This window comes from Misgurnus anguillicaudatus, chromosome 8 (genome assembly GCF_027580225.2).
Source record: "Misgurnus anguillicaudatus chromosome 8, ASM2758022v2, whole genome shotgun sequence".
NCBI lineage: Eukaryota > Metazoa > Chordata > Actinopteri > Cypriniformes > Cobitidae > Misgurnus > Misgurnus anguillicaudatus.
The window spans coordinates 22,731,470-22,837,617 of record NC_073344.2 but is presented as its reverse complement, the minus strand read 5'-3'; the positions used below and the strand labels follow the sequence as shown (position 1 = coordinate 22,837,617).

The following is a 106,148-nucleotide window of genomic DNA, read 5'->3' as shown; positions in this document are numbered from 1 at the left end:
TGTATATTGAGTACAAAATTAATGCATGAAAATAGTACATTTACTAAGCGTACTTAAAATATATTTTAGTGCATTTTTTCACCTGCTGGGTGTTTGCAGCAAAGCTTGTTGGCCGTCTATTGAGTATCAAAAGAGAGATCGTAAATATTTCTGATCCTAAATGAATGTTTTTGTAATGCCAAGTGTTGATGTGCAATGTAGTTTGAGGTGAACTCATTTGGTTTTCATTCCTGGCAATTCGCACCCGTTTGAAATTTATTAAAACTTCCTTAATCATTATTTTAACCATTATAACTATAGTATGTGGTTTGGAGAACTGGACAACAATGAAGCGACATCAGACATGACATTTTCTCATAATTGGTCTTTACTGATGCTGTAACAATGATATGAGATTTAAACAGATAAAATCCTCGACTAACAATTGTGCACAGAATTGAACAGAAAGAATGTGAATATAATGTAATGTGATTAGGTGTGACACTCAAAGGTGTCCTGGTGATTCAATGAATCAAGATAAGATCAAACTGAACCCAACTGAGCTGTTTCTAGCTCTGTCTTTCATTGATTTCATACATGATAATAGTTTGGTGAGGAGTGGGGGCTATGGGTGCATAACAAAGTGATGGGGGCAGGAACAACAAAATCAAAGGGGTAACGTTGCAGAAAATACAAATGTGTTTTAAAATAATTCACCAAAGAACAAAACTTGCATGCTGTCTATAGAATAACAAAATACATCGTAGTGAAGTTTAGGTTAAACAGTGTTCCTGCAAAACAGCATATTAATCTTGTTTTCAAATAAAATTGTCCAAATGTTCTTAAAAGTGGGCACATAATCCATCTTTTGATCCAATAAGACTCAACCTCAATACATTTATTATTTTAATCCCTGTTTTATAACAACATTTGCATTCACATTTGTATATAATTATTAAATATCATTATAAAATAAACATTAGTCACAGATAACAGACAGACATTTATTGGTCATTTGGTGACGTTCCCTAATGTAGGATTGACATCATCTGATGAGGTACCTGATGGGCGGGACATCAACACAGTCCTCATCTTCAGCAAATGACGGAACAATCTCCAACATTTCCTGATGATCCGGAATCTCCTTGGTTACGGACCGTACCAATTCAGATATGCTGCAAAAAAAGAAAAAAGAAATAAAATATTGTTTGTTATGTGTGTGCCTGTACCTCATGGTACAGGAAAAAATCATTGAGCAATTTCATTGGAGCTACTTCTTTATGCAACAGTCCTGTGGCTGACTCCCAGTTTGCATACTTGCACTAAGTGCAAAACTATGCACATAATTACTTTGCAAGTAACAATTTTTGGGAACTCAATGATTTTATACTAACAATCCAAAAGGTGCTAGATATTAGTTGTTTTACTATAAAAATAGAGGAACTATATAAATGATGACAAATGAGCTAATTCAGGCTTTAGTAAAGTAGAAAAAGCAACACTTGTCACTATAGGTACTTGAATTTTATTTTACTACTTTTCTTCGAGGGCAAGATTTTAAAATTGTAAATATGATGCCGGCAAAACTTTTACCCCAATTTTTACATTTTACTTATTTAAAGAGTTGGTTCCAAAATGAGATAACTCAATTTCAAAAGTCTTGTTTTTTTATATTGCATTCCAATTATTATCAATTAGCGGTGTCACGATTCTCCAAATCCTCGATTCAGTCACATTTTCAATTCTAGGGTCACGATTCGATTATCAATTCACTTTTATTTGTAAGCCATATTTTTTATAAGCAGCTGCGCTTTCTCTGTCTCACATGCACGCACTTTCGCATTTGTCCAAAGTCTAAACATAAACTAAAGTAGTAATCCTTACGTATTTGTTCGGTTTTATGCGTTTCATGCAAGCTGATGCAAACTATCCCATTTGTTTATGCTGGACCAATGTTTTTAAAGGCACCTCTGAGAGGGTTTTACCCCCGCTGGCAAGCCGACCAGACGTGACATGGGGGCGTGGCAGCATCGTCGAGCCCATTTATTATTCGAAGTTCGAGGTTGTGACTTAATTTCGGTCGAAATCGTGACACCCTTATTATCAATCAAACTGCAGTTGGTTTGTTTTGATTTTTAGCCTCCATAACTTAAAAAAGCACAATAAAGTGGCACAATAAAACATGATAACATAAAAATAAACATGTTTTGATACAAATTTACAAGTGGACATATTATGAAAATCTGACTTTTTTCATGTTTAAGTGCTATAATTGGGTCCCCAGTGCTTCTATCAACCTAGAACATGTAAAAAAGATCAACCCAGTAACTAAGTTTTGGTAAACCATTCATTGCAAGCATGTGAAAAAATTGGTGATTGAAATGTGTCTCCCCTTGTGATGTCAGAAGGGGATAATACCGCCCCTTAATCTGCACTTTCGAATCACGGCACTGCCATTTAGTGCAGACATCAGCTCATTTGCATTTAAAAGGACACAACCAGAAACAGCATATTTTTGCTCACATCAAACCTACAAAGTGGGAATTTGAACATGTTATAATAAATTAACTACAGTATATGATATTTTGAACTAAAATTTCACATATTTACTTTGGAGAAACCAATTTATTTGACACCTAAATGTCTCATTTAAAAACGTAGTTATCGTGTTTTGGAACCAGACTCTTCATGCATTTTTATTATTAAACATGTTATAACTTATGTTTTTTTCTTTTTGTTTATAAATTAAAAAACATGCATTTTCAAATAAGATGCACAACTCTTGTATCCAGTATTTTGCCTTTTAATATCTAAAAACTCACTTTCTTTTTTAATATTTTAAAATTGCAAGAGCCAAATGTTAATAGTTCAACTATGAAAAAGTCAACAATTTCTGGTTTACCGGCCGTCATTTGTCATGTATAGTGGAAAGGTAAAAATAACCATGTTGATTTTAAATCCTACAAAGATGATTGGAGGGCCACATTTGGCCCGTGGACCCCCAGTTGGCTAGCTCTGCCTTAAATTGTCCACTGAGACAAATTTTGATCCAAAATGAAGATCTCACGAATCGTTTGAGATCTCTCAACAACAGAATGTTGATGGTGTGTTAGGTGCACAGATGCACAGAAGGAGGTGAGGGGGTTAATGATGTTGGGTGTCCATTTCTAAGGAAACCCCTCATTATCCCATTATCCTAAACATAAACACATGAAAGAACTATACTGTGTACATGCAGTGATCCCAAAACTATCTAAGCTTGAATTTTTTTAACTGACTTGACTCGATGTGACATTTAGGGGAAGTACTGTACTGTATGAACGACAGGTGTGAACATTATCACAGGTCCACTAACATTTAGAAATGCTCAGAATACATTGATTTAAAGTATACACTGCAAAAAATGATTTTCAAGAAAAAAATTCTTAGTATTTAAGTGATTTTATGCATTAAACAAGCAAAACAATCTGCCAATGCAATTTTTTCTAGAATTTTTCTTGAATTTAGTGTTTAAGAAAAATGTTCAAGATTTTTTTGCTTACCCCATTGGCAGATTTTTTTGCTTGTTTTATGCACAAAATCGCTTAAATTTGAGATTTTTGGTCTAAAAACTAGACTTATTTTCTTGGGTCGTTTTGCTCATCAAGAAAAAGCATCTTTATTTAAGAATTTTTAGATATTTTTACTGAAAACAAGACAAAAATAATAAGATTTTTTTTTCTTGAAAATCATTTTTTGCAATGTAGCATTTAAAGTTCATGATATGAATGATGCTTTGGAATATTACTTTTAAAATGAGAAAGTGAAAAGATTTGCACCTTAGTTTAAGGCGATCCTTGTGATTCGATAGGTCACTGTACAACACAGCAGGACCATAGTATAAACCAGTGACCGTCAAGTTATGCTTTTCCTGAAAGTAGAAAAACATTTACATTGTCATTTAGCAGTCGCCTTTATCCGAAGCAACTTTCAACTGCGAGAAAAACAGTAAAAGGACCATAAAACCAGTCATAATGGTCAATCTATGTATCTAAAAACTGAATAAATCCTTCCATTGATGTATGGTTAAATAGGATAGGACAATTTTGGCTGAGATACAATTATTTAAAAATCTGAAGAAAAAAAATCTAAATATTGAAAAAAAGTTGTCCAGATAAAGTCCTTAGCAATGCATGGAACATGATCTTTACCTGATATCATAATGATTTTTGGCATTAAAAAATCTATAATTTTGACCCATACAATGTATTTTTGGCTTTTGCTACCAATACACCCATGCAATGAATGGTTTTGTGGTCCAGGGTTACAAAATAAATATTTAAACACTTGTAGACATGAGAATTAACAATAGAGCAACTGAGTGTTAATGTGTATGTGTTTAAACCTTAATGTGTTTCAACAGTTCCTCCAAGGTCATTTCCTCCGGACCCCCGAGTCGACCCCGCAGCAGGAAGTCGTCCCAGATCGAGTAGCGTTTCCCTGCGACCTGCCGACAGACACGACACACCAGCTTTAAAACATCCCACTAACACACTTCTCTCATTAGGTTTATTAACTTCATTGATTATGCGTAATTCACACACAAACAGAGGGTCAACGACAGCTGATATAAATCTTGTTTATCCTTTTCACACATTCACAGCTCATAAACTTGAATGAAAATGAAACTTGAATTGAATTGAAACTCCAGGACAGAGACAATGGACATGAGAAAATCACAAAGCTTAACATGATTAAATGCCAGCAGGTTATAAACAACCAAATGCCTTTTGGGGGAAAGCACCGCTTATTCAAAACTATTTCTGGAAAAGCTGATGTTCAGTTTTTCCTGTAGCTCAATGGGTAGAGCATTGCATTAGCAGCACAAAGGTCACGGGTTTGATTTATAGGGAAATACACATAGCACACAAATATATAACTTGATGTACACTGAAAAAAAAATTCATTTATTTACTCCTTTTTATTAAGGTAAGTGGTTGCAATCAGTTTATTTAAGCTACATTTAAACAAAAGTTTTTTATTTTATTTTTCTAATTTTTTGTTTAAATGCAACTTAAATAAATTCATTGCAACCACTTACCTTCAAAAAATGAGTAAATTGAATTAATATTTTTTTTCAGTGTACACTGATATATATGCTGGGTTATTTATTCAAAAAGAGACAAACTCAACCGGTTGGGTTGTAATAAATGTATGCTTGGTTGTCTTAATACATTGTTTGGTCAAATGTAAACGTTTTCGGAGTTAATTCAACCCAACTGCTGGGTTTGTCCCATTTTACCCCAGACGCTTTTATAACCCAGCATTTCTTATAGTGCAACTTACTTTGGATAAAATTGTCTGTCAAAGGCCGAAATGTAAATGTACACTGAAAAAAATGATTCATGGAATTTAATAAATTTTTTTAAGGTAAGTGGTTGCAATCAATTTATTTAAGCTACATTTAAACAAAAAAGTTTAGTAAAGTAAAATAAAATATAAAACTTTTGTTTAAATGTAGCTTAAATAAATTGATTGCAACCACCTACCTTAAATTTTTTTTATTAAATTCAATGAATCGTTTTTTTCAGTGTAATTCATTCAAATAAACAACATATTAGCACACAAGAAAGAAGCAAAATCTTTGATGTGGTTTGGTCAGATTAATAGCGTTTTGATTTATGCTGATAGCTGCTTGACTACAAAGTATCTGTAGTTTGCATGAACTAACTTGCTTTAGATGGCTGATGGTTATCATGAGGCAGCGTTTATAAATTACAGCACACTTGGTCATTATCACGGGTCTGAATTACTTTGTGCAGTCCATTACAAGCTAAATTTTGAAAGATTAATTAAAAAAAATCTTTTTAATCAGTACAAAACATTTAGCCTAAGGTGAAGTGCATTAATAAAGAGATAAGTGCCAAAGCGATGAGTACAGTTAATGCTCCATAAAACCGACTCATGTCTTGACTTGATTTTGCTGAAGGAACTGCGTGTTCGTAAACTTTCCAAATCAGCATTTACTAAAAATACACTGCTTACTGCATTTAAAAACAAAAGCATTTAAACACAAAAGGCCAATAAAGGCTTTTAGGAGAGCAACTAGAAAACTTAAAAAATCTTTTCTTTAAAGGCAATAAGATAAGACCCATTTAGATAAAGACCCCAATAATCTCACATGTGCCTCTTTGAAGTTTTACAGAAGATCCTAATGATGAACTCAGAGATTTCAATACAAACTAATCATACATTTCTCATCAAGCACATGTGTAGATCCATAATGAATGAAATTAATATACCCAAATGGTACAATTGATCTCTTGAGCAAAAGAGCCATAAAATGACCCTTCATGGTTAGATTTACCAGGGTGATTTACCACATGACACCTGTTTACTCTACACATGATAAACTGTTACCTCACTTCTGTCTGACATCATACCTGCATTTTATTTGTTTTATTTGTAGACCTAGCAAGCATCTACTAATAAATATTAACTAACATAAAATATACCACTGCCACATTAAGGGAAAATACTATGTAAATGGATCATAAATGTGACCCTGGACCACAAAATCAGTCATAAGGGTCAATTTATTTTTTTAAATTGAGATTTATACATCATCGGAAAGTTGAATAAATAAGTTTGTTTGGATAGAACAATATTTGGCCGAGATACAACATTTGAAAACCTGGAATCTGAGTGTGCCAAAAATCTAAATATTTAGAAAATCTTTACTTAAAGGTGCAATTTGTAAGATATTTGCAGTAAAATGTCCAAAAACCACTAGGCCAGTGTTATATATTTTGTCCAGCTGATCACTATCAATATCTGTAATGTTTTCTACTACTTGTAAATCGTGAGAAAATTTCCATTCAAAACATTGACACGGGGCAGTGCAGTCTCCTGTCAATGACGTTAATATCCATGTGACCCGTTGTCACCGCCTTTACTGCCGTAAAAACCACATGACAACAGTGGTCGAGTTCGAAAAAATAAAATAGTGTAAATAAACGTATATTTTCACTTTTTACACATTTTAATTGCATTTCTAGCGAGAAATTAGTATTGTAGTTTTCAAATATGGGATTAGTTATCACAAAGGCGCTCTCTGTTTATATTTCAAACACGCTGCCTTTGAAGTGTGTCAGAAAGCCTTTCTCTGAGCTGCCTTCATGCCTCCGAAGTAATTTCCTTATGAGGCAGCGAGGCAATAAGCCTTGAGTTTTCGGACACAGCCAGTGTCGTGGACAAATGCGGAACTATGCGATAGCGCCTGTCGGGCTACGCGGCGCCCTTGCTTATGAACTTATGGATAACTCTTTACCGTCTGCCGCTTGTTGTGTCAGCTCCTGTTCGCGTACGGGCCAACCAAACGACCCAAGAAGAGTTTGGAACAAAACGAGAGAGGATCAATTTGTTGTTGCATTATCTGGATGGAGAAGAGCTTCACGACAACATTTAACTAGACTGAGATTCTGATCCTGCTTGTGTTTTACGCGATGGGTGAGTTGTTTTGATTCGTAACCTTTCAAAAAACGTATGCTATTATATTGATCACAACATTAGTGTGTAGACTGTAATCAGCGCGTCTTCCCGCGGACGATATGCACATCAAAAGGTATTGTACAGCAATATAAATGGTCATTTTAAGACACTTCAAAATAAGATTTGTACTGTCAATACATTATGTGAAAAATCATTGTAGATTGTTAGTTGAAAACTTAATTCTGTGCTGTGTTTACCATCGAATTTGGACTAATACTGTAATATATATGACTAACAATTTCATTTGAACATCACATATAAACTTACATAATGAAATAAACGATGTCATCAAACGCAAAATTTATAAGACTTGATTACCTTATCCATCAACGTCATTTCTCGTTCTCGTCTGATTGATGGCCATCAGCGGTTGAGTTAAAGACTACAAATCCCATAATTCCACGCTGCTTCAGAGCGTCATTAAACAACATCATTGTTATTGTTTGATCTGGCGCCATCTAGCGGCCAGATAAATACAAATTGTATCTTTAATATCCAAATTTTTAGCATAAAAAATCGCTGTCGAAAAAGTTCAGCGACGATGTCCCAAGGAAGACAGCAGCAATGATATTGTTGTTAATATGATAAGTGTTTTGATTAATGCCATTAATGATTATTTTTTTTATCTGTGTATACCACTAATCAACTAAATGAATATAACATGACAAAGATGAATGCACATTTATATATTGATTCAATAGATTTATAGCATTTTGAAAATGGATTTATTGCGTTTTGGAACCAAACTCTTCAAATATACCCCTGTGACTTATAACTGGTTTTGTTGTCCAGGGTCTCAAATGATCTATACCAGCATTGTCAAAACTTCAGAAGTACATAAGCTATATCTAGAAGTAAATGATCAGTTTAGTTTTGTTAGGTACATGCAAACGGTTCACATATACAGTATTAATGCTGTTGAGGTCATACTGCTCAAAAGTGTCTGGAGTTGAATTCCACACAGTCCTGTAAATAGTAATGCTAACATGTGTTTATAAGCACTGTATTTCTGAAACCAATCCCTCTGTCATGCTGTGGTTGGAGAGACCACACTGTAAATATCTACTCCACCCGGCCTGTGGCTAGAACTTCACATTTAGAAGATGAACTTCCTTCAAACTGTTTGTATGCTGATGACTGTGAAATCATGCATGAATGCCGTCAACACAGATTACATGCATATATATGGTCTTAAAGTCTTAAATCATTGATACCGTATACACTACATACCTAAGAAAAGTGAAATGGTAATCGCAAAGCATTCAGACCTTCTCATTCTTCTCATTGCATGTTAAGGAGTCATAAGTTGCACCTGGTATATAGCCAACAATACATTGTATAGGTTCAAAATGACAAAAAATGTATTTATCTTTAGTAATATGTGTTGCTAAAGACTTCATTTGTCTCTTGGCCAAATACTGTCATACCCTAACAAACCATACACTGTACATCAATGGGAAGCGTATTTATAACCACTTAATCACTCCATTAGAAGGAGAAACTAAGCCAGTACTGGGGAAGACTGAAGACCACAAATACACCAGAAAGCCTCCTCAGATCCAGCTCTTCTCTGCTGTGGACCTTCATAATCTCATTACTTGTTTGCAACTGTATTGTGTTTTATCTGTGTGATCTAAACAGGTATAGATGATGCTTTAACTCTAACGTCTGAGTCTGGTTTAGGGGTGTAGCAGATTATCGTCAGGCAGACGCTTTAGTATGTGGACCTTACTTGAGGTTTATGTTCCTCGTTTTGGGGTATAATCTTTAAGGGCTTGAACCAGCAATTCAATGACCAACCCTAAAACCTCTACCACCCCAGCTGACTAATGTTTCTTCTCTTTTACTCCCAGTAATGTTGATGATATGTGGAGAGAATGGACATATTTTTGTTCTTTTATCATCGTAAGATGACTTCTCCTATTGTAAACAATGGCTTATTCAACTGGGATTTAAACTTAAGATGATATTGGCAATAACCATAAACCAAATATAGATTTAGACAATTTACGACTTACAACAGGACATTATTTTAGTTCTGTTAACTAAACCTAACCCATATTAAAGGGACCCATTTTTAGCATAGCTTAGCACAATCCATTGAATCTGATTAGATTTTAGAATTAGACCAAAGAGTTTGGATATTTTTCCTATTTAAAACTTGACTCTTCTGTAGTTACATCGTGTACTAAGCCGACAGAAAATTAAAAGTTGCGATTTTCTAGGCTGATATGGCTAGGGACTATACTCTCATTCGTAATAATCAAGGACTATGCTGCTGTAACAGGGCTGCAGGAGGCACATTGATATTATGCAGTGCCCGAAAAAAGTCCCCTTAGTAACTTTCAATGGCAGAGGACTATTTTCGAGCAGTGCGTAATATTACTACGCATGTTGCAGCCATGTTACGGCAGCAAAGTTCTTGATTATTACGCCAGAATGAGAGTATAGTCAGGGTTTCCCGCTGAAAATTTGTTAGGTTAAGATGGTAGGGTTGGGTGGGGCAGGGGGCGTAGCAAACAAAGGGGTGGGGCGTACACGCCATGATGAAAATTAAAATATTTTTATTTAAAACACTCAAATAAAACTTAGTTTTGAAGAAACTATGACAGAAAATAAACACATACTAGATAATTAATTAATTAAATGTTTTACGTCTAACGGGAATAGCTGTGTGATGAAGTGAAACTAAAGGGTTAATAAACAAACTGAAGCAGATGTTGTAGAATGTCTGGCGAATGATGAAAGATAGCGCAAAAATGGTTATTTTTGATTATTTCCCACTATTAATTACATTATCTTAAAGAAGTGTAGTGTAGCATGTGAATAATGCACATAAATAACGTGAGCAAGAGCGCCCAACAATTATATCTAATCAACAGGCACGTGAAACCTAGCTAGCAGGTTACTCAAACAACAAAATCACCAGCTAACTTACTTTAAAATTAAAAAGAACTATAGACTAATACAATAACAAGCTTAAATAAACCCAAAACATAAGTCCACTTACAGTTCTCACGGACACACGGACACGCCGTGTGGCGCGTGTGCACGCTTGTGGTGTGAAGCGCGTCTGCGCTATTCTCCGAGATGTTTTATCAACTGGCTAATTATCCTCCAGAGAGTGACGGTCCGGACCACCTCTTTCTCATTTCGGCCGTGTGGCGCACGTGCCCACTCACGGTGTAAAGCGCTATTCTCCAGGATGCACTTGGCGTCCTTTTGTGCAGCGAATTTTTTTTATTATTTTTTTGGACAACCTAGTCAAGGCGGTAGGGTTTCCCAGCTTAGGCGGGCCGCCTGAACTGAAAAGTGCTGCGGGAAACTTTGATAGTTCCTAGCCATATCTGCATAGAAAATCGCAACTTTTAATTTTCCGTTGGTCTTAGTACATAATGTAATTACAGAAGAGTCAAGTTTTAAATAGGAAAAATATCCAAATTCTTTGGTTATTTTTGGGGCGATGCTAGTGGTCTAATCAGATTCAATGGATTATGCTAAGCAATGCTAAAAGTGGTACCACCAGACCCAGAGATCAGCTGAATGGATTCCAAAACAGTAAAAATCAAATGTTTAATTCTAGTGGAGCTGGAAAATGAGCATATTTACAAAAAAAGTGGAGTGTCCCTTTAAGTTCATGTAGTCACACTATTTATTTAGTATTTTGTTGGGTACGTACACTGTAAATGCATGCATTGTCAAAAAACGGTACCCTAATACAGTATGTATAATATATATGCATCTATGAGGTACTAATATGAACTATTAAAGTAAAAAGGCATACTCTTTGAAAGCGCACTGCCCCAGTGACAGCATTTACCTTTTTCTGCGAGTGGCACAAACTTTAAAATAAAATGCAAACTTACAATCAGGTCTGGATTTTCACGATCCAAAACATTGACCGTTTCAATGGGAAATGCTTTACACAAGGTTTGCAAAAAATTTAAGGTTAAGAATGCCAATTTACATCGACTTTAAGGCTCTCAATTTTATAAAGCTGATCTGAGCTCTTCACAAATTGTGGACTGCAAACAGAGCAACAAGTTCACAATAAAACACGACCCTCACTTTTAAAATGAACCGCATCTTTCACAGAGCACTTGGACTGTCACAGTTGTTACAGATCCCGCAGGACGAGAAAACTATGAAGACCATGGGCCAAACACGTGAGCTCATTGCTCTCAAAATGGAGAACTGCCAAAATTCTCATCTGTTATACATAAACTGGATCACAGGCTACATTGTAACCTGGGCTTTCCCACCCCTCGACATGTGTCTCCACATAAGATATGATCAGATGAAGAATCTGCTGGGTCACAACTGGTTAATCAGGGGATTATACAGAAGAAGAAAAAAACATTGTATGCATGTACTATTTAACATTTTAATTCATGGTTCATGCATGTGCTCACAGGGGGTCCTCAGCAGATTTTCAAGGGGGGCTCAAAATGACTTAAAATGATCCAAAATAAGACAAAACAAGCATAAAAAGAATATATATACAATATATATCTGTAAAGTCATTCCAAGCTGTAGTTCATTTTATTTGGAAAAATTGAGTGAGTTGGGGGCCTTCAAATATTAATTTGGGCAACAAGGGGGCCGTGAAGTGAAACAGGTTGAGAACCACTGGTTTATGGTATCCTAAAACAGGACATTATCATAAAATGAGTAGAATTCATGTTGCAATGTTCCCCAAACATTCCTAAACTCGGTAAAACAGACTACACCCTCTTTGCTCCGAACTGTCAAAAGTTTATATATCACTGAGGTCAATGGAGGAAACCAGGGCAGCCATTCATTTGCTTATCAGAATCAAAACCTTTTAAAGGGTGCAAACACAGCAGATTACATTACACACACACACACACACGCGCACACACACACACACAAACACACACCTTCCACGCTCGATTTAGTGCAGGAAATACAAAAGAAAACAACATGGAAAACAACACTAGAGAAGAAAATGAGTCGTCTGATACGTTTTCTTATAAATTATTATTTTTTATCAGACTCTTAAACTGAAAATTTAAGTGCAACAAGGACTTTTTTAAAGTTTAAACAAATTGAATTAACAAGTCATTTCAACTTTCTAAACTGGTGAGGAGTTGGAATAAAAGTTGAATGGACTTTATTACAACTCTATTTTTATAACCAATTCTAACTAGTTTAAAAAAGTAAAAAATTACCGATACATGTTTTTATTAAAAAGTAAACTTAATAATTTAAGTGCAATGTATGCAGCATTTTAAAAAATCTGGTTGTGCACGTACAGTATGCGCTCACTCTTCTGATGATGAAAATTGCATTTTGCGCACTGCATGCAGACCCTCGCGTACGCATAAACAATTGACTATACTTTGGCCTTTAGAGGACTTTGCTGAAAGATTGGCGCATTGTATCTGCCAACAAACCAGTATGTCTGAATAGCCTGAGGACGGGATTAAAGAGCAACTATCGTCCGATTTACGATTTTACATTTCCTTTGGTGTGTAAGTGTGTATTAGTACATGCTAACAATATGCAAAAGGTACAAATCCCAAAGTAAACAATGACGCGAGTTATCATTTCCAACGTAAATCTCTTTTCTTGGACTACAACAAACACACAGATTGTAGTCAACAGATTACTTCCTGAGATTGGTGATGTAGACAAGACAACATTATCATAATTCCTCCCACTTCAGACTCACAGCCTGTAAGTTAACTCCTGTTAGCATTGCATTGTGTGCAAATCTTTCAAACATGGTAAGGAGCGTCATATTTCCGGATGACGTCAGAGGAATTCAGGCCAATTACAAAGTACAGATTAGCTGGCCAATCAGAGACACAGAGCTTTTCAGATCGATGAGTTTTGTACAAAATCAATGCGTTTAAGGCAAGCAGGATATCTGGAGCTACAAAAATGTATGGAAAATGATGTGTTTTTTAACTATAAACCACGCAAACACAAAATAACGTTATGTTTTAGCAATAAAATAGGTGCACTTTAAGCGAATTTCAGGTGAAAGTATTTGACGAACATATAATGTGTGCCGAGAGCATTCGGTTAATATCATCTCATTTTAGACATAGGTGGCATTTAGCGGGTTTTGCATCTGAGCTCAAATATAAACTATGAATGTACTTTAGTTTATGTTTATGACTTCGGACAGACGCGAGAGCGCGTGCGCGTGAGACAGAGAGAAGCGCAGCTGCTCATGACGTGGTGTGCTGGATTTAGTGCTAGAAGGAGTCCAAGACGCGCGCATTACTGTAAGTGCAGGTACGTGCAAGAAGGAATTCTCTCTGTACAAGCTCTCCGCGTAAAGTGAAGCCCCCAAAAAAGCATGCATTGTGGATGTTAATGTAAAACTATGATGATAATAATAATAATAATAACCATTCGGCAACTATCGTCATGACTATCGCCATGAAAGCCTGCCATTGGCGATATGTCTGAAGATCGTCGATACACAATACTATCGTCTATCGGCACAACCCTAAGTGGTATAATATTTTTTTTAGTAGTAGAAGTCTACAGTAGTTTATACTATTATTATTATGTCTAATAATAATAATAAGAGTAGTATATAAATAATAACATAGCATAAATATAGTAATGGTTAAGCCACTGGGGTCTGAGTAGAGATTGACAGCATTGTTTTTGCCTGCTCGATGGGGTCTACAACACAATAGTTGATTCTCAGAGACAGGAAACCTTACACAAAGGGGGCAGCACGATAAGTCGCACGTCCTGTGGAAGAAAATTGATATTTAACAGCTGACCTCTGCTAAGATCAGGGGTAAAACCAATGTCTGCCAAAACTCTAACAATGGGTTGCTTTTTATAACCTGTAAAGCTGAAACTGTGTTTTGATTGCAGAGTTGACACCTACTGTAAGCCTTAATGAAAGTGAAGCATGCCGATAAGATGGTAAACAGTATTAATGGGTTGTAAAACACTTCAAAGTTTAGCAACACAAGACTAGTGAATAGAAAGTCGTGCTTCGCTCAATAAAAACGTCTACACTGGAAACGTCCGATGCGTCTGGTGTACACAGCATGTAACAACAAGATTTTTTTTAAATCATCTATAATCATCTTGTTATTGGCAGAATATGGATGTTTTGGAATCTGTTTTATGATTAATGTCTTTAATGACATTTCGCGGGAAGTTTTGGAATTTGCAATGTGTCTTAGGAAACTCCTTGAAATTTCCAAACCTTTGGTGAATCACCCACAAAGGTGCAGTATATATCAGCTCATTGCTGAGGCTCAGGAAACACATGGCTCCTGTTCAACAAAAAGAAAATAAACCATTTCCATATGTGCAGTTAACTTTGTTGCAACAGCACAAACTAGATCAGCTGATGCTTCTGTAACATCATGTAAGAAAGGATTTTCGAGATAATATTGCTCCTCTGACACAACTGGCAACTCACACAGCCGAAATATAGCCCAAGGGGCAGAATATGGGTGTCATCCGATCCACAAATCTCTGCCAAAAACATAATCTCAATATTAACACACATACAGGATAAAGGTGGCAGGAGGTAGCTGATGGTATAAACACATTAAGGGGTAAAGTGGATATTAGAATTTGGCTAGGAACTGATTTTAAGAAATGATCTGGAAAATATATTATGCATGTTGCTTCTGTCTGCAAAGCACTAATTGGATGCAAAATGCACGCATGTCAAATTTCAAGTCTTTTAACAATAAACAATATGTTACATTTGGATATTTATCAATATAAAGAGTCCTCTACTATTTCTGGTTAGTTCAATTCACCTTCAACAAAAACCTGACTTATTGCTTGACCGGGCTACAAGAGAGAAAGAGACTGGACTCGTGCCTGTTGTTAGGAAATAATTATTGATCTGTGTTACAGAAGCCCCCAGGAGGGAGCAGATGGTGTAACCCAAACTCCTCTAAAGGACATTTCATGATGTTTGTCCAAAGGAAGACAGAAGATGTCAATCAAGACCTCAGCAGGGTCAAGAACTGACTTGTGTAGCGCTTTTTTTTACAAAGCCAGTGTGTCACAGTCCACCAGGAAACCAAACCAAACCGTGATTGGTTGCTTTACATGTTAGTCAAATGCACTTATGGGCAGGACTTAACCAATGTAAGCTGTCAGTCGGATATTCCGGGTTGAAGAGGAATTCGTAGGTATTTAACGAGGAGGCAAATTCGTATGAATTTGTACAAAATTGGAACAAATGTTTTTTTTATATAAAAGAATTAATGAAGCCCCACCCCTAAACTCAGCATCACTCACAGATTGCACAAAAAAAAACGTTTTTGACTTTTTGAATTTGGCACTCCGTAACATTGTTATAATGAAATGAAATTGACATGATGGTCTAATACATTTTATAAAAAACACAGCAAACACAAATGTGAAGTTAATTTTTAATTTGAGTAAATATTTCATAGATATTTCTCAGTATTTAATATACTATTAAATATTAAACATACTAGTAAATAAATTAGCTGATCTCTTGATAAAATAAACTTTTTTTATTTTTTGTTTTGGTGGTTTAACACCAGAAATTAAAGAAACTTTAAAGATTTACTTTTTGAGACTGTTTTTAATGACATAATAGTTAGTTTGTGCAAACACACAATTTTACAACGCCAATACGTATAATGGGGCGTACAGACCAAACGCAAATTCATTGAAGAATTGTGAAACTATTGCATACGCATGCGAAAGTTTCACGTGCGCACGCGATAGTTTCACGTGTGCATGCGATAGTTTCACGAGCGCACGCGATAGTTTCACGTGCGCACGCGAAACTAAACGCGATAGTTTCACGTGTGCACGCGATAGTTTCACAATTCTTCAATGAATTCGCGTTTGGTCTGTACGCCCCATTACACATATTGACGTTGTAAAATTGACGTTGTAAAATTAAAACTTTATTAAATTTTTGATCCATGTCCCCTTAGGGGCTCCATAGAATTAAGCATTGCTGCGTGATCTAAAAAAAGTGGAATTTTGGTGGATTTTCGCACCGCATTAACTAATCACGAGCTTGCTAGCAGTGACGTGCAGGGGTGCAAACTCATCAGGGGTGAAAAAGGTGACAAAGACAGAAGTGTTCATATATATGTATTATGAATTAATATGGCAGTTTAAATTGAAAATCATATCCCAATCCATTTCATCATAGCAAAATTATACCCCAAAATATAATTTCATACTCTAACATATTAAGTTTCACTTACTGGTAGAGGCGCTAATCTGTTGGTCGTATTTGGGGGAATTGACAGGCAACCAAATCAATCACATAGGTTGTCATTTATTAAACCATACACAATTCTTATCACCTTTAATTTCTCATCAATTGGCTTTGTGAGATGTGAATACCTACTTTAACCAGAGTGCCAAAGCTCCAATAACCGATCTATAATACTATGTTTCGATTAGGTCACAAAATACTTGGGTCTCTTTGATTTGAGAGTTTCAACATCATGAGGGTTAATTTTGGACAAACATAAACCGAAATCGCCTTCCAGCTCGAATACACTTCTGCCATTTCTCTCTTTAATCCCCTTAAACTCATGCATATCTCCCGATTGAACAGAACGGGGTAACAAAAGATGGAGAGGGGTGACAGCATGGCAGGCAGTCTCCAGAGGATTTGACACTTACACTCCAACTATAGTCCCGCTTTGAATAGACCTATTGACGTGTTAAAGAGCAAACAGAAGTCTGTCTGATTGTATGGCCGATGAGGGACAAGCACCTGACTGACGGCTCGTGCCAGAAGGAATCAGTCAATAGTTTGTTTCTTACAAATGGTGCATTTGGTTGGAGCGGCCCTTCACCCACATATAAACCAAAACACCCTATATATCCCTCTCTTGTACCTTTGCTGACAGGGTTTAATTCTCCTCGGGGCCCCATAAATTCAAAGGCCTAATACGAGTATGCGACAATATGTTGTTTTTACAAGTTTGTCTTGTTTAACTGACCAGTTTTAGTTTCACACTGAATGCATTTGCATAGTCAGCTGATTGTGATCAATAATTATTGCTATGTACATCAATATCATTGATCACTTACAATTATCCAGACCAGGGGTCATGGGTCCCATCCTATAGTGTTGTATAACGTAACAATGAAGCATATCACAAAAGTGATGATGGCATCCAAATAATAAAATATACATACTGGTATCACTTCACAATGCTTCTTTTGAATTAACTTTGTATTTTATAACGTAGCTTACTTATATCTAACTGCCTCGAATGCTAAAACAAGTCTTAAACCATGGCACCATGCCACGAACAAAGCTCATGGCATCATGGGAACAGCAGTGCTAGCATGATGCATACCTGCGTAATTGCTTTAAATGGCACAGAGGCCATAATGACACAAAATTGTGCTAATGTTTGTGTTCAGCTGATATGCCAACATGAAAGCTGAGGATGGTGCAAGAACGTAGACAAACAGACAGGAGATGAAGTATGCCATTTATGAGGCTTTTTCTTTTCTGAATGCTGCTATTTCTGAGACTAGCATGACGTTAGATCGGTTTGTGTATCAAGATTAAAATGAAACCCAGCTGCTATGCTTTCTTGTTTTGGAAGCCAAGTTATTTTTGCAGAGCAGAGGTCAAACGTTAATAAAAAGCACCATAGTATTACCCACCTCTGGTATTAACGTGTTATTTTGGACATCCTACCATCATAACACCACTTTTGGGATATATGGGTTAGCATGTAAAAATTTGTAGCTTAGCTACATAAATATAATCATAATTCGGTACTATGCAAATCAAAGGACTATGGTATTACCACCTGACACCTTGGAAAAAGTGTTTGCCAAATGCAATGGAAAACCCAGTGAGATGTTGACGTGAATTCATGACCCATAAATGTACCTGCACAGATATTTAGTAATGCATTGAAACTGGGAACAGAAAGTAAACACATTCTTTACAAAGGTTTAATTCTGTTCCTCTTTGATAACTTTAGTTCTTCTATATTTAATGTTGACGTTTGTTTGCATGAGACTGAACTTAAACACACTGACGGCACCGAATTACACTTCCCATGTTCTGAAATTAAAATAACCTTTTCACAGATACAGTAAACAGGATCCCATCCATGTGTGGTGAAAACAGTAAAGGGGTTGTTGAATAAGCAACACATGGCCGATTCCATTTGTGCGACAACAGCTGCCATGAATACATACATACAGTATCTATGCAAAAGGCATAAGTGCTATTAAACACATTTAGCTTTCAATATGTGAAACATGCACACAATCTGGCTTGGTGTTAAAGCTGAAAACATATTGTGAAAGCGTTTGGAGGAATACAGAAATACATTCCAAAGCTTTCTGCTTTTCTGGATGAACTACACTGAATTTACAGCCTGATCTCAAAAGGATTCATACATATTTTACGAGTTGGTTAATTCATATAAAGCGAACCATTCAAAAACATACAATTATCATAAAAAACAATAACGAAACCCCATTAACCACAACATCACGGGGCAAAAGCGAATCATACAAAAACTTACAAATGTGGTCGAACGAAATAATATGAATAATCACACCTGAGGGCGACACTTAAAGGAATAGTCTACTCATTTTCAATATTAAAATATGTTATTACCTTAACTAAGAATTGTTGATACATCCCTCTATCATCTGTGTGCGTGCACGTAAGCGCTGGAGCGCGCTGCGACACTTCGATAGCATTTAGCTTAGCCCCATTCATTCAATGGTACCATGTAGAGATAAAGTTAGAAGTGACCAAACACATCAACGTTTTTCCTATTTAAGACGAGTAGTTATACGAGCAAGTTTGGTGGTACAAAATAAAACGTAGCGCTTTTCTAAGCGGATTTGAAAGAGGAACTCTATTTTATGGCGTAATAGCACTTATGGGAGTACTTCGACTCGGCGCAGTAACACCCTACCTCTCCCATTATGAGAGTGAGAAGGGGAGCGGACTTTTCAGGCGAGTCGAAGTACTTCCAAAAGTGCTATTATGCCATAAAATATACTTACTCTTTTAAATCCCCATTTTAACATGGGGGCCTATGGGAATTGACTCCCTTTTGGAGCCACCCTCTAGTGGCCAGTTGATGAATTGCAGTTTAAGTCACTTCCGTATAAGAGAGATCAAAAGGTTGCCCCTCGGTGTAAACAACAACAACCCTACAATGAAAAAAATCCACCCTCTCTTTCTTTTTTAATCCCAAATAAAGCAATCTCATTCGACATGTCGCTTTGATTCTCTTGTTAATGGGATGTCACACATAAAGCCCCGCCCACTGACTATATCAAACTAACATATGTGATTTACAATAGCATGCAAACGTTTTGTACATTACAGTTTGCTGTGTTTCAAGGGCCATATCATTGCTTTAAGGTTAAAGGGACACTCCACTTTTTTAAATTGCACATTTTCCAGCTCCCCTAGAGTTAAACATTTGATTTTTACCGTTTTGGAATATATTCAGCCGATCTCTGGGTCTGGTGATACCACTTTTAGCATAGTTTAGGATAATCCATTAAATCTGATTTGACCATTAGCATAGCGCTAAAATTTAACAAAAGAGTTTTGATATTTTTTTCCTATTTAAAACTTGACTCTTGCCAAAAGTCTAGGCAGATATGGCTATGAACTATACTCTCAAACTGGCGTTATAATCAAGGACTTTGCTGCCGTAACATGGCTGCAGGAGACGCAGTGATATTACGCAGCAGCCGAAAATAGTCCCCTAGGTAACTTTTAATAGCAGGGGACTATTTTTGGGCACTGTGTAATATCATTGCGCCTCCTGGGAAATAGGAAAAATATCCAAACTCTTTGGTTATTTTTAACGCGATGCTAATGTTCTAATCAGATTCAATGGATTATGCTAAGCTAAAAAGCTATGCTAAAAGTGGTAGCGCCAGACGCGGAGATCAGCCGAATGGATTCCAAAATGGCAAAAATCAAATGTTTAAGTCTAGGGAGCTGGAAAATGAGCATATGTACAAAAAAAGTGGAGTGTCCCTTTAAAGAAAAAAATTGTCTCATTGAGCAGCACAATCAGTGTAAAACTACATTCTGGTGTTTTAAATATTTGCCCTGTGGGAACAACTGTAAAAGACGTTTTATTACAGAATCTGGTTGCAATTTGCAAAAAACTACTGACAGAATCCAGCACAAACAACTAAATAACTAAAAGTTCACTAATACTTTAATGTACATTAGTAAGATACATCAGATCAAAACTTTAAACTGTGGAGGGGTACATAACACTTAAGAACTACAATGGTAGATAATTTCATTTTGGATACTGGTTCCCCTTAAACATCATGTGTCGCTATTCACAACATCTGCAGCACTTCTGAAATAACGATTACATTTTGGCAGATATGAAAAAAACATCTGAAATCTATTCTTCTATTCCTTTCTATTATTTTCTCTTCGCTGTACTCAACAGAGCAGTCTGAAGCACGCTGTGGGTTTTATGGTCTAAGCTTAGATTCCTGGGGGATGTTTGCATGGAAACCATCGTAATAGAATAAATGTTTTCATCTGCCCTCTTGTTTCGAGGCCATGTTTCTTTATATTTATCAACAACTAGCGTTTCGCTCATCATACACACAAACAAACAAACAAACACACACACACACAGCCAAACAAATTCTCATTAACATCATTATGGAAAGCTATAGACTAAACAAGCCATGTTTACTTTCCCCTTAAAAGGCATTATCATCAAATTCCACAGATAGCACAAGGGTCATATCTCTCTATAGCAAACCAATATGAACTTTAAAACAAATTAAATTAATTGCTTAAACAGACACAAACCACATCTAAATGAGAGAGCACAGTGGCTTATAGGAACTTTTTAACCAAAAATTACAATTATTCAACAAAATCATATAAAAAACTATTTCAAAATCATATAAGATTGACTGTGGAACACAAAAGGAGATGTTCGACTAAACAGTCTCCACGAACAAACAAAAATGTCATAATAGGTAGAGTTATGCTGCGTTCACACCAGCCGCAGTAGAGGCGTCAAGCACGAGTGATTTCAATGTTAAGTCAATGTACAGACACGTTGACGCGCGTATGGATGTCTCACAGCGCGAATGAGGTGTTAAGCGTGGTAGACGCGATTCATTTGCGCGTCTAGTTTACGCGAATGGCGCCAATTGAGCGTTGCCGCGGGATACGCCCGAGTTGAAAAATCTGAACTTTGCCAGAAAAACGTGCCACGTTAACCAATCAGGAGCTTGCTCTAGTAGTGACGTGATTACAGGAAGCGAGCGGAGTCGCAGAAGCCCCTCCCATGATGGTAATTTCCGTGTGAATGCCCCGATGACTAGAATTTCACGCGCAGCAGTCACACGCGAATGAAGCAAGTACACTCAAAATGTTCAAGGGTCCAATTACGTGCGTTAGACGCGAATTTGACACCTCAAACGCGTCTGGTGTGAAACCACAGGAAGTGGCCCGTCAAGGATCAAGTCATGATCTATCACTATTGTCACCTAAAACTAATTGCTAATTTTTACTTCTGCGTTGGACCTAAAGCCTGGTGCACACTGTGAGATTTCAGCCACGATTTAGCTGTCTGGGACAAATTTTGAAATCCTAAAAGATTTCTAGAATCCCAGGCTAAAATCTGCCGTCTTTGATCGCTAGTTTGACATGTTCACAGACAGCAGATTAATGACCGTTGCGATCAAAATTATCCTCCGACAAAAATCTGACAGTGTCAGAAATTTTGAGACACAATCCTGCTGTGTGACATCTTCCTACGACAACCGGCAGATCAAGAACCAATAGAAGCACAGAACCCGATGATACAATTAGTACAGCGACAACAACAAATCAACGCAGACAAATGTCAAAAAGAGCCAGGTGGACTATACAGCAGGAGGAGAAACTTGAGGAGTTATTGAAAGATAAAGAGTGTTTGTACAACGTGTCATCGCCACTGTACCATGATAGTATATAAATGAAGCAGCCTGGAGAGAAACCGCGCTGGAAATTAAAATGCCAGGTACTCGTCTCCTTCTTCTTTTTATGCTTATTATTAAAATGAACGGTAAATGTTGTTTCGGTTTGCTAGCCTCCGCTTCAGCATGTATTTGCACAGCCGTCGTCGATCGATGACGTAAAACTGCGGACACATTTGTTTGCGTGCGTCCGATTTTAAAAGTCTTTTAACTCGTACAGTCTGACATTGATGGAAACTGAGATCATACAGTGTGACATGGACTTAACTACAATATTGATCGCACAGTGTGGCAAGCAACAATCCAAAAGGACTATTTAAAATCGCACAGTGTATACCGGGCTTAAGACATAGCCTGTAAGTTGTAGGCTATGAGTCAGTTTTCACTTATACTTCTGCGACGTTGTTTGCGTCAATGTACTTGCATAACCTACAGCATCAAGGCAAAAGCCGAAGAAAAAGCTAATTGTTGTCTTCATGGTTGGAAAAACATCAGCAGTGATGGTGGTAAATACAGATGGGACTTTTGTTGCTTAACTTTGTTCATTTCTATTTTTAGAGTCACAAGCTAAAATGCATAAAACGCTGATTTTTTGACCCGTGGGAGGGGTTCTAGCAGACCAATCACAGCCCTTGCGATCCGCGTAGAACTGACAAGTTTTTACATTTTTGGAGAGGTGCGCATCAGGCTAAGAAGAGATATGTATAGGCTATGGCATAGCGATCGTCTAGATCCGACACAGATGTATAAATCAGCCATAAGATGCTACAGAGCGATTACCCATAATGCCCTGCAATCTTATTAAGCAAAAGGCCTTTGCTAAATAACTTTGCAAACCAAAAATTTCAACACCCTCTCCAGAACTGTCGCTGCCCATGAAGAGCTCCTCTTTCCTGCACTCAGCACTGTGTGCGGATGATGAAAATAAGTTGCCCTGTGGTGTGTTTGATCTCAAATACCAACTGAAAGTCACTGGTGGGAGAAGTTCATAGCTGAGACCCTCCAATCTTAGTGGGATCACTGTGTGTAATATAAGTTCGCTGCAATAACTCACAATGTGCTCGACACGAGTCTACTGGGTGTGTTACGTCTGTGTGGAAAGAGAGAGACGAAAAAAAGCAGAGCTAAACTTTTGACATTCAACATAATGTCCGGTCCACTTGGTTTCTAATTCTGTCCTGTTTAGACACGAACACAATACGTGAAAGAAATATGAGTGTCAGATGTCGTTTGGTTCTTGTGTTGTTAGAGGCATTTCTATACCACCAGGAACAGTTTTTATGATTTAACCCTTTGGTGTGTCTGTGTAAGAGCTGGCCAGGACACGTCACATCAAGACACTATGGCTATGTCTGAAAGCTGAAAAATGATGCCTTGAAGGGAAAGAAAGCATCAAGGCATGTCTAAATCCAATGTTTGCTTTTCTTTCTGTTTTCTGAGATACCTTCATCTACAGTAATAATTTTAAGAAGACATCATAGATGCATTGAGCTCAAAAAATGAAAACAGCTCGAAGGACGAAGTTATTTTCTCTTTCAACTTTTGAGTGCATTCTGAGATATCTTAATGCAAAATTTGTATTATAGTTTTAAAATATCCGGTTAAGTGCATTATATACTTATATTTGTCCAAAACTGTTTTCCCTTGTGCATCTGTGTGCAAACGATGCCTGCAGTCAATTCCTAATAGGGCAGCAAGGCAAAAGTTTTCAGACACAGCCTATACATGCCATATGGAATATGCATTGAAGACTTTATCATACAGACATATAAAAAGAATGTTATTACTTCAAAATCTATTATATTAAATGGGCCACACACATTTGTGTATTAAAGGGCAAAATGGTTAAATATGGTTGCCAGAACTTTTGAAGAACTTATCTATGCACAAGAAGTGTGATTAAAGAATTCCTCAACAGAAAAACATGGAAAATATGTCAAAACATGAATTTAAACATCCATTATCAAAGTACATCTTTCTTACTATAACTTAAAACTATTGTTATTTTACTTGCATTTTTCTAGCTAAATAGTGTTTACCATGTATAAGTGTTTATGCTACAGGAAGTATGCATTTAATCTTCAAACCCATATCAACAAATTTTATAATACATTTACAGATTTAATCAAGACCAAATGTGACCCTGGATCTCAAAACTAGTTATAAGGTTAATTGTTTGGAAATTGAGATTTATACATCACCTGAAAGCTGAAAAATTACGTTTCCATTGATATGGATATTGATATGTTAGGATAGGACAATATTTGGCCGAGATATATTATTTGAAAATCTGAAATCTGAGGGTGTAAAAAAAATCTAAATATTGAGAAAATCGCCTTGAAAGTTGTCCAAATGAAGTGCTTATCGACCCATATTACTAATGAGAAATACATTTAATATATTTATGAATATTTTTATGAAACATGATCTTTACTTAATATCCTAATAATTTTTTTTGCATAAAAAAATCAACAATTTTGACCCATACAATGTATTGTTGGCTATTGTTACAAATATACTTAATTACTTTTTTTATTTGGGGTCAGGTTCCAAACCTGAGGTCCCACAGGCGGGGCGTGTGATCTGATGCTTTGAGGTCCAATAAAAATACATGTTTTTTTTTAAATCATATTCTTACAATGCCAAGATAAGGTAGTTAAAAATCGAATGATCTAATAGTACGTAAAATGCTTAATTTCAATATGTGTATATTTATTAACTGTATAGCATATATATTGGAGTTAGGGGACTAACATTGGGGGCCCCAAATAGAAAAGGTTGGGTACCACTGGTCTATAAAATGTGTCGATTAAGCAAGTGAGTACACACTACAGAAAACACAGAAGGAACATATGAACAAGTGAAGACTTGATGTTTTGAAACTCCACCATAAAGAGAACAAAGGAATTAGGAAAAGCTCTGGGAATGAGCAGATGGGCTTTGAGACCTCGCCATTTCTCCTCAACCCCCTCGTTCTCCTGGTGTCTCTCGAGGAAGAAGCTGTGAATGATTAAAGGAATAAAGAGGCAGTCGCATTGGAGCACTGCGCTCAAGAAAATCTGTTTCTAATAGAAGAGTTTCCTGCGATGGCAGGAAATAGCTGTCATTTCTGTAGGGGTCCCTTTCGGACTTCTCTCCTTTCCTTGTTCTCTCTCTCTCTCTCTTTCTTAAATTGCAGCCATAATTCCTTAATAAGGCAGGACACATGGCATTTCCAAAATAAAGGGTCTTACTGTACTTCATACTGGAGTAGCCCCACTGCAGACACGATGACTCATGAGTTCATGTTTGAGACAGACATTTTTTTAAAGTGAACAAGAAATGAAAAATGACAAATGAGTAAAGAGTTAATAAAAAAGCACTAAGGGAAACTATTGCACACATGTACAGTAGCTTGACCCTTAGGGGACACATGGGCAGAAAAACATTCACCTACACTTAATATCAGACTGCATACTTTGGCTATTCTTTCTTACATATGCATGCTGGAGAACAGATAATGCAACATGATCTCATGGAAATTTGTGTTATAGTCACGGAATATATCCGTGACCATGTTACGGAATTCCGCTTTTATTCGTGACGGGACCACGGATGTCTTTTCCGTGTCACTCTCACGGATTTCTCGTGTCATTTTATGTATTGTTTTCTCATTGTTTTTTTTCTTATTATTTTCAAATCATTGTCGCTTGGGGTTAGGGCAGTGCTTCTCAATTATTTTCTGTCACGCCCCCCCTAGGAAGAAGTAAACATTTCAGGCCCCCCCAACTCTCCGCCGCGACTGTAAATAGAATAATTTGTCTATAAAATTACACATCTGCAAAACATTGTATCCTTATTAACATTAAAGAAAACACACAAAAAAGAAATATAGATCAACTTACAACAAAGAATAACTTTATTAACATTGTTTTTTAGTCTGTAACAGAAAAGACTTAAAATGCATCAATTTGCCGGAAATAAAAAAATCAATCCTTATTTAAAGTATAATATTTTTTGACCATTTGATACTGAAAAATTAAATATAATCAATAAATAATAATAAAAAACAAGCAGCTTATCAGCGTGATTGGGGTGTAATGTCTTTAAGTGACGGTGCAAAAAAAATCACTTTCTGAAAAAGTATTTTCTCTGGGTCTTGCGCGCCCCCCATGGTGTCGCTTCGAGCCCCCCCCTGGGGGTCCTGCCCCACTATTTGAGAAGCACTGGGTTAGGGTTAGATTTGGGGTTTGAGTTAGGATGTACTTTTATGTTAGGATGTATTTTATGTATTGGTTTCTACTAGGGCCATGACTTTAACGCGTTAATTAAGATTAATTAATTACACAAAAAATTATACATTTTTTAACGCATTTTAATCACACTTATTTTTGCACGGAACATTTCTTATTGGATGAGTTTCGGCGGACCGAATATATTGGAGCAACAACTAGCGTTCATTCTGACTTCAGACAACAACAAACCACAGTGAACATGAACGAAGAAGCTGATGAGATCGCTTTAGTTGGCCCCGTGGATGGGAATTTTTTTTATAAAAAACGAATGGATAGAAGCGTCGATAAGAGAATGGTTGTATGTAAGCTATGCAACAAGGAATTTCGCATATCACCGCAGCACATCGAGCCTCAAGTATCATCTCAATGCAAAACATATAGCAGCTAGCGTGGACGTTAGCCCGACTCCGAGTACAACGACTTGGTTGAACAAAAATAAACAAAAATAAACAATATAGTATTCAGTCATTATTCATTGTATACTAAAAATCCATGTGAAAAAATAACTTCTCAATGTTCTCAGGTCAAATATTTATATGTGATTAAAATGTGATTAATTTCGATTAATTAATGGGGTTTGGGTTAGGACGTCTAAAAATGTAACAGAAAGTGATTCTAACCCCAACCCCAAGCAACAATGGTAAGAAAACAGGAAAAAACAATGAGAAAACAATACACAAAACGACACAAGAAAACCGTGGGAGCGACACGGAAAAAATCTGAATTAAAAGTGATCAAATTTCCATGATTTTAACACGGATTTTTCTGAGATCAGGTTGAATAATAAGTAGAAATGGATAACAGGTAGGCTACATAATACCAGACCAGTACTATGATTTTTTTGGACTACAATCAGATGAAAAAAATTACTTCATTACCAAATCTAAATCCTCACCATTCGGGATCAACAAAATGTCATCTTATCTAGAATACATTCGCTGCGGCTATAAAAATAGAAAAGACGCTAAAATATAATTATCAAATGTGTTATAAGCTCTGCCAGATGTTCACATCAAAACTAAAACTCACACCTTAATGCCTACAGGTGAAAAGTATTGCTGACACTATTTGAATTTATTCACAGAAGCAAGATTAAACTTGTCAGTCACGGCAAGTCATGAAATTTTTAATAAAGGATGTAAAGTTTAACCTCGCAGAACTTGGCAAATGTGCAACAGAAATCAAGACACCTGGTTTTGACATCTACTGTAGGCTATCCTATTAAAATGCATACGGTAGCATGGGGTACAAGTATAAACAGAGTCCAAGATTTATTATAGCTACTCTTTATGGGTGGTGAGGGATGTTTAATGCCATTTCACTCGAATGCACCCCCCCCAAAAAAAAAACCCGCTGATGACCTGCTGTGCAACAAGGTTCCTCTCATAAGGTTGTCTCATAAATGCCTTCAGAAGAAATAAAGGCTGCTAGTAAGGACATGAAGCATAAAACATTAACCCCAAATACACTATGCAGGGTTTTGTCACTATATTTGCAATGTCTGATTTTGGATGGATGCATATTTGGCCTAGATAATACTGCAAATAGGGAAATTCAGTATGCAATGCCATAAACAGTAATGCAATGGTAAAGAACTAAGTGCATCCGTCTAATACACATAGGCAGTGTTTTCAGTGTAAATTAGTATTGCAATACTTTGCTCATTGGTAAATAGACTCTGAATTGTTATCTTGTGTGAAGTAAAAATAGAGTAGGGGATTTTATTTTTTCTATTGAGGATGTCCTTGATAAAAGCAGGAAGCTAAGTGCATATCCGTCCCGTCATTTCACTTCTTCAGAAAACATCTTTGACTTACAGTATCTTGACAGTATCACAGCTATCTCTTACTTTGTAGACTGTAAACACAACCATGTGACTCATATCCAAACTCTCTCTTTTGCTCTCTCTCACTTTTCCTTAAAATTCATAATGCATTCATACTGGAGGCCAATTGGCTGAAAAAGAGGCTGATAGATTTTCCACAGCTCAGCTAAACACACTGACAGCTGTCAAAGATCCTGAGGTTTCCAAACATTGGAAAAGTGAACTAATCAGTTCTGTTTTCCAGCCTGTGACTACATTCAGACTGGATTGGTAACACAAACCCTAGTGTGTCCTAGCTTAATCTTTACTAGACCCAAGTGTGGAAACTGCACACATCCTGGACCTGGAAGAAAGTAAAGAGCTTTTCACACAGAGATTACGGAAAATGCACGGAAAAAGCATCCGGGATTTGTCCGGGATCGTTTGATTTTTGATTCCTGCACGTGGTAGTTTTTTTTCCACAGCATGATGTGCTGTTCTGTTATGCTGGTGGATGATCTCAGCTTCACCGCGGATAGTGATGATCTCCCTGATCTTTCTGATATCTCTGTGTGTGTCAAAGAGCTGAACCATAACTTTTTGTTGTGATGACGCGCGTCCTCACAATGGCACACCCCTTACAGCATTTACACAAAATGCTTTCCGTAAATGTTACGTCAATGCTACTAGAAACTCTTTACGTTAGCGGGACGTGTTTGTGTTAGCCTCTCTGCCAATTTTACGGAAATTTTCCAGAGATCTGGAAAAATGAAGTGCCTGCCAGTTTGTAATGAAAAAGGTATTGAAGATGAACCAAAAGCAATTCTGACAACCTTTAATGCTTATAGTAGATAATAGGCAGTTAAGTACCTTACTTTGACACATGATAACCTTAAAGGGATAGTTCACCCAAAAATTAAAATTTTGTCATAATTTCTCATCCTCATGTTGTAACAAACCTGTTTATATTTCTTTGTTCTGCTGAACACAGAAAAAGATATTCGTAATTAAGCAGTAAAACAGAAGCACCACTGACTTCCATAATAGGAACAAATAATACTAGGGAAGTCAATGATGCCCCAATATGTTTTAGTTACAAACTTGCTCAAAATATTTTCCTTTATGTTCAACAGAACAAAGAAATCAATACACACTGCAAAAAAATGACTTTCTTACTTAGTATTTTTTTTCTTGTTTTCAGTAAAAATATCTAAGAATTCTTAAATTAAGATGTATTTTCTAGATGAGCAAAATTACCTAATAAAATAAGTCTAGTTTTTAGAAAAAAAGAATATAAAATTTAAGTGAATTTAAAACAAGCAAAAAAAAAACCCCTGGAATTTGGAGAGTTTATGAAAAAAGTAAACTTATTTCAAGAAATCTTTTCTTATTCCATTGGCAGATTTTTTTGCTTGTTTTAAGCACTAATTTACTTAAATTTTATATTCTTTTTTTCTAAAAACTAGACTTATTTTCCTAGGCCATTTAGTTCATCAAGAAAATACATCTTAATTTAAGAATTTTAGAATTTTTAAGATATTTTTACTGAAAACAAGATAAAAATACTAAGTAAGAAAGTAATTTTTTGCAAGTGCACACTATAAAAAATTATTTTCAAGAAAAAAATGTTTTTTTTCTTAATGAGCAAAACGACCCAAGAAAATAAGTCTAGCTTTTAGACCAACAATATCAAATTTAAGTGACTTTGTGCATAAAACAAGCAAAAAATCTGCCAATGGAGTAAGCAAAAATCTTGAACATTTTTCTGAAACACTAAATTTAAGAAAAATTAAAGAAAAATTTGCTTACCCCATTGGCAGATTGTTTGCTTGTTTTATGATATTTTTGGTCAAAAAAACGAGACATATTTTCTTGGGTCGCTTTGCTAATCAAGAAAAAGCATCTTAATTTAAGAATTAGACAAAAAAACAAGACAAAAATACTAAGAATTTTTTTTTCTTGAAAATCATTTTTTTCAGTGTAACAACATGAGGGGAATTAACCATGAACGAATTTTTATTTCTGAGTGAACTATCCCTTGAAAATGCTTTTTGATTCTTAAGCCAGACTTAAAAAATAAAAGTGCATATAACAAAAACCAAATAAAAAAAGGATTGCACAATCAAACTTTTAGAGCAAACACTTTCCCAAAAGTTTGAATTTATAAAAGATGCCCTACTCAAAATGAAGACTCTGTATTGTAATGAAACACAACCGTGGTAATTCTGCTAGCACACCTGTGTGAACTTAAGGGAAACTTCATACTTTCACTAAAATACTTTCACTTGACACCAGTGATAAATCTGTTGAATGTCTAGCATCATCTGTTTGCAGACCCCACATGGTTTGGTATTTGTGACCTTGTCTGTGAAATGTAAAGAACATTTAGTGAAATATAACCTTGATATCTTTAATATTGACTGAGTGAGGTCATGCCAAAGATTGAAATCAATGTGAAACCAAACATTGACAGTCATTTTTGGTAATCGAATGAAATGCATCCACTGCATTTGTGGTTTAAGAGACTAAATTCTTTCTGGGGCGATCATATGTTCTTGCACTACGTCTACAATGTTTTACTGAGTGTCATAAGAAGGAACCAAGCTGGACACTTCAGAAAATAGCCAAATCCCATCAGTAACCTGAGCTTTCGTGTTTCAAAGCCCAGTTCACCGCCTGTCCCCTTGGGTGAAAATTACCCTCAACTTTGACCCTGCCCATGTGGGTAGAAACAACACCCCCCACCTCTGCGTCGACGACCGCGTCTGGTCTCGCATTACCTCATTTATGAAGTCCAGCGGCAGAAATATTTGACTCGGTTCAATTGTGTTTCTCTTTGCCTGTAAGGCTCTGGACCACAGTTATTACACATAAGCCCCAAGCATAAACTCCAGACTTTGTCTACAGCTCTTTTGAGGGTTTACTGATGTAATGCGTGCACGTGTCTGCCTGAATTCTCAGCCGTCAAAATCTGGACGCGCTCCCTTTTTGAGTGGAAGTCCCCTAAACTGTGCAAACACACCAGGTTTTCAGGTGAGGGGTTTGTGGGGGTGAGGGTACAGTTACTAAGTGGTTTGAACCCCTAAGGATGAAACTAAGTTAACTAAAGCCAGCCGTAATCTCGACCCAGACACAAGACTGATGCTGCAGTCACAGGTCAAACTCAGTAGTCACCCTTTGTTCACTACACCAGAAATAACTACACATATTAGTCATCCCTAAGCATTGTTATAGTCATAGACTTTAAAGTCTGGAGCATCTTTTATTTTTTTACAAAAATGTTTTGCATTGCATGATTTTCAAAGGTAGACAAATGTTTTTTCTGCATCTATTTAAAGGTACTAGAATTATGATTATAAATAAAGCTGCAAGCAGTGATGACCGCCATCCAACATGGCCGACTTCCTGTTGGGAGGAGCTAATGGATGCCAATTCAAAAGTTGTTTGGGTTGAGTACAATATATGTACCAACTTTAATGCCAGTTCATAAGTTGTTTGGGTTGAGTACAATATATGTACCAACTTTAATGCCAGTTCAAAGGTTGTTTGGGTTGAGTACAATATATGTACCAACTTTAATGCCAGTTCAAAAGTTGTTTGGGTTGAGTACAATATATGTACCAACTTTAATGCCAGTTCAAAGGTTGTTTGGGTTGAGTACAATATATGTACCAACTTTAATGCCAGTTCAAAGGTTGTTTGGGTTGAGTACAATATATGTACCAACTTTAATGCCAGTTCAAAGGTTGTTTGGGTTGAGTACAATATATGTACCAACTTTAATGCCAGTTCAAAAGTTGTTTGGGTTGAGTACAATATATGTACCAACTTTAATGCCAGTTCAAAGGTTGTTTGGGTTGAGTACAATATATGTACCAACTTTAATGCCAGTTCAAAGGTTGTTTGGGTTGAGTACAATATATGTACCAACTTTAATGCCAGTTCAAAGGTTGTTTGGGTTGAGTACAATATATGTACCAACTTTCAGACATGTGCATACATGTATGTATAAAAGTTTTTTAATCATTACATGTGTCACTACAGAGCCCTACTGCCATGGCCAGGTACCAGCCTGGGTCTAATATTTGATGACTCTGTTAGTGTATGCCCATTTTCAAGAGTTTTTAAGTATGTTAAGGTCCCCAAGAGTCCCCGAAACCTTGAAAAATAATAAAAATCATCATCATAAATCCCAAAAAAAAACACCTAAGGGCCTTACATTTGTCTTTCTGATTATACGGTATATAGCCGTATTTATACTGCACAGTTACCTTATGTTGAATATACACTACCGGTCAAAAGTTTTGAAACATTTGACTGAATTGAACAGATTAATTTCTGTTATAAAAAAACAAAAACTAAAATTTGTATAAATATTTTTTAAATAAATGACTTAAATAAATGATTATGTTGGTGACTTAAAGCATCCAAAATAAATCAAAACTCTGTTATATTTTATTAACTGAAGTGCAGTCACCCTTTGCCTAGAAATTGCAGAACTGTACTCGTGTAATTTTATCAAGAAGCTTCTTGATAAAGTTTCATCTTATGATACATTTTAAATTATATTGAACAAGTTCATATTTAATCTGCACTCTTATTGGCTGCGTTATCATCCGTATTCAGTCTTAGTCATTTATTTAAAAAATATTTTTTTTAATATAATTTTAGTTTTTTAATAACGGCACCAATATTTTTTGTCTTCGAAAGTAATTTCAACCATTTAACCATACACCTTTAGATTAAATGATTTTTAAGATCAATGTTAACATTTCAGTAGTGTCCATAACACTTTTCACCTATTTGTGTTTGTTATTGCTTAGTGACTTAAGCTAGTATAGTTCAGTTTTAACGCATACGCAAGGATCTATGCGCATACTGCCAGATATTTGTACTTGGTACGCATAGATCGCACACGAGCATGTAGTATGTAGCCTAGGAGATGCATTGCATTTTGTCGCAATGTGCATGTGTCAAACATTTGTGTACACATATGAGACATATAAACTACGCTTTGCAAAACTATGCGTACGAGCGTGTGCGTACGTTTGCGTACACGTAAAAAATATGACGTTATTCTGGGCTTTAATCTCAAATGTTAGCACTGATTCGAAGCCAGACAACAGTTATATGGTTATTGTTTTGTCACTTACTGTAAATTTTGGAGATTGACAAGGTTGTGAGAGGACAAAATATTGAGTGGCCAGGTTGACATATGCATTGCGGTAAAATCTGATTTCCCGGTGACCCTGGACAAGCTTATACAGCTCCAAACACATCAGTCCGGCGATAACAGCTGTTGTTGTGGCGATGGCTGGAATGATACGGCCAGCAATTAACTTGCTCTGTGGATGAGATATAAGTTATGATGTCATTTCAGTATGTGTTTGTATGCATCTTTTTTTTTCAAAAAATAAATTATGCAATTGTTTGCTATTTAATGGTTGCTTTAGTGTTTTAAGAGCTGTTATTTAACATTATTTAACCCCTACAGACCTGATTTTTCAGGTTTTTAATCAGTGTTCCTTATTTCGATTGGTTGATCTGCTTTTTTATTGGTTTGAACCACAAAACATGTGATGTCCAATCCAGTGGACACAGGGTCCGAAGGGGTTAAGGAGACAGAATTGTAGGGGTGTTATTCACTTCTAAACTGATATACCAAACAAAGGGACACTTACTTTGTGGCGGTCAGCTGTTGGTATATCATAATTTTCTGCTCTCAGGTTGGATGCAGCAACTATATAGTCCATGTGGAAATTGTTGTCATCATCCTACACAAATGAAATTTTTTTACATACAATAAAGTACGTATTGACAGATCTTTTGCATCTTAAGATACAGTGAAATGCTCATCAAGCTCATTTCGAACTTTCTTTTAATTATAGAAACACTGATTTATTCTAAATGAGCATTTATGAATTACATCGGGTTAAAATAAGTATTTGACACATTCAACATTTGTATGAATTCATACAAAGAAATCAGAACATTTAAGTATACAAGTTGAGTCATAATAAATAAAGTAAAATGACATAGGGAATAAGTACTGAACACATGAAGAGAACAAAGTGCAAAATGGCATAGAAATCTGAAATCTGTCAGTATTGAGGGAGAAACCCTGCCCCCTATCAGTACTGGAAATTTTGTGTTAATAGCCCACTTAATAATCCCCTTACTGATAAAAATGCTGGTGTGTCAAATATTTATTTTCCCCACTATATAAAAGTGTTTAAAATAGGCAGTTAATTTACTGCTGTCCCTTATGTCCTGTCAACTGTGGAAAACAACCCAAACTATCATTTTGTCTATCACTAGATCAGCACCCACAAACCATCTGCTCATTCGTCACTGTAGGGCACAAACAGTGGAACAGACCTGTTGTGTTCCAGTGACGTTGATCTTTATCATTTGACCTTACACAAAAAACAGGAACGAAATCAGAAAGTGCCACAGCTTTGTTTGCTTTTGGTACAACAGGTACTAGACTGACTGACACATAAAGCATTTTGACATGTCATGTCTCATCATATTCAAACTAATCATCTAATGTAGTCACGTGTAATTTCCCCAGTTCTGGTTTCACTTCATATGATGTCATATGTAATGCTCTTTGAAGCCCGCTATGACTGGGGGGCATATGGGGGTGCATTGTGACAACTGGTCAACACTGAAGTCACACATAAAGCCTGAAGGACGGTGCAATTATTTAAAAATGTTTATAGCACATTGCATTCCTATTTATTAATACACTGATGAAAAATCAATAAATAAGCATGTGAAGAAGTACAAAGAAAAATTGTCATCTAGTGCTGCTAGATATATCTCATTTATCGAAAAAGCAAATGTGCATGACCCAATATACATATTGCAATGATAAGAAAATACCGATACACATGCATATCAGGATATTTTGTTCCCCAATACTGTTTTAATTAAAAGGCACCGCAATATAGTTTTTTATTCATACAAGATTCATGGCAGTTGTTTTTCACTTTGAATTTGCATCCCGACCGCTAGATAGCAATTATTTTAGCTCTAAACTTCAAGAGTGACAAGAAGTACATGCTAAGGTTTACATATGGGGGTGTGTTCTTGTATCGTATCGCACCCCAACCCGGCGCATTGTGATATGTATCGTATCGCCAGATTCTTGCTGATACACGGCTCTAATGGTTAGCAATAACTGAATAATTTTAATACTTCAAAAAGTTATGAATAGTCAAAGTTTTAGATCGATGCAAATAGTGGAGACTGCTGAGACAGAGATTGTAAAACGCATGTTGGTTGTATCATTTTCAAAGTTCGTTTTTTATCATTTAAATTAATATTACAAACTTTAAGTTAATAAACAATTTAAAAATTATTTTGCAAGTTATCAAATTTTTCTTCAACATCGTGCAGCTTTACTGACAACACAAACAGAAGCTCTTCGCATCCACAATATCCAAATAGGCTATGCAAGCCATGCCCCGATAAAGATCGTAACGGTAAGTGTGTTGTAAGTTAAAACCATCAGGCATTACTTAAATATCCCAAGCAATGAGCCACCGCTCAAGAATTAATGTGTGATACTAGATATTTTAGCAGAAGCACTCGAGACACCCAAGGTTCGAAGGTTTTGGCACCCTGCTTGTGCCCCAGGCCCTGCATTACTACAAAGGCTGTCGACTCCTGGGTGTGTTGGGGTGTTAAAGTAACATATAATCTAGCAACCTGATGCCACCAAAATCCCCCCAAATACACATTCCAGTGGAAAAACATAATATATGATCCCCCAAAGAATAGATCATTGGTGAAAGCATGCACACGCACACACTTAAAGCTTGCATACAGCCATACAATACACAAACAATATGGTCCATGTCTGAGGTCATTAGTAAATGGTTATATTTGTATTATGGCAAATTGAAAAAAGTTTCATTTACATAATTAATAATTACATAATAAATAACATTCATTTAGAATTTGTCATGTCCCATTTTACTTACATGACAGCATAAACTTAAGATTGTATAGATATTACACTGCAAAAAATGATTTTCAAAAAACATTTTCTTAGTATTTTTGCCTTGTTTTCAGTAAAAACATCTAAAATTCTTAATTTAAGATGCTTTTTTTGATAAGCAAAATGACCCAAGAAAATAAGTCTAGTTTTTAGACCAAAAATATCAAATTTAAGTGATTTTGTGCATAAAACAAGCAAAAAATCTGCCAATGGAGTAAGCAAAAAAATCGTGAACATTTTTCTTAAACACTAAATTCAAGAAAAATTTGCTTATTTTATGCACAAAATCGCTTAAATTTGATATTTTTGGTCTAAAAACTAGACTAATTTTCTTGGGTCGTTTTGCTCATCAAGAAAAAGCATCTTAATTTAATTTTTTTTAGATATTTTTAGTAATAAAGTCATTTTTGCAGTGTACCGGTTTGTGTAAAAACTTCACGGCCCATTTTTTTAAACATGATACTTCAAATATTGTCAATGAGAGGCAAGAAAATCAGAAGTTTTGTACAAGTTTCATAGATTCAAACATTTAACGTACGATTCAGCTGTACCAAATCTTTCTGAAAAGGCCTAAGCTCCTGGAGGCGTGCCGCGGGTGGAGCGAGTCACGAGCAAGCAACACACACAAAAATTATACAACTATATCAGGATAACTTACGTTTTACTACACGTTTGTGTCGTTTACATTATATGCACTTACGTGCCGACTGCCAACCGAACAGACATTTGATGCATCTTTACTTGAAGCTTTGTGACTCACGACTGCCCCATTTTAACGAAATCCAGTGTTAAACAAACAAACACTTGCACAACTCGACCCCTACCTCAGATAAACAAACTATATCCATAGTGCTGGGTTTTTTAGGAAGCTTAAATTTCCTTCACAAATAATAAACACACTTCTTTGGTGACGTTGATTTCATGTCAGCTCTTGTTTAGTATATGCATGCGCTAAAGTGCCCATATAAGGACTTCCATCTGTACTTCCTGCATTGAAATTGCCCATTAATTAAATTAATTTAAATAAAGAAATATTGTAATATATGAATATTTCAAGTTCACAAAAAACTTTCCGAAACTTGTACAAACCCTGCCGAAATGCATTCGGCCCAAAACTACTTCCAACAGTTTTTTTTGACATTTTGCCCATGTTTAGCATGAGGAATCAAACTTTTAATCAGTGTTATTAAGTCAGAATACATGAAATAGCTTTAAAGGGTTTAAATGAAAACAAAAATGGCTTTGGATTTTTGGCTGTATGTACAAAATCATTTGCCTAACTGTTGCCATATGAACATCCTCAAAACAGATACCAGGACCTTTCATCTTCAGAGAAAAGGTGACCAAGATAAATATATCACAGAAACAAGCAAAGACAGAAAAATAGAGAGACAAAGATGCCTGAGGTGATTTAAAAGAGACTAAAGATTGTGAAAATAAAAGACAGATACATGCAGAGAGACAGAAAGACTGAGACTAATCCCTTCCCTAACAAAAAACACTCGGATGTTGCTCAAAAAAGTGCTCCATTCAGTCTCCATATATATTAAGAGACCCAAAAATGACAATTCTGTCATCATTAACTCACACCTGTATAAATATTTCTGTTCTGATAAACACATTAAACCGATCAGAGGCCCCATTGACTTTCATAGTATTCTTTTTTCCTACTATGGAAGTCGATGGGGTCTCTCATCTGTGTTGCTCCATACAAAGAGAAGAAGCAGCAGCAGGAATTCAGAGGTTTACACAAGACCCATCTGTGTATGAACGCTCTCTTTCGGACCACAGCAGTGGATGGATGGACCTGGTTAAGGGTCGATGAAATCATCAGTGGGGGTTTTTGACAGTTTAGGGGCAGTTTTGTGGTTCAACGGGACCTCCTATCTGAGACCGGACGCCAAGATGTCTGACATGCCCAGTGCACATACCAAAAACGGTGTCTGCCAAAGTTAACTTACTATTCAGATTTAAATATACACATTAAACAAATAATCCGTTCCTGACAAGAACACAGTACCTTCTCGAACTCCTGCGGATGCATCCGGACGTTCCGGACGCTCAGCCGGAGTTTTGACAGTTTCTCCTGTAACATCTTTAGCTTGACCATGTCTAAGAGACGAAACAAGTGAGAGATGGCACAGAAAAAATATTAAGTAAGCTTCTTTCTACACAGACAATAAACATCATTATGTTTTATTGTACAATGTCAAATATCAGACTGACCCTCATCTTTTTTCTCTTCGTAACTCTCTTTAAGCTCCTCATCGGTCACGGCGATCTTCAGGCTGGATTTAGGAACGAATTCAGGCACTTTTACTCCATGCAAAATGCTCTGAATTTCCGCACGATTTCTTGAGCCTTTAATCCCGTAGATATTCCCATATAAATTGGCCCCTGCCACAATAAAGTCCATATGGGTGACCTGTGAGACGAGATAAATGGCAACTTGTAATCAAAACTTTTATTGCTTTTATTAAAGGTGCAGTGTGTAAATTTTAGCGGCATCTAGTGGTGAAGTTGCGAATTGCAACCAACGGCTCAGCCCACTGCTCACCCTTCACTTTTGAAACGCATAGAGAAGCTACAGTAGCCGCCACCGTAAAACAAGTAATCGTCGGAGACAAAAAAGTTTGTCCGTTCAGTTCTTCCGTAGAAACATGGTGTCACAAAATGGCGACTTCAACGTATGGGGACCTTCATGCATGTAGATAAAAACATCTCATTCTAATGTAATAAAAACATAACTATTCATTATAAAAAGGTCTTTATACACCCATGATAATGTAGTTTTGTATATTATATTGCATTTCTGTCAAGAGATCCTTCTAAAAATAACACACTGCACCTTTAAAGTATTTTTTGTAGCTGGCAAAGCAACTGTGTTTGTGTTTGATTTGAGCTGGAAAACATTGACATGATCACACATGCAAAGACACGTGGAAACCCAGGAAATGTGTCACGTAAGAGGAAATGACGAAGAGGAATATGTGTAACATAAAAAAAAAAAAAACACAAGACTCCCAACTTTGGTTAGTCATAGAATTCAAATCGACCGTGATGAATCAAAAAGCAATGCCTTTAGGGTAAAACCAACCTTAATGAACACTGATAACATTCATGGAGAATTAAAGACACCGGGAACAATGGGCCATTAAAGTAGTAAATAAAGGTTGAGGAATGACAACAACTGAATCATTTGCATATCTACAGAAACATGATTTAAATCTTTAAAGGATTCTAATATCTTTTAAAATGGTCTTGCATGATAAGCCCAACTTGTTTGCAAATGTAGCACTGTGTGTTTACGTGTGTAAGCGTGAGGGGGTGCAGTTTAACACAATGTCATCTCGGTTGTTAATCTCAGGTGATCAGTAACACCAAGACGGTCTCCAAATCACAGAGGGGAAAAGTTAAACGTCAGACGATTCTGTCTGATGGGGATGATGGGATATCCCAAGGGCTGTTTGCAGGGATTTACTGGTTAAAACTTACATTGTTGGTGTCAAAGGTCAAAGGATGTGGACATCTTTTTGCGCCCATCCAGAATGGGAGTCCAGAGGTGGTTACCTAGAGAACAACATCCAAAGATAGACGGAAGAAACAATATGGATATTAATGAAAGTAAACGTAACACTTTACAAGTACAAAAAATGCCATGATATAAAATCATTTTTGGTGATCTCGATCTTGGTCTGGACATGAAAATATTTAATAAAAAAATGTAATAGCAGTTTACATTTACTTTAATAAATAAAAATAATGCAATTAAGTATATATTGTATACATAAAATTATAAAAATGTTTCACGCCAGAATATAAATGTTTTGCAGCACACTCTTTGCGTAAAAATGTATTCTAAATTCTTACTGTGGGTTCACCCCAGCGTTCAACGATTTGCGCGAGTAGATTACATACAAAGTCAATGCAAAGACACGATCAGACGCGTCCTCACGTGGGGCGATGCAAATGACGCGATATGGGCGGCACGTTGGCAACGAAAACACGCGCTTTTCCCCTCAAATGCGTCTTCGGCCAAGTTGAAAATATTCAACTCGAGCGAAAAATTTGCACGACACGAAGTTAAATCCCGCGAGTAATCTAGAGTGGGTAACGCGAAGCCCCATGTTTGGTGTGTACGTAGCATTAAGCTGCGTTCACAAACGGCACGGTAGAGGCATCAAGTGCGAGTGATTTCAATGTTAAGTCAATGTGAAGATGCATTGACGTGTGTCTGGAGGTCTTGCAGTGCGCATGAGGCGTTTAGTGTGGCGCGGTAGATGCGATTCTGCCCGATTTGTGCGTCTAGTACACGCAAACGGCAGAAATTGAGTGTTGAAAAATTTGAACTTACATTAACCAATCAGGAGCTTGCTCTAATAGTGACGTGATTACAGGAAGCGAGCAGAGTCGCAGAAGCCCCTCCCATGACGTGCATTTCTGTGTGAATGTATCGATGACTAGAATTTCACGCGCGGCTTTCTTTTTTTGCCTGAATTTGACGCCTCAAACGCGGCTGGTGTGAACCCACAGTAATGTTATGTACACACCAAACGCGGGGCATCGAGTTACTCACTCAAGATTACTTGCGGTATTTAAAGCAACACTAAAGACTTATTGCTCTTTGCTCCCCCTACAGGTTAGAAGCGTAATTGTTCATTACCACTGTCGTAAATACTGCAGCATAGCTGGCTCTGATTGGATTGTAGGTCTGCTGTAAAGCAAGTTTTTGTAGTTTTCCCTCGAACTACAGGACCACTACCCGACGGTTGAAAACTTCTTTAGTGTGGTTTTGGCCGATAGAGGGCTGCAAAGCGAATGTGAAAGTGCCGTTCACCCTGTTTGGAGTGGATGAACCACTGAAACTTTTTTGGAAACGTTATTTTAAGGTAAAAAAACTCTTTGGTGTTGCTTTAACTTCATGTCATGCGAATTTTGCGCTTGAGTTAAATATTTTTAACTTGGGCAAAGACGCGTTTGAGTCGAATAGTGCATGTTTTTGCGGCAAACGCGCCGCCCATATAGCGCCATTCACATCACCTCACGACGTGTCTGATCGCATCTTTGCATTGCTTTTGTATGTGATTTACTCACACAAATCGTTGAACTCGCATCTGGTGTGGACCCACAGTTAGACCTTTCCAATGATATATAGTTATGATTAGATAAACATTTACATGATAAATATTGAAGTAAACTCATGTGTCTCACTCACGGGACGGCACCAGGTTATGGGTTAAAATAATAAGTGTACAAAATGATCTCTTTATCTTACCACCATTCACAGCGCTAAGCTTATAATAATAATAATTTATGATTTCAGCTGTCGTAAAACGTGCGAGAAATTAATTGACTTAAACCCACGTATAGATAAGTATATAAAGTAACTTAAAGTTTTGTGCTTCTAACAGAGATTGTGATTTGTGTAGAGGCAAAAGTTACGGATTGTTGCTTTAAGTAAATCCAATAATGTAATGAATTATATTGAGGAGAAACATTCCCCAACGTTTCAAATGAATGACAAAAACGAAGCCATTTACATGTGTTGTGGGACAAATGGTGCCATTGCAGTTACTGGTCACATGCTGTTGCGAACTGGACGTGAATGGTGACCATAAAGGCTCTGTCTCCATCCCCGTCTCCCTGCCTTTTGCTCAGACACACAGAATAATGACTTTATCATGTGGGTTCAATACAGTTTGTCTGCTAACAACATCAGAAGTGCTGTTGAAGTGAGCACAGACAGACCAAAAAAAAAAAAACTGCAACAAAATGCTTATTCTACTAGTCGAGTAAAAAGACTCTTTATAAGCATCATCTCTCGGCACTGCAGGAGAAACGTCTGGCTGACAATGCTGTTAAACCAAGCTCATCCAAACCACAGAGACTGATGTGTAACATACTGAGACATACTCAACATACTCACTAATGCATAGTTTACAGTAATCCTAGTATTAAAATGGTATTAAAGAAAAAACTATTAAATTTAAGTCCTAATATCCCTTAAAGGAAATGAAAATCTATTGACACACCTTTAGGGTTTGTTTCTTGAGTACTAGGCAAGTTTCTTCTTACTCAATCTAAGCAGCATAAATGCAGAAAAGTGATGTATTGTTGCGTCATATACAATATCTATGAGTTCAGGTGGTGCAACAGAAATATCTGGGTTGGGAGATAGTGGACGTTTTCAAGTTTCAACACTGTTACTTGCTCATGTCTCCCTTCCTCCGATTGGATGTTTATCTTTGTATGCAGACACTGATGCTCCATATGATGCAACCATAGACAGACAGCAGAAGATTGACGGGATGCATTTTTGATTCAACATGAATCACACATTTAAAAAAACAAATGCCGAAATTACTTAAGAGTTTCAGCAACTTCAAAGTGGGTGACCATATTTATAAGAACCTTATAATAAAAAAAAAAATTTTTGAAATTGGGATTAACGGGATAGTTTGCCGAAATATTTTACTTTCAAGTTGTTTCAAACCTGTATACATTTATTTGCTCTGCTGAACACAAATGTTCGAAACCAAGAAAATTTGGGGCACCATTGACTTCCATTGTAAGAAAAAAACAATACAATGGTAGTCAATGGTGCCCCAGACCTTTTTCGGTGAACTATCCCTTTAAATACAAGTTTTGAATAACATCTTTGATCCAAATATATTTATGGATATTTATATATTTTCTTTGAATTAGGCAAATCTGATAAAATGTTGGTTTACAAAACCTATCGTGAAGGTCTGACTCTGTTTCTATTGTTAATTCATCAAAACTTGCACCATTACTGATCTCTCTCACTGCCTCAAGAAGTAGAAGCTCAGTTAAACAATAGATTATTCATGGACAACAGTGCCATCTGCTGGTCCAAATAACTCTTGCAGGATATATTTTTCATAAGAATCACACTTTACAGGTCAAATACACTGAGGTTTGAACATGTTACAAACTAGCAACTTTTTATTTACAATCCCAAAGTATTAGCTACTATGTAACACTGTATTTATAAATTCTCTATTGAGTTTGTCTCTCAGTATTACCTGATCAGGGGGAAAGCAGTGCAGCAGCTGTCTAATATCATTGTTGTAAAGTGTTTCCCACTGTCTGCGAGCCCAGCCGACACAGTCAGTCCAATTTTGTGGCTGTTCCTGGGTCAGACTCCTATAGACTCCTTCCAACACTTCTACAGCCTCTACATCTCCACGTGCGACAGTGCGATCCACAAATGCTGGGTCACTGCAATGAAAAACAGACCACATAAAAAATTTAATGAAGTGATAACCAAAATTACAATCTGAATGTCATTGATTCAGATGACACAATATCTCACCAAACGTCATGCTTATGTTATGCAAATGTTATCTAATGCAAAGACAGTTTAATTGTGGTCTAGGAGCCAAAAAACTTTTTGGAGACACTTGTGGGGAAATGGGCTGCTATGCATTAAGTGATAACTACAACGCAGGAAAATGCATTTATCTCAACAGACCAACAGCTAATAAATCAATCGTTAAAATTCTTCAAAAAGGAAATGTGCGTTTTTAAGTCAGTGTTTTTGAATGGTTCTGGGTTGATGTGTAATTTAGTTGGTTGGGGTGGGGACCAACAGGCTACGGTTTGCCGACATCTAACAGGAAGTAGTTGAGAAGCCGTTATGTGGCGGCCTTCCCTTTGCGGTATCTGCTTCCTGTACATGCCACCTAAACTTCCTGCACACTCGTCTCTTCATAAACATCCTTCACTGTAGTTCAACTGAAAAAACATCTGACCGTTGACACTGGCAGGAAGTCAGGGGGTTGAGCTAATAACAGATGGCTTAGCTTGGGCATGAGACCCCCCCCCAAAAAAAAAACTATTACGCCAGCTAAATTGCATTTCTATACCTGAGAAACTGGTTTACATTCTCTGCTGTGTGCTTAAAGAGGCCTTCAAACTGATCTCTGCCCCACTGAAAGAAAAGAATAAAGAAATTAGACATTAACAACTAAATACAGTAGCTCTTACATCTTACAAATAGTTTTATAAAGTCTAAAGCTTCACTATAGCTCTTACATCTCACCTATAGCTTTGATACTCTCCTATATATGGCTCTGCTATATAGCTCTTACATATCACCTATAGCTTATATACTCTTCTATATATGGCACTGCTATGTAGCCTTTACATCTCATCTATAGCTTATATATTCTGCTATATATGGCTCTGCTATTTAGCCTTTACATTAGGGCTGCAACTAACGACTATTTTAATAGTCGACTAGTCACCGACTATTGAAACGATTAGTCGACTAATCGAATAATTATTATTTTTTTCTAAAATTTAGCATGAGATTGCTTTAATTCTGTGGAAAATGATATTAAACAAGAAAGAAGGGGGTAGTTCAATGAAAATTTTTTACATTCAATGAAAACAAGTTTTACATTTTTAATAATTGCAGCTACTATGATTTTACCAAAACGAAGTTATGTATTTCAGCTATTTTAATATATATATATATAAATATATATATGCTGCATTTTTTAAGTTTTGAAGGTTTAAATCAAAACAAACCAACTTGAGTTGAATTGATATTAATTTGAATGCACAACCAAAAAACGAGATTTCTGAAAAATTACAAAAACAGAGTTTTATATATACTCAGTGAGGGCATTTGCCTGTTGTGGGGTGCACGTCTGCTTCTTTTGCAGAAAGGGGTCCATGGTGGATCTCTTCTTCAGACTGCATGCATTTAATTTAAAATTTTGTCAGGCACAGTCGGGCATAACGTTAAATCCTTTATTTATTTTAAAGCGAAAATACGCTTATAAAATGTACAATGTACATCCAAAACAAAACGTATTGGCTTCCATGTTATTTACATCTTACCGAGGCGAGTCAAACTCCGTTTCATTTAACTGTCCGACGTGCTTTCTCTTTAAATGTTCGTGCATGACCGAGGTGCTGCCGTGAAACGCAAAGACTGCTCTTCAAACCATGCAGGTAATCTTTTTATTCGCCGTATCCAGGCTTAAATGCTCCCAAACTTCGGATGTTTTGGTACGCGCAGCTGCTGCGATGGACGCTGCCATTTCTGTATGTTATCACTGAGCAGAGAAGCTAATGCGCATGTGCGACTCTCGCCAGAGATTGTAATGAAGAGAGACGCCTCACTCGGTCGGAAAAAAAAAACATGTCTGGCGACTATTTCTATTATCGATTTTTGTCGACAACGCCGAAGAATCGTTGCAGCCCTACTTTACATCTCACCTATAGCTTATATACTCTCCTATATATGGCTCTGCTATATAGCCTGTACATCTCATCTATAGCTTATATATTCTGCTATATATGGCTCTGCTATGTAGCCTTTACATCTCACCTATACCTTATATCCTCCTATATATGGCTCTGCTATATAGCCTTTACATCTCATCTATAGCTTATATACTTTCCTATATTTGGCTCTGCTATATAGCCTTTACATCTCACCTATAGCTTATATACTCTCCTATATATGGCTCTGCTATATAGCTCTTACATCTCACCTATAGCTTATATACTCTTCTATTTATGGCTCTGCTATATAGCTCTTACATCTCACCTATAGCTTATATACTCTCCCATATATGGCTCTGCTATATAGCTCTTACATCTCACCCATAGCTTATATACTCTCCTATATATGGCTCTGCTATATAGCCTTTACATCTCATCTATAGTTTATAACTCTGCTATATATGGCTCTGCTATATAGCCTTTACATCTCACCTATACCTTATATACTCTCCTATATATGGCTCTGCTATATAGCCTTTACATCTCACCTATAGCTTATATACTTTCCTATATATGGCTCTGCTATATAGCTTTTACATCTCACCTATAGTTTATATACTCTTCTATATATGGCTCTGCTATATAGCCTACCTCTTACATCTCACCTGTAGTACATATGCTATTCTATACTAGTCAACATTTGAAGTGGATCAAAACCTTTCATAAAAGTTGTCGTAGCCTCTTATGGAATGGCTGAAATTCCACAAGGGGGCGTATTTGTTCATCAGACGTTGCACAATAAACGTGACATCCGAATATATTCACTATAAATCGTGAATGAAAAGTGAGATTCGAACGAATGTCCATTAGTGAACTAATTGTATACACTATTTATAACGTAATTTGGTCAGAAATGTCAAGATTGTGAGATGAACAAATCGTTTTGGATTAAAAGGCTTGGATATTCCATTTCCTTTTGGGAATTTATGAACAATTTGTTTTTGGACAATTTCACTGAAGTGGATAAAGGGAAGATTTTGAAGGTAAGAAAATATCCTAAATCGGCGCCGCCCGGTTCAGGTAACAAACAACTAGATTACAGTTTTATGACTGCTAAAAATCATATTATGCTTCGTGTGTGCGCTTAATGGAATCCCGAAAGTCTAAGCTTTCCAACGATGTGCCGCATGACCGTATATTTTGAAGATTTAATGCTTCAAAGTTACAATGACGTTTATGCAGCCTCACGTGCAAGGGAGGGGGTGTACCGTGTACGGCACAGTGTTCCTTATCAGGTTAATACCAATACCCAATATTCGTTCTTGTCTTAGGACAACTTTGATTAACTTTTTTGATCCACTTCAGATATAATTTACATGTAGTGTAAAAACTATCCATTGCTTCACTGCGCTCCCCCCTCACCTGTAAGGTGTGCTCTATACGGTGTGGGAAGTTTTTGAGAGTGCACAGTGGAATGGCTTTCTGTCCTCCAGATGAGGGTCCATATGACTCGGTCAGATGTGGTACTACTACCAGCGTGTGGCCTTTACTACCCAGAGTTCCTCCCTCCAGCATGGGCTTTTTACTCCTCACACAACATTTGTCAAGATAGACTCCTAAAACAAACAAAAAAAAGTTAGAAACAAAGCTACAAGGCAAACAAGACTCAGTATAATCATGTCAACACTCACTGGCATCCACATTGTCCAGCGCGGCTGCCACTCCGTCGAGCTGACCATAAAATGAATATGTGTACACCTGCTCTGTTTCTGGAGCCACACGGTTTTGATGGGCAATGATATTCATGTAGGGATTCATACTTCTAACTGATTCAGCTGCTGCCTCGGACTTCAGCCTCTGAACAATGAAACACAAAACAATGCTCTATAATTGGGTCCCCAGTGCTTCTATCAACCTAGAAAATGGGATAAATAACAACCCAGTAACTTGGTTGTGTTAAACCATTCTCTGCAAGCAGGTCATTGAAATTTGTCACCCCTTGTGATGTCAGAAGGGGATATTACCGCCCCTTAATCATTGAACATATTTAAAAATGTTTTCTGAAGATTAATAAAATATTTTGTGTACTTGGTAGGTAGTGGACCACTAAATCATCTCACCCCAATGTCCTGAGAGCGAAACAAAAATTGTCGATTCAGATTTGATCGCTCAATGGAGTCCATGTCTGTAACCGTGATGTTCCCGCCCTCTCCTGCACCCAGACCAATCAGAGCGAAGTTTTTCAGCAGCTCACAGCCAATCGCTCCAGCTCCAACCTAATCAAAAAGACATTTCAGTAATATGCTAATAACACTATAAGGATTGAAAAGCTCAGGAATTTTGGAAATATTCCAAGTTGGAAACTTAAGGAATTAAAGGAAATTATTTGTAAAGTTTGGGTAATTTATACCAACTGTATCACATACAAACATCAACTTCCTTAAGATTTTACTGAACCATCTGTGTGCCACAAATCCCCTATATTCCAGTGTAATTTCCATGGAAAGTTTCCAAATATTCCCAGATATTTGCAACTCTAAACACTATACAAGACTTATAATCTCTATGATTGAGAGAAAGTACAGTATTGAGGTGATCTAAGGCTGGATTTACACTGCAAATGTTGATGCCCAATTTTTGACGACCCGCTTACATCATCTTTTAAAAGTGACTCGTATCCGATATCAGCATATACACTTAACTCTTGGCAAAACAATTCTAGGTAGACATACTGACCCGGAACAGCTTAAACCACTAAGGAAGTAAAACGTTGCAATATGCAATGGACACAGACAAAAAGATTACAGAAGATTATAGAGCTTTTTTTTTCTTTATTTCTGTAACAAGATGTAAAACTTCAACATTACTACACTAAGGAGGCCGTCGTCCTCCATTGCGCTGTTAAGAAGAATCATTTGTTCGCAGGTGATGTCCACCTGGATGAAGTCATTTGCACACGTCTTGACATGGGAATATCCGATCTGTCCGCTTACATTGCAGATGCGAATGCATGTATCCGATTCATATATGATTTATTTTTCACACTGAATGAGTTCTGAAACCGATCAAAGAATATCGGAATACAGTATATGCGATTTTTTTCCTGCTTACACGTTCGTGGGTCATATCCGATCTGTGCCAGATGAGGGAAAAAATCTGAATTGAGACACTTCAAAGATGCAATGTAAATGCGGCGGTCCCAAAACACTATTGGTACTTATATATTTGGGAAATTTACAATAAAATTCACATTTTGACAACAGTGCCCCAAAGCTTATTATGCTATATATTTATATATATATTTTTTAAACATTATTACATGCAATATTTATTAGCTCGCATTAATTATAACTGGTATTGTCAAATAAAAGTTTTTTTATAGAAAGCAGAGCCACTCATTAAGTAAAATAAAACGCACAATGGTGATGACTCGTTTCCTGAAAATCTGAAATACTAATTTGACTCACAGAGGAAACTTGATTTACACAATCTTACTACTCAACAGGAAATGTTACCTGATTTACAAACTACTTTCTGTAAATTCTAAATCACTGAGCCACTGATCTACACTTGGCTTTTAATAACAAATCTTTCATAAACAGCTCACAAAGCTTTATTAAGAATAATCTGACTCAGTAAACCAAGCAGCAGCTTTACCATAATGTGAAATGTCTCCCTCTGCTGGTGAAAATGCTCAATTAAACTCACCAAAAAATACTTCTGTCTCTTTAGTTTGTCTTGAAAAGCAGATCCGAACACAGCGATCTGTCCATCGTATCTACAGTCTCTCTGCATGATAGAGGACAAAAGTTGAAATTACAGGAATAAAAGATAAATATGTAAAGACAAAACACAACATAACTTACAGGAGCACAGGCTTCTTCAGTCAGAACTTCCTCATCTTCAGGCAAACATTCAAGGGCATCGAAGTATAGCCACTGTCTAAGAGGAGTGAATTTACCACTGCAAGCCTGAATGATTTAATAAACATTAAAGCTATAAACAAACTCTACTTCAAAATGTATTTAACACACAATCATTAGCACAATTAGCAGATACACCATTAGACAAATCATTAGGGTGGGACCCCAATATACACAGAAGTAAAATGTTTAAATTTCACTCTATTACAGCTCTCCCCCAAAACAACATTATTGTGCACTGATAACACCTCCAATGATCATTGATACGGTATGGCACTGTATGACTCCCATAATGATCCCATAGCCATTACATTGGCTTCTGTGGTGTTCCATTCTGTGCCTGATCACAAATACTGAATGTATGAAGTATTTTTAATTATATATAATTTTATGTAACCAAAATCACCTTCTCTGTATGTCTTAGTGCTCTATATTTTTCATCTGTTCTTTATAACTAAACATTTTTACCTTACCTTTACCACCTCTTGAGCTGCCAGACCCCCAATGAAGGCATTGAGAGGCGCCAGGTCACCGCTGGCACTCAGAGATAATTTACGCACAACATCTTCATCAAGTTCGTTGAACCCTGTGGTCACGCAGAGCTCTTTTGTTATTTTGACCACCTGTTCGGCGTCGGCCTGAGAGGGCAGCAAAAACACAAGTTTTGTCTAAATTAACAATTAAATTAAAGGTGCAGTGTGTAAATTTTAGAAGGAACTCTTGACAGAAATGCAAAATAATATACATAACTATATTATCAGTGGTGTACAAAAACCTTACATAATGAACTGTATTGTTTTTATTACTTTATAGTGAGACTATTTTATCTACATACACCACGGGTCTCCTTACCCGGAAGTCGCTGTCATGTTTCTACAGTAGCCCTAAATGGACAAACTGTTCTACAGAGCGTGTTTCATCCCTACGTTGACTTAGATGATGACATGTTTGTCCTGTGGCAGCTAACGTAGCTTCTCATTGCGTTCATGAGGCTTCGAAACATTTACGAATCTTTTGTTTCGAATCATTGGTTCGGAGCTTGTTTCAAACTGGCCAAAGTCACGTGAATTTAGCAAACGAGGCTTCATTTCATTACAACGTTTCGAAAATCCGACGATTCACCACTAGGGGGAGTTGATCACAAATGACCAGTGTAGGTGAACTCGGGTCAGTTTTATTACAAAAGTTCATAAAACATTCATCCTTCTGACCTTGTTTATAGACAGATTTAATGACAAAAATGTGCATAATTAAAAAGGGAGTTTGTTTTAATGATTTGTTTGCCATAAATAAAACTAAAAACTCAGAATACACTTTTTATTATGTTTTAATTAAATTATATTAAATAATTAATTTTTCTTAAAAACATATTTTTAGAACGATCTTGCTATTATTTAGTAAAAAGTGTAAAATGTTTGGACAGATCTTGCTGCTTTTACACTTTTTTGACCAGCAGGTGTCACCAGCGTGTATGGTGTTTCGAACGCTTCGAAAAGCTGAATCAATTTGTAAAGCAATTGGTTCAATTGATTCAAAGCTTCGAAAAACTGAAACTGCGTCCTAAACCGCCTACTTCCATACGATATAGTAGGCGAAGTAGTGCTTTTTAAATACTATATAGTATGGAAGTAGGCGGTTTGGGACCCAGCTTGAATCAATTTGCGAATCAATTGGTTCAGATGTTTCGAAGATTCGAAAAGATTCGTTTCTCCCATCACTAGTTGCAATACACAATCTCACCACTAGATGCCGCTAAAAACCCCATACTGTACCTTTAAGTTAAAGGTGACATAGAATGATTGAACGGGGTATTTATCCTTGTTCTGTGATGTGACATGTAGACTATTTTTTTTGTTTGGGTTTGTAATGCCTTAGAAGCTTCCTAAAAACCTCTCTCAGATAGCTCTATTAGGGTGGGGGATTTTAAACAAGTGGTTTTGCACCTATTTGGCTCCCCCTACTGGCTTAACTTGTAATCTCATTACTGATTGGCTGACTTTGCTGCCACTCAAAAAATGAAGCCAATTATTTTAAAGTGGAGGGGCAGTGAGATGCCTGTGATGTCATAAGCATCAGTTTTTCAGATTGGGCCGTTTTCTGGCTGACATTTCTAAAAGAGGAATTTCTATGAGACTGAGATGTTTAGCATGTTTAGCACTTTTTGTATGTTCGTGAATGCGGGTAGACTACCATTATTCAGCAAAGACAAGGTAAAAATGATTTTTCATTCTCTGTCCCCTTTAACTTTTTACATTTTCACATTTACGCATTTGCCAGACGCTTCTTAATTAAACAAACTAATTTAAGGGTAAATGATTTTAATACGACTGCTAAATACAGCCTGCTCTTTTACTCACTAACCTGAGATCTAGGACTCGGTATTCGGCTGTTATTCTTAAAGAAAATATGCAGGGCTTGAAAAGCCAGGTGGAGAGATAAATGTCTTTCTCTTTTGCCATGGTCTGTCATCTCCAGGACCTCAGGATCTCTAAGAACTTCTTTCAAAGCCACGTCCAAAGGTTTCTGTAGGCATTAAAATATCAACATCATTTTATGTTTTATTAGTGCTAATAAACAACAAGCCCATGACAAAGCAAACCCAGGAGAGCTTTGGCTTGTCATAACGCGACACAAACGTGTAAATGATTGTCTTGAGAGTGATATTAAAACTATAAATCCCAAAATTTACAGATTCTTTAATATTGTATTATTACTGTAACAGCTATATAACCCCAGCTATTAAAATACGTTAACTCTAATACTTACAAAGTTGAAGATCTTTGGCTGTTTGACCTCAGTCGCCACTCCGCTCTTCTCATAGTCAGAAAAGCCTGAAGTGTCACAGATAGTGACGGAGTACTTGTCTAAAAAATCAGATGGGATGTTATTGGCTTAATGTGTGCTACTGCGATCTACCTGCTTTTTCAAACAAGCATGTTGATATCAAGCGTACCTCTCACTTTGATCTCAATAGGGGCACAGCCGTTAAGTTCTGTCATCCCTTGGATCCCGGAAAAAGTCACAAACATGCCATCAGTAAACTCGTGACTTTCCTCGTCTGTAAAGCTCACAATGCCCGGATTTCCCTAAAATGACAATTTTAATAAATAACATGCTGCACCTTTAAAGCCATAGTTCACCAAAATCTAAATAAATCCCATATTTATTTGTGAGACATAAATGACTCAATTTTATCAAGTAATCAATAAAAAAAAACATAAGATTACTTGATTACAAAATAATTAATAATGACAGCCCTAATAGTGTCACATACCCATAAAAAATATACAAATCACTATGGTTAATTCAAATACTGCATGGCACATCATATACACCTGGGATAGCATATAAAGTAAATTATGACAGAATTTTCCTGTTCATTTATGGAGGACAGAACTGAAATTGAAAATGTGTGTATTTTTGTCACCTTGCTAATATGTGAAATCATAGCCGAGACTGGAGCGTCTCCATCTGTATCTCTAACCTCGAAAGAATCTCCAAAATCACAGAATAACTGCCTGTAAACAGAAACTGGTTTAACACCATGTCAGCCATTTCTGTGAATACATAGTTTATTTCCTGAATAACAAGGTTAGATACCAAAATAAGCAACTTTTCTAGCAAAGTAAATCCTTTTTGTTCATTCATTGCATGCAAACTGGTTTTGGGTAGTCTACATACTTGGCAACGATTCTTACCCACAAAGACCTCTGGTGTCAGCCACAATAAACTTTATTTTGTTCAAGTTGCAAAACTTTCCCAAGCGTAACTGCTCGTCCATGGAGGAATTTGTGAGCACAACCACCTATTGCACAAAAAATAAAGCATAACATTTAAGACAAAACCAGAAAATTGTTATTGGCTATGTTTAACGGTTCTGTCATCTTGCTTTTATTAGGAGTATGGATGACTGCTTTCTTGAAATCAAGACAGTTCTAGAAAATCATTATACCGAACCACATTAATGAAAGACCTTTCTTAAAACTTTTCAGAATGACCAAAACAACATTCAGATGCTTCGGGGGATTTGTCCAGGAATGCCATCTCATCACCCACTTTCAATAGCGAAGGCAAAGTCACATGACATTTTTGATGTGCATAGAGGAGTTCATTCTGTGAATGTGTTTCCATCGTACCTTGTATGCATATCTTCTTATGGAATACGACATTTTATTTATGCTTATTTATTAGATTTTTTTTGTAATTGATGCACATCTTGGTATTTCCATCTGGCGTTTTTATGCAATATCCCAAAATTAAAAATGTGGATGGAAACATTGCTATTGAGCAAGCATCTATAACAGGAATTTAAACTTACTTGAAACTGTTTGAGAAAGTCCTCAGTGAGTTTGTCAGTGTAAGCAGACACTCGGACGTAGACATTCAGACTGGACAGCTGTTTTTCTGAACACATGGCTCTGTTTTGGCCCAGATCAGTTTCCTTCAGGTAAAACTACGAAAGAGAAGTCCATATAAATATTTATTGATTTATACTTGTTTGTATTTGTGCAATGCATGATCCATCACATACTGTAATAAAATTGTTCACTCAGCTTTATGTTGTTCCAAACATGTGTGACTTACTTTCAACCATGAAACACTCCAAAAAAGTTTTTGGACAACTTGCATATACAACTTGCATTGTATTTTCATAGTGCTTGACATTTTTAGACCATGCATGTAATGATTTTTGATGCTTTGCGTTTCCAGGATGAACGAAAGTCATACATGTGTGTGACAAATGCCAAACCGACCTGGGAAGACAAATCTCTCCACTCCACCACACCCTCATCTTGGATGGTAACTGACCGGACCCCGGCCAGAATGACGTTCTTGGCAATCTCAATGCCCAGACCTCGCATCCCAGCGATGAGTACATCCGCCTGTCCCATGCGACGCATCGCATCATGGCCAATGACATACCTGTTGCAAGATGCAAATTTAATGCAAATGTAATGTTTATAAAATTAGATTAACAAACGCAATGTTATGTCAAATATCCCCAAAATACAACTCTCTATAAACTTAAATGCTGTTATTTTTTTTTCAAATAAATGTATTTTGTGTGATATTATCAGTAAGCTAACTCTTCTATAAAAATACATATTCTTCACTTTCATTATCTATTTACAGGAAACCACAGGAATGACAATGAAACATTTAAAGTTAAGCACTTACAGTTGTCGAGAATATAAACCCTCATCAATATCAGTCTGAGCCATATTCCTGTAAGATTGTTAAATACATTTAACTTAGCATTCAATTATTTACAGTATGAAATTATTTGACCTTCAATGCAAGGGTTAAATTGCTGGGCAATGAATGACCCTGAAACGAACAGAATTAATTTCAGTCATGTTAACTTCACTTACACTAAAGTGCCATGGTAATATTGTGCTTCACTGAACACTTTATTATAATGAAACTATGCTTGTTAAACATAATAATAATGTCATCCAAAAATACCATGGTATTTGTTAGGCATGTGTTAGTAAGTTTTATTATGCTAGTTTACAATGCAACAAATTACGGATTTAACATACTGCATTTTCATATAAACGACTATAATGACGAATTACTCATAAGCGCTGTCAATGTGTAGAAACGCATTTTATTGATTACCTGTATCGGGAGGTTGTGTTTTGAGTCTGTCGCGTTCACTGTCAAAACAGAAAGTGGTTTCATTTCTGAGGAAAGAGTTTCACTTTCACTTTAGTTAAAATTCAACTCGGCAATTCGCATGTTTTCATTTTTATGTGGCGATTAAATAGATAATTATTTGTTTTTGTTTTATAATCAAAGCTTCCGGTCACAAGACGAGAAGTTACTCAAAACGAAAGGTGTGTTCGACTGCAAGCGGCTCTGCGCTGCGCACGCGGAGCGTTCTATAACATCAATGTATCGCGCGAGCGACTCGAAAGCTTTATTCTCGCGATACTTTGATGTCATACACTGATCAATCTGCGCAATGCCGCATTAAGTTGAAGCAAAGATGTTCGATATAATAGATAAGTTATAAGCTTGCTTGCACGTCTTGTCATCTGTACTATGAAAAATCAGTAATATAGATGGCGCTACAAATCGTTTCATAAAATGCCAAAAATAGAAATAAAGTGGGTCTTTTAGGTGTTAATTTAATTGTCTCAAATGTTATTGTTTCTTTGTTTTTATTTTTCAGAAATAAATTATTGTTCATATAAAAACGATACCACCATCTCGTGATGTCTGGAAATTAAAACATATTTTTAAAATAAACAAATTAATTAAATATTTATTTAAAAACTATTTAAGTATTTAACATGTGAGTTAAATTCATTCAACTGTAATTATTTATAAGTGTTTCATAAATAATACTTATAAGTATTTTAGTTACATGTTTATATTCAACAAACATTACATAATATGTAGTACAGAGATACATTTGAAATAAAATTCGTAAAGGGACGAAATTTGGCACAAATGCTTTATTGTATTCAACATCAATCTTGACATCATCTGCATGATTTTTGCTGCTGTGTTGTCAAAGTAAAATTGCACTGACATATTTCTTCCTTTAAATGTCTCTAAATGCACACATAATATGAGTAGATACATAATATGAGCTCTGCCCTTCAGATTAACTGGGGTGTGTTTTATAGCACATTTTCAGAGTGATTTTGACAATTTAAGAAACAGTTAATAATATGTGCCAATTGGAGATGATAGGCTGATAGTATATGTGCAAGGTGCTACATGCCACAAGTATACAATATGTAACATTTCACCTTCAAAACAAGACTATAATTTTTTCAACAAATAATTCAAGACGTTACGGTACTGGTTCATAAAAATATGAATAATAAAATAACAATGATGTTTATGATGGCACAATCTTAAAATATAAAATAAATGTCTCCAATACATTGAGATGAAACAACGCGTAATAAAAAAATAAACACAACTATTTCATGAAATACAGTCACTTTGGCATATTTATAGGGTCACAGTCCTTAGAAATAAATTGTTACAAAAAAATGTTTTCTTTAATTATTTTGCAAACCTCTGATCTCGGACACCATATATCAAAGGACTCAGTAATCGTGGAATAATATTTGTAAGCAGATAATTAAAGAAACTGATCTTACTTCTGTGTACTGGGAAAAAAATATAAAGAATATAATTCAAAACTGGGGAAAGATAAGACAGCATACAAAGAAGTAATTGCACACCATGCAACAGTATTGTGTTTCGGCCCTTATTTGCTGATCCTTGTGAAGTTGCCTTTTTTGCTGTGAACAAAACTCTGCAGTAAGTATAAATCAAAATTAACCACACTAATGACATATAAATGACTTGTGAATAAGTTGTACGATCCTGGTGGAGTTGGGTAGGAAACACAATTGGTGTGTAGCAAAAAGCAGGAGGTCTGAAGGAAGATTCAGTCTGTGTTAAAAATAAAATAATGATATCTGCCAGTGAAGGTATGGCTCCTATACACCATAAAAAACTAATAAAGATGTAGGTCCTTTGTGGTATGCATATCTGATGGTGGTGCAGAGGTTTACAGATAGCAATGAAACGCTCAATGGCCATGCCGGCCAGATTCAATGGACTTATCATAAAGGTAGTTGCGGCAAGAGTTAACAATGTGCAACAAAATGGGAAATTAACAAATCGTAAAGTGTGGCTCATCACATGGAGCATTACTGACAAAAAAATCATAATCATGTCATTTATTACAAGGTGAATGTATAAAATATATCTGGAGTCTCTTGAAAATATTGGATTGGAAAAGAAAGTGACCACAAGCACTGTGTTAATAGAATTAATGATAAGTCCAAGAAAAACAGCAACAATGTTTTTAACTAAAGCTTCCTCATAACTATCCACTAGATCAGACGTTGAGTTCATCTTCTGGGTCTTGGCCAGCAAGGATCTGGGAAAAAACAACAGTACTGGTTAATATAAACAACTCAAAATAAGGTTAATCTCATTTTATATAGTCTTTTAAAAATAGAACTTTTATGCCAACTCTTTTATCTTTTTTTCACCCTCCATCCTCATTGTATAGACTTACCTTAAAGCAGTATTAAGGCTGTAAATATGTGGCAGCGTGCAGCTTCTCTCTAATGCAGTGCTAATTCATGTTCACATGCTTTTATGGGCTGTGAGGACATAAATATTAAGCTTGCTATTGCCGTGGGGACGCTTTAGTTTATTCTGACAATTTCCTTTGCATTTATTGTATTGCTGAACCTGTGCAAAAATCATGTTTGTTTTTATACAGATATATAACATTCTCGTTTAACTTCTCAATTCAGTTATCATTTAAGGTTTCAATGTTGTTTCACAGACATATATTACTGTCAAGATCAGTGAAACAAGTCTAAAGATAGGTGGGTAGTGGCCTGAATGTTGTTATAGCAGACTGGTCCAAAAATAAATTGATTGCAATTTTACCTGAGAGTTAAACCGGTCAAAAACATTTAAATTAAAAGATGCAAAAGTATTTTATAAAAATATTATATAAAAATAAGAGCATTTTTATTAGAGATTTAATTTGTCATAACAATAACCACCAGCATGAATTCACAGCTTTTTTATTAACATATAACAGCCCAATTCGAAATGGCCAATGACATACCTGTTGCGAGATGCAAATTTAATGCAAATGTAATGTTAATACAAAAATTAGATTAACAAATGCAATGTTATGTCAAATGTCCCCAAATACAACTCTCTGTAAACTAAAAGCCATATTCTTCATATATTTTCATAATCTATTTACATAGGAAACCACAGGAATGACAAATGCATGAAACCGTATTTCTGCAATTGACAAATGAGACAAAGATAAACACTTACAGTTATCAAGAATATAAACCCTCGTCAATATCAGTCTGAGCCATATTCCTGTAATTTTGCATTCAATTATTTACATTATGATATTATTTGACCTTCAATGCAAGGGTTAAATTGTTGGGAAATTACCCTGAAACAAACAGATTTCATTTCAGTCATGTTAACCTCACTTACACTAAAGTGCCATGGTAAAATTGTGCTTCAGCAGGGAGAACCACATCTTGCAGCTGAAATTGGTCCAGGAGGGTCAGAATGGACCGCACCCTCTGAGAAGTGAGAGACGCCGACATTAGACGGCCTGCTGCTTTGGTTCAAAGTTGCTTTTCTTTACATTCACAGTGAAACCCAGGGACTGGACATGTGAAACAAGTGACCATGTATCCTCTGCGATTTGGCTGGGAGACGTGGCACAAACCAGCCAGTCGTCCAGAGAAGGAAGGATTTTTATCCCTGACAGTAGTAGTGGAGACAAGGCAGCTCCTACCACCTGAGTAAACACTCTTGGGGAGAGGGACAGGCCAAATGGCAGGACCTTGAACTGGTATGCTTGTCCCTGGAAGGCAAAGCGAAGGAAAGGCCAGTGGACTGGGCAGATGGGCATGTGAAAGTATACGTCTCTTAGATCAATGGAGGTGAACCATTTTCCTTTCTCTATAGATTCCAAGACCTGATTTGTGGTCAGCATCTTGAAGGCAGAACCTTCATGAAGGTGTTTACCCACCCTAGGACCAAGATGGGGCGCAACCCACCATCTTTTTTGCAACAGGAAAATACGTGGAATAACAGCCAGCAAGCTGTTCGCTGGGATCAACTTTCATGATTGCATCCTTCTGTAGAAGGATTAAAATCTCTGTTTAAATAGAGCCTGGACCGGGTCCCTGACGAAGTTCATGCGGACCCACGAGGGAGGAGGGGCACGGCACTGAAACTGAAGTTGGTACCTTTTTGATACCATAGCCAGTACACATGGGTCTGAAACCTTTCTCACCCAGCTGTCCAGGCAAAGCTGGGGACGAGTTCCAGCGGAACATCCCCATGCCCCTAGGGGTGCTCCCCATTAGGCCCTCTGAGGAGCACCTCTGGCTGGGGATAGGGCCGAAACCCTTGCCGGCGCTGGGATGGGTGTCCATAACCACCTCCAGGAGGTGAGAATGCCACAGTCTGCTGCTTGTTATACCCACAAGCGGGTTGGTGCAGTGACCAGGAGCCCCTGGGCATATACCTGGCAATGGCAGTCCTGTTTAAGAGGCGTTGTATGCAATCTCTAGTTCGCAAGACGATTCAGCCCTATCCAACAACCCCTGGAAGTCAGGATGAAAAACCTGCCCCGGGACAACCGGCATATGCACAAGTTCTTTTTGGATATTTTCTAAAAGAGACGTTTGCGCTAACCAAACCTGCCGTCATGACATCACGGCCGACGCCATAATAGACCCAATATCTCTAGTTAGCTAAGAATGGGTAACGAGGGCGGAATCTATGAGACTCATGGTATCCTTGTCATCGGGATTGGCAGTCTTCCTAAGGGCCGCCAATAAAATGGCAAGCACGTTACCAGAAAGAGCCGCCCGTGTGGCAGCATTGTAGGTGCGACACACCAGACGGTCAGTCTAATCGCACTCTTTAACAGCTTGACAGCATGGAGTAGCCGTCACAAGCTCCGGGCCTAGAGATGTCAAAGCTGCCAATTCCCGTTCAACTGGAGGCATAACCCCCAAACCAGTGTTGGGAGCATATGGTATTTTAGCCAATCATCGGCAGCCCGCATTGAACTCCATGCCTTTCTGAGCATCTGCAAAAAATCACCAGCCATAGGGAATGAAACAGATTGCTGGGACTGGGAGATGCCTTCCCACACTCCATCCACCAGAGCAGAGGTCACAGTCGGGACATCAAGACCCACAATCTTTGCCACACTCAAGACCTTGGAGATAATATCCATGGGTGAGGACTCATTGTCACCCGGGTTGGACAAAGCGGACAGTCCATCTAAAAATAGTCAGACTCAGCGGCATCCTCCCGAAAGGGGAGGCCGGGTCATAAAGTGAGAGGGTGTCAGGGTGATCCTCATCAACCTGTTGATAGGAGGTCACCCTGTCAGGGGAGGAAACCCTCTGAAGTGGGCCTTGCCACAGAATGTTGAGCCTCAATCTTTCCCAAACGATCAAACCAGACAAACCACATATGGCAGCCAGGTTCTGGGACTGAGGGTCCGATTGTAAATTGAAGCCTTGCCCCTTTTGTGGGCAGGGGAGCGCTCATGTTTGCGCTTCTTGAAGTGGTTTTTAAAAATGTGCCCCGTGTCATCCAGTAAAGGCTATACTGCTGAAGCCTGAATAAACTTCTCGCCCTTCGGGCTCTCAGGGCACGCTCCTCCACAGACAGCTCCAGCGCAGCTGTACAGGGATTCTCAATGATTTTGTAATAAATAAGCCATGCCCAAAAAAGAGTGGGATTCACGATGGACATCACAGGCATCCAGTGCTCCCCGACAAAAACAACAACTCTCTGTCAAAAGGGAAACACGACATACAATCCTCAAGGACACAAGGCACCTGCACAAAAAGTGATGGATTAACAACCGCGGAGTCACAAAATAGTTTTGTGTCTCAAATAAACCACTTACCTGTCTCGGATGAGGCGAGTAAAGCAAAGAGGAAGAGGCGTGGCCACCGGGAGACTTTTATAGACGGCAGCCAGGCCTCCTAAGGTCAGTCACATGACGTTGTTGATATTATATGCTTGTTCGTCTTCATGCGGCACCACAGTAACCGACAGCGAGACCGTTTAGAGAAATCATACAAAGTCTAATTTCGTTTCGCGGTACTTTGACGTCATCCGGCTGTCGGTTCTTGTTTTCTTTTACAATCAAAATTTTCGGTCACAAGATGAGAAGTTACTCAAAACGAAAGCTTTATTCTTGCGATACTTTGATGTCATACACTGATCAATATGCGTAATGCTGCATAAAGTTGAAGCAAAGATGTTTGATATAATAGATAAGTTATAAGCTTGCTTGCACCTCTATCTGCACTATTGAAATCAATAATTTAGATGGTGCTACAAATCCTTTCATGAAATGGTAAAAATAGAAATAAAGGGGGTCTTTTAAGTGTTTGTTTGATTGTCTCAAATGTTGTTTCTCTGTTTTTATTTTACAGAAATTAAGTATTGTTCATATAAAAGAATGGGCCGATATTTGGCACAAATGTTTTATTGTATTTTCAACATCAATCTTAACAGTATCAGCATGATTTTTGCTGCTGTGTTGTCAAAGTAAGATTGCACTGACATATTTCTTCCTTTAGAGGTCTCTAAATGCACACATAATATAAGTGAAGAGCTCTGTCCTTCAGATTAACTGGGGTGTTTTATAGCACACTTTCAGAGGGATTTTGACATTTTAAGAAATAGTTACTAATATGTGCCAATTGCAGATGGTAGGCTGATAGTATAGACCATTTCAAATGATGTAAACAACACTGGTCCAGAAACACTTCCTGTTACAGTTTGTGACAGTATTTTTTTTAATTTCACATATATAATTACCTTTAAGATGTTTGTTTAACTTCAGTTAATTCAGGTTTATATGTTCTGTTGGTTTATTTTATTGCAATGTTTATCTAGTGTTAAAAAACTGAAACAAGAAGTGCTTCTGGACCAATATTGTTTACATCTTTTCAAATGACCTTCAAAACAAGACTATAATTTTTCAATAAATAATTCAAAATGTTACGGTACTGGTTCATAAAAATATAAATAATGATATAACAATGAAGTTTATGACAGCATGGCACAATCTTAAAAGATAAAATAAATGTCTCCAATACATTGAGATGAAACCACGCGTAATAAAAAAAATAAACACAACTATTTCATTAAATACAGTCACTTTGGCATATTTATAGGGGCACAGTCCTTAGAAATAAATGTTTACAAAAAAATGTTTTCTTTAATTCTTTTGCAAACCTCTGATCTCGGACACCATATATCAAAGGACTCAGTAATCGTGGAATAATATTTGTAAGCAGATAATTAAAGAAACTGATCTTACTTCTGTGTACTGGGAAAAAAATATAAAGAACATAATCCAAAACTGGTGAAAGATAAGACAGCATACAAAGAAGTAACTGCACACCATGCAACAGTATTGTGTTTCGGCCCTTATTCGCTGATCCTTGTGAAGTTGCCTTTTTTGCTGTGAACAAAACTCTGCAGTAAGTATAAATCAAAATTAACCACACTAATGACATATAAATGACTTGTGAATAAGTTGTACGATCCTGGTGGAGTTTGGTAGGAAACACAATTGGTGGGTAGCAAAAAGCAGGAGGTCTGAAGGAAGATGCAGTCTGTGTTAAAAATAAAATGATGATATCTGTCAGTGAAGGTATGGCTCCTATAGACCATAAAAAACAAATAAAGATGTAGGTCCTTTGTGGTATGCAAATCTGAGGGTGGTGCAGAGGTTTACAGATAGCAATGAAACGCTCAATGGCCATGCCGGCCAGATTTAATGGACTTATCATAAAGGTAGTTGCAGCAAGAGTCAACAATGTGCAACAAAACGGGAAATTAACAAATCGTAAAGTGTGGCTCATCACATGGAGCATTACTGACAAAAAAATCATAATCATGTCATTTATTACAAGGTGAATGTATAAAATATATCTGGAGTCTCTTGAAAATATTGGATTGGAAAAGAAAGTGACCACAAGCATTCCGTTAATAGAATTAATGATAAATCCAAGAAAAACTGCAACAATGTTTTTAACTAAAGCTTCCTCATAACTATCCACTAGATCAGACGTTGAATTCATCTTCTGGGTCTTGGCCAGCAAGGATCTGGGAAAAAAACAAAAGTACTGGTTATTAAGCAGGTCTAACAACCCAGATCATAGATAACTCAAAATAAGGTTAATCTCATCTGATATAGTCTTTTAAAAATAGCAGTTTTATGCCAGATCTTTCACCCTCCATCCTCATTGTATAGACTTACCTTGAAGCAGTAGTAAGGCTGTAAATATGTGCCAGCGTGTGGCTTCTCTCTAATGCAGTGCTAATGCATGTTCACATGCTTTTATGGGCTGAGAGAACATGAATATTAAGCTTGTCATTGCCTTGGGGACGCTTTAGTTTATTCTGACATTTTCATTTGCATTTATTGTATTGCAGAACCTGTGTCATGTTTGTTTTTAAACAGAAATATAACATTCTCATTTAACTTATCAATTCAGCTATCATTAAATGTTTCAATCTTGTTTCACAGACATAAATTAATGTCAAGATCAGTGAAACAAGTCTAAAGATAGGTGGGTGGTGACCTGAATGTTGTTATATCAGTCGGGTGCAAAAATAAATTGATTGCAATTTAACCTGAGATTTAAACAGGTCAAAAACATTTGAATTAAAATATGGAAAAGAGTATTTTTATTTTTTCATTTCGAAATGGCCAATGACATACCTGTTGCGAGATGCAAATTTAATGCAAATGTAATGTTAATGCAAAATTAGATCAACAAATGCAATTTTATGTCAAATGTCCCCAAATACAACTCTCTGTAAACTAAATGCAGTAAAATATCTTAAATAAAATTGTTTTTTTTTAATGAACTTTTTAGATTTTTTTGACAAATTATTTGTAAGCGCTGTCAATGTGTAGAAACGCATTTTATTGATTACCTGTATCGGAAGGTTGTGCTTTGAGTCTGTTGCGTTCACTGTCAAAACAGAACGTAAGTTATGACTATAACTACAGATCTTTGAGACCGAACGATGACCATCACCACGGCCTTTACTTTGAATGATGCGATCCTTTAACCTATCCTCGAGACATAATATCAACAATGTCATGTGACTGACCTTAGGAGGCCTGGCCAACGTCTATAAAAGCCTCCTGGTGGCCACGTCTTTTCCTCTTGCCTGGAACACCTCAGCCCGTTCTGAGCTATTCGGTCTCATAGATCCATATTTATAGTCATAATGTACAATCTATTTTGACCTCACTCAGACCGTCACCACGGTCTTTACCTTGTATGACAAGTACCATCAGGGTCGCGAGGAACAGAGGGCTACACCCCGTCACAAACACGCCCCGCAGCCGAGAGGAGAATGGTGGAACCCAATGGTGCAGGGGATGCCACATTCACTCTGTAGAACCTGGAAAATGTACAGGGAGCAGAACATGTTGCTGCAGCACAAATTTCTTAAAGAGGAACTCCTTTAAGAGCAGCCTAGGAAGCAGCCATGCCCCTGGTCGAGTGGGCCATTAGCAGGAACTGGGCGATCCTGCCTAGAAGAGTCTGCAGAGACAGTGTCCACAATCCAGTGGGACAAAGTCTGTTTAGACACAAGGAGCCCCAACTTCTTGTCACCAAAACAAACAAAAAGTTGGGTGTGAGAGCATCTTAGAACCAGAGTGCGGGCTAGATAAGCCTGTAGCACCCTTACCGAAGTAAGCAGGATCGCATCCCCCTGTGGAAGAGCTGGGTCAAGCTGAAAAGAGCTTATCTCAATCACCTGGTTAAGAGTCTGAGGGTTAACCACCTTAGGCAGAAAAGAGGGATTCGGCCAGAGAGACACGCCAGTGTTTTCAGCCTTCCGTCCTCACTAATTGAAAGAGCATGCAGCTCACCAACCCTCTTAGCAGAACATTAAGCCAAGAGAAAAGCTGTTTTGTGGGACAGAAACCTAAGTGTAGCCTGTTCTATGGGTTCATAAGGAGCTTCAGTCAAGGCCTTCAGCAGCAAGGGAAGCTCCCATGTAGGAGACGTAGGGGACCTGTATGGATGCAGTCTACACACCCCTTAAATGAATTGGGGGACCAAGAGATGTATCCCCACTGTAAAACCCTCCACAGCCTTATGGAAGAGGACACAACAGAAGAATACACCTTAATGGTGCTAGCCGCCCTCCCTGAGTCCAGAAGCGACTGAAGAAAGCGGAGAAAAAGTTGGACGGAGCAAGTGGCTGGATCCTCCTGCCTACTGCAACACCATCTTGAGAACACCCTCCACTTCTGGGCATAGTTAGATTGAGTGGAGGGAGCCCTGGCGTTATCTAACGTGTGCAAGATCGCTTCATCTAGCCCCTGTGAGAGTGGCTGAGAAGAGGCCAAGCCCAGAGCTGCAGGGCGGCTGGCTTCGGGTGCCATATTTGCCCCTCTGCCTGAGAAAGCAGGTCCGCTGACTGGCAGGGCCTAAGGCTCCCCATAAACCAAGCGAATGAGCACCAAAAATCAATGCCTCCTTGGCAATCGAAGAGCTATCAGCAGCACCTTGTAATGGCGACCATCTGGAGAACCTGGGGAAGCAGGCGGAACAGAGAAAAAGCATACAATAATCCTTCCGGCCACACTCAAGATCGAGTGCATCCAGACCCCAGGGACCTCCTTGACCCAGCAGGGAGAACCACATCTTGCAGTGGTAGTCACCATTGATGCAAACAGGTGAGTCCGTGCCAGTCCATAGAAGGGCCACTACTTCCGGATGAGGTCTTCAATGTCCTGGGGGAGGGCCAGACCAGGAGAGTAGGTCTGCCATCTGGTTCAAAACTCCCAGAATGTAAATCGGCCAGAGCGAAGCCACACCTTAAAAAGCCCAAAAAAGGAGTTCTTGTGCAACCTGTAGGCAGTGCAGAGACCTGGTGCCTCCCTGGTGATTTATGTGATACACAGTGCAGGAACTGTCTGTTCTAACCAGGACACCTCTGTCCAGAATAAAAGGGAGGAGAGCCTTCAGAGAAAGTTGAACCACAATCAACTCCAAAGCATTGATGTGTGCTTCCCCCCAAGGGGGTTCCTGCACACCTCACACAATCCTGCCTTCCCATACTGCTCCTCAACTGGTCAGGGAGGCATCTGCCCAGCTGTTGCTGAATTTGAACCAGCTTCACCCACTTGCTGAGCTGAAATTGGTCCAGGAATGTCAGAATGGACCGCATCCTGTGAGTAGTGAGAGATACCGACAGTGTGAAGGAATTCAGGCAGAGACTCAAAAGGACTGCCTGCTGCCCTCTGAGGAGCACCTCTGGCCAGGGGGTAGGCCCGAAACACTTGCCGGTGCTGGGATGGGTGTCCATAACCACCACCAGGAGGTGAGAATGCCAAAGTCTGCTGCTGCTTGCCATACGCACAAAAGGGTTGGTGCAGTGGCTGGGAGCCCCTGGGCATATACCTGGCAACGGCAGTCCTGCCGAAAGTGCATTGAACGCAATCTCTAGTTCGCAAGCCCCTATCCAACAACCTCTGGAAGTCAGGATGAAAAACCTGCCCCAGGACTAAAAATAGTCAGACTCAGCGGCATCCTCAGCTTGCCCACCACTCCCAAAAGGGGAGGCCGGGTCATAAAGAGAGAGGGTGTCAGGATGATCCTCATCAACCTGTTGATAGGAGGTCACCCTGTCAGGGGAGGAAACCCTCTGAAGTGGGCCTTGCCACAGAATGTTGAGCCTCAATCTTTCCCAAACGATTAAACCAGACAAACCACATATGGCAGCAGGATCTGGGACTGAGGGTCCAGTTGTAAATTCAAGCCTTGCCCCTTTTTATGGGCAGGGGAGTGCTCATGTTTGCGCTTCTTGGAGTGTTTTTTAAAAACGTGCCCCGTGTCATCCAGTAAAGACTGTACTGCTGAAGTCTGACAGACTTCTACGCCCTTCGGGCATTCAGGGCACGCTACTCCACAGATAGCTCCAGCGCAGCTGTACAGGGATTCTCAATGTTTTTGTAATAAATGAGCCATGCCCAAACAAGAGTGGCATCCATGATGAACACGGGCATCCAGTGCCTCAGACAAAAACAACAACTCTCTGTCAAAAGGGAAACACCACACACAATCCTCAAGGACACAAGGCACCTGCACAAAAGGTGGTGGATTAACAACCGCGGAGTCACAAAATAGTTTTGTGTCTCAAATACACCACTTACCTGTCTCGGATGAGGCGAGTAAAGCAAAGAGGAAGAGACGTGGCCACCGGTAGACGTCAGCCAGGCCTCCTAAGCTTTATTCTCACAATACTTTGATGTCATAAACTGATCAATTTGCGCAATGCCGCATTAAGTTGAACCAAAGATGTTCGATATAATAGATACGTTATAAGCTTGCTTGCACCTCTTGTCATCTGCCCCATTAAAATCAGTAATATATATGGCGCTTCAAATCGTTTCATGAAATGCCAAAAATAGAAATAAAGGGGCTCTTTTAAGTGTTTATTTGATTGTTGCAAATGTTGTTGTTTCTCTGTTTTTATTTTACAAAAATAAATTATTGTTTGATAAAAGAACGGTACCATCTCGTTATGGGCGGAAATTAAAAAATATTTTAAAAAGAAACAAAATTAATTAAATATTTATTAAAAACTATTTCAGTATTTAACCTGTGAGTAAAATTCAACTGCAATTATTTATAAGTGTTTTATAAATAATACTTATAAGTTTATTTTGTCACATGTTTATATTCACCACATTACATTAAAGAAGAAATAGTTCCGAGATACATTTAAATTAAAATTCGAAAAGAGAAGATATTTGGCACACATTAATTTTCAACATCAATCTTAACAGTATCAGCATGATTTTTGCTGCTGTGTTGTCAAAGTAAAGTTGCACCGACGTATTTCTTCCTTTGGATGTCTCTAAATGCACACATAATATGAGTGAAGAGCTCTGCCCTTCAGATTTACTGAGGTGTTTTATAGCACACTTTCAGAGGGATTTTGACATTTTAAGAAATAGTTACTAATATGTGCCAATTGCAGATGGTAGGCTGATAGTATAAGTGCAAGGTGCTACATGCCATTGGTATACAATATGTTACACAACACAAACATTGTCCAAGCAATATGAGATCAAGAAATAATTCAAGTTATGGTACTGGTTCATGAAAAATTAATAATAACATAACAATGATGTTTATGATGGCACAATATTTAAAGATGAAATAAATGTCTCCAATACATTGAGATGAAACCACACATAATACAAAAATAAGCACAACTATTACATTAAATACAGTCACTTTGGCATATTTATAAGGGCACAGTCCTTGCAAATAAATGTTTACAAGAAAAGTGTTTCTTTAATTCTTTTGCAAACCTCTGATCTCGGACACCATATATCAAAGGACTCAGTAATCGTGGAATAATATTTGTAAGCAGATAATTAAAGAAACTGATCTTACTTCTGTGTATTGGAAAAAAAATATAAAGAACATAATCCAAAACTGGTGAAAGATAAGACAGCATACAAAGAAGTAACTGCACACCATGCAACAGTATTGTGTTTCGGCCCTTATTTGCTGATCCTTGTGAAGTTGCCTTTTTTGCTGTAAACAAAACTCTGCAGTAAGTATAAATCAAAATTAACCACACTAATGACATATAAATGACTTGTGAATAAGTTGTACGATCCTGGTGGAGTTTGGTAGGAAACACAATTGGTGGGTAGCAAAAAGCAGGAGGTCTGAAGGAAGATGCAGTCTGTGTTAAAAATAAAATAATGATATCTGCCAGTGAAGGTATGGCTCCTACACACCATAAAAAACTAATAAAGATGTAGGTCCTTTGTGGTGTGCATATCTGAGGGTGGTGCAGAGGTTTAAAAATAGAAATGAAACTCTCAATGGCCATTCCGTCCAGATTCAAAGGGCTTATCATAAAGGTAGTTGAAACAAGAGTCAACAATATGCAACAAAATGGGAAATTAACAAAAAGTGAAGTTTAGCTCATCACATAAATCGTGACTGACACAAAGATCATAATCATGTCATTTATTACAAGGTGAATGTATAAAATATATCTGGAGTCTCTTGAAAATATTGTATTGTCAAAGAAAGTGACCACAAGCATTGCGTTAATAGAATTAATGATAAGTCCAAGAAAAACTATAATAATGTTTTTAACTAAAGCTTCCTCATAACCATCCACAGAATCAGACGTTGAATTCATTTTTGGGGTCTTTGCCAGCAAGGATCTGGAAAAAGACAACACTAGGTTATTAAGCAGGTAACAATCCAGATAGATAATCTCATTTTATATAGTCTATGAAAATAGCAGTTTTGTGTTGAATCTTTTATCTTTTTTTCACCCTCGCCTCCATCTTCATTGTATTGACTTACCTTAAAGCAGTAGTAAGGCTGTAAATATGTGGCAACGTGCGGCCTCTCTGAAGTTTAATGCAGTGCTCATGCATGTTCATGTGCTTTTAATGGCTGATTCATGGTGGGGAATATGAATATTAAGCTTGTCGTTGCCTTGGGGATGCTTACATTTTTTCTGACATTTTCCGTTGCATAGATTGTATTGCAGAACCTGCACAAAAAAATCATATTTGTTTTGACAGATACACAGTATACAGAAGTGTATATTCTTGTGAACTTCTTGATCAGTTATTTTTAAAGGTTTCAGTGTTGTTTCACACATAATGTCAAGATCGACAAGTCTAAAGATGGATATCAGTGGCCTGAATGTTGTTATATTAGACTGTTCCAAAAATAAATAGATTGCAATTTTATTTGAGATTTAAACAACAAAAATTAACACTAGCACTTTAACATATTTTCATGTTTGTTTTTACCAAGCGCAACACAGTATCAAAAACATTTGAATTAAAAGATGCAAGAGAGTATTTAATTTGTCATAATATAACAATGATCACCATCAGCATGAATTCCCAGCTTTTTTATTAACGTATAACAGCCCAATTTGAAATAAAGCTGCTTTAAAGTTTGTCTGTCCGAAATAAATGGTCAAATTATGTACCCTAGCTGTACCCTTTCAAAAAGTACAACTTTACACCTAATGAGTTCATGGTAACACTTTACAATAAGGTTGCATTTGTGAACAATTAGTAAATATACTAGTTAAAGTAAACTAACAATAAACAATACTTCTACAGCATTTATTAATCTTAGTTCATGTTAATTTCGACATTTACCAATAAAGTGATAAAATCAAGGGTTGTTACTGTTAACATTAATTAATGCACTATGAACTAACAATAACAGGGAAAACTGTATTAACATTAACAAATAATAACATAAATGAATACATGCTGAAAAAATATAATGTTCATTGTTATTTACTACACTCTAAAAATAAACGGTGCTATAGCACCAAAAGTGGTTCTTTGCTCCTAATCATAGAAGAACCATTTTTAGTGCCATATAGCACCGGTAAAGCATGTGAAGCACCTGTGTAGAACCATATAGTGCTAGAACCATATGTGGTGCTATAGTGGTGCTATACGGCCCCCATATGGCTCTTCACTGGTGCTTCACCGGTGCTATATGGCACTAAAACGGTTCTTCTATGATTATGAGCAAAGAACCACTTTTGGTGCTATATAGCACCGTTTGATTTTAGAGTGTAATGTTTACTAATACAATCTTATTGTAAAGTGTTGCCAAGTTCATAGTATACCTTCAAAGTACCAAAGGGAGCAGCTTACCAGCACCTGAAAGGTACATATTCATATTTCAAAGGCAGATATTGGTACCAAATATATACATTTATGTACCTAAAGGTATATTTTAAGGCCTTTTTGAAGGATACTGCCCTAGTCACAGCTGGGGTACATATTTTGACAATTTTTCACTGGTATGATGAAACATCCCTTAATTTTTACAATAAACTTTTACAAGTATGAACATTGATCAACAATTCATTACTGTTAAATTAGATTTAAATAGCTTATCATTTGTACACATCGATACATGATACATCAAGTATCATTGTCATAAAAGCACTTAAGTTACAAAAAATTGTGGTTCTGGTAAATTCTGGTAAATAAATAATAATAAAATGTTATTTATGATGGTACAATATTTAAAAATGTATGTCAAGAATGAAGATAATAAAAATAATTTGACTTTATTTGACTAAACAAAATTGTTCATGATGGCACAATCTTTAAAATAAAGACTTTACATGTAAAGCGTTCCCTTATTTTCTTTGCAAACTTCTGATCACGAGCACCATAAATCAAAGGACTCAGTAATCTTGGAATAATATTTGTGAGCAGATAAATTAAAAAAGTTAAATTAGTTGTATATGCAGGTAAATGAAATACGATAACATAATTCAAAACTGGTGTAAGATAAGACAACATACAAAGAAGTAATTGCACACCGTGCAACAGTATTGTGTTTCGAGCCTTATTCGCTGCTCCTTGTGAAGTTGCCTTTTTTGCTGTGAACAAAACTCTGCAGTAAGTATAAATCAGAATGAACCACACTAATGACATATAAATGACTTGTGAATAAGTCGAATGATCCTTGTGGAGTTTGGTAGGAAACACAATTGGTGAATAGCAAATAACAGGAGGTCTGAAAGAGGATGCAGTCTGTGTTGAAAATAAAATAATGATATCTGTCAGTGAAGGTATGGCTCCTACACACCATAAAAAACTAATAAAGATGTAGGTCCTTTGTGGTGTGCAAATCCGATGGTGGTGCAGAGGTTTACAGATAGCAATGAAACGCTCAATGGCCATGCCAGCCAGATTCAATGGACTTATCATAAAGGTAGTTGTAACAAGAGTCAACAATGTGCAACAAAATGCGAAATTAACAAACCGTGAAGTGTAGCTCATCACATAGAGCGCTACTGACACAAAGATCATAATCATGTCATTCATTACAAGGTGAATGTATAAAATATATCTGGAGTCTCTTGAAAATATTGCATTGGAAAAGAAAGTGACCACAAACATTGCGTTAATAGAATTAATTATAAGTCCAAGAAAAACTATAACAATGTTTTTAACTAAAGCTTCCTCATAACCATCCAGAAGTTCAGATGTTAAGTTCATTTTCCAGGTGTTTGCAAGCGAGGATCTAGAAAGAAATATAAGGCACTGGTTAATATGAGAAAGGCCCAGTCAGTCTCAGGGAAACAAAGTTTTGCAATATATATTATATTACATTTCAAAATAAAGTGAATCTCATTTTAGACAAGTAATACACAAGTAATATGTTTCTTAAAATATAGTTTATATATTTCTCCACCAATTTTCTTATTCATATTCTCATTCACATTTGTTTCAGGTGTTTTGTAGATGGACTTACCTTAGTTTGTATATCTGTATCTAAATATGTGGCTTTGTGCAGCTTCTCTGAGTTTTAATGCAGTGCTAATGCATGTTCATATGATTTTAATGATTTGAGATTATGGGTGTAGATCATGAATATTAAATTAGTTTGTCATTGTCCTGAGGGCACTTCAGTCTATTCTAACATTTGCTTTTGCATTCATAGCATTATATTTTTTATAGATCGTGTTTACATGGGTGTCCTTAGGCCATTATGGGGGGGGGGCATTTCTGGAACACTCCAATAAGGTGAATGAAGGAGTGAATAAAGTATAAGCCAATAGATGCACAGAGCAAAATGAGTTTATGTTTGCGTCTTTTTGGTTTACGGACAAATACAAATAAACATTCCTCAGCATAGCTGTCTTAGTAGTAAGTATAATAACAAACCATTGATTATCTTAACCGAATGTAAACATTTTATTACATTTAATCTTAGGCCCAATCACATTTTTAGTTTTGCATGTTCAAGAGAGCGAAAGGGCTATCCCGATTGGTCCTTACTCTCACGTGAACATGCAAAACTAAGGGGGTAGGGGTAAGACAGAGAAATGGGATTGGGCATTAGGCCTAGTTGTTGAACTTTCTCTTATTAAAGTTGGGCGTGCTTGTCTGAAAAAGAGGTGTGGTCAAGTGCATTGTTGGCGCCAGGGGTGGTTCTAGACCCTGTGTCTGTCATCTAGCCACCCTAAATTAAAGCTTTATCTTTTTAGAGGTTTTATTTATTGTTAAAAATTATTTATTCGAAATTAATAATGAAAATAACGCAAAATGCAGAATATTTTGATGAAAAAAAAAAAAACACGAATTTATGAGCAGTTTAATTGTTCTGCTGTTCTGCGCATGCGTGGTAACCGTCACTGGAGTAGACAGACACTATTGCGCGCGAGCGCCTGTGCTGCACTTCACACAGAGAGCCCGCTGCAAATTCAAAATCGTTGTATCATAAAATATCCTGCGTAGAAGTTTATATAAGGTATTTTTGCTGATGTTTTAATTTGTTAAATAACCTGTATGAGTGTATTCATGTCTCCAAAATATTAGAAAATTTGCCGTCTTAAATGAGCTAATATTATTTACGTTAACGTTAACGTTACCCGCGTTTATAATTCAAAATTGCAGCTTTGCAAACTGAAGCAGTGGCGTTTTTGGTTTACCGTCATAAATGACATTTTGAAATATAAAGTCTGTATTTTTGCCTTAAGTAATACTGGTTTTGAATGATATGATGCTTACAAGAATATAACGTTAAAGTTTTTGAATGTGTAATTGAGAAATGTGTCATTCATAATAATTCCGAGTTTAACCCACGAAATGTCTGTAAACACCGCCATCACACACGCGAACGGGGATACCCACACAAACAAAGAAAACAAACCTATGTAACGGTTAACAAACCCAGTGCACTCACAAAAATCAAATCAACAGTGTCTTTTTTGCTTTTTATAGATGGATATAACGTTTTTGAAATGCTGGAGAGTACAGGGAGAGCAAACAAGTGGAGAAAGAGTTCGAGAGACTGAAGGGGTCACAGACACACAGGTAAGAGATGATGAATAAAGTGAATGTAGTTAGCAGTTTCATAGTTATGATACAGGTTATTATTAGCCTATAAAGTAAACATCATTCCATTATTTACTTACACTTATGATGTTCCAAAATATAACAGCTTTCAATTTTCCGATCAAGAACTAAAGGTAGGTATGTTGCTAAAATTTTCAAAATGGTTAAATGCTAAAAGTAGTTGATCAGATAGAAAGAGCTTGAAAAAAGCTTTTAAATGAGACCAAGATCATATTATGTGTTAAAGAATAACAAAATACTGGCCATTTGAAACTCGAAAATCATAAATTTATTTTGTCCCATGTTTACCATTAAAATTCAAGAAAATGTGTGACCAAATCATGAAAATTATGAAGTTTTTTGCTATAACTTTTTACATTTTTGAGATATTGACCTGAATCTTTCAGGATAAGCTGTTTGCCAGATCCTCTAAATACTACTTCTGAAAAGTCAGATATATAAAAAAACAAACCACTAATTACAACAAATAACACTCTTTATTCAGTATATACAGACATCTACTACATGGCTATACGACTGCTTCCCATTCTTTACCATTCAAGCAGATTTTGGTAGAGGTATAACCACCTGTGGTAGTCGTTCAAATTTATTAAAATTTCGTTCACTTGTAGTTTAGCAATTAAACTAAATGTCTTTACAATTTCAAGACTTTCTTTACTCAACTTCAGCAAAAACAGCGATGATTTTACAAACAACAGACTTTGGCGAGCTCGCACGGCCAGTAGTTAAACACGAAAGGTGGTGACTGAAAACGAAAAGGTACCTATGCTTTTTCCGGTGATGTTAACATTAAAAACTCAGAAATTTCGCCATCAACAAACCAACAGAAGCATTATTTTCCACAACACCGTGCGCCGCCTGAGGAAATCTTGAGTTTCATTGAGCGGAACCAAAAAGTCAGCCGCGACAGCGGAGTTAGCAACATACCTACTAAAGGTGTTGTATGATTTATGTCAGTCATATTTAGAATCAGTGCAGTTTGAGGTTAGTTTATAAATCTGGCGATACATTCTACAGTATGTTATGACTACAGCTGTGTAATTCTTATATTTTTTGACTTGAGATAAATCAAAAATCATAAGGGCTTGGAACTGTACTGTATAGGAGAGTTATATGTAGGTTCTATGAATTTATTAATATCATAATAATAATAATGGTCCCAATTGACAAAAAGGCATCATAAGGCTCTCTTGACATCATCATTGAGTGCTAAGCCCCCCTAAAAATGAAATCCTAGAACTGCCCCTGGTTGGCGCGTTGCTATTTTGAGGCAACTAAAATAGACTACGCCATTGACCAACTAAAACCTGATCTAAAGCCGCATTCAGACAGCCAGCGATGTTATCGCTCTGTGTCACCCGTCGCTTTCAATGAGGCGTTTCTAAATCTGCTTAGAAACTCCACTGCTTCGTTCTCATTGGTAGTCCCTCCCAAAATTCGCTCGACATTTGCATAAAGTTAAACTTTTCTTAACTTTCTTGCGTCGCTGGACACGCCCATTCACTCGTGCCGCCGGAAGTCGCACGGTTTCCATTGAAATGAATGAGATCGCGTCGCTCTGCTATTGCTGGTCGCTGTCTGTCTGAATGGGGCGTCTAGTCAATGGCAATATTGCTTTTGTTATTTAAAGAGCGCGCTAGTTATGCGCCTATAAACGAGATGATAATGCGCATTTGCTTATGGACAGCACATGGACAGCACAAAACCTTATAAATATAAAAATTAAAGTATTAAATGATGATTATTATTGAGTTTCTTGGACATAAATGAGGAATGATTATGAGAAGTTAGAAGGCTTAAAGAGCTGCTTTACCTGTAGCCTAGTAAGTAATTGAATGTGTTGCTTTAAACAAATGCAAATATTGTTGCACGTTACACTCAAAACAAACCCATTACTCATAACGAGAGTAGGAACAACATTTTAGACTGTGCGCTAGGCGCACAAACCATTTTTCTCGCCGTTAGCAAAAGTGGATTTGGACACACCCTTTTAGACTGTGCGCTTTGCGTTTTAGATCATGCGCTTAGATCGTTAAAATAGGGCCCCTCGTGTTAAGTTTAAGGTTAAGCATAGTGATTCATTATTTAGTAAAAATCCATTATTTATGAAAATCCGTCATCTTTTTTGATACAGGTTGCACATTGTTTTCTTTCATGGACTATGGACCTCGTAAAGTAGCCTTGGCCAACCCCTGGCCACCCCATTTAACTTAAGCTCTGTCATTGTCGTTTATAGGCCTAACCTTACACTGTATTTAAAATTTTTTATTTATTTATTAAATAAAATTGGTAGCTGAGCCCCCTTAAAATAAAAATCCTAGAATCGCCCGTGATAATAACCGTGTTCCCTTTCAGTCGGTCACTACGACGTCACGTCGTGACCGACGAATTGGGAGCTCGCTTAGAGAGACCAATCTGCTTCGAATACTACTAAAACGCCAATGAACTTGGCATTGAGATATTTGCATAATGCTGGCGCCGCCCCGCCAGGTGCGTATATAAGGCGCACGTGCAAATAGGGAAATCAGCTTTTTTCGCTTCGAAAGCCGGCTTTATCTGACTGAGAAGCTACTATCTGCTCTTCTGGGAACGGTTGCTGAAGTTGATTGACAAGCAGTACTAACACAGCGGACGCTCGCAGTATTCCACTGCTCTGCATATTTTTTGTTTTGAGTTTAGTGTGTGCGTTGCCTTTCCCTGTGCGCATCATCAGCTGAGCACCTAAAGAGTGATTTCCCTAAAAGAGTGATACGTGAGAGCTCTGTGTCTTTTTAAAGACAGCCACTCTCTCGTATATTCGGAGATCAGCGTCCTTTTCAGGATTGCTTTTCGTCCGTGCGATCTTGGATGTGAGAGGTATAAGGGTTCCAGTTACGGTCACGAGCGCTGTCTTCATGCTTGGGCATCAAGCACTCTGAGGCTGCGCTCGTGGAGAGTTTTTGTTCTCTCTGTGAGAGCATAACCCTCTTGGATTGCGGAGACGACTGACGTTTCTACGGGAATGCTGTCCGCGTCTTTGCAGTGCTGACACCGCCATGGTGCGGCTGTCAAGCGCTCGCATGACGCTCTTCGCATCACTACGCTGAGGAGGACGGAGGATGCGTCCTCCACCTACCGGCCTTTCATCCTCAGCCGGTTGAGGTTCCGGTGGAGACGGCAGAGTCGTGTTCTACGATGTCTGCCGAATCCATTGGACCTCCTTCTGGTCCCGTTCACTTCTGCAGCATCAGAGGGGTGTCCAATTTTCCTCTGAAGTGGAGTCGTTCCGGAGATGGCGGCCGTGCCCGCTCGAGCGGCGGTAACGGTAGAGTTGGAGGGGTTAACCCCTCTCCGCCCGAACCGTACCGCCCACGTGATTGGTATTTCGGAGCTGCTCGGGCCTCTCGGTCCTCTGCTCCTGTGCCTTTCTTCCCGACGGCACGAAGAGCTGACGTGGTTTGCGGCCATCCGGCCGTTCAGCTTCAGCTTTCACCCCTCACCTCCCTCACCAATGGAGCCGCTAAGGGCAGGGACCCTTCAGTGGAGCGGGGGGTTGCGATGCAGCTGCGTTCCTGGAGGGACCACCCAACCCTTCCCTCCCGTGTTTGTAGATAGTCGTCCGGTTACGGGCGCTGTCCGTCAGGCATGCGGAGAGGCGGCTTCAGCCCTGCACGCAATAACGTTGCTACGGGTTCACCAAGAATTTACGAGGGAGGCCGCGACCTTCAGTCGTGCGATGTTCACGACAGTGGTTCAAGATCGCCACCTTTGGCTGTGTCTGGCTGACGGACGCAGGCGAGAACAACTTCTTGAATGCTCCTGTCTCACAGACCGGCCTCTTCGGCGAGGCCGTGGAGTCGTACAGCTCCGCTGCGCAGACTGAGGCGATCTCTGTGGTCATGCCCCGGCGAAGGAGAGCTGCCCTTGGTAAAAACCACCACGCCGGTTCCTCAGTCTGCCTCTCGCCGTCGGCGTCCTGCGGCGACCACCTCCGTTCCCCTCTTCGGACCCCATCTCGGCAGCGCGGGGGAACCGGTCGTCAGCAGCTCGCCCCGCCCGCTTAGCCGCTTCCCGTGAGATCGGGAGTTTAAGTGGCCAGTAAGCGGGCGACCTGGATTGGCAGAGGATCACTCTTCAGGAGACGGTGATTCGCTCCTTCCCCCGATAGAGGGTCGGGTGGAAAATTCTTGGTTTGCATATGTTCCACCGGCTGTTTAGCCGGTGCCCACTAACCACACACAGAGTGCATTCCTCTCCCCTCTTCAGGTCTCCAGAGGATCGAGAGAGCCGTGAGCGGGCACGCACCAGCTCACCCTACCTCTCCTCTATCGCCAGCAGGTGTTCTGAGGAGTCCGAGCCCTCCACTCAGGAGACCGGACCACCAGCAAACCCGTCGGAGTCTGCGTCCTCAGCTGAGGAGACCGGACGACCGTTTCCCTCAGCGGGCTCAGGTCAGTGTCACACACACACATACTGTAGATGCTTATGCTGTCACGGCAGACGCACCGGCAGTCCCGCCTGTCCCGCCTCGCTGCCCCGCCGCGGGTACACCGGTAGTGTCGTTAATTCTCCTCGTACGGTGCCTGGGTGCTTGGCTTCAGTTCCCAGCCCGTTTCGTTGGGTTTTACGCACGATCCGCCTCGGTTACGAAATACAATTACCGGCACAACCCCGAAATTCTCGGGCTTTCGTTTCACTATAGTGAAAGTATCCGATGCACATGTACTGCGTGCATAAGTCGATGTCCTGCTGGCGAAGGATTATCGAGCCGGTCCCTCTTACCGAGATGATGATATGATGATAGGGTTTTTCCAGCCTTTATCTCATAGTACCCGAAATACGCGGTGGGTTACGATCGATTTGATTTACGCCCGACTCTACGGAGGTGGTCTTTTTTGGATGATAACGCCGAGGCTCGTATTTCAATATTCATATCGGTTGCAGCTTTAGACCTGTAAGACGTGTACTTTTGTGTCCATCTCCCCTCGCCTTAGACCGTTTTTTCGCTCTGCGTCGTGGGGTGGGCATATTAATATTAAGTACACCATTCGAGCTGTCTCTCTCTCTCCGTGTCTCCATGAAAGTGTTAGTCACGGCATTAAAATATCAGAGAGAGAGCGTTGTTCGCATTCTGCTTTATTTACGTTGACTTATAATAGCCCGTTCTTGGCAGACGTGCGCGAACACAGAGAGTTAATGCTTCGGCATCTCGCTCGTTTAAGTCATCAGGTCGACTGGGAAAGAGCAACTTTGCCCCGTGCAGAGGATCCTTTTTCTCAGTATGGAATTAGACTCGATCAACTAATTGGCGTGTTTTACAAGAGCGCGCAACTAGTCAGTTCTGACTTGCCTCGGTTTAATTCGAGGGAAGTACGCGGTCCCTCTGATACAATTTCAGAAGCTCCTGGACATATGACAGCATGCTGCAGCCGTGACACTGTTCGAGCTGCGTCATATGAGACCGCTTCAGCGTTGGCTTTACGATTGAGTCTCGAGGAGAGCGTGGCGCACCGGCATACATTGTGTAAACACTACACCTGCGTGTCATTTAAATTTCCCCGTAGTAGACCCAGCATTTCTGATAGCAAGATATGCCTCTGAGGGGTCTCCTGGCATTCTGTAGCATGCGATGCCCTAAGCACGGGATGTTCAGCCACGTATGACGGGCCTGCAGTCTGGGGTGTGCATAGCACCCCAACTGCCGCGAGCGGTGCGCTGTATATCTGGGACTTGTACGCTCCGCTATGGAGATGCGAGGGAAGGATGTATTTGTCGACACCGATAACTTTGCGACTGTTGCGTTATTTACCGTTAAGGCGGTTTTTGCGCTCTCGTCACCTGTCGCATCTCGCTCGTCATCTCCTCCTTTGGAGTCAGAAGCATCTGAGGTCCCTTTGTGCCATTTACATCCCGGGATCGCTCAATACAGCGGTACGCGCTTCCGAGCTGCGCCCCCGGCGAATGGCGACTCCACCCCCAGACGGTCCAGCTAATTTGGAAGAAGTTCGGTTGTGCGTAGATAGATCTGTTTGCGTCGCCGGACGATACCCACTGTCGCCTATTTTATTCACTAACCGAGGGCAGCCTCGGCGTGGATGCGTTGGCACACAGCTGACCGCGGGGGGTGCGTAAATACGCATTCCTTCCAGTGAGCTTTATTGCGCAGACACTGTGCAAAGTCAGGCAGGACGAGGAGAGCCTTTTATTAATCGTCCGTACTGGACGACCAAGAATTGGTTTTCATAGTTAATGCTCCTCGCGACAGCCCTCCCTGGCGGATTCCCCTGAGGAAGGACTTTCTTTCTTAGGAAGGGGCACATTTGGCACTCGCGCCCCGACCTGTCGATATCCATGTACGGTCGTTGAGCGCGCGCAAGGTTTAGGTGATTTATCGCAAGCGGTATCTAACACCATCGACGCGGTTCGAGCACCGTCCACAGGACGGGCTTACGCGCTTAATGAAACCTTTTCGTCACCCGGTGCTCTTCGCAACGCGAGGACCCAGAGAATGCCCTTTAACATTATGCTTTTATATCTTTAACATGGGTTAGATGGTAGGCTGTCCCTCCGCCATTAAAATTGATATCACCGCTATTTCTGCTCATCACTCACTTATCTACGGCAGATCAGTTGGCCAGCATGATTTAATTATTACATTTTAAAGAGGCGCTCGCAGGCTAAACCCCTCGCGCCCTCCCTCTTTTTTCCTGAGACCTGTCCATGGTGCTGAAGCCTTCAGGTCTCCGATTTAGCCTTTGCAGTTTGCGAGTCTGAAGTTTTTATCAATGAAAACTCTGACCCTGCTAGCATTGGCCTCCATGAAGAGAGTAGGAGATTTACATGCATTCTCTGTTGACGATTCGTGCCTTTAGTTTGGTCCTGCTGTCTCACTGAAGACCCAGACCAGGCTACGTGCCCAAAGTTCCCACCACTCCCTTCAGAGATAAGGTGGTGAGCTTGCAAGCGTTGCCTTTGGAGCAGGCAAACCCAACCGAGGCTTTGTTGTGCCCCGTACGCGCACTGCGATTCTACGTGGTCCGCACGCAAAGCTTCAGGACCTCAGACCAGCTCTTTGTTTGTTATGGTGGCCAGCAGAAAGGGAAAGCTGTCACTAAGCGTAGGATGTCTCATTGGATAGTTGATACTATCGCCCTGGTTTATAATTTGCAGGGCATTCCTTGCCCCTTAATTTGAGAGCGCACTCCACTCGGAGTGTTGCCTCATCTTGGGCATTAGCTCGTGGTTCCTCGCTAACAGACATCTGTAGAGCTGCTGGTTGGGCGACACCTAATACGTCGGTCACGACGTGACGTCTCCGTTCCCTCCTTCAGGGAACGAGGGTTACATCCGTAACCGAGACGTTTTCTTTCATTTACAGTTGTCTCAGATAAGATTTTCATCCACCCATTTTTTGTTTCAACATATCATTATCGGCCGATAACTGCTTATTTTTATATTATCGGTTATCGGTCTGATAGCAAAATTAGGCTGATAAATGTAAGCCGATAAATTATGGATTATTTTGGTTTGTTGAACCACTTCACTTGCTCATTGCTGGCCATGTGGAGTTTTGATTGGTGCTTTTTGTGACATAAGCACGAAGATGACACGTGTTGCAGGCTTAAGAAGAGTATGCTAGTCTAGCGCAAAGACAAGATGTCCACGGTCTGGGAGTTTTTCATTGTGAAATTAATATGAATATTTATCGGCCTATATATATATATATATCGGTTATCGCCCCCCCAAATATAAAGAGTTATCGGTTATCGGTATCGACCAAAATTTCCATATCGGTGCATCCCTATGGAAAGAAATCAGACTCAATATTATTAACAAATACATGCACAGTTATCTGTGAACTGGATGCATGTTACAAATGTATTTACTATCCACGAACAAATGTCTTTAGATTTGAATATGTGAAATTCAGAATTTGAATGAACGTGTATCGATTTGTACAAATGTACAAATACACATGTTTTATTGTGTATTCAAATATCATAATTCGGGCGTGCAAAAAGGGAGATGTGCATTTGTGGATCAGATGACACGCGTGCATTAATCCCGTTCTGTTCATTTGTATATTGAGACTTTCATTTCGCAGTTTAAAGCATTTTATGAGCCAAATACAAACAACTATCAATAAATGAACTAAAAAGATGTCTTTGATTTTGTGTCTGCGAATTTTAATATTTACGTGAATGTGCATCGATTTGTACAAACAGAGACATATTTGTGAATTCAGTTGGCATATTTCGTATCATTATTTCACAATTTGTGCACGCAAAAAAGAGGATGCGCATTTGTGGATCAGGCGACGCGCGTGCATTAATCCTGTTCTGTTCATACGAGTTTTGAGACTTAAGTTGCGTGGTTTGCATTGAAAGATCCACGAGCACAGATGTGCTATGAAAAGAGTCAACACTAGGTGTCAGTCTAACGGAGTTTCACACATGGCGGTGAATTCTGTTTTCTGTGTTTCCCTTTAGTCTGGTGTTTTTATAGCATTACGTTTATTATCTATATATATTAAATGTTTTAATGGCTTGGCTACTGAGATGTGTTTGTGTGCATGTATGTAATGTATCTTTATTGTCCTTTAATGGCAAGTCAACTATTTCCACAATTTAAAACATTTTAAAAAGTAATACTTTCATGTATTAAACTATACCACCCATTAAAATATTTCATAATTTACCTATTTTCTATTATTTCTTTGTACCTTATATATATAGCCTACGAGTTTGTTCTACAATTATTTTGTTACATGCATACAAATGAATATGCCCCAGCCTGTTTATATATAAATAACACTTCACATCATGGGTTTGTGCTATATTTATGTATTTATTAAGAATGTCCACATAATAATTATTAAAACAATTTATTAAAACAGGTTATAAAAATACCACAATAGAAAACTGGGGAAAGTATGAAATATTTAATAAACTGTATTATAGAATACATTAAATTATTGGGTTTTTTTTTAGTATAAACCATTCAAATCTTTAGTCTTTATAAATATATAAAAACATACCGTGATAAAAACGCTACACTAAAGGGAAGGGAACAGACTTTGACAGAACACCTGAAATCAGTTGCTTTGGACCTACTAATTAACGCAATCCTGTATTACCGCACTGACAAGCCAACCGCATGAATGCAACCACGGCGCTTTTTACATTGAATTAATGAAACTAGCTATGACCTTCTTGTTTTTCACATCATACATGTATAATGAAGGCCAAATAAATTGGTAAGAGGTCATTTCGTTAAATCACAGGCTACAGTCAGGGCTGGATTGTCAATATTGGGCGAGTGCCCCAGGCAATAGGGGGTCACCAAGGTCTCCAGACTGCGGCCAAAACGTTTTTACAAGTACTCGAGCATGTGCGGGCACTACGGAATGCACGATCGGGTTTTAACCGCTCAATTGCATGACGCGTAATCGCGTATATCGTTTTATGTCACCATGCGCTCGGTTGATTTTACAGATGGATCTACGCAGCCCTGGTAAAGTTAACACATCGCACTCAGAACCGCGCCGGTTAAACATTACAGCGATGAGAGATAAAGAGAGCCGGACAACTTTTAGCCTATTAACACTAAAAACATTATAGACGAGAATAAAGGTCTACATCAGTGCCCAAGGAAAACTAGATAAAAGATGAGAAACGTGTAAAGGATACAAGCATGTAAACTGCTGCCCTGCCACTCATCTCATTAAAGTATGCTATCTAGATATAACTTATTGTAGCCTATCTTATGCCTAGTTAAGGGGGTTGTATGAATCTTTGATTCATAACTTCCTATTCTGAAAGTTTCATTAATTGTGCATAATGATGACATGTGCAGCAACTGCATAGTTAAGTCTATTTAGTATTTTTCAGTAATGCAGTTATTTTGGGAAAATGTCAAAATATTGCATTGTAGGCTTATTTAAGGTGTGCCCTAAATTTTCTGCTAGCGCTCCTAAAATTTTAAGTCAGGGGCTACATTGCTCCTAATAACAAAAACGTTAGTCTGGAGCCCTGAATGACTAGTTTAAAATAATAAATAAATAAAGAAAATATATTGTGGGGGGGGGGGAAATTAACAGTGTTAATCCGGGCCGTGCTACAGTGAAAGCGGGAGAAACTGAAACTGTGATAATAGAATGATAGCGTCGTCTGCAGATTGTCTGCAGATGCAGTATTAAAGATTAAAATAACTTTAACTGATCAACACAAATATAAAATGCCATAATATAATTGACGTTTTTTACCAGCATTTAAACCTTTATAGTTTTTTCTTTGTGTATCTGCAACATCCGCCCGTGGATGAGGAAGCTGCAGCCAATGTCGTTGGCTTTTTTCTTTATAGTGAACTGACTGAACACTTGACTCTTACCTGGGCATTTAGATATTCAAGTTTTCATTTTTAATTTCTGGGTGAAACATTTTAAGCATGATGATCATCTGTCGACTCGACAGTTTCAGCACGTCCTTGCGGAGAGACTTTAACGTCTTTTTGTTCACTCCCCATGAGCTGAACGATTTTATTTTGTACTTTTTTACTTGCATATATTTTCAACATATATTCAAGAAACACACATGATATAATGTAAGTTGTTATAGATAGAATAAGTTTGTTCTGAAATGATGACAAAATCTAAATGACTGAAAATGATCTTGAAATGATTCATCTTAATTTAGCCAAAATACTGATTCATTCGTTTTCATACTTTATAGATAAACATTAATTTATCTAATCAACCTATTATCATCAAATGCGTATGAATAGCAATCAGTGTGATTATCGTGCAATACATAGCCTACGCCAAATTCCACTTTGCGTGCATATGCTAGTCCTTCCCGTTCACTTAAATGGCGCATCGTTTGGTGTCGTTGTTTTTTTGTCTGTTTTTTAAACCATTGCCGATTGGGTTTGGATATCATTTTATTTTACAAAAACTTACTCTAACCCCAAACCCAAGAGACAATGGTAAAAAACAAATGAGAAACCAATTATTAAAAAACACGAATAGATGAGCCATAAGGGAACAGGAAAGACCTGCGTAACATATTCACTCAAAATTGCAATTCTATGTAGCCCATGCACCGCACGACAATCAAACCGCGTGCCATTTGCACGCATTTCATGAGAATACTAATATATTATTGAAAATGGCCTAATTTAATATACAGTGCTTGTGTATTGCATTCGTTTTGTACATTTACAGCGCAGTGTTCTGTATACCGATGCTCTGAAAATTTGCACTTAACAAGCCTAAACCATGTTCTTTAATTTATTTATGTATTTTTGTTTAAATGTAGCTGTAGTAGCTTGTGTTGATGATGTTTCTTCTCATAAGGGTTAAGGCATAGCACCCAACTTCTAGTGTACCTCGTTGTTCTGGATTTAAATTATATTTTTAGTAAATAAAGGCCGTAAAATTGCATACAGCGCCACGCAAAATCACCGCAAGGGAAAGTCCGACACCGCTACAAAACTAGTTCAGTGACATTATTTGTAATTTAATCAGTAATTTGATTTAGGAGCTTAATAAAAAAACGTTACCGTGTGTGTAATGTACTGTCACTCAGATCAGGATCCTTACTGCCTTTCCTGATCTGGGTGACAGTACATTACATTTTTATTAGATTATACTAATCCAATAAAAAGTCGGGATATATAAATCCAGGTAAAGATAGGCAAAGAAACGCTCAGCAACGTATGGCAAAGCAAGACTTCGCACCGAACAGTTTTGGTGAGATCTAAATGAAGATCTAAATGAAATAAATAAAGTCCACCAAATGAAGAACAGGCGATGCGCGCAATACGGGCAGATGGGAAATTTAGTAAATGTTAATATTCGGGCGAGTAATCCCTCTGACGACCCAAAGACGAAGCCTGAGGAGCGCTTTTAACAACAGGCAACAGACTTTTTACAATTTATATCATACTAATTATGTACGTTTATAAATCATGTTTTCGTTCATAATTTATGAACCGATCAGCAGTTCAGCACTTCAAAGTGTGTATAAGTAGGCTACTTTGTTAATACAATATTCTATAAGTGCTTAAATATAGGCTATTATTCACATAACCTTAAATAACGTATAATCTGATTTAGGATCTTAATTAAATTTAGACTCCTATATCAGATTATACATTGTTTGGCTTTGGGGATAACAGCATAGGTCCTAAGCAAAGCAACTGATTTCTGGTGTTCTGTCAAAGTCTGTTCCCTTCCCTTTAGTGTAGCGTTTTTATCACGGTATGTTTTTATATATTTGTAGGGACTAAGGATTTGAATGGTTTATACGGAAATAATAATAATAATTTAACGTATTATATAATGCAGTTTATTGGGTATTTCGTGCTTTCCCCGGTTTTCTATTTTGGTATTATTTGTGACCTGTTTTAATAGAATTGTTTTGGTAATTGTTGTGTGGACATTCTTAATAAATGTAGCACGGACCCATGATGTGAGGTGTTATTTGTGTATAATCAGGCTGGGGCATATTAGTTTTTATGGATGTAACACAATAATTGTAGAACAAACACGTAGGCTATATATATAAGGTAAAAAGAAATAATAGAAAATAGGAAAATTATGAAATATTTAATAAATGGTATAGTTTAATACATGAAAGTATTACTTTTTAAAATGAAGTGAATTATACTGTAAAAATAATTGACTTACCATTAAAGGACAATAAAGATACATTACATACATGCACACACAAACACATCTCAGTAGCCAAGCCATTAAAACATTTAATATATATAGATAATAAACGTAATGCTATAAAAACACCAGACTAAAGGGAAACACAGAAAACAGAATTCACCGCCATGTGTGAAACCCTGTTAGACTGACACCTAGTGGTGGCTGTTTTCGTGGCGCATCTGTGCTCGTGGATCTTTCAGTGCAAACCACGCAACTTAAGTCTCAAAACTCGTATGAACAGAACAGGATTAATGCACGCGCGTCGCCTGATCCACAAATGCGCATCCTCTTTTTTGCGTGCACAAATTGTGAAATAATGATACGAAATATGGCAACTGAATTCACAAATATGTCTCTGTTTGTACAGATCGATGTACATTCACGTAAATATTAAAATTCGCAGACACAAAATCAAAGACATCTTTTTAGTTCATTCATTGATAGATGTTTGTATTTGGCTCATAAAATGCTTTAAACGGCGAAATGAAAGTCTCAATATACAAATGAACAGAGCGGGATTAATGCACGCGTGTCATCTGATCCACAAATGCACATCTCCCTTTTTGCACGCGCAAATTATGATATTTGAATACACAATAAAACATGTGTATTTGTACATTTGTACAAATCGATACACGTTCATTCAAATTCTGAATTTCACATATTCAAATCTAAAGACATTTGTTCGTGGATAGTAAAATACATTTGTAACATGCATCCAGACCACAGACAACTGTGCATGTATTTGTCAACAACACTGAGTCTGATTTCTTTCCATACATCCCTAGTTTCAACCACAGTTTGTGAATCAGATAAGTGCTTCTGTATAGCTCAATGGTAGAGCGTTGTGGCAACAGTGTGGAAATGCATAACTTTGTAGCATAGCCATTTTGTCTTTGTAAAGGTGTCCACTAGGGTTCACTCTTGTATAATGAGGGAATATAGTTAGGAACCTTTCTTCAGGTTACAGGTGTAGATGGAGGAAGGTGCACAACATTTTTGACCATATCACGAGGCTATGCTGTTACCAACAATGCAAACCAACATGGTAAATAAAATGAATAATCTGAGCATTTAAATAGTGACTGTAGGAGCCATCTGGTCTTATGTTTTATTGTTTGTTTTTAATTGGGACAATAGGTGTCGCTCTAACCTAACTGGGTTCACGAAATATAGGTAGGAACGCTCATGTGGTTACCAGGTGTTGCTTGACGGAGGGGGAGCACACATAGCTTTTTGACCGCTTTGATGTTTTACCCAAAGTGTGTTATACTGGGAAACCTAGTGTATGTTTGGACATCATTGTTTGGACATCATTAACGGATGTATGTGTACCTTTATGGATTATTGCAACAATGATGAGAATAAAGTATTAATCGTGAATAAACTCTGAATTTCTCTTCGTTTGAATGGACAACAAATGCGCGTCAACAAAGTGCCCAGTCTAGCAATCCCCACGGGGCTGTAAGTAAATATTTAGCCCCTACACAAGTCAAAAAGCTTATGCTTCAGGATATTGATATAACGGATTAGTTTAGGCTACTGCCGCATTCTTTAAGTTACGCTGAGGACGTCGCAGTGGATTATAGCCGAAGTATTGAGCAATTGGACGGCGTGTTCATCGAGCTGAGCCGTGGACAGCGGGAGGACGGCGTTTACACCGGAGTCAACGGATTCAAAGACCATCTACTAACAGCACAGTTGAAATCAACACTGCACTTCGAGAGCTGACAGAAATTCACGGCGCCCGACGCGAGGTATGTAGCGCTACAATATTGAATGGCCATTCAGGTTTATTTGTTTGGTTTGTGTGCACACATTTCGGGGCAAAAAATCCAATGCATTGGTGATAGTCGGGTTGGGGCGGACTATTAAACCTCACGTTGCTAACGTTACTGTGTTGCGAACTTTTGCGGACATTTAAACGAGTCATGGAGACGCATGACGTTGCAGATAAGCCCTCCGGGCCGCCACCAACCGTTCTCAAAAGTGTTGTAAATGGCGCTGATGCGCAAAGGGACAAAGACAAACGTGTTGTTAAATTAACTGCTAAAGCCTTTGCTGAAAAACTTGAACGATTGCAAAAGGACAGAAAGGCTATATTAAATAAAGCAAGTAATTTGAAAATAGAAATGAGAGAGCTCATACAAAAGGGAGAGAAATCACAAGTTCAGTGTGCTTTTAATAATCTCCTTAAGTTATGTGATGAAGTTAAAGGTGTCCACACTTCTGTAATGAGAATGCTACCAGAAGTTGAACAAGAGAAACATGATGTGTGGTTTAAAGCAAAAATGTTGAACAATGATGAATTTATCTCTAAGGTGCAATTATGGCTTTCAAGTGTTGAACAAAGTGTCATTGATGGTTGTGAACAAAATGTAATCAATGTTACTAATGTCAATGTTATTGATGATGGTATTAATCCAGAGGATAGCATTTCAAATGTAGCCAGTCAACATTCAAGCAGAAAGAGTGCATATAGCAGCAGATCAAGCACCACTTCCTCTGCAAGAATTCAAGCAGAGGCAGACAAGGCAGCTCTGCTTGCCCGTATGGCAGCGCTAAAAGAAAAGCATTCATTGGAGGAACAAGAACAGCAAATAAGGAGGCAAAAGGATCGACAGGAATTGGAAACTATGCTTGCGGAGTCTGCAGCTAAGCTGGCGGTGCTCCAGGCCTCTGACAGCCATTCGAAGGTATCCAATGCAATGAATTCTTATTTGGAGAGAGAAGCTAGAAACAGATCGAAGCCATCAGCAAATGCCATAAATGTAATACCTCAGAGTGAACTCCAGCAGCGGTTGGTACCGCCAGCTAACAACCCATTACCAATTACAAGGATACCACAGAGAGTTAACCAACATCTTGTAACTAGACCTAAAGAGTGGACAAAAGGACAAAGCCACCTTACACTGGAAAGGGAAGCATTAATGCCGACTCGGGAACTTGATACTCAACCAACAGACCTGAGGCAGTCGGAAGACCTTCTTACAGTTATGCAAAGGCAAAATGAAATTACATCAGCCCTCGTCCAACAACAGCGTTTATCATCATTGCCAGTCAGAGATATTCCCTTATTTGATGGAGATCCGCTGCAATATATATCCTTTATGAGAGCATTTGAACAAGGAGTGCAGGAGAAGGCAAGTAACAGTGACTGTCTATACTACCTTGAGCAGTTCACTAGGGGCCAGCCAAGGGAGCTGGTCCGTAGCTGCCTTCACATGACACCCGAGTATGGCTATGCTAAAGCAAAACAGCTGCTACAAGAACATTTTGGCTGTAAGTACAAAATAGCTGCTGCATACATGGAAAGGGCTTTGTCCTGGCCTATTATAAAGACTGAGGATGTCAGTGCTTTGCAGGCTTATTCTCTTTTTCTGCGCGGCTGTTGTAATATGATGGAGGAACTACAGTACATGCAGGAACTAGATATGCCAAGCAACATCAGGGCAGTCGTCGGGAAATTGCCATTTAAGCTCAGAGAGCGATGGAGAACTCTTGCATTTGACATATCAGACACAACCGAACGTAGAGCCTTGTTCGTAGATCTGGTGAAATTGATAGAAAGACAGGTCAGAATCCTATCCGATCCCTTGTATGGCGACATTAGCGACTTAGCATCTGGAATAACTGGATCTAAGGTCATTAATAGACCAAAGTTACATCAAGGAAATAGATTTAGAGGAAACAGCTTTGCTACAACTACTGCACCCATTGAATCAACGGAAAGTGAAAGGGAATGGAGGAATACGCCACAAGAACATGATTCACTAGTGATTCGAGGTTGTGTATATTGCACTCAAGGTCACTCTTTGGAGTATTGTCAACAGTTCAAACAGATGAGACACAAAGACAAGTTGAGTTTTCTCAAGGATAAAGATCTTTGCTTTGGCTGTTTACGCTCCGGGCACAGGAGTCGGAACTGTGAACGGCGTTTGATTTGTAGCACTTGTGGGCAAAGACACCCTACTTTACTTCACATCAATAGGAGAGAGACTGCCAATGTGTCTATTGAGACTTTAAATGAACCAGAGGCTCAAGCGCCAATAACATCTCCAAAAACATGTGGTCAGACAGGCACTGGAGGAGATCGTTGTTTGCTTCCCATCTTGCCAGTCCAAGTTAAGTCCATTAAAGGAGATAAAATAATTCAAACGTATGCATTCCTTGATCCTGGAAGCTCGGCCACATTTTGTTCAGAGCAGCTTATGCAAAGGCTTAACCTTGCGGGGAGACGTACACATTTTCTCTTACAAACCATGGGGCAAGAAAGAGTGGTACCAGCTTACTCAGTCTCGGGTTTGGAGGTCTCCGGGATCGACGAACACCTCTTTTATAGGCTTCCAGAAACCCTTACACAAGGTAAAATGCCTGTAAATGCAGACAATATATTGACTGAGGGAGATTTGGCGAAGTGGCCATACCTAGCAAAGATTAAAATCCCTAGCATAAAGGCTAACGTGGACCTGCTGATCGGAAGCAATGCGCCTGAAATGCTGGAGCCCTGGGAGGTTGTTAACAGCAGTGGAGATGGGCCATATGCCATGAGGACAGCATTAGGCTGGGTTATTAATGGCCCATTGCAAGGAAACAACAGTTCCAGTGCAGAGTGTATGACAGCCATGGTTAATAGGATTTCTGTGTGTAATTTGGAAGAAATGCTAAACAACCAATATAACCATGACTTCAACGAGAGTGCTACAGAGGAAAGGGGACTATCAAGAGAAGACATCAAATTCATGGAAATTATGGAAAGGTCTTCAATTCTCGAACACGGCCACTATTGCCTGAATTTGCCCTTTAGGAAGAAAGAATTGTCTCTGCCTAACAACTTCTCTGTTGCAAAGCAAAGGGCACTTAGTTTAAGGAGGAAATTTCTGAAAAATGAGCTCTTTTTTCAGGAGTACAGTTCACGTATCAGCGAGATGGTCGACAAAGGATACGCAGAGGAGGTACCTACCCAGCAGCTGAGTGGCAGCAACAGCAACGTGTGGTATATCCCTCACCATGGGGTACACCACCCAAGGAAGAAAACGATACGAGTGGTGTTTGACTGTGCTGCAACATTTAAGGGAACCTCCCTGAACCGAGAGCTTTTGCAAGGTCCTAATCTCAATAGTACACTATTGGGAGTCCTCCTGAGATTTAGACAAGAACCAGTGGCAATCATGGGCGACATACAAGCCATGTTTCATCAAGTCAAGGTCACAAAGGAGGATCGAGACTTTCTGCGCTTTTTGTGGTGGCCAAAGGGAGATCTGACCAAACACGTAACTGAATTTCGTATGACTGTTCATTTGTTCGGCGCTGTATCATCCCCGAGTTGTGCCATCTATGCTCTAAGAAGAACAGCGGATGATAACCAGGCCGACTTTTCAGCAGAGGTGATCCAGACAGTTAAAGAAAACTTTTACGTGGATGATTGTTTAAAGAGTGTGGCGTCCGAGGAAGAGGCCATACTTATGGTCAAACATCTGACTGCCCTCTGCCAGAGAGGAGGGTTTACTTTAACAAAATGGGTCAGCAACAACCGCATTGTATTACAAACGTTGCCAGAGGAACATAGAGCAAAGGATCTGAAGGAACTAAATCTAGACATGGACAAACTTCCTCTCGAGCGAGCTCTTGGCCTACAGTGGTGTGCAGAGACAGATTCATTCAACTTTAAAATGGAAATCCATCAAGCGGCGTGCACCAGACGTGGAATGTTGTCAGTGTCCAGTTCAGTGTATGACCCTCTTGGCTTTCTTGCACCTGTTCTTTTGCCTGCTAAGATCATGTTGCAGGAGCTTTGCAGAAGAAACTTTGGATGGGACGACACTGTTCCTTCTGACATACTGAATCAATGGACGAGGTGGATGGCGGAGTTGGATATGCTATCCAAGTTCAAGGTGGAAAGGTGCATTAAACCAAAGGGTTTTGGAAACATCACACATGCCCAACTTCACCACTTTTCAGATGCTAGTGAGACTGGGTATGGGACTGTTACTTATCTCAGGATGCAAAACAATAAAAATAATGTCCATGTGGGATTCCTGATAAAGCTAGAGTCACACCTTTAAAGGCAATTACCATTCCTCGCCTGGAGCTCACTGCCGCAGTAATTGCTGTCCGTATTGACCTGATGCTTCGAACAGAGTTGCGGATTGCACTGCAAGAATCCGTCTTTTGGACGGATAGTATGTCCGTCCTTAAATACATAAAGAATGAAGACAAGCGTTTCCATACATTTGTGGCAAATAGGGTCTCCACTATAAGAGAAGCATCAAAACCATCACAGTGGCGATACATTAGTTCCAAGGAAAACCCAGCAGATGACGCATCTAGAGGATTAAGGATTGGAGACTTCATCGGAAACAGCAGGTGGATCGGTGGTCCAGGGTTTCTTTGTAAACCAGAAGAGGACTGGCCAGACACCGTAGTGGATTCTGTGATTGAAGCAAATGATTCTGAGGTTAAAAGGGAAGTTGCTGTGAATGTAGTCAATGTGAGTGATTCCTCTACTGGTACTAACCGTCTTATTGCCTACTTCTCAGATTGGAGGAGACTGAAGGTTGCAGTAGCTTGGTTCCTTAAGTTAAAGGAGATACTTCGGAACAAAAGCTACAAAAGAAGGGCATCTGAGGCTTCTAACACACAAAGACAGCGTGAGATTGTGTCAGAAAGAAGAACTCTGTCGCTAGATGATCTGTGTGAGGCTGAACTTGCCATAATTCAATACTGCCAACAGCAAAGATTTAGTGAGGAAATTGCCAAATTGTCATCAGAGAATGGTGCCGTGAGCAGACAGAGCATCCTTTATAAGTTGGATCCACGCTTGGACGGCCGCCTCCTAAGAGTAGGAGGGCGGTTGACAAAGGGTGCGTTACCAGAAGAAACTAAACATCCACTGATCCTATCCAAAGACCAGCATGTAGCTACACTTATTTTGAAACACATCCACCAACAACTCGGTCATAGTGGCCGTAGTCATGTCTTGTCCACATTGAGGAGACGGTATTGGATTACTGGTGCTAATACAGCTGTGAGGAAAATAATAACGGAATGTTGTTTCTGTAGAAGACACAATGCCAAGATGATGGAACAGAAAATGGCAGATCTGCCAAAGGAAAGGATCCTTCCCAATCATCCACCATTTACCAACGTGGGGGTCGACTACTTCGGACCGATAGATGTGAAAAGAGGACGGGGTACAGTCAAACGCTACGGTGTGATTTTTACCTGTTTGTCCAGCAGAGCGGTCCATTTAGAAGTAGCTAACTCCTTGGATACAGATGCATGTAGATGTGAAAAGAGGACGGGGTACAGTCAAACGCTACGGTGTGATTTTTACCTGTTTGTCCAGCAGAGCGGTCCATTTAGAAGTAGCTAACTCCTTGGATACAGATGCATGTATGTGCTACGGCGATTTATATGCAGGAGGGGTCAAGTTTCTCATATTCAATCGGATAATGGGACCAACTTTATAGGAACAGAGAGAGAACTAAGAGAATCACTGGCAGGTTTAAATCAGGCACGTATCGAAGGAATGCTACGGCAGAGGGGAATTAAGTGGAGCTTTAATCCTCCAGCAGGGTCACATTTTGGTGGTGTTTGGGAGCGTGTGATCCGCATGGTGAGGAGAATCCTTAACGCAGTGCTTCGACAGCAAAGGCTGGACGATGATGGACTCCATACAGTCATGTGTGAGGCTGAAGCCATCTTAAATGATCGACCCATCACCAAACTGTCTGACGATCCAAACGATCTCGAACCCCTGACTCCGAACCATATTTTGCTCATGAAAGGAAATCCATCTTTACCACCTGGACTGTTTCAGCAACACGATCTGTACAGCAGACGCAGATGGAAACAGGTCCAGTATATCTCTGATCTCTTCTGGAAGAGATGGATACGTGAATATTTACCTTTATTACAGGAACGACAGAAATGGAATCAAAGGAGGAATAATCTTAAAGCTGGAGATATTGTGATCATCATGGACCCTGCTGCCCCACGTGGTTCTTGGCCACTTGGAAGAGTCTTGGAGGCTTTTTGTGATAAAAAGGGGCTTGTGCGATCAGTACGTCTGCAGACAAAGACAAACACTATTGAAAGACCTGTAACAAAACTCTGTGTGCTGCAAGAATCATAGATCGGCCCTTAAAGCTTCATTGTTTGAGCACTTGTTTAAAGCCTGTGGTGTGCTTATGTGTGAGGTAAATATTGTATATTGTGATCTCCCCTGTATGGCTCCTTCCTTGTTATGTAACGGAATTGTTTGTCTGTTAGTCATCACAATTAGGGGCCAGGATGTAGGAGCCATCTGGTCTTATGTTTTATTGTTTGTTTTTAATTGGGACAATAGGTGTCGCTCTAACCTAACTGGGTTCACGAAATATAGGTAGGAACGCTCATGTGGTTACCAGGTGTTGCTTGACGGAGGGGGAGCACACATAGCTTTTTGACCGCTTTGATGTTTTACCCAAAGTGTGTTATACTGGGAAACCTCGTCACCTAGTGTATGTTTGGACATCATTAACGGATGTATGTGTACCTTTATGGATTATTGCAACAATGATGAGAATAAAGTATTAATCGTGAATAAACTCTGAATTTCTCTTCGTTTGAATGGACAACAAATGCGCGTCCACAAAGTGCCCAGTCTAGCAATCCCCACGGGGCTGTAAGTAAATATTTAGCCCCTACAGTGACTGTGTTAATGAAAGTTAATGAAAGCCAAGTGTGCACGTACAAACATACACCATCCAACCCTCATCTGCTTTAAGTGTAGACTTAGCTGCTTACATAATTAATAAAAGATGTCTACCTTGTAATACAATGTAGGTCGCTTTGGAGAAAAGCGTCTGCCAAATGCATAAATGAATGCAATGAGATAGAGTAAAAAAACTAGCTGTCACTATAGGGCACCCCTTTAAAAATGTACATTTAGGTACAGATACAGTATGTGTACATTTGGCATCAGTATACCTTTGAGTTACCAATATTAACATTTTAAGGGGCAAAGGTGTACTTTTTGAAATGGTACACCCCCAGTGAGAGCAAGTGACCATTTGTCATTTGTCAGTGTGTCATGATGGAAATTTTTTGTTATACATTATGTATACAAAACCTCTTAACTTAAATACAGAACACTATGGCTGCATACTTTCTTGCTTACATTTGGCCAAGTTTAACATTTACAAAAGAGCAAAACGTTCATCTATGCTTATATTTGTGCATGTTTTAAAGCCTATTATTTTTATTGATCTTAAAAATTTCCTAAATAAATATGACTGAATTTAAGCATTTGCATGTATAGAGTTTTAATATGTGGGCATGAAGCAAATACATGATTTTGTATTTTTGCTCAAAGTTTGGTTAATTCAACCTTGACAATAAGTAATTTGCATGTGAAAATTCCTTTTATTCATCAATAAAAATGTTTATATGTTTGTAAGATCCTGTCGCCAGCCACAACAACAAAACAAACTGGGAAATAAAAGTAAAGATTAAAGATGAGGTGCGGGAAAATTAACATCAGGAATTTACATAATTAAAAAGATAAAAAAGGTCAAGCCACTAAATATATTGTTCATTGTTTGTTCATGATAGTTAAAGCATTTACTAATGTTTACTAATACAACCTTATTGTAAAGTGTTACAGAGTTGATATTAGTACCTTTGATGTACCAAAGGGAGCTTACTAGCACCTGAAAGTTATACATACTAGTATATTAAAGGCACATAATGGTACCAAATATATTCATATCTGTATCTAATGGTACATTTTAGGGCCTTTTTAAAGGGTACTGCCCCAGTCACAGCTGGAGTACATTTTTTAACAGTATACTGTAGATTGAAAGTACATTTGGTGTCCAAAGTTTGTACAAAGGGTCTTATATAGCGTAAAATCATGATTTACTGTAGTTAATTCTGTATTACCACGGTAGAGTAACAATATTGACATTTGACAGTATGTGAAATGGTAGTCATACACAGAGAAACACACACACTCCCTCTCTAAAATGCTGCTAGGCATTAACAATACAAAACACAGAAAAACACACATTCAATCAAAATAAAGAGTTGCTCTTTCTCTCTGCAATTACATACTGTATGTGAGTAACATGCAAGGGGGATATGATAAAGGATTGAGACAGAACACTGGTATCACGAAACATCCCATAATATTACAATACACTTTTACAAGTATAAACATTGATCAGCAATTCATTACTGTTAAATTTGATTTTAATAGCCTATCATACACACCGATACATGATACATCAAGTATCATTGTCATTATTAAAAGCACTTAAATTACAAACAATTATTGAAAAGAATTCTGGTAAATAAATAAATAATAATAAAATGTTATTTATGTTGGCACAGTATTTAAAAATGTATGTCAAAAATGAAGATAATTAAGATAATTTCACTTTAGTTGACTAAATAAAATTGTTCATGATGGCACAATCTTTAAAATAAAGACTTTACATGTAAAGCGTTCCCTTATTTTCTTCGCAAACTTCTGATCACGAGCACCATAAATCAAAGGACTCAGTAATCTTGGAATAATATTTGTGAGCAGATAAACTAAGAAAAGTAAAGTAGTTGTATGTGCAGGAAAATTAGATATGATAACATAATCCAAAACTGGTGAAAGATAAGACAGCATACAAAGAAGTAATTGCACACCGTGCAACAGTATTGTGTCTCGAGCCTTATTTGCCGATCCTCGTGAAGTTGCCTTTTTTGCTGTGAACAAAACTCTGCAGTATGTATAAATCAAAATTAACCACACTAATGACATATAAATGACTTGTGAATAAGTCAAATGATCCTTGTGGATTTTGGTAGGAAACACAACTATTGGGTAGCAATATACAGGATACCTGAAGAAAGATGCAGGTTGGGTTAAAAATAAAATGATGATATCTGTCAGTGAAGGTATGGCTCCTACACACCATAAAAAACCAATAAAGATGTAGGTCCTTTGTGGTGTGCAAATCCGATGGTGATGCAGTGGTTTACAGATAGCAATAAAACGCTCAATGGCCATGCCAGCCAGATTCAATGGAGTTATCATAAAGGTAGTTGAAACAAGAGTCAACAATGTGCAACAAAATGGGAAATTAACAAGATGTAAAGTGTAGCTCATCACAAAGAGCGCTACTGACACAAAGATCATAATCATGTCATTCATTACTAGGTTAATGTATAAAATATATCTGGAGTCTCTTGAAAATATTGGATTGGCAAAGAAAGTGACCACAAACATTGCGTTAATAGAATTAATGATAAGTCCAAGAAAAACTATAACAATGTTTTTAACTAAAGCTTCCTCATAACCATCCACATAATTAGACGTTAAGTTCATTTTCCAGGTGTTTGCCGGCGTCGATCTGGAAAAAACAACATAAGGCACTGGTTAATATGAGGAAGACCCATTCAGTCTTAGGGAAACAAAGTTTTGCAATATATATTATTTAAATGGCAAAATAAAGTGAATCTTATTCTTGACAAGAAAAATGTTTCTTAAAATATAGTTTTTATATTTCTCCACCAATTTTCTTATTCATATTCTCATTCACATTTTGTTTCAGGTGTTTTGTAGATGGACTTACCTTAGTTTGTATATCTGTATCTAAATATGTGGCTTTGTGCAGCTTCTCTGAGTTTTAATGCAGTGCTAATGCATGTTCATATGATTTTAATGATTTGAGATTAAGGGTGTAGATCATGAATATTAAATTAGTTTGTCGTTGTCCTGAGGGCACTTCAGTTTATTCTAACATTTGCTTTCACATTCATTGTATTCCATTTTTATAGATCCTGTTTACATGGGCGTCCTTAGGCCATTTTAGGGGGACATTTGTGGAACACTCCAATAAGGTGAATAAAGGAGTTAATAAAGTATAAGTCAATAGATTGGGCTTAAAACTCAACTCCATCCTTTTATTGAAGTGATTTTTTTTACTGTATGGTGATGAGATTAGCTGTGTTGAACTGGACTGTCACCTTGAACTTGAAAACCTGACACACATCGTGTGCCCTACTCATCCATAGTGTGCGTGCCCAGAGCAAAATGAGTTCATAGTTGCGTCTTTTTGGTTACGGACAAATACAAATTAACATGTTTCAGCATCGCTGTCTTAGTAAGTAGCCTATAATAGTAAACAATTGATTATCTTAACCGAATTTAAACATTTTATTGCATTCAATCTTAGGCCTAGCTGTTGAAGTCTCTTTTAATAAAGTTAACTAAATAAGAACTATGGCTGGTTAATTGTGACTTTGTATTTTAAATAGGCTAAATTACTTTTTTTTGCCAAAAATCCTTAGGGCCCTATCATATACTGTACGTGGTGCAGTGCAGAGCAATGTGTGACACAAGTTGTTTCCCTTTCAAGGAGTTCGAGCTGCGTAGCCATAGCAACACTTCGGGAAACGCCTTGGCGTGACTGATCTGAAGCACGTGTAACACATAATCAATAATTTGATGATTGGATATAGGCTGGATGCTGTACAGAGAAGGGGTATAAGAAGGCATCTCACACAAACACACTCGCTTTTAGTGCCTTAGCAAGTGACTGCGTGTACGTTTGCATAAATCTAAAGTATGTTTTAAGAAGTGCGATATCACTGACAAGGATACACATGTATATGTGTCTTAGAGCGCAGCACGCACAGTTGGTTTTTGAGAAACCTGGCTGTGTGCACTGAGAGCATTCCTGTGCACGTGTTGCGCTCCAGCCTCGCGCTTCGAGAAGGATATCTCAGGCTCGCGCCCAAGCTAGAGCGGTGACTGCACTCTTGCTCTCTAGGAAGCTTGGGCTCGCGGCTGCGATCCCACTTCTTAGCTGCGGTTGTACTCGTGGGGTTGCGATATGATTCCGTGCAGGTGGTGGTATCCCCGCCTGCACGTGACTTCCTCTCTTTCTCTTGCCGGAGCGGGAAGGCGCCCTGTGTGAGAGCCATATATTTCAGCTGTCTATCTCTGGAGAGATGGATCATCTTCATAATCTGCCTACTGTTTAGCCTCCTCTTTTTACAGTATGAAGGTATTATATGTACATACACATAATAATAATGATGATAATAATAATATATGTATATTTTTACGTTTTTACACCTGTATGTGTAGGCTATGTTTGTATCTGCTTGTCACAGCCTAACGTCTTAATTCGTGGCACTCACTATTTCTTATTGAAGCGAAACACCTCATTTTTGGTGCCTGCTTCCCTGGTTCCCGTAGTACCACAGGCAGCCGCAATTAACCTACACCTGCATGTGGTGGAACCGCATACAGCTGGCTCCAGTGGGGAGCATGTATACATTCTTGTGCAGGAGGCTGTAGAACCTCCACATGAGAGAAATTATGACCTTCAGCCATTGCTTTATTGTTCCAAAAAAGGAGGGATTTGTAATCGTTCAGTGATGCAGCTCAGTCCTATGCTGTGACTAAGACAGATTGTGATTTAATCAGATCCGAGGACTGATTCCCTACATTAGAGCTTATGTCTCTGCTCAGACAGGGCATGTTTTTCCCCAGGGGAAACCCGTATCACATCATCAAAGTCACGCACCGTTGTTTGCGTGCTCTGGCAACATGAAGCAAGCCATGGCTTCCAAGGTCCTGTGCTAGGTGCAGGTTGTCGGCGTGTGACGCTGACGACAGACGTGTCTCTCACAGGTTGGGGTGCGGCTATGGAAGGCCGTCAGGGTCAAAATCGCTGGAAGCCGGATCATCGGCTATGTCACTGAAATTGCCTTGGAACTGATGCTGGTTGGACTTCCATTTCCTTCTAGACCTGAGGAGCCATTATGTGCTTGTCTAGACAGACATCATATTGGTGGTTTCTTAAATAAATTTCTAAGGAGGTCTGCAATCAAAGTCACGCATTGTTGTCTGCGTGCTCTGGTGTGTGGAGGAAATGTTGGTTTCTATCCTAAGGACTGTTTTGGGTGTGCGCTGCTGGCATGTTATGCTGACAACAGATGCATCCCTTACAGGTTGGAGTACAGATATGGAAAGCCGAGAAGGACACAATCACAACATTATTGATTTGGGATAATGGCATTTGTGGTCTCTGGACAAACTGTGCTCGTTGACGTCAGTTTAGATCCCAGGCCTCTGAGGGGGCCAGGCTCTTAGGCTCAGGTCTCCCAACTGAGGTTGTGGAGACCATACTTTACTCCTGACAGTCCCAGTCAACTGCCCTGTTGTTGTGGTGCTGAAGTTTCTGTAGGAGAAAGTCTCTGCTGGCTTAACTTCTTCCACTCTTAAAGGAGCATTTCACCCGTGGAAACATTAATCTTGATCATATTTGTAGTTGAAATGTAACATAAATTTAGAATTTGGTGCCTATTTTACAGAGAAAGGGAGTGTTTGTAGTCTCACCCCCTCTACAAAGATATTGAATTTCTTCTTTCAATGATGCAAAATGATGATTTTTACATCATTGAAAGAAGGAAGTGCAACAATGAAATCCATATTTCTCCTGTCTCAGGGGAAACAGAGGGAATGATGCATGGCCGTTCAAAAACATGACTGGGTTTCTAACTATACAAAGCTTAATGCAAACAGGTGAATTGTCCCTTTAAGGGTTGGTTGGCAGCAGTCTCTGCCTACCATACTCCTTTGGAAGGATGTCATGCTCCCAACTGAGGTTGTGGAGACCATATGATTACTCCAGAGCTTCCTCAAGGAGAAAGCTTAGGCCTTAAGTGGAGAAACTTTACCTCTTGGTGTTCAGCTCACCTGACAGAACCAGTCAACTGCCCTGTTGATGTGGTGCTGAGGTGTCTGCAGGAGCAATTCTCTGCTGGCTTACCTACTTCCACTTTTAAGGTTTAGGTGGCAGCAGTCTCTGCCTACCATACTCTTTTGGAAGGACCTTATGCTCCCAAATGAGATTGTGGAAACCAGATGATTACTTCAGAGCTCCCTCAACGAGGAAGCTTATGCCCTAAAGTGGAGAAACTACACATCTCAGTGTTCAGCTCACCTGACAGACCCAGTCAACCGACCTGTCGATGTGGTGCTGAGGTTTCTGCAGGAACAATTCTCTGCTGGGTTAATTTCTTCCACCCTTAAGGTTTAGGTGGCAGCAGTTTCTGCCTACCATACTGCTTTGAAAGGATGTCACGCTACCAACACAGGTTGTGGAAACCATATGATAACTCCACCTTTATAGGTGGCAACAGTTTCTGCCTACCATACACTTCTGGACTCTCTGAGGGCAGTCTACATACCAGGCCACCTGAATGTGGCAGATACCCTGTCGAGACAACAGACATCTCCGGTGGGAGTGGAGACTTCATCTAGATTTGTTGAATAGGATTGGGAACTGAGAACCAGTTCTTATCCAGAAACCGCTAAAAGCGGTTTCCGATGCGATGCATGGGCAAAGCGCTGGGAGCGGTAACTTTAAATAGCCTTGTCTTACCTCATGAATATTAATTACATTGAGCCACTGTTTACAAAGAAAACACTTGCGCTGCTGAGGTCAGCTTTGTATACTTAGTGTCTAAAAATCTAGGATTTTTTTCAGCTGTGGCGGCAGGGGGCGCCCATGATGATTATAAATGTACTTTTTTTTTTAAATGTAGAATAGAGGCTACAGTAAACTAACATGTATTTTTTATAATTTTCATGCTGTCATTTACTTTTCCTTATATTTATAGCATATTGCTTTTCTATGTTTTGATCTAAACTTTATTTTCTTAAAAAAACGTTACATAGCTACGTACGTATAGTTCGGATATTTCATTGTAGTTTTAATGTAGTGTGCAATGTGCATAGTAGTTCGTCCTCGTGTTTAGCGTTACAGAGCTGTTGCAAAGTCATGCAGTCCTGTTTGATAATCCGCATCGCTGTGATTGACAGAACAACCGACCAGTTATCCGACATCAGCAGCAATTTTATTTCACACCCGTACCATTTGACATAAAGACTCCGAGCCGGTCACAACGCAAATCGCGCAGTTAAATATAAACCTTTAACGGTCTTCAGACAGATAAATAAGCACGGGGCCATTTAAAAACGAGTCGAATTTTGGTCTTGGATGTTGGGGATGTTAGACCGGCATTTTACTCTTGTCTATTGAGTCCCGACCTGCATCTACAACACACATGACACGCGAATAGTCTATTATTACACCCGTTAGATCAAATATTATGCGGTTCACCCGCGGGTACCTCGACCCTGCTGTTTCGTCTGAAAACAGATAAAACAGTCTCACCGTCTGCCTCAAGTTTCTATTACCAACGTTCTTCTCTTCTACGGGAATAATGTAAGTTTCCTTACAAACATATTCGACTATAATGTCTTGCAGTCGCATATAAGTAGTATTCAGTATTTAGCCTTTTGTTTTTGGACAAATATCATATAATTTAATGTGAAACTTTGTGAGTGTCGATCTAAAGCACAGAAGATTGATTGACAGCTTAGCGGACAGCTGAGCGGTCAGCAGCGCGCTGCGCTTATAGCCTATATTCTGAATAACTAATGGCCAGATACGTTGATAATTTGAGTACAGTGATTCCAAATGAATGTCCAAAAAACTTGTAATATGTTAAATCAAAAGTTTAATAATGTCTTTTCTCGCAGCCCTGCGCTGTGTTGGTGTAGATATGCGCCGGTGAACATCATATGCGTGATGACCTTGCAGCTTAAATTACCCTAAATTTATAGTCATAAAAATAAAAGTAAAACAACATTCGAAACTTCAAATGATGTATTTTTATTTGTGTAAACTCACATTAAGGAGAAAACCTTGTGCTTATTTATAATCATTAAAACATGACATGCTTTCTGCTGCTTTGGTTTTAGAGCACGTCACAAAAAAAGAACAGAAACTTTTTTATTCGTTTTGTCAATTTAATAATTTAATAATTATTTAAGTGCAACATATTTCGTATAGGCTAAGGCTTATTTATTTTATTATTATTTCTCAAAACAGAGACATAGCTTAATCATCCTCTGTTGATTTAAATGTATTTGTGCATGAAACTAAACCCATGGAGGAAATTATGATATTTTAGGAGATTTATTTATAAATGACTGAACAACGCGAATCCAGAAAGGAATTTATTTCTAGACAGCCAGTCTGGCAGAGCGGACATTTCGGTAGCTTTTTGCGAGCTGCCGCTGTGGGTTTTGTCTAGAAGGTATACAGCAAATGCCGAAAAGTTAAGGATTAGATTTGGAGGTAGGATTATTAGGATGAAAACAGCAGTTCTGGCTAAATTAGATACAAATACATCCTACAATCGTGTGAAATTTTGTGTTTAGAGTTGGGTTTGGTTGAAGGATTAGGATAAAACAGTGCTCATCCAAAGAGATTTCGTTTGCTGTATCCCTTCTATCCACAACCGCAGGCGTGGCGGGGATGTTTTAGGAGTGGCGGGCCGCCACGGTTGAATGTATATAGCGGAACACTGAACATGATGATATACTTATTATACACTCATTTTGAGATTAGTGAGTTGCATACATAGCCATCTTTGATCTTTTGCACGTTTCTCCTAATCTTTGCTTGTGTTGTCAATGTAAGCTGTGACTTTACTAACGAACCTCTCCGCAGCTGAGTAACAGCTGAGTAAGCCCGGGTTACAGCTGTTCTCTGTCCCGACCAGCTGTTCGCATTATGACAATGATATGATTGACGTGAGGTGCAGATGAAAAATCTGAACACGCATTCCTTATTCTCGCTATCACAGAAAGCAACCTCTCACGCACTTTTGAAAGAACAAAACAGCGCGTTGACACACGTTTAACATGCGCTTTTAGACACGACACATAAACGTTTACATCAATAATCAAGCGGATATACAACTAAGTAAATAAAAATCTTTCTGCGAGCCGAATTATGTTATATGTTTGACAGAAGACTTGCGCTGAACGCGGAGACTTCCACCACTTAATATGTTCGTGTGGAAACGCACGTATTATGTTCCGCACAGGCGCACACAAAAGATTGCATTCACGTACCTTACACCCCTACCAGTGAATATATATTGATTTAATTGAGGCTTTCAGCAAAGTCAAAGCTACCCAGCTACCTCCACACCCTTCCATTGACATGGCCATCGATCTCATTCCAGGATCAACACTCCCTAAAGGTCGTATCTTTCCCTTATCTCAACCAGAATCAGAGGCTATGAAGGCATGCATTAGTCCCTTTCACACATACAGTCTTTACTGGTAATTTACTGGTAAATTGCAGTCAACATGTCATGTGTGAACAGAACCTTTCCGATAAATCAGTGCTCCCAATTTACCAGTAAGACAGGTTGTAAGATTACCAGTAATTTACCGGTAAGCGCTATGTGTGAATGAAAATTATAGGATTACCGGCATTTAGAACGGACAACGTCAGACCGCGCTGACAGATCGGGCCAATCTGAAAGTTTTTTATACAGGTGACGCGTTTACCCACGAACTGTTTACGGACGTTTCCACACACACACTGCTTGAAAGTCGACGACACCTGAAGTTAACATCCACATTTCTTCACCAAAGTTGTTTAAAACAGCTTACCGTCTATTTGCCATATTGCCGACGTCCTTAGCACACCATCTGTGAAGCCTAACGTGCAAACACAGGTTGACGCCGCCTCACGCAGTTTGTTTGGTCACGAGCAACTTTGCGACCGTTTGCCACAGATGTGAAAACAACAAAATACAGACCGTGGATATTAAGTCATAACCCACCGTTGTTTACAAATACGACACGGAGCTCGCCGGCCGTGCGCCACAGGTAACTTTCGCTTCCTCTCCGATTTTACCGGTATTTTGATACTGATGTGTGAATGATGTCTTACTGGTAAAAAGACGGAACCTCACTGCATGTGTGAACAGTACATTTTTGTATTTACTGGTAAATTAATTCTGGTAAATTCATGGTAATTTACCAGAATTACTGTGTGAAAGAGGCTATTGAGGAGGAGTTAAAGAAGGGCTTCATCCGTCCATCTACTTCACCTGCTTCAGGTGGTTTCTTCTATGTGAAGGAAAAGCATGAAGGTCTCAGACCCTGCATTGACTATCGTGCACTCAATGATGTTACTGTTAAGTTCCGTTATCCTCTTCCTCTGGTTCCAGCAGCACTCGAACAGCTAAGACAGGCCAAATACTTCACTAACTCGATCTCCGGAGTGCATATAATATCATTCGCATCAAAGAAGAGGATGA

At 38.4% G+C, this 106,148-nt stretch overlaps 5 protein-coding genes and 1 pseudogene across 5 annotated transcripts; all 6 read right to left on the bottom strand.

The window, feature by feature from the left end:
- Positions 1-349: 349 nt before the first annotated feature.
- Positions 350-55,605, bottom strand: uba7 (ubiquitin-like modifier activating enzyme 7). Its single transcript, XM_055213238.2, has 25 exons — positions 55,381-55,605; positions 54,937-54,984; positions 54,513-54,681; positions 54,077-54,211; positions 53,457-53,563; positions 53,186-53,276; positions 52,712-52,844; positions 52,525-52,622; positions 52,120-52,281; positions 50,232-50,396; positions 49,702-49,806; positions 49,544-49,624; positions 47,956-48,111; positions 47,527-47,692; positions 47,258-47,451; positions 44,464-44,528; positions 43,621-43,816; positions 40,070-40,144; positions 38,801-38,999; positions 38,595-38,686; positions 34,248-34,340; positions 33,720-33,911; positions 4,364-4,465; positions 3,798-3,889; positions 350-1,154 (listed from the first exon to the last, which is right to left on the bottom strand). The coding sequence occupies exons 2-25, from the start codon at positions 54,978-54,980 to the stop codon at positions 1,025-1,027; spliced, it is 3,042 nt and encodes a 1,013-aa protein (XP_055069213.2). The 5' UTR covers positions 54,981-54,984; positions 55,381-55,605; the 3' UTR covers positions 350-1,024.
- Positions 55,606-56,664: 1,059 nt separating this feature from the next.
- On the bottom strand, positions 56,665-57,670 carry LOC129450035 (odorant receptor 131-2-like). Its single transcript, XM_055212415.2, has one exon. It carries the CDS (start codon positions 57,646-57,648, stop codon positions 56,785-56,787), a length of 864 nt encoding a protein of 287 aa, XP_055068390.2. The 5' UTR covers positions 57,649-57,670; the 3' UTR covers positions 56,665-56,784.
- A 4,831-nt stretch (positions 57,671-62,501) lies between these two features.
- On the bottom strand, positions 62,502-63,419 carry LOC129450882 (odorant receptor 131-2-like). Its single transcript, XM_055213918.2, has one exon. It carries the CDS (start codon positions 63,417-63,419, stop codon positions 62,502-62,504), a length of 918 nt encoding a protein of 305 aa, XP_055069893.2.
- A 4,640-nt stretch (positions 63,420-68,059) lies between these two features.
- Positions 68,060-70,010, bottom strand: LOC129451145 (odorant receptor 131-2-like; annotated as a pseudogene).
- A 1,478-nt stretch (positions 70,011-71,488) lies between these two features.
- On the bottom strand, positions 71,489-72,412 carry LOC129449963 (odorant receptor 131-2-like). The gene has a single exon (XM_055212307.2). It carries the CDS (start codon positions 72,404-72,406, stop codon positions 71,489-71,491), a length of 918 nt encoding a protein of 305 aa, XP_055068282.2. The 5' UTR covers positions 72,407-72,412.
- A 24,016-nt stretch (positions 72,413-96,428) lies between these two features.
- On the bottom strand, positions 96,429-98,349 carry LOC141365966 (odorant receptor 131-2-like). The gene has a single exon (XM_073870972.1). The coding sequence runs from the start codon at positions 98,326-98,328 to the stop codon at positions 97,411-97,413; it is 918 nt and encodes a 305-aa protein (XP_073727073.1). The 5' UTR covers positions 98,329-98,349; the 3' UTR covers positions 96,429-97,410.
- Between the last annotated feature and the right edge of the window lie 7,799 nt (positions 98,350-106,148).

Bases quoted from the DNA above. Each gene is read 5' to 3' on its own strand.
- uba7 (XM_055213238.2), bottom strand. From the start codon at position 54,980: ATGGCTCAGACTGATATTGATGAGGGTTTATATTCTCGACAACT. The intron at 54,682-54,936 runs GTAAGTGCTTAA...ATCTTGCAACAG, and splicing joins GGTTTATATTCTCGACAACT to GTATGTCATTGGCCATGATG. The intron at 52,623-52,711 runs GTACGCTTGATA...CTGATTTTTTAG, and splicing joins TATTGAGATCAAAGTGAGAG to ACAAGTACTCCGTCACTATC.
- LOC129450035 (XM_055212415.2), bottom strand. From the start codon at position 57,648: ATGAACTCAACGTCTGATCTAGTGGATAGTTATGAGGAAGCTTTAGTT.
- LOC129450882 (XM_055213918.2), bottom strand. From the start codon at position 63,419: ATGAATTCAACGTCTGATCTAGTGGATAGTTATGAGGAAGCTTTAGTT.
- LOC129449963 (XM_055212307.2), bottom strand. From the start codon at position 72,406: ATGAACTTAACATCTGAACTTCTGGATGGTTATGAGGAAGCTTTAGTT.
- LOC141365966 (XM_073870972.1), bottom strand. From the start codon at position 98,328: ATGAACTTAACGTCTAATTATGTGGATGGTTATGAGGAAGCTTTAGTT.